Raw genomic sequence first — 120,194 nt, forward strand, 5'->3', positions numbered from 1 at the left:
TTTTAGTTCAGTAATTTGTGGAGGACTACAAGGACAGAGTTTCGTTTAATTCATACTGGGTAATGATACTGAGCCAGGCGCCCTGGAGCACGAAAAGTTGCATTAGTTAAGGTTCCTGCTCTAGTGGAGCTTTACATTCCAATTTTCTATTTCGTCATAATCCATCGTAGAGGCGAGGAAAGCTGGGTGGGCATAGCCCGCGGCTGACAAGGAGCTGAGCTGCGACTTACACGCTGCCGGGATCCCACCGGCGGAAGCTGTGAGCCGTTAACCCGTTCAGAGACCAGGTCTTCTGTGCGGCCCTCGTCCCTGCTCCTCGAGTACAGGGCTGCAGCTGACCGCTCAGCTCCAGGAGGAACCCGGGCACTGCGGGACCTTCAGAGAAGCAGGAAGGCGGGGCTGTTTGGTTAACCATTGAGCCCCAAACTCCAGCCGTGGGCGGGCCTCGGAAGGCCTGGTCACGCCCCCGCGCGCCCGCCCTGCTTCCGCGCAGGCGCAGAGAGCGCGTATCCGCCCCGCGGCACCGCCCACATCCTGGGGACGTCGGCCGCGCGCGACGTGCTTCGCCGGATAAATGCGGTGGCGCCGGTCGTAGGAGAGCTTCTGTCCTGAGCGCCGAGCCGTCGGGGCGTTTGGTGGCGTCAGGTTCTGCGCCTGAGCCCGCCCCTGTACCTGCCTGTGCCATGGCGGACGAAGGGAAGTCATACAACGGTCAGTGCGGGGCCTCGGGCCGGGAGGCGGCGCGGTGGGTCGGGGTGGGCGGCCCCGGCCTAGGCCGCAGCCCGGGGGCGGGAGGCCGCGAGGAGCCCTGCGTCCGTGGGCAGCGGTGGCCTCGCGGGCAGGAGGCGCAGGGCGCCACGGGACTCGAGGGCTCCAGAGTCTCCTGGATTCTGGCGTTGGAGGACCTGTGGCTCCGGTGAGGTGACAAGATTCCTTTCAACTTTGAGGGTGGTTGCTGCCTGTCAATTCAGTTTGGCGGCCCTCCTCTTTAAATTTGAGTCTGGAGTCACTTGTTCATGGGCTGCCCTGGTGCCTTGTTTATTTTATTTATTTATTCCATCAGTCGGTTCCTGCAGCCTGCTGCTTATTGTTTGCCAGTTTTCTAGTCTGAATACCTACCCTGACTTGTTAGTTCATTGTGGTGGTTAGGATAGTATGACAGCTGAGTTTGAATCTGGGGTTGGCTGTGCTAACCCCGACTGAGTTAAACTTTCAGGCCTTGTTTTCCGCCTCTTTCACGTGGATACCTGTCTCTCAAGTTTGTGTGTGTGTGTGTGTGTGTGTGTGTGTGATCATTTCTATCAGGTGCCTGAAGTGGAGATTTCTCAGTGAACTGTATGTAGTTGGGCTGTCTCTCGTGTATTTTTACCAGGGTCCTTTGGGGAGGGTCATTGTTTACAGGACGCTAGATGTTACGTAGGTTTCTCTGGAAGTTTTAAACCGGTTTGGATTTGTGTGGTACTGATGATTTATCATGGGCAAGTTTTTTCTTTTCTTTTCTTTTTTTCTTTTTTCTTTTTTCTTTTTTTTTTTTTTTCCCGAGATGGTTTCTCTGTGTGTCCTTGGCTATCCTGCGCTCGCATTGTAGACCAGGCTGGCCTCGAACTTACAGGGATCCCCTTGCCTCTGCCTCCTGAGTACTGGGATTAAAGGCGTGCGCCACCAGGCAACTTTTTTCTACCCAGTGAACCTTTTTTTTTTTTTTTTTTTTTTTTTTTTTGGAAACACGGTTTCTATGTGTAGTCTAGGTTGTCAGACTCACTTTGTAGATCAGTCTGGCCTTGAACTCACTGAGGTCAGACTGCCTTTGCCTCCCGAGTGCTGGGATTACAGGTGCTCAGTTTACCCAGTGAGCTTTTATTTTAATTAAAGTAAAATTACTTGATCTCCTTTCTCCATCAACTCCATGTTGTCCCGCTCCCCAAATTCATGCAGCCTGCTGAATCCATTTAGTGTTGCTTATGTGTATTTGTTTTTAAGGCTTTCCATTTGGGATTGGATAACCATTTAGGGAGTTGATCCCTGGGGAAGGCTAGTTCTCCCTTATAAGGGTCAGCCTTAGTGTCCCAGGCTGGCCTCAGTCAGTCTTCCTGTGTCAGCTTCCCAAGTTCAGTATTGCAGGCAGGCATGTGATTTTTGCCACCATATTTTTACTTTTTTTATTTTTTTTTTTTAAGGGGGAGTGGGTTTCCAGACAAGGTTTCTCTGTTGTAGCCTTGGCTGTCCTGAACTCACTTTGTAGACCAGACTGGCCTTGAACTCACAAGAGATCAGCCTGCCTCTGCTTCCTGAGTGCTGGGATTAAAGATGAGTGCCGCTGCCTGGACAGCCAGGCCTTCTATTTTCCCACAGAGCTAAATCCCCATCCCTTTTTTGTTTTATTTTTGTTTTGGTTTGGTTTTTTTGTTTTGTTTTGTTTTGTTTGTTTGTGTTTGTTTGTTTGAGATGATTTTACTAAATTGCCCAGACTGACATGAAGTTTCAAATTCTCCTGCCTCAGCTTCAGTCTGGTGAGTGAGTGTGTGTCTGTCTGTGTAAAGGATAGGTAAGCACTTTATCAACTGACCTGTAGCCTCAGTCCTGCTTGTATTTGTCTACATATATGTAGAGATACACACTAAGACAGGTCTCAATCCTAGTCACTTTGAACTCTGTGGAGTGGAGGATGACCTTGAACCTCTCTAATCCTCTTGCCCTAAGCTGCTGTACTTCTACACTTGGTTTTATGTATTTACCTTTTCTTGTTTTTGTGTTTTTTTTCTTTTTTGTTGTTTTCTTTTGTTTGTTTTTGTTTTTTGAGACAGTGTTTCTCTGTGTATCCTTGGCTGTCCTGGACTCACTTTGTAGACCAGGCTGGCCTCGAACTCACAGCAATCCTCTTGCCTCAGCTTCCTGAGTGCTAGCACTAAAGGCATGCACCACAATGCCGCCGCCGCCTCCTCCTCCTCCTCCTCCTTTTCCTCCTCCCTCCTCCTCCTTCTTTTCCCCCACTTTAAGACAAGGTCTTAATATATAGCTCTGACTATTCTGGAACTCACCAGGCTGGCCTTCAAAAAAATAAATAAATAAAAAGAGCTCTGCCTAGCTACTATTTTTGGCTTATTTTCCTTATTTATTTATTTATTTATTTATTTATTTATTTATTTATTTATTTGAGACAGGGTTTCTTCTCTGTGTAGCCTTGGTTTTCCTGCACTCACTTTGTAGACCAGGATGGCTTTGAACCCACAGAGAGATCCTCCTGCCTCTGCCTCTTGAGTGCTGGGATAACAGGCATGTGATACCACACTCAGCGCCTATTTTCTTTCTTTCTTTTTTTAAAGATTTATTTATTTATTATTTATACAGTAATCTGTCTGCATGTGAGCCAGCATGCCAGAAGAGGGCACCAGATCTCATTATAAATGGTTGTGAGCCACCATGTGGTTGCTGGGAATTGAACTCAGGACCTCTGGAAGCGCAGTCAGTGCTCTTAAGCTCTGAGCCATCTCTTCAGCCCACCTATTTTCCTTTTTAAGGAAGGGTATTAGCTGGTCTGGAACCTGTAATCTTCCTGCTTCAAACACAGGTTATATTAGAGAACATTCCAGGACCCTCATGTGGAGCTGCCATCACATCCTGAATCTAGAAGTCCCTTGCAGTGCAAACTATCTCTCGTCAAAGAAATTAGCATTTCCTAAATTCAGAGTGCAAGAGGTAGCAGTCATTCTTAGGAGACTTTAAAGTATGTCATATTTGTAAGATTTTTTTATTTTTATTTTTTGAGATAGACACTCATGTAGCCCAGGATGGCTTTGAACTCTCGTGTAGTTGAGCCCTCCACTTCCCAGTTGCCAGTATTACAGGTATTTGCCACAACATCTTGCTCTGACCATCATTTGTACTTACAGGCAAAAGAAATCACAAGTGACATTTCAGGGATCTGGTTACATTTTGGGGTTGCTCACACTTCCACATTTTACTTTTCTTTGTAGGAACTGGTTTCTGCTTCCCCTACCCCCCTTAAGTTTTAAGGATTTTGTTTGTTTGACAATTTTATACATATACACAATGTATTGTGATTATATTCACCTTTCATTTTGAAAGTTTATTTTTATCTTCCGCATCTGGGTATTTTGCCTGTACGTATATCTGTATGCCATGTGTGGGTGTGGTGTCTTCAGAGGCCAGAAAGATGACTTTGGATTCCCCGGAATTAACTACAAAGGCTACCTCCATACTGACACCAGTCAGTGTCCTGGCCAGAGGAAAGAACCTTTTTTTTTTTTTTTTTTTTTTTCCAGTTTTAAAATTCATTTTCATTTCATGTGCATTGGTGGTTTGCCTGCATGTATGTCTGTGTGAGGGTGTTGGATATGCTAGAACTAGAGCTACAGACAGTTGTGAGCTGCCATGTATGTGCTGGGAATCTTAACCTATGTCATCTGAAAGAACAGCTGGTCCTCCTGCGTGCTTGCAAGTGTGTGGGTTTCTTTTGAGTGGTAGCCTTGGCTGTTCTTGACTTACTTTGTAGACCAGGCTGGCCTCGAACTCACAGCGATCCACCTGCCTCTGCCTCTCAAGTGCTGGGATTAAAGGTGTGCATCACCATGCCCAGCCAGCTGGTACTCTTAACCAACCACTAAGCCATCTCTCCAGCCTCAGAAGAAAGAGACCTCCCCCTTTTTAAAAAAAAGAAAATATGACCACAGTGCCAGTTGTGGTGATGCACATATTTATTTATTTGTTTGTTTGTATAGGTGTGAGGGTGTCAGATCCTCTAGAACTGCAGTTACAGACAGTTGTGAGCTGCCATGTGGGTGCTGGGAATTGAACCCACAACCTCTGGAAGAGCAGACAGTGCTCTGAACCACTGAGCCGTCTCTCCAGCCCAAGGAAAGAACTTTTTATAGGACATCAGCATCAGGAACAAGTTACTATAAAACTCAGGGATGATGGGAAAATAAAAGGGTCAAGGATATATTCGGGGGGGATTGGAGAGATGACTCATTGCTTAAGAGCATTGGCTGCTTTTCCAGAGTACCAGCTTTGATTCCACACTAAAGTGGACAGTTGGGGGCTACCACATAGGTTCTGGAAGCCAATTCTGGGCTTTCTGAAAGAGCAGCAGGTATTCTAGTCATTGAGCCATTTCTCCAGCTTCTAGCACACTGAGTGTAGTTAGGGTTGTGGAAAGACTCTCCCCCTTCCCCTTTTAAGCTTTATCTTAAGGCAAGATGTCATGTAGCCCAGGTTGGTCTTAAATTCAGGATGTAGCTGTAAATAACCTTGAGTTTCTGATTCTCTGGCTGCTCCCCCTCAACTGCTGGTACTAAAAGCATGAAAATTGTTCATTTTAATGTTTGTTTATTTTGAGGAGATACTGGGCATCAAACCCAGGTCATTGAATGTGTTGGCAAACATTCTATCACTGAACTACATTTCTTTTTCTTTTCCTTTTTTTTTTAATTTTTATTTTTTTATATTAGTGTTTGGCTTGTTTGTATGTTTGTGTACCACATGAGTGCCTGGGGTACCTATGGAGGCTTCTGGAATGAAGTTACAGACAGTGTGCACTGTAGTGTGGATTCTGGGGATCAAAGCTGGTTCTTTTAGAGCAGTTAGTGTTCTTTTTTTTTTTTTTTTTTTTTAATAAGCACTCTTTTTTAAGATTTGTTTATTTATTATTTATATGGTGTTCTGCTTGTGAGTACACCTGCACACCGGAAGAGGCACGTGATCTCACTATAAATGGTTGTGACTCTCCAGCCTCAGCAGTTAGTATTCTTAAGAATGAGGTGCCTAAAGCCAGGCGTGGTGGCACACTCCTTTAATCCTAGTACTTGGGAGCCAGAGGCAGGTGTATCGCTGAGTTTGAGGCCAGGCCAGTCTACAAAGCGAGTCCAGGACAGCCAAGGCTACACAGAGAGACCCTGTCTCAAAATCCAAACAACAACAACAACAAAATGAGGTGCCTAGCTGGACATGGTGGCACATGCCTTTAATTCCAGCATCTCTCTGATTGGAGGCCAGCCTGGTCTGCAAAGCGAGGTACCTTAGCCCAGTCGTCATCAGAGAGGCTTCGTGGAAGCTAATGGGAGCAGATACAGAGACCCACATCCAAACATTAGGTGGAACTCTGGGAACCTCAAGGAAGAGAGGGAGGAGGAATGATAGGAGCCAGAGGGGTTGAGGACACAGAGTCAACTAGGCTCACAGAGGCTCACAGAGGCTGAAGTGACAACCAAGGAGCCTGTATGGGTCTGCAGTAGCTCCTCTGCGCATATGCTGCTGTGGTGCTTAGCTTAGGGATTTTTGTGGGATTGCCCCCTTATAGTGGGTGTGGGCATGTCTCTGGCTCGTTTTCCATGCTCTTGGGACCATTTTCTCCTTCTGGATTGCCTCATCATGCCTTGATATGAGGGTTTGTGTCTAGTCTCATTGCATCTTGTCATCCCATGTTCGGTTGATATCACTGGACGGCCTGCTCTTTTCTGAAGGGAAGCAGGAGCAGTGGGTCTGAGCTGGAGATTGAGGGGTTAGGAGGAGGGACGAAGACTGGGAGAATTGGAGGGAGGAGAGGCTGTAGTCTGTGTGTATTGTATGAGGGAAGAATTTTAAAAAAGATGGAGAGATGGCTCAGCAGTTACACTGGCTGCTCTTCCAGAGGTCCTGAGTTCAATTCCCAGCAACCACATGGTGGCTCACAACCATCTATAATGAGATCTGGTGCCCTCTTCTGGTGTACAGGCATACATGCAAACAGAACATTGTATATGAATAAATAAGTAAATCTTTTTTAAAGAGAAAAGAGTCATCTTGCCTTTAATCCCAACACTTGGGGAGGCAAGAGGCAGGTGGACCTCTTGAATTGAAGGCCAGCCTGGTCTACAGAACAAGTTAGTTCCAGGACAGCCAGTGTTACACAGCGAAACCCTGGTCTTGGGGGGAGGGTGGAAGGATGAGTCATCTCTCCAGCCCCCTCAGATACGTTCTTGGCCCTCTTATTTTCCAATATCCCTACAGTTTTCCAGTAACTTGTTCCTGGTGTTGATGTCCTAGAGAAATTTAGTTCATCTGGCCAGGCCATAGACATCTGTATGGAGGTGGCCTTTGTAGTTAGTATCTTTCTTTTCCAGGAGTACAGAGTACTAGAAACTGATGGTTGCTCCAAGGTAACTAAGACCACTGATAGGTTTACTAATTCAACTCCTGTGTCTGTTTCCAATGCCAGAGCATGATGACCGTGTTAGTTTCCCTCAGAGAAGAAAGAAAGGCCGGGGGCCTTTCCGATGGAAGTGTGGTGAGGGGAATCGCAGGTCTGGAAGAGGTGGTTCTGGTATACGGTCCTCCCGGTTTGAGGAAGATGATGGAGATGTGGCAATGAATGATCCCCAAGATGGCCCCCGAGTAAGATAGTAAGTGACTGCTCTGCTTTGGATTATGCAGTCCTCTTAGTTATTGTCTGGGTCATTTCTCTCACCTTGTAAAGTGATATTTGACAGAACTAATTTAGTAGCTACCGTTTCATTAGCAGGACAGGTTCATCTTTCCTAGTGTTTAGGGACATTTTTTTCTGCTTCCCAACAGCAACCCCTATTCCAACCGGCCTAATCGTCGGGGAGATACTTGGCATGATCGAGACCGAATTCACATTACTGTACGAAGACACAGAGCTCCTCCAGAGAGAGGAGGGGCTGGCACCAGTCAAGATGGGACCACTAAGAACTGGTTCAAGATTATAGTGAGTACTTGGCAGAGTAGATAACTCAGGAAACAGGGCTGGACTCAGTGAGGGTGTTTTCACACCTGCCCCCAGCCCTCAAATCTATTTTTCTCCAATGTTTACTTAGTAATCAAGTCTCACACTGTCTGTCCTGTCCTCTTAGTATGAGTGTCTGAGAACGGCGTTAAGGCAGGAGTTAAGGAGGATAGGCAGAATGGACAGAGAGTTGGATAAGTGGGGTCAGGGTGTAGAATGACACTTAATGGGCGGCTGTGGGGTCTCTGGGGCCAGGTAAGGCACACATAATCTTAGAACTTTTAGAATTAATACATTTGATGTGTGGCCATGTTGTCTGAGCCATATTGCTGGGAATAATAAGTATATGGAAAAGAGTTTAAGGAATCTTTGTATCTCAAGTGGAAACTGGACATCTGGTTCTTTCTTTAGGAGAAAAAACAGTTATTTTGTCATGGAAGGGCTCTACCAGCCTCATGCATGTAAGCATGCTTCCTATCTCTGAGACCTCATGCATGCTAAGTGCCTTCTACATGCCATACTAAGTATGCCTTCTATCTGAAAGCACCACCCCAAAGCGCTAAAAATCTTTTCATTCTTGTCAGAAAATATAAAAGGAGAACTAACTGAAATGTGCTGGCTTGGTTACATATGTACTCTTTTCTCTCACTTCCAGATTCCTTATGGCAGAAAATATGACAAAACGTGGCTCCTGAGCATGATTCAGAGCAAATGCAGTGTCCCCTTCAACCCCATTGAGGTAAGGTGAAGTCAGGCTTGGGATGCTGGGTAAGGGCTTGTGGACTCCAGGTCTTATGTTCTTGTTTTTTCTTCTTTCAGTTTCACTATGAAAACACACGGGCCCAGTTTTTTGTGGAAGATGCCACTACTGCTTCCGCACTAAAGGATGTCAACTGTAAGATTCATGATCGAGAAAACAGAAGGGTATGTGGAGAAAAGGTGTGGTGTAGCATGGATGGTGCTGAGTAAAGGGATTAGGTCTTAGTTCTGGGAACTAGGCTTCCCTCAAGTGTTGCCTTTCTGTCTTCTCTTCAGATAGCGATCATCATCAACTCCTCTGCTCCACCCATCACTATAGAGGATGAACTGAAGCCCGAACAAATAGAGCAGCTCAAGGTGAGGGCTGGCTCAGGTGATGTGGTCCAGCAGTTTTTAAGTTCCACTCAGTGACCACTAAGCCCTTTGCTTGTCTTCTTTCCTTCAGCTTACCATGAGCAAACGGTTTGATGGCTCCCAACAAGCACTTGACCTCAAGGGCCTGTGCTCAGACCCAGGTATGGCTGACAGCAGTGGTCCTGACTAGATGGAGAGGGAGAGCAGCTAGTCGTTAGAACCCTGGTGTGGGCATGCCCTCTCAGACTTCCTTTTCTTTTTGCTATTGAAGACTTGGTGGCCCAGAACATTGATATTGTTCTAAGCCGCCGAAGCTGCATGGCAGCCACCCTGAGGATTATCCAAGACAACATTCCCGAGGTGAGGCTTCTGTTTTTATTTTATTTTACTTTGTTTTGTTTTGCATGAGAAAACAGTGAGATAGGTAGACTAGGATAAGGACCAGACTTCTCTCTGGTTTACTGTGCTAACACTTCCAAACTTTGCTCTCCTCACAGCTGATGTCTTTGAACTTGAGCAACAACAGGCTATACAAGCTGGATGATCTGTCCAGCATTGTGCAGAAGGCGCCAAACCTAAAGACGCTCAATCTCTCTGGGAATGAAGTAAGACTGATAACCTAGTGATGGTTCTGTTTTGTTTTTGTTTTTTATAGGTTTATTTATTTACTATTATGTATACAGTGTTCTGCCTGCCAGAAGAGGGTGTCAGATCACGTTATAGATGGTTGTGAGCCACCATGTGTTGGCTGGGAATTGAACCCAGGACCTCTGGAAGAGCAGTCAGTGCTCTTAACCTCTGAGCCGTCTCTCCAGCCCCAATGGTTTTGTTATTATTAGTTATTGATTATGAGTGAGTGGAGGCCAGAGGACACCTTTGGGGAGTTGGTTCTTGGGCTAGAACTCAGGTTGTGGTGCTTGCTCGGCTAGAGCTCCTGACCCCTGAGCCATCACACTGACCCCTGGCGATATTGCTCCAGTGGTGGAAGTCAAGAAGAGTTTGGCTGGCCGTGGTGGGAAGCAGGAAAGAAAACCTAGGTAGCATTTGGTAATATGGGGATCCCCCTGCTATCTTTACAAGGGTGTCTGTCTTCCCTTTGCCCTCCCCTCATCTGTTACAGTTGAAGTCTGAGCGGGAGTTAGACAAGATAAAAGGGCTGAAGCTAGAAGAGCTGTGGCTTGACAGAAACCCCATGTGTGACACCTTCAGAGACCAGTCCACATATATCAGGTCAGTTGTAGTCTCTGTCTCCCCTCCCGGGGACCTTCACCCCCTAGGAGGCTGAGCTAATGCACCCTGACCAGTGCCCGTCTACAGGAGAACTTGCAGCCCTGAGCTGGAGCCACCTGTCCTTTGGGAGGAGGATCACGTACTCCTTTCTGCCTGTCTGTGTCTCCCAGCTTTGTCCCAGATTGCTCCTTTCTTTTTTTTTTTCTTTTCTCCTCCCCCCCCCCCCCCCCCCCCCATGACTGTTCTCTGGCTCTCTGGTCTTTCTCTTTCCTTCTTGAACACAGCCTTTTCTAGAATCTCCCTACCTGTTGTTCCAGGAAGGGCACCTCCCCACTTTTCTGTTCTGATGTGGGGTTGCCTTATGTATGTCCCACTCGTGTGTTTGTCTTTAGCCAAAGCCTGGTGTACTCAGGCTGAGAAAGCCCTCTCTGAGACTGCCTACTGAGATGGGCCTGCCTTCTTTGTCCTTTGACGGTCCCTCTTCCATTGTGCCAAGAGGGACTCTCTCCTCATGATGCACTTAGCCAAAGCTGTGGCCTGGTCCTTCTTGCCCACTCTGTGGTTGATGCCTCTTGAAGGCTTGCCCAGTGCTATGAGCTGGGCCCCTCCTGAAGAAGAAACCTGGGTTCCCTAAGATGTGACCAAAGCCGGGGCCCTGCCAGCAGGCGAGGGGTTCCCAAGGCAGGTGCTGGGCGTGGAGGCCACAGGGGCATCTGCTACCAAGGAGACAGAAATGACTCTGTCAGTGGCACTGTGCCTCCCTCACTTGTACACCTCACATCACCCTGCTTGGCCCCGGAGGATGGCTGGTTAGCCAGAGACGGGTAAGATTCCTCAGGGAAGAAACAACCTAAGACAGGCACAGTCGCAGAGGGGCCATCAGGAGAGAACTTGGGGGCCAACTAAGGTGGGGCATAGACCCTCACCCCCCCAACTCGGCAGAGGCCTGAACCCTCATATCTTCTGAGGGAGGTCTCCTGGCCCCATGGCTGTTTTACCTCCCACGCCCAGCTCAGACCGGGACCCAGGGAGCAGACAGAGACCTGGCCAACAGTGATTGCAAACCACTATAAGAATTGTTCTCCAGAGCCGGGCGTGGTGGCGCATGCCTGTAATCCCAGCACTCGGGAGGTAGAGGCAGGCAGATTGCTATGAGTTCGAGGCTAGCCTGGCCTACAAAGTGACTCCAGGATAGCCAAGGCTAACACAGAGAGACCTTGTCTCGAAAAACCAAAGGGGGAAAAAAAAAATTATTCTCCATTTCTACCTTGGGACCACAGGAGGGGCAGCTGAAGGAAAGGGCTGCATCAGGAGGTCTTTCTTCCTGCCATTCTTTCCTGAGTGCCTCTGCCTTCAGTTCTGTGCCTTCTCTCCCTCGTCCCTGCCCTGTCTTTGTTTTTTTCTCTTCTCCTTTCCCTTGGTCTCTTCTCTTCCCCTCTTTCCTCTTAAGTCCGTCTTGCTCATCTCCCTGCCTCAACATCCTGTGCCATACTTTGTGGTGTGTTCTGGTCTTGGCCAAGGCCAGACCTGGCAGAACTGGTGGATACCTGGTGAGGCAGCGGAGCCCCTGGGCTCCCACCCCATTCCCTCCTCCCGGGGCTGCACACGTGAGTAGGTGGAAGGTAAGGGGGGCAAAGTGGGGAAGGTGGCCCTAGGCTTAAAGCCTGGGCTGAGAGTGTTCCTCCTGTGACACTCGGGGTCAGGCAGCAAGAATACACAGCCAGCCTTCAAGGCAGTCTAGAAGGGGTGCCCTGGTGAGGAGGGGAATGGGGGTTCTTGTCCCTAAGTGCAAGCTGGGGAGGAGTGGGCAATGAGCAGGATGGGATGGGCTGTTCCTCGGGTTTTTGGTGTATTTGCTCCTAGAGCAGCCCAGGAGGCATGATGGCTCTGAAGCGTCACTCACTTCTGTCCCGTTCTTGACAGCGCCATTCGCGAACGATTTCCCAAGTTATTACGCCTGGTAAGTCTAACACTTTGTTCTTCCTAACAAGCATCATCAAGGTCTTGCCTCTATTTTGTGACCAGAATTGTGGGTGCACAGATCCCTTTGAGAATCCACTAATAGTGGTAGTCATCGTCCTAGAAATACCTGTGGGCAGAGTTCACCTGGGAGCCCTGCGCACTCCCCATGCCTTCTTATGATGGGCTACAGACCCTTCACCCTTAGCTGTTCTGTGGGTTCACAAATTCAGTCTTCTGTTTCATGTGTTATATTCACTTCTTCCCACAGGATGGCCATGAGCTCCCCCCTCCAATTACCTTTGATGTCGAAGCCCCCACAATGTTACCACCCTGCAAGGTCAGAATTGGGGGTAGAATTAGACTCATGAGCGGGAAGCCTGCTGTTATCATGATCGTAATGTCTTGTTTGATTTCAGGGAAGCTATTTTGGAACAGAGAACCTAAAGAGTTTGGTCCTGCACTTCTTGCAGCAGTGAGTGTCCTAGGAGCCCGTCGGCTGGGTATAATGACTGCCTGTGCGCTGCTCACTGCTATTCCCCGTTGCTTTCAGACACAGAATTCAGACTCTTTCTCTTGCTCTGCTTACAGGTACTATGCAATTTATGACTCAGGAGACCGCCAGGGTCTCCTAGATGCCTACCATGATGGCGCCTGTTGCTCACTAAGCATTCCTTCCAACTCCCAGAACTCTGTCCGGTGAGCAGCACATGTCAGAACCTATCTAGAACCACAGGCTTCTTTGGGAGACACAGGCCACTGTTGTGACCATCTTTCCCTCTTATTTTCTAGAAGCAACTTAGCTGAATATTCCAAAGACAGCAGAAATGTGAAGAAATTTAAAGATCCCAGTAAGTATATTTTGTGAGCAATCAAACAATTGGGGAAAAAATCAGTAGAGCTAGCTAATGTGGGTGTGTGCTAACCTTGGATTCTGTTCCGTCTTCTTGTAGCCCTGCGGTTCCGGCTATTAAAACATACACGTCTCAACGTTGTTGCCTTCCTCAATGAGTTACCCAAAACTCAACATGACATCAATTCCTTTGTGGTAGACATAAGTGCCCAAACAGTAAGCACATATTCTCTGCTGAAAAAACTGGGGAGGGTAATAAGTTCAGCACCCAGCGTGTGTGGTGGGGCACACCTTTAATCCCAGCACTTAGAAGCAGAGGCGGGCGGATTGATGTGAGTTCGAAGCCAGCTTGGTCTACAGAGTGATTCCAGAACAGCCAAGGCTACACAAACACTGTTTTTAAAAAAACAAATAGGTTCAGCACTCACTGAGTGCGCAGGCTCAGGCTCTGATTGGGAACCTCCATTGCTTCTGGGGCTTTTTCTCTTTCAGAGCACATTGCTGTGTTTTTCTGTCAATGGAGTCTTCAAGGAAGGTAAGAATTTTTAGTTCTGAATCTTTCTCCATATCCTTAGTTTCCCAGCTATCTGTTCATCCGTTTCTTCTCCAACCTCCTTCCTATTTTGCCCAGTCCATCTTGGTTTGGCCTTAACTTCTCCACCTATCTTATATGCATTGTGACAAAAGCCTGGGACCACAACAGTGTAGGTTGTAAAAGTCAGACAGGTCTCCATTTTTATCCTGCATTTATTCTGTGGGTCTGGGAAAGTTACAGTCTCTCCAGATCTTGATTCTTTTGTTGGATGAGGTTTACGATACTCATGCACAGTGGTGCTTGAGGGGGTGAAGTGACTCCAGACACTTTGCCAGGCCACAGGCTAGCACTTTGCCACAGGCTAGCACTTTGTAAGTTTCACTTATTTCCTATATTGCACAGCAAATTCTATTACTATCCTCCCTGATCCGTCCTTTCATCCCACCTCTGTTCCCCTGTGTCCAAATAACTATTCTTAGGTGGCCAAGTTAGGGTTCTTTGTATCAAATACCATGATGTGAGTGACTCATAGGAGCTATTGCTGCTGTTCTCGTTGCAGTGGATGGGAAGTCTCGAGATTCCTTATGTGCTTTCACAAGAACTTTCATTGCAGTTCCTGCCAGCAATTCAGGGTCAGTGCTCATCTTACCAGGTTGGGTACCACTCTCAGTCCCAGGACAGCAGAGCGATAATTGAAAGTGATTCCTTGGGGAGTTTTCAGAATTGCTGAAAAGCAATAGGAAGTTTATGAAGTTTGAATAACAACTATCGGTAGGTTAGAGAGTGGACATATAATAATTCTAGTGTGTTTTTGAGGTAATCCTCCTAAATATCTAGTCCATAGTTGAGAATAAATGATGTGAAGGTACTATGGGAGGGGCACCATGTGCATATTAGCCAGATCTGAGAAGCGAGACAGTATGAACGGGTGAGGTTGGTTGTCCATTTATTTAAAATGGCTTTTTTTGTCCCAAAGGCTATGTATTGTAAATGATGAATTATTTGTGCGGAATGCCAGCCCTGAAGAAGTCCAAAGAGCCTTCGCCATGCCTGCACCCACACCTTCCTCCAGCCCAGTACCTACACTCTCCCCAGAACAACAGGAAATGTTACAAGCATTTTCTACCCAGTCTGGCATGAACCTTGAGTGGTCTCAGAAGTGAGTGCTGAACTTGGGTAGGACCCAGGGGAAACAGATGGCCTAACAGTGAATAGTAGTGCTTTTAAAAAGAAAAAGAGGGGCTGGAGAGATGGCTCAGAGGTTAAGAGCACTGACTGCTCTTCCAAAGGTCATGAGTTCAATTCCCAGCAACCACATGGTGGCTCACAACCATCTCTTCTGGCCTGCAGGCAGAATGCTGTATATATAATAAATAAATAAATCTTTAAAAAAAAAAAAGAAAGAAAGAGAAAAGATTCCTACTAAGAATTCAATCACCAGCCGGGCGCGGTGGCGCACGCCTTTAATCCCAGCACTCGGGAGGCAGAGGCAGGCGAATCGCTGTGAGTTCGAGGCCAGCCTGGTCTACAAAGTGAGTCCAGGATGGCCAAGGCTACACAGAGAAACCCTGTCTCGAAAAACAAAAAAAAAAAAAAAAAAAAGAATTCAATCACCAAGAATGAGTTGTCAGCTGGGCATGGTGGTGCACACCTTTAATCCCAGCACTCGGGAGGCAGAGGCAGGTGGATCTCTGAGTTCGAGGCTGGCCTGGCCTACAAAGGGAGTCCAGGACAGCCAAGGCTACCTACAGAAACTCTGTCTTGAAAAAACAAAAAAGAATGAATTGTTGCCCTCCCATCTACGTATGGCTTCTCGCTCCCTTCCTCCAGCCGAATTAGGGATTAAGCCTAGACTTCACATATGCTAGACAGGCACTCTACCACTGAGCTAGTTTCTCTGCCTCTGTTGATGATGTTTTGGAACAGGGTCTCACTATATACTTGTCTGGCCTTGAACTCACAGGGCTCTGCCTGCCTCCTCCAGAGTGGTGTGATTAAAGGTGTGAACCATTGTAACGGGCCGCATGGTCCTCATTTTTGTTTGTTTGCTTGTTTTTTGAGACAGGGCTTCTCTGAGTGCTGGGATTACTAGAGTGCAGCACCACGCCCAGTTTCTGTCATTCATTTTGATACAGGGTCTCATTAAGTTGTTAAAACTGGGCTTGAACTCTTCAAGTCCTAGACTCCAGTTGATCCTCAGCATTCCAAGGGAGCTGGGACTATAGGTGCATACTTGGTTCCAACGTCCTTTTATTTATTTATTTATTTATTTATTTATTTATTTATTTGGGTTTTTGTTTTGTTTGGTTTGGTTGGTTGGTTGGTTTTTAGTTTTTCAAGACAGGGTTTCTCTGTGTAGCCTTGGCTGGCCTGGACTCACTTTGTAGACCAGGCTGGCCTCGAACTCACAGCGATCTGCCTGCCTCTGCCTCCCGAGTGCTGGGATTAAAGGCGTGTGCCGCCACCCCGTGGCTTCCAAAGTCCTTTTATATATGGTTCTGCAGCTTTTGTTTTGTTTTGAGACAGGGTATCTCTATGTGCCTCAGCCGCTTGGGAATTATTCATTATGTAGCCCAGGCTTGCCTGAGACCTACAGAGATCCCCACCTGCTTCAGCCTCCACAGTGGTAGGATTAAATGCCTGAACCATTTTGCCTAGCTGCAAGTTAGTTTTTAGACCATGTAAGTCCTTTCCTGCCAGTGTAAAAACTACCTTGGTGATGTTTGTTAGACATTTTGTATGAGTGCTACAACAGTGTATAAACTTACTGGAAAGCATGGGTGACTTTCTCCATGGGATGGCTCTGGAATGGCGTCTAGTGGTCACCGTGACATGATTCTGGTTCTCATGTAACCTGTTGTAATCACACTCCAGGTGCCTTCAGGACAACAACTGGGACTACACCAGGTCTGCCCAGGCCTTCACTCATCTCAAGGTAAGATAGGGGATTTGTGGCTAAAAACAGGGATCCCTGAGCCTTTGAAAGGGTCAGATGAAGGCTAATTGTGGTGCCCGCCTTTCAACCCAGCACTTGGGAGGCAGAAACCAGCCTGGTTTACATAGAGTGTGTCAGGACAGCCAGGGGTCGCATGAGCTGGCCGGGGAAGGTGGGAAAGGAGTCATCTGGCTCAACTTGTATTTTATCTTTCTGCAGGCCAAGGGAGAAATTCCGGAAGTAGCGTTTATGAAATGATCACAGGAAAAGTCCCTTGTAAATAGCCCTTGGATAATATTGTCTGGCTGTCATCTGCTGTCTCCTGTCCAGCCCGAGGCCACCCTGTAACTGTGACGGAGGAGGGAGGGCTGCTCCATCCTCACCCGCCTTCTGGAAGACTTAGAGACGACTTCCGGAAAATGAGCCTCATGGTGCCAGGAAGCCAAAGCTTACTTTGTAGAGCTGACACTAAACTACCCGAAGGACTTAGGTGCTCTGTGTACTTAACCCCAGGATTCCCTTTACTTTTTAAGATAAAGAGTGATAATTGTAGTTTGTGTCCCTTTACTGGCTTGTTTCCCTCGATGCAGGAGGGTGGGAAAGTGCGTCATGACAGGAAGTCCCGCCTCAGAGACGGAAGTGCCCTGCCATGGCACCCAGCAGGCGGTGGGTCAGTGGGCTGTTTTCCGTGCTGAAGTCCCATCCTGTGTGCCGGCCTTTGCAAAATGGGGTCCCGAGGGATGTGCTGCTCTTCCAGCATGAACGGGGCCGCTTCTTTGCCGTCCTTGGACTGTTTTGCGCCGGTCAGGGCATTTTCTGGACTTCCGTGGCTGTTGCAGCCTTGTCCAGACCTCTGATCCGAATTCCTACGGAGGCTCCCAACCGGGGCTACCTGGACCTGCGCTCTGCACTCTGGCGCTACGGGCTAGCTGTTGGTTGCGGAACAATGGGTAAGGGTTTGGACTACCGGTTGCTGTGGGTCTGTTAGTACAGTACTCAGGACAGAAGGGTTCCCAATCCTCCCAAAAGAGCAGAAAAGCTAGCGGGATACTGGTATCTTGTAACTAGGTCCCTGAAAGCCTTGCACCCCACCCTGTGCACCATAGACCAAGATCTTCCCCTCTCTATAGCTGGGAGCCGGCTACTGAAGCCATGGGCCCATTTTCTCCTTTTAACAATGGAGCTGGCCATCTATAAAACTGTTGATGGGGTAGGGATAGGGCTCAATTTGTAGAGTGCTTGCCGAGTATGAGGCTTTGGGTTTAGCCCCTAATGTTGCATAGTCCATCATATATAGTGGCACCCAAGTGTAATTTTAGTGTTTGGACAGTGGAGGCAGATCATAAATGTTGTGGTGGAACATGTAACAAGCTTGCAGCCAGCATGGAATAAAGGACCTTGTAGTTTTGATTTTCGAGACAGGGTTTCTCTGTGTAGCTCTGGCTGCCCTGGAACTTACTGTGTAAACCAGGCTGGCTTCTCACGGTGATCCACCTGCCTCTGCCTCCCAACTGCTGGGATTAAAGGCGTGTGCCACCAAGCCTGACTTTTGTTGTTGTTGTTTTTTTTTTAAAGATTGATGGGTTTAGGAACACAAAATTCTTAGTATAAGTGCTCAAGACTGTTGCTTCCATTACAGTAATTTGATTTGGCTCTAAGAGGGTCTGTATAACCCTTTACCCACTTTGCCTCTGCAGGAGCCTTGGTCCTTGGTGCTGGTCTTCTCTACTCTCGCCGATCTGTGCGCTCAGTCATGCTCCTTGCAGGAGGGCAACAAGTGACACTTACCACTTATGCCCCCTTTGGCTTGGGGACGCGTTTCACAGTTCCCTTGAACCAGGTTTCCTGCATGGCCCACAGAGGTGAAGTTCCTGCTATGCTGCCTCTGAAGGTCAAAGGCCGACGCTTTTACTTCCTTTTGGACAAAGCTGGACACTTCCCCAACACTCAGCTCTTTGATAACACTGTGGGTATCTACCGGAGCCTGTGAAAAGTGGCTTACCCCTCTCGGATGATGCAAACCCTAGGGATAAGGAGACCACACAGCAAGGAAAAGGTGCCCAGGATTCATAACAGCCAATAAATCTATCTTCCAAAGGGCCTGATGCCTGCCTACTTAAGACATCATTCTGTCCTATCTATTTGGTTTAACATCAAGAACTTCATACCGTTATGAAGAAAAGTAACATATTATTTTGGTACAAAAAATGTTGAGAAAAAGCAGAGGGGGAGGCTGTTCTAACATTTCCCTCCTGGAGGGAAAACTGAGGTCCCAAGGAGGCAAGAGGGTCAAAGGCACTTAGGTATAGAGATTCTGGATGTAGAAAGCACTCTGAGTATCCTTTAGGAGTGACACTGGCGGTGTGCAACAAGGGCATCCGTCTCAGAGCTCCACTCTGGGTCACCCCTCTTCTGCGACTGGTATGGGGTGGCTGGAAACGTGCACTGAATGACCTGGAGCATCAAGACCACACCCCACAGTATCAGATTCACCCAAGAGGAGGTCTGTGAGAGAGAACAGGGACATGAGAAGGGAACCATCTTCAATCCAGTACTACCCGCACAACATCTGTCTGGTCAGACTATGGTTATAAGCCCCACGGTTATTTTGAGCTTAGTACACATTACTAGAGTTATTTTATCTTAGCATATCCCTTTGTCTCACTTCAGCGTTGTGTAAGTTGGTATAAAACTGCACAGCAGTTCCAGGAGGTGTCCACGAGAATTTCTGGGCTTCAGAGCAGCTGTGAGGTCAAAGAGACAGTTGTGAGAAAGAGGGGGCATGCTCTAAACACACACGTGTCCTTAGAGATCGGGGCCAGCTGATGGGGATAAAATGGGAACTTAAATGATCTGTCCCACCCAGGGAAGATAGTCCCTGCCAGGCCTCCCTCCCTGTCCATTACCTAATTGTACGGTTCAAGGAGATGATGGAATTGCAGAAATAATTGGTGCCAAATCGAAGTATACAGGCAGACACTAAAACCAGGAAGATGGCTATAGCTGAGATGGCCAAAGCAATTCGGAGCCCTATAAAGCCTCTGAGGGAGAGAAAAAAAGCTTTGTGGCTGAGATGAGACTCTCCTCTCACCTCAGTCCTGTGTCCTCAGTAGGGCAGTCACCTGTGGGAATCCTCGATGCAGCTGCTGTAGACCCAGAAGAAGAGAAGCAGAAGACAGTAGAGCGCCAGCAGGCCTGAAGCCCCAGCCACAAAGTAGCAGAGGGAAGGGGCTGAGGGACGTGACAAGGCCAGAGAGGAGCCATTGAGGGCAGCCACACCATACAAGGGGCAGCTACCACCGAAGGAGCCCTGTGGAGAGACGCTGTTGAGTCCTTCAGTTCAGTTTCCCAATGTGCAGAATTCCATCAGATGTTGTGGCTAGTTTACAAGTTAGGTGAAACAAGCAATTGATAGGGATCTACGGGAAACAAAACCTGCAGGGCCCATAAAGAATCAAAAAATTCAGTGGGTTATAAATATAAAGAATCGTGCTGGAGAGATGGCCCAGTGGTCAAGAGCACCGCTTGCACTTCCAGAGGTCCTGAGGTCCCAGCAACCACATGGTGAATCACAACCATCTATAATGTGATCTGGTGCCCTCTTCTGCAGATAAAGTACTCATATACAATAAATAAAATTTTTTAAAAAACGAAGAATCGAAGAAAAATCAAGTTTGGCCTCCCCTGTGAACAGATATTCTAGAGTAAACCCTGATGTTGCCTGCCCTTTAGCAAGCTCTCCTAATCTGTAAAAATAGGCGTTTTACCCTCCTATAGTGACTCAAAGTACTCTTTTACCAAGACCTCCCAGCAGTAGTAAATGTACGTTTCTCATCTCACACATCGCCTTACAATCATCTGACACTATTATTGGGTGGATGCACAAACTGGGCCTCATCTGTGTGTCTCAGCGCCCTAGTAAGCTTATGCAGCAATTAAGTTCATATTGGGCTGGAAGACGCTCGGCTTGTACAGTTCCTTTGGCAAGGAAACAACTTTGGGGCGCTCTGGCCCCAAGCCCGGTGTAGCCACCGTGGCCAGGCCCCTTGCCGGCCGACTGGACCCCCAGGCCGGCCGCCCGCCCCACAGCCCCACCTGGGTCCGGGTCAGCGCCGCGGCGGCCACAGCCCCACACAGGAAGGCGACACCGAAGAGCACGAGCTCAACTCGCTGCAACCAGGGGAGCGCCATGGCGCCCAGGCCACCAGGAAGCCAACTGCCTAAGCCCCGCCCACGAGTACAAATACGTCACTTCCGGGTGCAGCTTTATTCTGGGAGGCAAGGCTGCCTCACAGAGGCAGGTACAAAGAATAGTCCGAGAGCGTCCAGCGCCGGGCTGGGCGGCCAGTGCGGCCGATCATGGGCAATTTCTGCACGTAGCGGGACGCAGGGCTGGGCCCGTAGGGCGCGGGGAAAGCAGTTTGAAAGAGGCGCCCACGGCAGCGCCGCCCGGCTTGACGCCCCGCTATTATAAACCGGAAGTGAGGGGCGCCGCGGGGCGCGAAGCGGCTCTTCTGGAAGACATCACGGGTTCCCGCGCCCGGACCCTGCTGCCGAGGAGTGCCCCGCGCCCGGTGCACGCGCGGCAGAGGCCTACTCTCCGAAGCGGCGGAAGCAGCCACGGGGGTACCGCCGCACGGGCTCTCGTCCCCCTGCGGGCTGACCACGGCGCTGGCGGTCAGCTGCGGCATTTTCCTCACTGAGTCCGGGGCAGCCGCGGGCTCCTTCTTGTCTCCCGGTGGTCGTGGGGCTGTGGGCGTAGGCTGGCCAGTGCCAAAGCGGATGGCTAAGCTGTCACCGAAGAAGGCATATAGCTCACGGTAGATGTCTGCAAGGGTCAAGGAAGATGGGTCCTCTGGTCCCGTGCCCCCTGGCGGCAGCGGGAGACCAGGTCCAAAGCCTGGTTCTGCGCCGCCCCCGGGGGGAGACTCTTGCAGGAGAAGGCTGTCCCAAGGCAAGTCCTCTGCACGATGGCACCCTCTCCCACCAGGGCCACCTTGGTTGGGCTCTGCTGCCTGTGCTTTCATCTTCAGTAGTCGCTCTACGGCCACCTGTAAACAAAGAGCTAGTAGGAATCTGGGCCCAGGAGTCATTTCAAAGTAAAACTGCTAAGCTCCTGCAGAAGGGGAAGCTGGGGCTGGGGCTCACCAGAATAGCTCCATAGACTTTGTGCCCATCTGCTTTGACCTGAGCATTAGATACCGAATAGTCATCCAGCACTGCCTGCAAATTTGTCCAGTAAGTGGGCAAATGTGGGTACAAGACTCGTTCCACTGCCTAGAAGGGAAAGAGGGAAAGCAGTTAAGCAAACTTTTCCCATATGTACTCTGAATACCCTTTCTCACAGATCTACTTGATTGCTGACAGAGCTCAGTCCTCAATTCCAGCATTGAAATGACCCCACATTTCTCTGGGATCTACTTTATGTACAAGCTTTTGGTAAGCATAAGGAATAAAGACATATACAGAAAGTATAAACTGCCCCATTACTGGCATTCACCATGGGCTAATAAGGCATAATTAATCATTACGCCATAGACACTGCTTGCAGACTGCTAGAGAACACAAGCAGCAGGACAGTGCTGTTCTCACTAGGGAGACTAGAGCTCAGTTCAGACCATACACATAAAAAACAATACTGTAAGCCGGGCATGATGGCGTATGCCTTTACTCAGGAGGCAGAGGCAGGTGGATTGCTGTAAATGCAAGGCCAGCCTGGTCCACAAAGCTATTCCAGGACAGTAAGGGCGACACCGAGAAACCCTGTCTTGAAAAACCATCAAAAACAAAAACAAAAAACAGTTTCGGGCTGGAGAGATGGTTCAGCTGTTAAAGGCTAGGCTCACAACCATAAATATAAGAGTTCGGTTCTCAGCACCCACGCTGTCTCTCCAGCCACAAAAAAACCAAAACAAACAAACAAAACCCAGTTTCTTGTTGTTGAAATGACCATGCTGGGAGCCCAGACCAGGCCTTGAATTCATAAGAATTCTCTTTCCTTAGCTTCCCAAACACTAAGATTATAGGCTGTGGAGTACTGTAGAGGAATTTTAATTCAGAACAATGGCTGCTCTGGCAAGAGATAACATCAAAGAAATTGAAGGTATATTTCCTAACATGGTGTTATGGAATGGACAGGAATTTAATTTTTTTTTAAAGCAAATAGGAGTTCTGAAGAGATAACACATTTACATATGATAGACAGTCAAACCGGGCGTGGTGGCGCACACCTTTAATCCCAGCAGTGGGGAGGCAGAGGCAGGTGGATCTCTGAGGCCAGCCTGGTCTACAAAGTGAGTCCAGGACAGCCAAGGCTACTTGGAGAGAAACCCTGTCAAGAGGGGAAAAAAGAAAAAAAAAGGACAGTCAAGGTATACTGTTGGCTCTGTTTCTTAACAATTAAACTTTAAATCTGGCCTGGTTATCAAACACACACCACTTTCACAATAAAATACACATGCATACTATTTTTCCAATACACCTAGCCATTGTCAAATATCTGTGAGAAAAGCCAGTGTCCTCACCTTCCAGCCTAGAGCATGCAGCCCTACCACAGCCCCGTAGTGAGAACAGAGAGGCCGAACGGGGTCTGTCAGAACCTTCTGCAGGGAGAGCAGAATCTGCTGATAGAGGCCACTTACAAGGTCCCCATGGGTCCTGTGGGAGCAACAGTCAGGACAGAGAAGCAGGGACCACACATAAGGAGCTGAACATTTGTAGGGTACTCTGGGATAGGCTGTCAGGTTTGACTGGCCCAAGATCCAAGGGACAAAAGACTAAGATCTTGGTATATTTGTAAGTGTCAGCTAGGGAACTTTAAGGAAAGGTTCCACACTCAACATTTAATCTAAAAGCCAGAGGCTTTACACAGCGCCCTACCACAACCCAATCAACTCTGTTAAGCCATCCCACCCTCTGCTCAGCTTAACCCCAGTGGCTACCAGAAGATGTGGCTGAGTAGAAGAGCAGCCCCGTCTCGCAGAGTCCAGTGGTCATTCAAGGGGTTGATAGAGGCAGCCAGTGGCTCCAAGACACAGTAGAGCACGCTCCCCACCAGGGACCGGACATACGGCCCCAGGCAGAGGTGTGGGTTCCGTATCAGGCTCCGTGCCACCTGCAGTAGTCGGTGCAGCTGCTCCAGGTCATGGCTTACAGATTTAACCTATTTGCAGAGGCGGGGGGCTTAGACACAGGGAGACAGGAGTCTGCTATCCCAACAGCATCTGCTATGAACCCTAAACATGGCAGAATCATCTTCACTAGAAAACTGGTCACTTACCCCACTAACCACATAAACAAAGTAAGGCAGGAGTGCTGCAATCTTGGAGTTTGTCTGCAGATCCTGGAGGGCAACCTGAAAGAAACCACCTCAATAAAAGGAAACCACCGTTCTGGAGGGTGGGTTAGCAACTATTTGTTATATGAAATATTCATGCCCTGAACCAGAAATTGCATCCATCAGTTTTATCCTAAAGAAACCCACTGATGCAAACAAGAAAAGTACTTTCTGTTAATTTATTTAAAAAAAAAAAAAGTGACCCCAGGCAAGGTGTGGTACACAAGGCAGTTAGAGGACAAGTTCGCAGCCAGCCTGACCCTCCTTTCAGAAAGGCAGGGCCCATGAGAGTGTTCAGAGTTTGATAAAAGCACATGTTGACCAAGGCCATCAACCTGAGTTCAAATTTCAGAAACCATGTAAGATAGAAAAGAGCCACAAAGTGTTGTCTTACCTTCACACATGTGCCATAGCGTGCACAAATGTGTGAGCACACACAACAACAACAACAATAATGAGACTATAATCTAATCGTCCAATAATATTTTTGTTTTTCTTAAAGCAAGGTCTGATGTATCCTAGGCTGGCCTTTAATACTGTAGCTGAGGAGAACATTGAACTTCTGATCCCCTGCGTCCCATGTCCCAAGAGCTGGAATTGCAGGTATTCACCAGCATGCCTAGTAATTCAACATATTTTTAACTAAGAAAAAGCCGAGCCAGGCATGGTGGTGCACGCCTTTAATCCTAGCACTTGGGAGGCAGAGGCAGGCGGATTTCTGTGAGGTCGAGGCCAGCCTGGTCTACAAAGTGAGTCCAGGACGGCCAAGGCTACACAGAGAAACCCTGTCTCAAAAAAAAAAAAAGAAAGAAAGAAAGAAAGAAAGAAGGCAGAGGCAGGCGGATCGCTGTGAGTTCGAGGCTAGCCTGGTCTACAAAGTGAGTCCAGGACGGCCAAGGCTACGCAGAGAAACCCTGTCTCGAAAAACCAAAAACAAAAAACAAAGAAAGAAAGAAAGAAAGAAAGAAAGAAGGAGCTGTAGGACTGGCTTGGTGGCTGAACCTGTAATCTCTGCACTTGAGAGGCTGAAACATAAAGATTGCTGCCAAGTTGAGGCCAGCCTGGGTTTCCATGGTGAGTGCCAGGCCAAAGGGTACATAGCAAGACTGAGACTAAGTCCCTCTCTCAAACAAAACAAAAACCAAGGGTAAAAAAAGGTAACTTATAGCCGGGCATGGTGGCGCACGCCTTTAGTCCCAGCACTCGGGAGGCAGAGGCAGGCGGATCGCTGTGAGTTCGAGGCCAGCCTGGTCTACAAAGTGAGTCCAGGATGACCAAGGCTACACAGAGAAACTCTGTCTCGAAAAACCAAAAAAAAAAAAAAAAAAAAAAAAAGGTAACTTGTAAGACCAGATACCCCTTATGTTTACATTAAGGTAACCCTGAGTAAGTGAGCAAAAGACTGCATGCTTCTATAGCGTATGTAGCTCCACAGTACATACACACTGGTATTACCTTCAAAGACAGAAGACATTTATTACAACAAAACTCTTCATCCAGGGCTAGAGAGATGGCTCAGCAGTTAAGAGCACTTGCTGTTTTTACAGAGGACCAAGGTTCAGTTCCCAGCATCCACTAACAACTTAGACCTGTAACTCTAGTTCTAGAGATACATGAGCTCTTCTGACCTTCACAGGCACTGAACAAAGATGGTGCACTTAAATGCACGCAGGCAGGCAGGCACTCACTCACATAAAATAAGAAATAATTCTTTAAAAAATCGAAAAGCAGCCCAGTGCTCTGGCACGCCTGTAATCCCAGCACTGGGAGGCAGAGGCAGGCAGGTCACCTGAATTCAAGGCCAGCCTGGTCTACAAAGTGAGTCCAAGACAGCCAACGCTACACAGAGACCCTGTCTCCAAAAACCAAAAAAGAAACAAAAACAAAAACTAAAAATTAAAAAAAAACAAAAAGCAAAAAACCAAAACAAACAAAAACAAAATTGTAAAGCAGTTGGTTTTAGGACAACCAAGGCTATACAAAGAAACCTTGTCTTAAAAAACAAAGCAAATAGCTGGTGTGGTGATGCACAGCTTTAATCCTAGAACTCCAGGGGAGACAGGCAGATCTCTGAGTTCATGGTATGCCAAGCCTGGAACCAGGCTACACAGAGAGATTCTATCTCAAAAAAAAAAAAAAAAAAAAAACAAAACCATAAACCAAACAAAGAAACCTACTCCATCCATGAACCACTATGACCGGGACTCTCCAAACCCACTGGATAAAGATCTGAAAGGGAAAAGGAGTTTAGCTCCCAGATCCCACAGCTGCTAGCCATAGGTGACTAAGAAACAAAGCCAAGAGCTAAGGTTTTGTTTCCTCTGGTTTTATTGTCCTGCGGAGACAGGGTCTTACAAAGAAGCCACAGCCCAGCCTCAATTTTGCAGTCTTCCTACCAGTGCTGAGATTATAGGCCCATAGCACCATGGCTGCCTCTGTTTGTCTTACAGTGTTAGGTCTCCAATCTAGCCCTGTGGACATGCTCGTCAATGCACTTGGCCTAGCAGCCAAGTTCTGAGGATAGAAACAGATGCTTGCAATGTGCTTAGTTTTTTAAGCGAAACAGCAGCAGCCCGATGTGGAGGATCTACACCGCACACAGTAAGGTCACATGATTGGGTAAACTACAGCACTCATCTGACCGCAGGCAGATGAGGAAAGACCACTGGTGGGAACTGAGTCTGCAGAACAGGCTGGGTTGGGCACCTGGGGGCACCTAACCTGTACCTCTATTTCTTCTCCTTTCCTTACCAAATCCAGATAGATAAGTAAATGCCTTGTTTGGCTCCAGATCAACGGACACCTCAAAAAGGGGAATCCAAATGAAGGTGTGGGAGCACAATCGTTAGACACACTGCTGCGCTGCCCTCTGCCCAGGGAATGAGGGTCTCTCTAGGCCATAAAGGGATCAGACATGGCACAGCAGGGGCCACTCAGGGCACACACATGACTAGAGGACAGGTCCCACCATAGGAACTAGTTCATATGTAGAAGCCAGGAACTAGACAGCTGAAAATATTTCATAAGGATTTAAAACTTTGACTTTAATGCCTAATCAGACCCATGGTTTCACCTTCATCAGCTGGGGATCATCTCCCAGTACAGCCCGGGTCACTTGCTGGTAGTATTTGAGCAGGTCATCTGTCAGTGAAGACACTGCACTGGGCACTGTGAGAGGCCAGGAAAGGAAGGAGTCACAGATGGGAGGGATAGCCTTCTGGAGGCTTCCTCAGCCTGCTGTCCAACAACCACCACAGCACCCACCCACAGGGAACCCACTCAAGCAGAACACTGGGCTCCATCTGCGCCCACCCACACCTCTGCAACACACAGTCCCTGCTCACGTCACCAGCTCCCAGTGTACAAGACTCAGGGGCTTCGGCATGCAGCCCAGACTTCTGTCTTGGCCTCCGACATACATTACCAATGGTAATGGGTCAGTATGTCACCCGTAACCATAAGCCTTCTGGACCTGTGTCCCTTTAGAACACAGCAGGCACTCATAAATGCTTGTGAGACGCAGGCCAAAAGGCACAGAGGCCCCTCACTCCTAGAGCTCTTCCAGACAGCCCACTCTCCACACTCCCATTTACCTGATCCTTGAGGTGCCAGGTTTCCTTTGCCGTCCAGATAGGAGACATGAACTAGAATCAGGGGAGACAGGTGTCTGTTAGGATTTTATCCCTCCGAATTCTGCCATACCTGAAAGCTGGCCCATCCAGTTCCTGTCCTAACCCCAAGAAGGCCCCTAGCAGCCACCTCTGACAGCCGTCTCTGCACAGCCCTTGGGGATGTTGGTGGCCAGTGCCAGCTCCACCAGGTTCACTTCTCGATCCTCTGGAAAGTAGAGCTCACCCTCCCTTGCGGGGCGCAAGGGCAATGCCTCCTGGGACCCATAGCCACACACAGCCTAAAGAGAAAGAGGATTGACAAGCTGAATGAATTCAGCGAGGGAACGAGAGCCAGGACGGGGCCTCCTGATTGGGGCAGGTAGCCTCTCCTATGCTGGAGGGCAGGCCACGGGCCCCTGAAGCGAGAGCCCGGGGCTCAGAGCTGTACAGAATTCACTGATCAGGGTGGGTGTTGTTTTTCTGTGCCCCACTGCTGTGTTGCCAGCCTCTCACATTCACACCCAAACAATCCTCAGGCTGCCTCTTTACCCAGCATGCCTTTTTATTCCTAGAGTACTTCAAGCTCAATTTCTTCAGCACTTTTTTTCTTTTTTTTTGGGGGGGGGGGCTTACTTTTTCAAGACCGAGTTTCTCTGTGTACCCTTGGCTATCCTAGAACTCACTCTGTAGACCAGGCTGGCCTCGAATTCACATAGCGTCCTGAGTGCTGGGACTAAAAGCGTGCACCACTACCTCCTGGCTTCGTTCATTTACTCATTTATTTAATGTATATGAGTGCTCTGTCTGCCTGAACCCCTAGCTTTACTTATTTATTTATTTATTTAATGTATATGAGTGCTCTGTCTGCCAGCAGGCCAGAAGAGGGCATCAGATCCCAGTGTAGATAGTTGTGAGCCACCATGTGGTTGCTGGGAATTGAACTCAGGACCTCTGGAAGAACAGACAGTGCTCTTAACGGCTGAGCCATCTCTGCAGCATCCCCCCCACCCCCGGCCTGGCTTCTTTAAGGCCTGGCTCAAGCTCTACCCCTTCTATGAAGCCTTCCTCATCCTCCAGGGCCCCCAGGGGCCTTTCCATTATTTGGAAACTCATATTCCTTTGGTCTGGGCCCAGCACCTGGCCTACTGCACTGTGTTTGTCTTCATGTCTCACCACATTGTCAGCCCTGATCTGAACAGGAGAGAGGTGGCCTCATGCCACCTGAGCCCTCTGTGGCCAAAGTCCACTTACCTCCACACTGCTCCACCTGAGAGCCCTGTTGAAGTCCTCCACTGTAAGTTTCCTCCGTTTGGTGTGTTTCATGAACTGAGAGCTATTCTAAGGGGAGGAACAGAAGCCAGAGTCAAGGGGCAGGGAGCAGATGTGGGAACCACCCCCAAACACACACACAAAGGAAATGGGGTAGACTGAAAACGCAAAGAGGGCCCCACACCAGTGATCAGAAAGCCTGCATTTCCAGCTCAGCCTTGGTACAACTCCCCAATGTCTCATCCCCCACTGTGTGCCTCAGTGTCACATGTGCAGAGTGACATGGAGAGAATGTCCTGAGAAAGTGCTCAGCAAGTGCTGTCTTTCCCAGAAGCCTGGCTGGCTAGAGGGGGACTCTTTAAAAGATCTAAACTGTCTCCTGCTCTCAAAGCACAAGGCTGAAGGCATACATGTGTTGAACACGTCAGTGTGTAACCAAGCAACAGGGAAGAACAGAAGAAGGGGTGATGGGAGCTGAGGCCAGCACACCTGTGTGGCCTCCCTGAGACGGTAGCACACGTCTTCAGCAAGCAGAGCGGCCACCTCATCACTCAGCTCCAGCCCCGTGCTCTCTGCCATGAGGCGGACTGACTCCCGAGGGATCTCCACAAACCTTCGCTCTTCTCTTTCTGACATGGCCCCGGTGGAGCTACAAGTGGAAAAAGAAGGTTGAAAAGCTGCCCAGTATCGTGGGGCCAAGCAGGACCATTCCAACCATGGCTGTTCCTCGTGCTCTTGAGCTTAGAGGCTCAGCAGGGCCCAGTCCAAGATGGCCAAGCAGGCAAGACCCCAGCAACAGCTCATAATTCTTTTTCTGTTTTCAGTTTTTCGAGACAGGGTCTCTCTGTGTAGCCTTGGCCGTCCTGGGCTCACTTTGTAGACCAGGCTGGCCTCGAACTCACATCGATCCGCCTGCCTCTGCCTCCCGAGTGCTGGGATTAAAGGCATGCACCACCACACCCAGCTGGGTTCATCGTTCTCTCGCTCTAAAACCACCCGGCAGCCTAAGCAGCCCGACAGCTCTGCTCCCAGTGCTTCCAGATGCTTTTGGAATAAAGAAAGGCTCTGCATGCGCTGTCTCCAAAACCTTGCTGTGTCTGCTGTGTTTCACACTTCCTCCCATGGCAGCATTCAATTCCTTATTTCAGTCCACTGTGTTTCTTCTGTTTGATGCTGCTTTGTTCTCCTTCCCGAATAGCTTTTTTTTTTTTTTTAAAGATGTATTTATTATCTATACAGTGTCCTGCCTGCATGTGTGCCCACATGCCAGAGGAGGGCACCAGATCTCCTCATAGATGGTGTGAGCCACCATGTGGTTGCTGGGAATTGAACTCAGGACCTTTGGAAGAACAGCCAGAGCTCTTAACCTCTGAGCAATCTCTCCAGCCCCCTCTCAAATATCATTGACTCAGCAGTCCATCACCTACTCCCTCCTTCAGACTCCTGTTCAAATGTCACTTGCTCAAAAAGGTCTTCCCGGGTTGTGTAACTGTCCCTGTACTTTGTCTCCAAAGCAGTTATGAGTCAGGTAGATGAATAGTTCAGAGCCCACCTGAAGTACGAAATGAGTTCACGGTTACCCTAAGAACTCTGACAATCTCAAATAAAATTGAAAACGAAGGCTGGAGCCAGGCAGTGCTGGTACACACCTTTAATCCCAGCACCCAGGAGGCAAAGGCAGGTAGATCTCTGAGTTTGAAGCCAGCCTGGTCTACAGAGCAAGTAACAGGACAGCCAGGGTTACACAGAGAAAGCCTATCCTGAAGAAAAGCAAAACAAAACAAAAAACAAAAACCCTGTAGATAAAGCTCAGAGGTAGAGAGCTTTCCTACCCAGAAGACAGCCTTGGTACCATTCCTCCCGAGGAGCTGTGCACTTTATTTTTTGAGACAGGGTCTCTCACTGGAACCTGGGGTCCACAGACCAGGTTAGGCTGGCTGCTCAGCAAGGCTCCTGAGACCAACCTACCTTGGCACGCTCAGGGCTGGTTACAAGCTCACCACACACAGCTTTTTTTACCATCAATCTCACTCTCTTTAAAGGGGTGCTGGGGATCAGCACGTGGTCCTCCAGTAGACTGTAAGCTGCACACCAGCCAAGATCATGGCCGGCTTGCTCACCTCTGCATCCCAAGCGTCCAGCAGTGTCAGCACATACTACGTCCTCACTAACACTTTGCTGAAAAAGGAAAGGACAGTTATTGTTTTGAGACAAAAGCTGTTTGGTTCTACACCTCATTCTGTAGAGCATGCTAACCTCAAACTCAGGGCTTTCTGTTTCTGCCTCCCAAGGGCCGGGATTAAAAGCATGGGCCACTACTCCTAGCTGAGAATAGCTCTATTTCTTTCTTTTTTTAAGACTTATTCACCTCAGTGTGCACTGGTGTTTTGCCTGCATGCATATATCTTTGTGAGGGTGCCAGGACCCCTGGAACTGGAGTTACAAGGCAGTTGTGAATCAGGGGGTGCTGGAGGATTCAACCTGGGTCCTCTGGAAGAGCAGCCACCTCTCCAGCCCAGCTATTTTTCTACACACATAAATGCCTGTGGCTTCCAGCTAGAAACATTCCATGACCCTATCCTATGAAACGAGATATATAGTGTTATATGCTGTGTCCACTTCACAAAGCCAAGGAAGTCATAGCTCACAGAGGTTGCCTTGACTGTCCAAGATCAAACAGTTAGCACTGAGTAATTCCGACGTCAAGGACCCACACCCTTGCTCTAAGTCAATCCAGAGTATTGTACGCTTCAGCTTCCCCATCCGTAAAATGGGAGCACTCAGTCTTGCTCAAGTGTAAAGCCAGGCGGGAATTTCTCTAACATGGTCCCCCTGTTGAGACCTCACAAAGTCCGGGTCTGTGACCAGGGTCTCTCAGTCCTCAGTCTCCTGTCCTGCACACCCTCATTTCCAAGTCGCTCTGAACAGGAAGCCTTGGAACCGACCTCCAGGGGACTCTGGGTTGCGCATCCTCAGACCCACCTTCGTTCATCCCAGAGCCAGAGGGCGTGGGGGTGGAGTAGGGAGGTCAGGGGTTACGGAACTTGTGTCACGTGTGCTCAGTGAAGGGGCGGGACCCCGCGGGCTCCGAGGCTAGTGAGCAGCCCACCGGGGGACACGGAGCCCCGGGTCCCGGCAGGGCCTGCTCACCTGCACACTCCGGCGTTGTGAGGGCGCCCTGATGGAGAGGCGGCGGCTGCTTCCACTCACCGGGCTCACACTAATTCCCTCTCTCGGCGCTCAGGCTCCGCCCTCCATAGGCGGAGCCAATCGGTGGCTGTCTGCTGAATTTCCCGCCCACCAAGGAGGCGTCCCACCTCAAGATTGGTCAGTGTGAATGTGCAGTAAAGGCACCGAGGCGTCGTTGGTCACGTGACTGGCGCTTCTTAAAGCAACAGCTCTTGTTGGTTGGCTAACAGGTATGTGTCACCCTGGCTCACACTGAATTAGAATTCACCATGTGAACCAGGCTGGCAGAATCCTCTGCCTCCAGGGTGTTGGGATTAAATGTGTGCGCCACTACACCGCTTTCCAGTTTCTGATCTTAAAAAAAAAAAAAAAAATTATGTTTGTGCATGTATTTGTCAGAGGACAGCTTGCAGAAGCTGATGCTCTTTCTTGTTCCACCATGTAGAGACCAACAGTTGAACTCAGGTTGTTGGGCTTTATACGACAAGCTCCTTTACTTGTTTTCTCCATCTCCCCAGTCCTGTGTAAAGATGGATACTGCTCACTTGTTATAGAGCCTGTCTAGAACTTGCAGGACATAGACTCGGTGAGGTGATCCACGCTTGTGACGCCAGGACTTGGGAGGTTAGAGTGGGAAGATCAGAAGTTCAATACTATCCTTGGCTACGTATCAAGCTGAAGGCTAACGTGGGATATAGGAAACCCTGAGAACGTAATTTTATTTATTTACTGTGGTTCAGATGATCAACCTACAGCTTTGCATCAGATAGGCAAGTGTTCTACCACTGAGCCACATCCTCAGTGCTCTTGATTATTTTTTTTATTTTTATTTATTTTTTTTTTTTTGGTTTTTTCGAGACAGGGTTTCTCTGTGTAGCCTTGGCCATCCTGGACTCATTTTGTAGACCAGGCTGGCCTCAAACTCACAGCGATCCGCCTGCCTCTGCCTCCCGAGTGCTGGGATTAAAGGCGTGCGCCACCATGCCCGGCTTTTTTAATATTTTTATTTTTTACATATACATTTATATCATTACACATATAGACAATAAACTACCTTCAGCAAGAAGAACCATGAAACAGTCAGGAGTTAGATAAATGTTACAGTCTTAGTGTTTTGGCTATTTGTATTTGGCGGCTTTAGAGAAAACATCTTTCCTATCTTGGTGCATCTAAAATTCTGAATGTAAATCAATATCTATCATATCTCATCATTTATCAACTTTTTAAAAAAAGATTTATTTATTTACTTTGTATGGATACAGTGTTCTGCACACCAGAAGAGGGCACCAGATCTTGTTATAGATTGCTGAGAGCCACCATGTGGTTGCTGGGAATTGAACTCAGGACCTTTGGAAGAGCAGTCAGTGCTCTTAACCGCTGAGCCATCTCTCCAGCCCCTATTTATCAACTTAAAACATCTATTTAGACTTAAAAACATCTTAACCCGTAAACAACTAAGCTTAATTGTAAAACTAAACTATCTGATCTTCAACCCCATCAGAGACTTGAGAAGGAATAAAATTGATTATCTGAGTAAACAGGAAATGCAGGTTAGTAGCTTCCAAAGTGAAAAAAATGACAGAGACAACTTGCTGCCTGAGCAGTCACCCAAAACTCTCTAACGTTGGAGAATCATCTTCAGCCTTCTGGCCCAATATATCTGACAGACATATTTGTGAGGCAGGAACTATTGAGGACTTGCTTACCCTGTCTTGGCAGAGTTTAGCTGTCAACTCTGCCTGCATCTAAGCTTGCCCATTTTAAGGCAGAATTCTATCTGTGTAGAAACAAGGACATTTTTCCTAGTGGCTTGTTTGCCACATTTGAAGCCAACTCCATAAGGAGGTTCTTTGATGCTTATCATCTTCTTTGAGGTTAGCTGGGTGTTTCCAGGAGTTAACCTGTCTCATTGTCAGTCAATCTTTTTTTTGTTTTGTTTTGTTTTTCGAGACAGGGTCTCTCTGTGTAGCCTTGGCTGACCTGGACCCGCTTTGTAGACCAGGCTGGCCTCAAACTCACAGAGATCCACCTGCCTCTGCCTCCCAAGAATGTGTAGCCTCGAACTCGTGATCCTCCTGCCTCTGCCTCCTTCAGCAAATCCTACTGGTGTGCGCCACCACAACTGGCAGTCAATTTTTAAAATAATAAAAAACATTTAAAATGCCATGTTCTGTATGTCTGAGGTTTTTAAAATGCCATGTTCTGTATGTTTGAGGTTTTTAAAATGCCATGTTCTGTATGTCTGAGGTTTTTAAAATGCCATGTTCTGTATGTCTGAGGTTTTTAAAATGCCATGTTCTGTATGTCTGAGGTTTTTAAAATGCCATGTTCTGTATGTCTGAGGTTTTTAAAATGCCATGTTCTGTATGTCTGAGGTTTTTGAAGGTCTTATCTATTTTACCTTATCTTTCTATAGAATCATATCTCTCTGTTGCACGTAAGATGTATATTCTTGTCATAAAAATAGATTAGTAATTGATATGCTCTTTATTATTATTATAATTATTTTGGTTTTTAGAGACAGGGTCTCTCTGTATTAGCCTTGGCCATCCTGGACTCACTTTATAAACCAGGCTGGCCTCGAACTCACAGTGATCTGCCTGCCTCTGCCTCCCAAGTGCTGGGATTAAAGGCGTGTGCGGCCACACCACCCCTGGCTTGCTCTTTATTATTTTAAAGAATCAACGGGCAGGGGTGGTGCACACCTTTAATCCCAGCACTCAGGAGGCAGAGGCTGGTGGGTGGCTGTGAGTTCGAGGCCAGCCTGGTCTACAGAGTGAGTCCAGGACAGCCCAGGCTAACACAGAGAGACCCTGTCCCAAAAAACAAAACAAAACAAAAAAAGAATCATTTTAATCTAAAAATGTTTAAATATTTATTTTAGGTGTATGAGTGTTTTGCTTGCATGTGTATCTGTTCACCATGTGTGTAATGGTGCCTGAGGAAGTCAGAAGAGGGTATCAGATTTCCTGAGGCTGGAGCTATGTGTTACCTGTGGGTACTGAGAACAGACCCCATTGGAAGAGCAAGCACTCTTGTTAAGATTTATTAGGCCAGGCATGATGGCACATGTCTTTAATCCCAACACTCAGAGGTAGAGGCAGGTGGATCACTGTTAGTTTGAGGCCAGCCTGGTGTACAAAGTGAGTGCAGGACAGCGAAGGCTACACAGAGAAACCCTGTCTCAAAAAACAAACACAAACAAAACAAACAAACAAAAAAGATTTATTTATTATGTTTACAGTGTTCTGCCTGCAGGCCAGAAGAAGGAACCAGATCTCATTATAGATAGTTTGTGAATGCAGTTCTGCCTGCATTTACACCTGTATGCCAGAAGATCTCATTATAGGTGGTTGTGAGCCACCATGTGGTTGCTAGGGATTGAACTCAGGACCTTTGGTAGAGCAGCCAGTGCTCTTAACCTCTGAGCCATCGCTCCAGCCTGAGGAAGTATTTTTAGACAGGGTTCGCTGTGTAACAGACCTGGTTGTACTTGACTTGCTTTGTAGACTAGGCTGACCTCAAACTGACAGATAGATCGGCCTGCCTCTGCCTTCTGAGTGCTGGGATAAAGGTGTGGTCCACCACCTCGGGTGAGTAAGTATTGCTGAGCCATCTCCAGCCCCAGAATTTATTTACTTTTTTTTTTTTTTTTTTTAATGTGTATGTGTGTGTGCACAGGAGTGCGGAGTGTGGTCAAGGAAGCCAGAGCAGTCAGATAATAGGTGGTTGTGAGCAACTAACATGGCTGTTGGTAACTGAACCCAGGTCCTGTGTAAGAGCAACAAGAGCTTTTAAAACTGAGCCATCTCTCCTGCTCTTATTTTTTAATGGCAGAAGGGAGCTTCCTGCGTGAGAACATGGACATACACCTCCACCTCTCTTCCTTTCAGGGTTTGATATTGCTGCTGCTACTGGGAAAAGAAAATCCTCTGAGACTGAGCTGTAAACGACAGATGGATGGAACTGGGGTTACCATGGCAACTCCACCTGAGGCTACTGACCCTGCTGAGTTAGGTTGACATTTGGTGTGGTTTCCATGCTTGAGCACCGAAGTGTGTGTCCACCCATAAAAGTGAGGCCATTCCTGAAGGCCTTAATTGATCACCTCAGGAGCATCTGGGCTGCTGCTGGCTGATCCTGATCACATTTGCGTGTCTGTCCACCCACTAGCCATTTGGAGGCAGAAGAGGATGGAGGAAGGCCCAGACCTGTCAGGGTTCTAGCAGATCTACTGAAGCTGCATATAATCTGTCTGGGGTTTATTTGTTCCCAGCTGGAGTAGTCGCAGAGCTTGGGAAGGCAACAAGATCCACATTACCACAGGAAAAAAGGCGGCCGTTGCGGATACTGTCTTAGATGTATCACCCTCAAAACAAAGCTACTTTGGCTACACTTTATCTTAAGGCCCTGTTACCAAACAGAGAATTCCACTGTTTTTTGTTTGTTTGTTTGTTTTCTTTTGTTTTAATGTTTTTAGGGCTGGAGAGATGGCTCAGAGGTTAAGAGCACTGGCTGCTCTTCAAAAGGTCCTGAGTTCAATTCCCAGCAACCACATGGTGGATCACAACCATCTATAATGAGATCTTCTGGCATGCAGGTGTAAATGCAGGCAGAACACTGTATACATAATAAATAAATACATCTTGAAAAAAATTTTTAACTTTTTAAATAATTTATTTAACTTTATTTTATGTGCATTGGTGTGGGGGTGTCAGAGCTGCCTGCTTCTGCCTCTTAAGCTCTGAGATCCAAGGCATGCACCACCATGCCTGGCAGAATTTCCACTCTTTAATGGGCAGATCTACAGTTGGAGAAGTTTGACCCCTAATAGTGCATGCTGAGACTGAAGGCCAGTCCCAAGGACATGCATACCACACTGTGAAAGTTATTTGTCTTCAGCACTATGTCTTGTCACCTAGCCAACCAAATAAGAGCCCATATTAATGTCCCTCCTGATCAGACCTAAAAAATTTCCACTTAACCCTGCAAAGAGCTTTGCTTTCCACCCTTTCTCCCTAATTAGCATGCGTGCGCGCAAACACACACACACACACACACACACACACACACGCTTTGGTGGTATCTCACTAAGTCTTCTACTTCTGGGTCGGAGAGATGGCTCAGCAGTTAAAGAGCACTGGCTGCTCTTCCAAAGGACCCAGGTTCAATTCCCAGCATCTACATGGCAGCTCACACTGGAACTACATTCCAGTTCCAGGGGAGTCTGACAGACATACATGGAGGCACAACACCAATGTGTATATATAACTTTTTCTTTTCCTTCTGAGGCAGCGTTTCTCTGTTTAGCCTTGGCTGTCCTGGGGACTCACTGTGTAGACCAGACTGGCCTCAAAATCAAGCAATCCACCTGCCTCCACCTCCTGAGTGCTAGGATTAATAAAAGTGTGCACCACCACACCTGGCCAATTTTTAAAAATTCTTCCATTTCTTTTTCTTTCTTTTGGTTTTGGTTTTTCGAAACAGGGTTTCTCTGTGTAGCCTTGGCTGTGCTGGACTCGCTTTGTAGACCAGGCTGGCCTTGAGCTCACAGCTATCCGCCTGCCTCTGCCTCCCAAGTGCTGGGATTAAAGGTGTGAGCCACCACGCCCAGCTAATTCTTTCATTTCTATCAGTCTAGTCTTTGGTGAATGCAGTCACTGCATCACTAGCCTGCCAACATGGTCCTCAACACAAAAGCTTCCTCTCACTCCCCAGACCCTGAGCACCTGGAAAGAACAAGTTGCTTTACTGCAGACCATTGCCAGGCCACTTTGGGACATTCCTGTATTCCCAAACTTTGGAAGGATGGTGCAAGAGAATCTCGAGGCCAGCTGGGTTACAGTGTGATTCTGTCTCAAAAATACCAACCTGTAGTTCCATTTTATCATTAGCTGTGTGTCCTGAAGCACGTTAGTTCACTTCTCTGATCAGCTTCAGAAGGTTACAAAGCAAGATAAGTCTATTTCATGGAATTGTTTTGAAGTTATGGGTTAAAGGAATTATATGTTTTGGGCACAAAGCACATTATGACTAGCCTGGGGCCAATTCAAGAGACACTAACCTTCCTGGGGCTGCAGAAATGGCTCAGCAGTTAAAAGAACTGATTACTCTACCTAAGCATGCATGCCAATGCCTCACAAGTACCTCCAACTTTGGTTCTTGGCCTCTTTGAAGGCACCTGCACTCCTACAGACACACCCCCCCCCATAATAAAGGATAATAAAAAAAATGTTTAAAAGAACAAAAAGTTTGACATTCTTTCAGACTTCCATAGTGCAGTGCTAACTTTAAAAGATCAAAGCCAGGTGCAGTAGCCTATGCCTTTAATCTCAGTGATCAGAAGGCCTGCAAATCTCTAGGCCAACTAGCACCACACAGTGAGACCCTGTCTAGCAAACGGGCTGGGAGGTGGGGGCAGCAGTCTAAATCTACTTTTCTCAAAATTTCAATTAAGAACATTTTGCTGTTTTTTGAAGGAAAAAAACCTCACTATGTAGAGTAGGTTGACATCCAATTCCAATTAAATACATTTTAAGCTGGAGGTGGTTGTGCACGCCTTTAATCCTAGCACTGGGGAGCAGAGCCAGGCAGATCCGTGTGTACAAAGCAGCCCAGTAGTGAAGGGAAAGGGAACCATATTAACTGCCTTCCTTCTATCATCTTCCAGTCATCATTTTGGATGCTTCAGTTTTTATTTATTAATTTATTTACTTATTATTATTGTGAGTCACCACACCTAGCAGCAGTAATTTTTTGCTTCTTCAGAACATGGAAGTTTATTACTGTTTGCACTGTCAAAATGTATGATCTTGTTCTTTCCTTCTTGCCTTTGTACAGGGCCAAAAGAGACACACTGGCTACTTTAACAACCTTACATCGGACTCCAGGAGCATCACCTACAGCGTGACCTTTTCAACCAAACCCAGCAACCAGGACTTCATCATTTTCCTCAATGAAGCTCAAGCCGCCATCACTGTGCACCGACGCTGTGAGCTTCTTGCGGTTCTTGCTGAGCTGCGTCCTGACACACTTCCGGAGAGCAGCCTTTGGCAGCTTGGCTTCAACCCCTACTGTTCCAGCGCGATTCCCTTAGCATGAGAAGCCCCTTCAAGAGGACTGGCCTTCATGGCTGTGCCCAAGTGTGCTTTCTTGTATTGTTAATCATACCACTTCTGGTCATGTCAGTGACTGCGGAGCTTCCTGGCAGTACGGAGACAACACTTGGCCATGTTGCCGGCACCATGGAACCGAGAGAAAGGCAGCATTAATGTTTTTGTTTGTTTTTCAAGACAGGGTTTCTCTGTGTAGCCTTGGCTGTCCTGGACTTGCTTTGTAGAGCAGGCTGGCATCAGAGATCTGCCTGCCTCTGCCTCCCATAGTGCTAGGATCACAGGTGTGCCACCTCACCCACCTTGGTTTCTTTATTTAAAAAAAAGCAGAAATATGGGGGCTGAAGAAATGGCTCAGTAGTTAAGAGCACTGGTTGCTCTTTCAGAGGACCCAGGTTCAATTCCCAGCATCCACATGGCAGCTTACAAGTGTAACTCCTGTTCCAGGGGGCTTGATTCCCTCACACATGCAAAACACCAATGTTTATAAAATTAAAAATTAAAAAACACAGAAATAAGAGACAGGCATGATGGCATATGTCTTTAAACCATAGCACTCAGGAGGCAGAGGCAGATGAATCTTTCTGAGTTCAAGGCCAGTCTGGTCTACAAAGAAATTCCAGGACAGCTAGGGCTACACAGAGAAACCCTGTCTCGAAAAACCAAAAACAAAAGAAAAAACACAGAAATACCATAAGAACGTTTCATTTTAATCCTAGGATGGGGATATGGGACTACTTTAGACTGTTTACAGTAGCTGACAATAATTTGTCTCATGTTCTGCAAATGGTTTCTGTGACTGTGTGACATTTGGAATTCTGGGAACTTTCACAGGGTATATACATGCTAGAGCCAAGAATCACAATCATTGGGGTCTGTGGCTGTTGTTGTTCAGGGAAACTGGTTGAAGAAAAAAATTAGATTCAGATTTGCTGTGAGTGGTGGTGGGGATAGAGGGTGGGAAAAAGAAGAACCCACAAAATAGCAAATGCAGCTACACAGCTCTTATTCTTAATAAGAGAAGACAATGTTCCCATGAGAACTAAGGATGCTTATGGTTACAGTCAGAGTCTGGGAACACAACTCAACTAGAAGAAGCACCCAAAGTCTTCTGGGGGCAAGGAACCTTCCTTGCCTCCCTAACAGTGGCCAGTACTGTGGACAATGTACCAAGTAGAAAAGTCCTACTTTTCAAAACAGGACCAAACAAGGCTGGAGGCTCCCTCATTCAGCTCACAAGTCCTACAAAACAAGCAAAGACATACCAGTTAGACACTGAGTTCCCAGGCAGCCAAAACCATAGACTCCCCACCCCAAGGAGATGTCTGTCTCGGGCTTCCCAGAGAGCAGGACGAGAACTTAATGCCTCCGGCTAGGAAACTAAATCCTACAGCCAACCTCCCCAGCACATCCCTTCTTCAGGGCGGAGTCTGGGCATCCATGTCAGGCACTCACCCAAGTAATCATCCATCAGAGAGCCAATAGCAAACTGTAGGAGTAAGGGGAAAGAGGGAAGTGAGACCACGGCAAGCACGGACACCTTCTCCTAACCTCCCACTCCAAGCTGCTGTCTCCCATCCCCTTCTCATGGAAAAATAACATGGAAAACTCCCATCCACTGTGGATGGCAAGAAATCAACAAGTCTTGGGCCAGTGAAACAGCTCAGATGGAAAAGGAGCTTGCTGCATGGGCCTGATGGCCTGAGTTCCATCCCCCAAGCCTGCAGCTGCAGGAGAGAGCCCGAAAGCTGTCTGAACGTCACACTGTGGTGAGTGGGTGTACACCCACGCACATCCACACAAACAATGCAATCTTTAAAAACACTAAAATAGTAAAGTTTTAAACAAGAAAAAAGAAACCAGGAGCTCTCAGCCAGGAACGATGGTATTGGCCTATTTGGAACCCTACCACTTGGGAGCCTGAGGCAGGGGATCATGAGTCCTAGGCCAGGCTGGGCAAGAAGTCCAGCAAGAGACTCACAATGTCGTTTTTGTCTACACGTGTCCCCACAATCTTCAAGCGGATCTCATCGTCCTGCTGAATCACGATGTCCTGTGGAAGGAAGAGAACGACGAGCTCATGCACACTCAGGATGCGTGAACGGCGCCCAGCCACAGCATGACTCACCCCCAGCCTCTCACCAACTTCCTCCCGCCCACTCACCTCATCCACTGTCTTGTAACAAGGGGGATTCGAGTTTGGGTCAAATTCCATCTCCGATGGGATGGACTAGAAGGAAATTGACAGGATGGTTAGCACTTCAAAGGGCTCCATCAACAGATGCTGGTCATGAACTGGGCTCTCATCCTTGGCCCCTCCCAGCATGCCCAGACTTACATGTCGAGAGATGAAGCAGGACATGGGCCCAATTTCTGTGAAAAGTCCAACCTGAGAGGGGAACGTACGGTCATGCTTCAAAGGCTTTGAGGGACTAAGTTTTCCATCTTTATCTGATTTCTAATTGTGTTATTCGTGTTTGGTGACAGTCTGAATTTTAGTGTTTGTTTTTATTTCCCTCACTGTAACCTTTTGCTTCCTTACATTTGTTTTATTTTCCATTCTTTTTATGTGTGAGAGTATGGTGCGTGCATGTGTGTCCGTGCACCGTGAGCATGGAGCCTGTGGAAGCCAGAAGGTGTTGGATGCCGTGGAACTGGAGTTACAGAAGATTGTGAGCCGCTATGCGGGGGCTGGGAGTGAAACCCAGGTCCTGTCGAAGAACAACCAGCGCTCTAAACCACTAAGCTATAATCCTTAGCTTCTAAAAAACTTAACTTCTAGCTGGGCACATAAAAACTAAACGAAACCAAACCAACACCAAACACGCCCTCCCCCCTCAAAACATAACAAAACATGTAACTTCTGAGTTTAAGATGGTATCACTAACTGTGTTATTTACTTGACAGCCCAGGCAGGACTTGAACTTGTGATCTGTCTCAGCCTCCCAAGTAGAGAGGATTACAGGCTTCTATGACTAAGCTTGGATTTTCCAAGGGCGCTGGGGACCAGGCTCAGGGCCCCATGGTCACACAGGAAGCACTTTGCCCATTAACAATATCCAGATTATTTTTGGTTTGAGACAGCAAGTCTCCCTCTACGTTCCATGCCAGTTTCAAACACGCATCAATCCTCCGCCGGCTTTGCAAGTGCTAGGCTTACAGGCCTAAAACGCCGCGCCAGGCCTTCCAGCTTCAGCTACAACGACGACTCAAGTGGTTGAGACAACTAGGTTCTCCTCCAAAGGAATCAGGTTTGATTTCTAGAACCCACAAGGTACTTTACAACCTTCTGTTAACTCCAGTTCCAAGAGACCCAACATCCCTTTTCTGGCCTTCATGGGCACCAACTCATGTGGTACATAGGCATACACACAGACAAAACACCCTTACATAGTTTAAAAAGTCAGGCATGCCAGGCGGGATGGTGCACGCCTTTAATCCCAGCACTCGGGAGGCAGAGGCAGGCAAATCTCTGTGAGTTCGAGGCCAGCCTGGTCTACAGAGTGAGTCCAGGACAGCCAAGGCTACACAGAGAAACCCTGTCTCGAAAAACTAAAAAAAAACAAGGTGAGGCATGGTGGCACATGCCTTTAATCCCACCACTTGGGAGGCAAATCCCTTGGCTAGCCTGATCAAATGAGTCCCAGGCCAGCCTGGGCTACATAGTGAAACTGTTTCAAAAATCAAAGGTAAGCAAATAAATGAATGCAAGTCTCGGGGTTCAGAATTTAGCTGAATTGTAGAGTGTTTGTCTAGCAAGTACAAAACCCTGGGTTTGAGCCTCAGTTCTGGAAAGTGGAGAAAGAAAAAGTCAGAGGGAATTTACACATTATCAGTCCACAGCACCTACTCAGTCAACAGAGGCTTTTGTTGTAGTGTGATGACTGATGTTAATTCACAAGACCCCAAATTAGATGAGGAATATTACTTGACAGGTTAGGAAACTGAAGAACCAAAAAGTAATCTAGACAGAGGGCTCAATAATTAAGAGTGCATCTGCTCTTGCGGAGGACCTGAGTTCAGTTCCTAGCACCCATATCCAGGCTCTCACCACTCCAGCGATAAGGGGACCTGAAGCCCTCTCAAAGCCTCAGATGGTACCAGCACCCATGGCTCGTACTCACACATAGATGGCACACAAGTAAACATAATTAGTAAGAAAATAAATTGCTGGGCACTATGGCTCATGTCTTCAATGCCAACACAAGAAGGCAGAGGCAGGTGGATCTCTAGGCAAGCCTGGCCTACAGAGTGAGTTCCAGGACAGCCAGGACTACAAAGAGAAACCCCATCTTAAAAAGCAAAAATAATATAAAGTAAAAATATTTTTTCCCCCGAGACAGGGTTTCTCTGTGTAGCCTTGGCTGTCCTAGACTCGCTTTGTAGACCAGGCTGGCCTCGAACTCACAGAGATCCGCCTGCCTCCACCTCCCAAGTGCTGGGATTAGAGGCGTGGGCCACCACGCCCGGGAAGTAAAAATAAATCTTAAGAACAAAAGACTTAGCCGGCCGTGGTGGCACACGCCTTTAATCCCAGCACTCGGGAGGCAGAGGCAGAGCGGAGGCAGAGGCAGGCGGATCTCTGTGAGTTCGAGGCCAGCCTGGTCTACAAAGTGAGTCCAGGATGGCCAAGGGTACACAAAGAAACCCTGTCTCGAAAAACAAAAAAAAGAACAAAAGACTTTAGGCAATTAGTAAACAGACTGGGGACTGAGCCCTGACTTTAGGAAGCACCCCACAACCTTTCTCTGAATGTCCTTACCTTGTTGACCTGAGTGACCACGGCATCCACCACCTCCCCTTTAAAGGGCCGGAAGACAATAGCCTTGTACTTCACTGGATAAAGAACAAAACCTCGGCCTGGCTGGATCACCCCAGCACCGATATTGTCGATAGTGGTGACAGCGATCACAAAGCCATACCTGCAAAGAGGATGACACAAGACAGCTACTGTATATTGTAGAGCTTCTAAAATGCCACCAGCAACAGGAGCCCGTGTGTGCTCTGCTCTGAGCTCGGCTCAGAGAGCTCAACGGCCAAACGAATGACAGGACCCAGATCAGTACCTGTGAGAGCAAGCGATGCTCTCATAATGGTAGAGTCAATGCTGACAAACGTCTCATCACCTCAGCACCATGTAGACTGAGCCGTGAGGATGGATTAGTCAGGGTCGCAGGCCAGCCTCAGACAACATGGTGAGACAGGTCTTTCGAAAAACATAAAAATCCCAGCCCGCAGCGGCAAACAGATCTCTTGAGTTAGATAGAAGTCAGCCTGGTCCACATGGTGAGACCATCTCAAAATCAAAACCATTTGCATAACTGATCTCACACAAAGGCAGGAAATTTTGTTACCCAACTTTTGCAGAGGGCCTGAGACAGGCAAAAACGGGCTGCCCTGGGTGCCTGAAAGGGTTCCTCAGAGTGAGTGACAAGCGCCGACAGGAGGAGTTGGGTAGAGGTTACGGTTAGGGTTACGACACGGTGGGTGTGACACTCACTTCCCGGTGCAGGTCCCCTCCACCTCGGTGAAGAGCTTCTGCTTCACCGTGTTGAGTAAGTTGGGACCGAAGTAGCGAGGGTGCAGCAGGATCTCGTGCTCCAAGGAAATCTACAGAGAAACCGGAATGGACACTCCAGCAGCCGCACTGACAACCAGAGGAGACCGGTCGCCCCTTCCCGGCCTCCTGGCTCTTCCTGCCCATGCCCCCATCGCCACCCCACGTTCAGCTCACGTGATAAAACATTTTCCGCAGAAGTTTGCACCGCAGAGCGCAGAACTCCGCTTGGAAGGAGCCCACCGGAAACACTTTCCGACGTCCCACCCCTGCTTCTGAGCGCTTCCGGGGCCTTTTATAGAGCCTTATCGTCTTGGGCGGGGATCCACGAAGCCCCGCTCCTCAGGCCTGCCAGTAAGTCTTCCCGCCTATGAAAAGCAAGTTCCAGCCGGGCGTGGTGGCGCACGCCTTTAATCCCAGGACTCAGGACGCAGAGGCAGGTGGATCACTGTGAGTTCAAGGCCAGCCTGGACTACAAAATGAGTCCAGGACAGTCAAGGCTACACAGAGAAACCCTGTCTCGGGGAAAAAAAAAGAAAAAAAGAAAAAAGAAAAGCAAGTTCCACGACAGCGAGGGCTACACAGGGAAACCGTATACCGAAAAACAAAAAGCAAACCAAGTTTATTATAAGCCTGGCTTGGTGACACATGCCCTTAAACCCATCCGGGACAGATTGACCTCTGAGTTCGAAGCTAGCCTCATCTACATAGTGAGATCCTGGACATCTAGAGCTGTGTTTACAAACTCTGCTAAACATTTACACACATTAAAAACGGGGGAAATCCCTTAAAATTTTAAATTTTATTTTAAGGGCTGAAGAAATGGCTCAGTGCTTAAGAGCACTTGCTGTTCTTGCAGAGAGGTCCCTGGTTTGATTCCCAGTGCCTGCAAGGTGGCTCACAATCTTCTCTAACTGCAGCTCAGGGGGAACCAACACCCTCTAATGGCTTCATTCATTCATTCGTTCGTTCGTTCATTCGCACCTCATGCGAATGGTCCACAGACATACATGCACGCAGAAAACCCATGCAGCCGGGCGTGGTGGCGCACGCCTTTAATCCCAGCACTCGGGAGGCACAGGCAGGTGGATCGCTGTGAGTTCGAGGCCAGCCTGGTCTACAAAGTGAGTCCAGGACAGCCAAGGCTACACAGAGAAACCCTGTCTCGAAAAACCAAAAAAAAAAAAAAAAAAAAAAAAAAAAGCACTGACTGTTCTTCCAGAGGTTCTGAGTTCAGTTACTGGCACCCACATTGCAGCTCATAGCTGTCTGTAACTCCAGTTCCAGAGGATGAAACACCATCTCAGAGGATCAGAAGGCTTCTCACAGACATTCATGCAAGCAAAACACCAATGCAAATAAAATAAATACATTATTTTAAAAAGGAACCAAAAAAAAAAAAAAAAAAAAAAAAAAAAAAAGGAAGAAGTTACATTGAACAAAGCCTCACGTCTTGGAACTATTTATTTTGAGGGACTCACTGTGCAGCTCTGGCCGGTCTGCAATTCACTATGCAGACCAGGCGGGCCTCGAACTCACAGACATCTCCTGCCTCTGCCTCCCTGAGTGCTGGGATTACAGGCGTGCGCCACCATGCCCGGCTTCCTTAGTTTAACAGGAGATGTTTTTAGAGTCTGTCCCACTCCTGTTCTCACAAGCTTACACTGAAAGTTTAGGTGGTGGTTGCCTACCACCACAGCTGAACCTGGAACGAGTGGGGCATCCTGGAATTTTTGAGAACGGGATCTGTAAGATCGTACTACACTTTTTAGAGGTGTCGCTTACTGTTCTGTTTTGGTAGAGCCTGGTCTAGACCTGGGCCTACAGGGTACCAAAAGGGTTTATCTCGTGTTTCTTCCCTTCTAGGCACTCTGCAGTAGGCAAACGTTACTCCGGAACACACTGCGCAGGTGCCAAGTTCGCGCCCCACCCAGGCGGGTAATTTCCCTATGAGAAACAGATAAGTGAAGAAGTTCAGCCAATCCTGAGAGCTCTGGAGCAAAGAAGGCGGGATGAGGGGGGAAAAGTTTAAGACAGGAGCAACAACCAATTGTAAGCCTCGACGCCTGAGCGATGGATCGGATGGCTCATTTGGAGAAGCCAGTTACCGAGGGGCGGGGTAGTGCACGGTGAACCAATCCACGACGAGAGAGGGCAAACTTGAGCCAATTAAGACAGCGAAGGTGGGAAGGGGCGGAGCTCTCCTGGTGGATGCTTGGTTGTGAGGACTCAGCTTTCTCTGTTAGTTCCTACGTTGGGAGTCCCTAGCCCTGGAATGCGAGAGGGAGAGGCGCAGAAAGTTCCGGGACCAGGGCGTGAAGCCATCATCCTGGAAAGCTTGGACGGGAAAGACAGCCCTAGTTGGAGTCACTGGAAGGCATCGGCTGGGAGGAAGCGGAGGCTGGTTAGGGGCGGGACTTCCGGGAGCAGGGCTTTTTCGAATAGGGGCGGGGACGACTCTAAGGTTAGGTAGGTCTAGGGGGCGGAGCTAACAGGTCTTGGGGTTTTACCCAGGAGAAGGGGCAGTTAACTGAAATATGGTTGGGTGGTGGTTGGCGGGGGGCATGTGGTGCCAGAGGCTTTAGGTGGCAAGCCCTGGTTAAGGGCTGATGTGGACTTTGCTGTGGAAGTTTCCTGTCCTAATTCACTGTCTTTTCTTCTCAGGGAGCCACTGGTGGGGAACTTTCTTGGGCACCCTTCCCTCCGTGGGGTGCTATGGAGTTCCCAGAACACAGTCAGCAGCTGCTTCAGAGCTTGCGAGAGCAGCGGTCCCAGGGTTTCCTTTGTGACTGCACTGTGATGGTTGGTAGCACCCAGTTCTTGGCCCATCGGGCTGTGCTGGCTTCCTGCAGCCCATTCTTTCAGCTTTTCTACAAGGAGCGGGAGTTGGACAAGAGGGATCTGGTGTGTATTCACAACGAGATTGTCACAGCCCCAGCCTTTGGGTTGCTTCTGGACTTTATGTACGCTGGCCAGCTGGCCCTTAGAGGGGATACTCCTCTGGAAGATGTGCTGGCAGCGGCCAGCTACTTGCACATGAATGACATCGTCAAGGTATGTAAGCAGCGGTTGCAAGCCCGGCCCCTGGCAGAGGCAGACAGTACCAAGAGGGAAGAGGAAAGCACTCCTGTTAGTTTGGAGTTTTTGCCAGGCAGTTCTCGAGGCCCCCAGCCTTTACTGGCACCTGTTGAGCCTTCAGCCCATTGGAGCAAAGAGGAATGGAAGGCTCCGGCCACTCCTTTGCCTATTGCTCATCCTGCAGATGAGCCACCAGCGTCCAATGGGGCTGACACGACACAGCCAAGCGTGGAAGTTGACTCACATCTGCGGGCACTTCCACCACCAGTGGCTGATGTCTCTGTCTCTCTCGCCAGCCCCAGTAGCTCTACAGAGACCATTCCTGTAAACTACTTCTCTTCTGGCCTTCCAGCAGTTCCGGTGGAGCCCTTGACTCCTCTCGATGTGGTTCCTGAGAGTCTGAGGGTGGTGGTGGAACCGAGGGACAGTGGAGGACCATTGCAAGGCTTCTATCCTCCAGCTCCAGCCCCACTTCCGGCTCCAGCCCCAGTTCTATCCCAGGCCCCAGCTGAAGCTGAATTGGTCCAGGTGAAGGTAGAAGCTATTGTGATCTCTGATGAGGAGACTGACTTGTCAGATGAACAGCCTCAGGGATCTGAAGGGCTGTTCCCATCTGGGGGAGCAATGTATAGGGGACAGCCTTCACACTCAGAGGCTTTTGAGGAGCCAGGGGCAACAGGACTAGAGGAGGTGGGCCCAAGTGACCACTTCTTGCTTCCAGAATCTCATCTATCGTACCATCTGCTGCCAGGCTCAGGGCAGTATCATCGAGGACTGGTGACCTCACCCCTGCCTGCACCTCCAGCCCTGCACGAACCGCTTTACCCTCCTTCTGAGTATGAAGCAGCCCCGGGGAGTGTTGGGAATTTTACAGAGGATGTCCCCACCTGCAAGACCTGTGGAAAGACTTTCTCATGTTCTTACACACTCCGGCGACATGCCACAGTGCACACCCGTGAGCGACCGTACGAGTGCCGCTATTGCCTACGAAGCTACACACAGTCAGGGGACCTCTACCGCCACATCCGAAAGGCTCACAATGAGGACCTGGCCAAACGCAGCAAACCAGATCCAGAGGCTAGCTCCATTCTCGGGGTGCAGCCCCTCTCTGGCTCCCAGACAACGGAGAGACAGAGCAGTGGTGGTGGAGGACCACTCAAAGACGAATTTGTACTTGGTCCCAAAATTTAACATCTGGGGAGCATGAACTGACGCCAGGCCTGCTCTTCCCATTGTTAGTTGGCCACAGAGAAGGTTGGAGGCATCTCATCGCTCCCACTGGGTGTGACAGGATGAAGGTTCTTCCCAAGCTGAAGCCAGATAAACAGGACATTATAGGGCAGAGCAGGTGAGCCAGGGTTCTTCAAGGGCACTGGGAACTTTCCTGAGGTGTGACCGATTCTCACTCCACATTCTAGAACATAAAACTAGCAGTGAAATTATCCCTTTGAACTGGTGTTGGCTGGTTTCTTTCACAAATCCTCCTGCCTTCATGTCTGCCCTCCAGTTCATTTATTTGACCGCTGCATTGGGTAAGCATGTGAGTCCCATTGCTTATGAGGCCAAAAAATGGGACAGGGAGAAGGCAGCGTAGACTTAGCAAAAGACTGCAAGTAGGGATACTTACACGTGGGTACTGTAGTTGAACTTGTGTGTTCCAGGCTGTAGTGGGCACTGCATATGCTCTCTTGACAACTTCATGGGGGATAGCAGCCCCACCCCGCTTCAGATACAAAGAAACTTGAGACTCAGGACTCAGTCATTTGTTTAGGGTCATAGAGCTGCTTAAGGAGAAAACTAGCATTTGAACTTGGCTTCTGTCTCCAGAGAGTATGTACACTATACTGGTTCATAACAATGTTCAGGGCAGGTAGTTAGCCAACAACTACAAGGCTTCTTTCTTTTTTTCTTTTGGTTTTTCAAGACGGGGTTTCCTCTGTGTAGCCCTGGCTGTCCTGGAAGTCACTCTGTGGACCAGGTTGGTCTTGAGCTCAGAGATCTACCTGCCTCTGCTTCCCAGTGCTAGGATTAAATGCATGCACCAAGTAGCCTTCTTCTTAAAATAATAATAATAATAATAATAATTACAGAGAGGGCTATTTAAAAAAAAAAGATTTATTTAATTACAGGACAGTGGGGAAGCACATCTTTAATCCCAGCACTGGGAGGCAGGCAGATCTCTGAGGCCAGTTTGGTCTGCAAATTCCAGGATAGCCAGGGCTACACAGAGAAACCCTGTCTCAAAAAATGAAAAATAGAAAGAGAAAATTATTCTTATTTATTTTTGTTTTCTTTTTTTGTTTTTGTTTATTTGAGACATGATTTTTTTGTGTGTAGCCCTGGCTGTCCTGGAACTCAGATCTGCAGATCAGGCTGGCTCCAACTCAGAGATTAGCTTGCCTCTGCCTCCTGACTGCTAGGATTAAATGTGTGGCTACCACTGCCCAGTTTGTATTATTTTATGTATATGGTGGTTTTGGCTGCATGTATTTCTATGTACCACGTGCATGCCTTTATCCACTGAGGCCACAAGAAGGCATTGGGTCCTCTGGACCTGGAGTTATAGATGGTTGTGAACCACTGTGTGGATGCTGGGATTGAACCTGGGTCCTCTTGAAGAATAGCAGAAGGTGATCATAACTGATGACTCATCTCTCCAGCCCCAGAAATTGTTTTCTTACTCATTTGAGAGTGTAACTTTGTTCCCTTACCTTGTCACCTCTGCATTGCACCTAGAAAGATCTTTGGTTGGCTGTTTTGAAAAAGGTACTGTATTGATAACTTGAAATTTTTGCCTGTTTGTGAATTTGATTTGAGGTCTCTGAAGAGGAGAAAACAGTATGCACTAAGAATCTGTGGAGGTATCAAAATAACAGAAATCTGCTAAGGCAGGAAATCCCATGAGAATCCTACAGTCACCTGATCTTACTACTTTTAATGTGTGGGGCTGGAGGGTGACTCCTACCCTAGCCTGGGTTTAATCCCTGGCACTCTGAAAAATAAAGTAAAAGTGTGAAAACAGCAGCCTAAAAAGCTTAACATATCCACTAAAGTTATACTGGCAATAGAGGTAGCAAACAAAACCAAATCTCGAGTTTGAAGTGTTGGGATGGGACGGGAGGGAGAGCTCGATGTAAAAGCAGCAGCTCTCTGGGCTGCAAAGGGTAGAGCTGTAGAGCAGGCCACCAGCAGCCTGCAAACAACCTCACCTGGCACACGAGACCTAAATACAGCTCAAGGAGGCAGGGAAACTGAAGGGCAAAATAGAACCAACCAAGCTTCCTCCATTTTTTTTCCCCTCCTCGGAGACTCTGTGTCCTACTCAGGACTATGAACTGTTCCTCCTGAGCTACTGCTGGTGAAACAGAAGGACGCTGAGCTGAACAGTGAAGATTTGGTTAAAGCTCCTTTAAGGGAAGCAAGAGTTGAGAAAATTCTAGAACTAAGCCCAGGTACAATGACAGCTTCCCCTATAGTCTTAGCTGCTTGGCAGTTGGAGGCAGCAAAAAAGGAAGACCACATCTTCCCGGAATGAAGACTAAATTGTATTACCTGTCACACTCCTTTCTTCCTGCCGTCTGCTTTTGGAGACAGGGTCTCCTATAGCCCAGTCTGGCCCTGAACTTATTAAATGGCTGAGGATGACCTTGCCCTCCCTCCGCCCTCCCTCCTTATCCACTTGCCTTTAACCTCCCAAGTTCCAGTAGTATGGACATAAACTACTATTCCTACCTCCTTGGTCTTTTGAGACAGGGTCCTGTAAGGTAGACCAGGCTAGCCTTAGCTTTGTCAGTCCTGTGATTACAGGGTCTACAAACAGGCGAAGCTCACATTCCTTATATTAGAGTAATTCTTCCAGATGTATTTATGCAGATGTGTTGCTGCCTTCCTTCCTCCAAAACAGGCCAAAATGTAAGTTTAAAAAAAAAAGTACAAGCGCAGTGGTGGCGCACGCCTTTAATCCCAGCACTCTAGGAGGCAGAGGCAGGTGGATCTCTGTGAGTTCGAGGCCAGCCTGGTCTACAGAGCGAGTTCCAGGACAGCCAGAGCTGCTATAAAGAGAAACCATATTTCAAAAAACCAAAAGTAACAAATAAAAAAATAAAAGCTATTCTAGTGGAGCGCCTTTCCTAGTCTTCCCTACAGGAAATATCAAAGTGCCTAGAAGGCTGGTTCCAAGGCAGGCGGATCGCTGTGAGTTTGAGGACAGCCAGGTCTGCATGGCCATGACAGCCAAGGCTACACAGAGAAGCCCTGTCTCGAGAAATCAAAAAAGAATCAGTTGCCTTCAAGAGTGGATTTTATAGTTTCGGTTTTTGTTTTACTTTTTCAGATAAAGTGTTTGGGTGGGGTTGAAAAAGAATATGCTGCCTTAAAACATCAGTTCCTCAAAGTATGATTAATAGTCAGTACTGGGCTAGCAGGCCACAACCTTTGGCCAATACTTAACAAGCTTCAGAGGCCAGAGTGTAACTCAGTGGGAGAGAACTGGCCTAGCATTCATGACGCCCTGGATTCCATTACTAGCACAAAAGTAGAAAAAGAACCCACGAATAAATGGATACACCTTCATTTTTAAAGGAGGTGGGTAGCACTTGCCAGGAGTTTTAGTTACGTGGAAGGCTCAAGCAGCAAGGCTCACTTGAGCTCAACAGATTGGGCTAGCCTGGGCAATGTAGGATGAAACAGTGTGTAAAGAAGATAGCTGGTGGGCTGGCTCATGCCTATGGCAGGACTGCGATGCAGTCAAAGGCAGCCAAGGATACAGAAACATCAAAAGCTTAAAAACGTCCAGAGAGATGACTCAGACGCTAAGAGCACTGGTTGTTCTTCCAAAGGTCCTGAGTTCAATTCGCAGCAACCACGTGGCGGCTCACAAGCATCTATAATGAGATCTGGTGACCTCTTCTGACCTACAGGCACACATGCATACAGAACACTGCACTCTACCACAAAGCCACACCCCAACCCTCACACACTGACTAAATACAGCTAACATGTAAATAGACCTTAAGGTGAAACTATGAAGGTAGTGGGTCTCAGACTACCCTTCACGTACATCACAAAGATTTCCTCTTCATTCAAAATCCTCAAACCTTGTTGGAAAGGCTTAAAGCCTGGCAAAGCAAGGAGCGTCTTTGAAGTTCTGAACACATATTTAGGGAATCCACTGGGGCCGACTCATGCCCTACGCTTGTCAGACTTCTTCAAGAACCTTCCCTCGTCTACTCTTCTGTTCCTTAAAGTACCTTCTGGGCACGGGGCTTCAGGGTAAGAGCTGCTGTGTGAATCTGACCCCTGTGCTGCGTCTTAGGAAAACTAAAAGACTGATCAGCAAAATAATTTTTTTTTTTTTTTTTTTTTTTTTTAGGTTTTTTGAGACAGGGTTTCTGTGTGTATCCTTGATTGTCCTGGACTCACTTTTGTAGAAGATCAGGCTGGCCTCAAACTCACAGAGCTCCCCCTGCCTCTGCCTCCCAAGTGCTGGTATTAAAGGCGTGCACCACTATGCTAGCTTGTAAAATAAAATTTTAAGATATCTTTGTGAGGGGCTGGAGAGATGGCTCAGAGGTTAAGAGTACTGTCTGTTCTTCCAAAGGTCCTGAATTCAATTCCTGGCAACCACGTGGTGGCTTATAACCTTCTAAACATGAGATCTGGTGTCTTCTTCTGACATTTAGGTAGAATACTGAATAAATAATAAATAAATATTTTAAAAATGTATTTTATTAATTTATTCATATTACATCTCAGTTGTTATCCCATCCCTTGTATCCTCCCATTCCTCCCTCCCTCCCATTTTCCCCTTACTCCCCTCCCCTATGACTGTGACTGAGGGGGACCTCTTCCCCCTGTATATGCTCATAGGGTATCAAGTCTCTTCTTGGTAGTAAATAAATATTTTTTAAAAAGATATGTTTGTGGCTGGGCGTGGTGGCACACACCTGTAATCCCAGTACTCGGGAGGCAGAGGCAGGCAGATCGCTGTGAGTTTGAGGCCAGCCTGGTCTACAAAGCGAGTCCAGGACAGCCAAGGCTCCACAGAGAAACCCTGTCTCAAAAACAAACAAACAAACAAACAAAACAAAAAGACAGTGTTTGCGAACATCAGCTTTATTTTGTCCTCATTATTGTGGCAGGCAGCTTTCCTTTAACATCAAATTTTTATGCAACAACCAGTAAGCAAAGCTAGCTCCAAAGAAGTGAAACATGCAAGATGACAAAGATTTTAATTCAGTTTTCAAAGCATGGTGACACAGACTATTCAAGGGCAGAATCATGGCAGTAGGAACCACAGCAACCAGGTTTGCCATGGGGCACAGACTGGACCTAACTGACTCCAAGACAAGTGGATATATATATAGTTGAAGGGTACTGTTGAGATGAGTAGATGAAAAATTACCATGAGGAAACTTCAACAAAAAAGGGGCTGCTTCTGCCTAACCCAAAATGACAGGATTCACTCACTATGATAGTAGAGAGGCCAGGCATGGTGGCGCACACCTTTGATCCCAGCGCTGGGGAGGCAAAGGCAGGTGGATCTCTGGGAGTTTAAAGCTAGCCTGGTCTGGCAGGAGAGATGGCTCAGTGGCTAAGAGCACTGTCTGCTCTTCCAAAGGACCCAGGTTCAACTCCCAGCACCTACATGACAGCTCACAACTGTCTGTAACTCCAAGATCAATGCACATAAATTAAAATTAAATAAAATATATATTAAAAAAACCACCCCAGTCTTTAAAAAAAAAAAAAAAGCTAGCCTGGTCTACGAAATGAGTCCGGGACAGTCAGGGCTACACAGAGAAAACCTGTCTCAAACAAAACTAAACAAAAAAGGCCCAGTATAGACTTTTATCTATTGTGTTTGTTTCGAGAGAGTTTGTCTGTGTAGCCCTGGCTATAGTGGAGCAGGCTAGCCTCAAACTCATAAAGATCTGCCAGCCTTAGCTTCCCGAGTGGTGGAATTGAAGGTGTGTACCTCCACTGTCCGGCCTATTTTGAGTTTTTAAGACATGATCTTGTTAGCCCTGACTAGTCTAAAATTCAATATATAGCCCAGACTAGCCTTATAGCATCCTCTTGAGAGCTGAGATCACAAGTGAATGCTAAGCCTAGCAGTTTAAGAAGTCTGGATGTGAGGAAAATATTCTATTTTACTTAGTTCTGTCCTTGGATTTTTTTTTTTTTTCCTTTAAGGTTATTTGGTTTCTGAAAGCCTTTTGTTGTACCTTGATGGATATGTTATTTAAATTATAGGGAGGAACAAAGAAGAATAGTGCGTTGGGAGAGTTTGGGGTGTTAATAAACCAGGCTGATCCCACCCCAAGAGACATATTTGGTTTATGATTATATGATGGCTAGTGACACGCTTATTATCTCTACTTACAAAGTAGAGGCTGCTACATGGTCTTAGCTACTAATTGGCACCCACAACATAAGACACAATCCACAAAGTAAACACCATGACAAAGTGCCACTGGGTGAGGAACCCAGAGGCAGGACTGCACTACATCTGCACTCTGCACCCACGTTAGTGACCTAGCTTCTCCAGGGTTCTGTCAGGTGCTTCCATGACACTTAACACCTTTCCTTGTAGTTTCCTCTCTCTGTGAGGTCCTGAGCTCTTACACACTAGAGTGACAGGTGAAGAGAACACTCGGTTCTATCATGCTTTATTATGGTACTCCTTCAAGAAGACAAAGGAATCTCAGGACAGTGAACACACTTTAGAAATGTATCTATTAAAACACAGGCTGGGGAAAAAAGAAAAAAGACCCACAGGCTGGAGAGATGACTCAGAGGTTAAGAGCACTGGCTGCTCTTCCAAAGGTCCTGAGTTCAATTCCCAGCAACTGCATGGTGGCTCACAACCATCTATGATGAGATCTGATGGCCTCTTCTGGCCTGAATGAGTACATGTAGGTAAAGCACTGTATCCATAATAAATAAATTCATTTAAAAAAAATTAAGGCTGGGTGTAGTGGTGCACATCTTGAATCCCAGCACTCGGGAAGCAGAGGCAGGCAGATCTCTGCGAGTTTGAAGCCAGCCTGGTCTACAAAGTGAGTCCAGGACAGCCAGGGATACACAGAGAAACCCTGTCCAAAACACAAAAACGAACCAAAAAAAAAAAAAAGAAAACACTCTGAGGCTGGTTGTGTAGCTCAGAGATAGGATGCTTGCCTAGCATGTGGAAGGTAGGTCCAAACTCCAGCACCGTGCACACACCCAGAAAAAGCTCACCAGCATTGGCGGCCCTTTTTCACTCAAGGACAGGATTTGTTAAATACTTTTAACTACTTAAGCACTTGACTCCAGAAGCATTTAAACAAAGAAACAGCATTTCATGTATCCCAGGCATTCACTCTATCATGTCTGCCTAGAAAGAAGATACTTTTGTGGGGGATAAGAATCTGAATGTGAGGCCAGGCGTGGTGGCGCACGCCTTTGATCCCAGCACTTGGGAGGCAGAGGCAGGCGGATCGCTGTGAGTTCGAGGCCAGCCTGGTCTACAAAGTGAGTCCAGGATGGCCAAGGCTACACAGAGAAACCCTGTCTCGAAAAACCAAAAAAAACAAAAACAAAAACAGAAAACAAAACTGAATGTGTCTGAAATATTAAAGGAGTATAAGAGATTAATTTAAATAACAAAAGTTTGATTTTGTTATTGTTTAGTTGGTTATTTTTGCAGCACTGGGGCATCACACCCAGGGCCTTGTACATAGACAGGCAAACAATCTACCAGTGAGCCACAGCCTTAGCCCAAAAATGATTCATTTCAAATCTTTAATACTTGGGCTCAGTTTATAATTATCTAGTTTCATAAGAAATATACATATTTCCCACTGGGAAAAACAAAGGCATCTGAGGAAACAGCAGAAGATTCCTTTCTGCCTATCCTTACTGTTTCATCTTTCACTAGCCCTCCCTTCTGTATCTGAAAACATCCAACAGCATCTCATTATATCTATGCCGCAAATATAGTTGATTCTGCTGGGTGTGGTGGCACACACTGCATAGAAAGAAACCCTGTCTCGAAAAAAACAAACAAAAATCTAAAATGTAATTGATTCCACCCATAGTCAATGTCTGTTTCTCAATGCAAATAATATGGATTTCAAGCCAGACAAATATACTAGGGGATACACAATAAATGACGCAGGTGGTCTAAGTAGCAAAGGGCTTGTACAGAACAGGAAACAAAACGGAAATCCACCTGGGTCAGAGGTAAAGGGTGAATTTCTTTTGCTGAGGCTCAGCTTTCCCTTGATGGGTTCTTAGTGGTTCACTTAAGTTCAAATGGAGAAGCATCTTTTCTCTTCATTAACCAAACATACCCAGGTACAGCTGCTTCTCTTTCCTGTGGTAGCTGCTGAGTTCAGACTGCGTCAACTGGAGGTACCGCCGGACATTGGCATCTTCAAAGACAATGGAGAAGGCATTTACAGATAGCCCACAACGACACAAAGGGACCAGGGAGCATTGTTAACACTCCCAGTTACTTCAGTTCTCCAAAATCTGAATGTATCACAATTATTCTATGCAATAGTAAATTCTACTCTTTTGTTTTATTGTTGTTTTTCATAGGTTTCTCTGTGTAGCCTTGGCTGCCCTGGTCTAAAAAGTGAGTCCAGGACAGCCAGGGCTGTTACACAGAGAAACCCTGTCTGAAAACAAGAACAACAAAACAGCAACAAGAAAAAAGGGAAGCCAGACTTGGTGACTTTAAATCTCACAACTCAGGAGGCAGAAGCAGGTGGATCTCTTTGAGTTCAGGCAAGCATGGTCTACATAGTTTCAGGTCAGCCAGGACCATGTAGAGAGATCCAGTCAAGAAAAAAAGGAGGAGTCGTCACAACAAAATATTCAGTGTTAAACCACCCAATGAAGAAATGAGCCAGCCACCTGCTTCACAGCTTCATTTCTGTCCTGAAATCTCAGTGCCAAATCTAAAATTCCCCCGGTCACTGGCTTCTTTTTCTAGGTCACACCCGAGTTAGCTGAGCTAAAAGATAAAATAATATCTAAAGTAGAGGCCAGCTCCTGTCTAGAGAGCAGGCTGAATGATGATGTGGGGTCCACTGACACACTCTTTAAAAGGTAGAGGCTTTAAAACAAACTTCCTAAGCTGGTATGGTGGCACATATCTGTAGGGGATCAGAAATTCAAGGCCAGCTTCTGCTACAAACTGAGTTTGAAGAAAGTCTAAAATCCATGAGACCTTGTCTAAAATAAAAGAGTAAAAAGAAAAAAGAAAAAGAAAGAAGGACGCAGTTCCTAAAATCCTCTACAGTAACACTCATCTATAACCCCAGCACTCAGAAGGCCAAGGCAGGTGGATCACAAGTTCAAAGTCAGCTTGGGCGCTAGGTGGGCTCCAAGCTGACCTGCGCTATACAGTGAAAGTCTGTCCCTCAGACCTCTACAATGAACAAATTATTTAACTTAATAAGGCCATGTGTGTATCACCTGGTCGGTGTAATATCCTGAGTGTGGTTCCCAGCAACAAAACAGGTGAGGGTTAGAGGGAGCAGCAGTAGGTGTTTTATATACACAGAATAAACAGACTAGAGGTCACAGGATTAGAGTATTTGCAGGGCAGGCACAAGGCCTTGGGTGTGATCTACAGAACAGCAAAATAAACAGAAACAGGCTTGAATATATAAACCATTGATCTACAGAGCTGGTACAGGGAATATTTACACATATGCCTGATCAAGCATAAGTATTCCTAAGGATACATGTGGAGGAATGCCTTGAGTGCATGTAGCAGTTGTCAATAAAGCACAGTTTGGCCAATTAGCTGCGCAGAAAGACAGAAAATGGAAGGCGGAGCTTCTGAGAGGGGGTTGGAAGAGCAGGCAGCTGGACAGTTGACAGTTGGGAAAGAAGCTGCCACAGGAGTCATCTGATTGGCAAGTTATTGGTAGGTTTTGAGGCCATAGGATTAGAGTAGTTTAGATTCTGCCCAGCGTAGTGGTTGCAGCTTTAAAATACACTATACTCCCACTGTGTCAGTTATTTGCGCCCTAGGCCATACTAAGTTCTTTGCAACAGATATGGACGGGAGTCTTCTGGGTACGGTGGTAAAACCTAGCACTCCTCGGGGAGGCTGACACCAGGGATGCAGCTGCAGGAGACCCCTGTCTCAAAAGAACAAAACCACAGACTACCCAAAGGTCTCAGGAAAGGTGTTTGCAGCCCAGCCAGGCTGACAACCAGAGGGAGTCCCGAACCCACATGGTGGGCGGATAGTAGTAGTTCCTGCAGGCTGTCCCCGGGCCGCACATGTGCTTTAGCCCGTGAACAGCCCCCCTCCAAAATAAATAAATACACCAAAAACCCTCAAACCCCTCCCCCACAGAAGTGGAAACTTAGTCATGTGCACACTTTTATATTTACTTATTTTTGGGGTTTTTTATTTTTTATTTTTTATTTTTTAAGACAGGATTTCTCTGTGTAGACTTGGCTGTCTTGGACTCACTTTGTAGACCAGACTGGCCTCGAACTCACAGCAATCCCCCTGCCTCTGCCTCCCAAGTGCTGGAATTAAAGGCGTGCGCTACCCGCCCGACCACACTTTTATATTTATACTTAAAATTTCTTAAAATGTTATGTGCCACCACCACCCAGTAAATGTTATCTATTTTTAAAAATATTTTATTCTTTTGAGAATTTTACACAATGCATTTTAATCATATTCATCTCCCTCCAACTCCTCCCATATCCACTCGGCCCACTCCACCCTCCCTGAGTCCCTTCGCATGCAGGTTTGAGTTTTCTTCTTCTCCAACCCCATCTAGTCTAGTTTGTACTGTCCAGGTACTCCTGGGAGTGGACCCGGCCCTGGAGTGCGGCTGACCTACAAGAGGATCATATCATTACAGAGAACTGGCTCTTTTTTTTTTTTTAGATTTATTATGTATACAATATTCTCCTGCATATAACATCTGCAGGCCAGAAGGGGGCACTAGATCTCATTATGGATGGTTGTGAGCCACCTTGTGGTTGCTGGGAATTGAACTCAGGACCTTTGGAAGAATAGCAAGTGCTCTTAAACTCTGAGCCATCTGTCCATCTCTCTCTCTCTCTCTCTCTCTCTCTCTCTCTCTCTCTCTCTCTCTCTCTCTCTCTCTCTCCTCTTTCTCTCTCTCTCTCTCTCTCTCTCTCTCTCTCTCTCTCTCTCTCTCTCTCTCTCTCTCAGCTATTAAATGCCAGCTCCTCTGCTGGGAATTTCATGACACCTGATTCTCCTGGGATTTTTGCCTGGCTTATAGTACCTACCCTAAAAACAATTAAAAACTGGGGCTAGAGAGTGAGTCAGCTACTTAGAACACTTGCGGCTCTTACAGAGGACCCAGGTTCAGCCCGGGCACCCAAATGGTGTCTCACTCCAGGCTGTAACTCAAGTTCCAGAAGCTCAAATGACTGCCTCTTTTGGCCCAAAGACACCAGGCACACATGTGGTACACTGTCAAACACAGTCCAAGAATGGAAATGTGTGAGGGGAATTCTGAGTGCTTGTGAGAAAACTACAAGAGACAAGAGTTTTGTGACCTCAGTTTCTTCAAAAACAAGGAATTGTTCTTGGAATGTGATTTCACGCCGCTCCCAGGTGTAGTGGATAAGGAATGAATTTACTTCAGACTACTCACCACAGCTGGGTATTGCTATTTGTTTATACACCTCTATGGGAAAACACGGTTTTGCCACATGTGGCTTGTCCTTGTGAGTCTGGTCCTTACTCTTGAGTAATCTAATCGTCAGAGTATGAACTATCTGACGCTCTGAGTAAAGCTATTTCCTGCACGAGACTTTAGTCCACTTCATTTTTAGGCTCTGCTTTTCCAGGGTTACACTACTAGCAAAACAGTAAACAATATATATATAGTGAAACACTGGTATACTGAAAAATAAATAGGTCTTAAAAAAAATAAACTGAAAAGTTAAACTAAAAGTTCATTTTCACAGGTACTACTTCAATTGGACAGGTTTTTCGGCTTGTCTGTTTGGGGTTTGTTTTGGGTTTTGGTTTGTTTTGAGACAGAGTTTCTCTGTGTAACCTTGGCTGTCCTGAAACTCACTCTATAGACAAGGCTGGCCTCAAACTCAAGAGATCTGACTTGTCTCTGCCTCCTAAGTGCTAGGATTAAAGACATGTACCACCACCACCCAGCATGAGACAGTTTTGTTTTGAGACAGGATATCATATAGCCCAGGCCATTTTCAGACTCACAATGCCCCAACTCCCAAGTGCTGGGGCATTGTAAAAGCATATGTAAAGGTATGTGCACCACTCCATGCACTTTATGCAAAGCTAGAGATTAAAACCAGAGCTTTGTGCAAGCCTACCAACTAAGATATACACACACATATATATGATGTATATATGTGTATATATATATCCCCACCCCTTGTTTCTTTTTTGTTTGTTTTTGTTTTTGTTTTTGGAGACAGGGTTTCTCTGTGTAGCCTTGGCTGTCCTGGACTCGCTTTGTAGACCAGGCTGGCCTCGAACTCACAGCGATCCGCCTGCCTCTGCCTCCTGAGTGCTGGGATTAAAGGTGTGTGCCACCACGCCCGGCTCACCCCTTGTTTCTTTAAGAGGTATTTTTCTGTTGATTTATAATAGCTATATATATTAACAGACAGTGCAAATAATTCAGCACATGAAGTATACAATGTGTAACGTCAGAGCACAACAATTAGCACTGTCACCTCCTTAAATACTGATCACTTCCTGTACTGTGCTTGTTATTTAATGTGCCTTTCATTCACTTACCTTTAGGTTGCCTATTGACAGCAGCCAGCAGGTAGTGCCGAGCCTGGTCATAGTCTTGCAGATGGAAGAAAGCCACTCCAGCTCGATACAAGGCCTTGGCGTTATCAGGCTGTCGTTCTAGGACTTTCTGACTGTATTCCCTCACTCGTTCGTAGTTCACTGGCTCCATCTGGAGGAGACAGGCTAGTGGGCCAAGTTAAAGGGAGAGAGGAGGAGAGATTACAGGAGATTCCACCGGCCAGTTCAAAGCATTCACCGATGTTTGTTCATTTGACTAATGCTTGTGTCTCCCATATCCATACCCTCATGTAGGAACTGGGGATGTAAAAGTTTTGGCTGACAAGCTTGCCCAGTGGGTAAAGGCTCTTGCTACCAAGGTTGATGACTTGCAGTTGATCCCTGGGAAAGAGAAAACTTCCACCCACCAGTTTTCCTCTGACACAACATGTGTACGTCATCCTTAAGCATGTGCACACTCACAATAAATACATGAGTTTACTTCATTTTAATATGTATGTGCATCGTGTTCATGCAGGAGCCCAGGGTAGTCATGACAGGGTTCAGGCCTGGGACTGTGGACTGTGAGCCACTATGTGGGCGCTGACCCAAGCCGAAGTCCTGTGCAAGAACAGTAAGTACTTTGTAACTGGTAAGCCATCTCTCCAGTTCCAATACTTTGGTTGTTTGTTTGTTTTCCAAGACAGGGTTTCTCTATGTAGCCTTGGCTGTCCTGGACTCTCTTTGTAGACCATGCTGGCCTCAAACTCACAGAGATCCGCCTGCCTCTGTTTCCCAAGTGCTGGGATTAAAGGCATGCGCTACCACCAACCAAAACTTATTTATTTATTAGGAATATAGTGTTTTGCTTGCATGTATGCCTGCATACCAAAAGAGGGCACCGGATCTTATTATAGATGGTTGTGAGCTACCATGTGGTTGCTGGGAATTAAACTCAGGACCTCTGGAAGAGCAGTCAATGCCCTTAACCACTGAGGCATCTCTCCAGCCCAAAGATTTTATTTATTTTATGTATACGAGGGCTCTATCTGCATGCACACCTGCACCCTGGAGGAGGGCACTGGAGGGTATAGATGGTTGTGAGCCACCATGTGGTTGCTGGGAATTGAACTCAAGACCCCTGGAAGAGCAGACAGTGCTCTTAACCACTGAGCCATCTCTCCAGCCCAAATTTTTTTATTCAAAACTCAATTATATGGGATGGTAGTGCATAGCTATAACCCCAACACGTGGGAGGTAGAGGCGGGAGGATTAGGAATCCAAGATCAGTTTCAGTGTGGTGGTTTGAATAAGAATGGCCCTCATAGGCTCATGTACTTGAATGCTTCATCATCAGAGAGTAACACTATTTGAGAAGGATTAGGAGGTGTGGCCTTGTTGGAGGAAGTGCGCCACTGAGGGTGGACTCTGAGGTTTCAAAACCCCATGTCAGGTCCAGTTCTCATCTTCCTGTGGCCTGAGGATCAGGCTATAGCTTCCTGGCTACTACTCCAGTGCCATGCAGGCCACCATGTTCCCTGCCATGATGATAGTGGACTAAGCCTCTGAAACTGTGAGTCTCCCATTAAATGCTTTCCCTCTAAAGAACTGCCCTGGAGCCGGGCATGGTGGTGCACGCCTGTGATCCCAGCACTCGGGAGGCAGAGGCAGGCAGATCGCTGTGAGTTCGAGGCCAGCCTGGTCTACAAAGTGACTCCAGGACAGCCAAGGCTAACAGAGAGACCTTGTCTCGAAAAACAAAAAACAAACAAACAAAAAAGAATTGCCCTGCTCATGGGTTCTTTTCACAGCAACAGAACAGTGACTAACAGACTCAGCTACAAGGGCAGTCTGGGCTACTAGTCCCCCTTCCTCTCTTCCTCTCATCCCTTTGGTTCTGGGGACCAAGGGAAACTCTTCATTATATGTCTTCTACCCAGTGCTCTTCTTGGTCTCCTCAGCTTGTCACTATGTAACCAAAGACCAAGATATGTGAAATATATCCTATCTTTTCACCCACAGTACAAAAGCAGTGTAGCCTCCACATAATGGATAGAAAAAATCCAGGCTCAGGGACGATAAGCAGTTTGCCCTAGATCTCAGAGCATCCCAGTAAAATGAGCAGGAAAGCCATACCAAGTGCTGTCATCTTCTGTTTGTTCACTGGAGCTAGACTTGGTTACATTGTGGCTTCTTTGTAATGGGAGTTTGGCTTTTTTTTTTTTTTTTTTGTAAACTCAGTTACAGTATGTAAATATGTTTTTGTTTTAATCCCAAGGGTAGGATTTTAGTTTGGGCTTTAGTTTGTCCACAGTGTATACTTGTCTGTCAGGGCTGTGATCTTTGCAAGCTGGTAACAGCCTGCCTCATGAGGCTGGAGAGTGGCATGGTCTAGGACTCTGAGGAAAATAAATAGGAGAAGCAGGGAGAGAGAAGGTGTGGTGTGCCTTTGGAGGGACCACAGACCAGTGGCAGATGGAGAGAAATGGTTCACTGACGACGCAGAGGCTCAGAGAAGACTGCTTGTTGTGTTTGCTGTTGCTGAAACTGGTATTGCCCCAAAAGAACCCAGCTGACCCTAAACAGCCAGGAGAAGGGATCTGCACCCCCTCTTCCTACTAACATTCTTTCTAATACCCGGGGTTAAGGGGTTGGTGGAAGGGAGGAGGTAGAGGCATCAATCCCCCAAATAAAATAGAGTTTTAAAAACAAGAGTCAACTTTTTTTAAGTCAACAGTTCTTTTTCCTACCTTTATTTCCCCCAGTTTCACCCCCTATCACTAGATAGGAGAGAAAGGAGAGAGGGGAGAGAAAGAGATCTCTGAATCCAATTTCTTTTTGTTTCTTCTTGAATGTAGCTGGTCTTTGCTACTTTGTGGGTTCTTCTTTTTCCCACCCTTTATTCACCCCCCCCCCCTTTTCATCCCCTATCACTAGTTAAGAGAAAATAAAAGATAGAGTGATTCTCAAATCTAATTTTTCCTTCTTGTTTCTTCTTTAATTATGATTACTAACAAACCACAACAACCACCACCCTGAGCAAACAGCGACCCCTGCCCCATTGGGACCCTAGCATTTATATGCCCTCTGAAAAGTTCCCAGAATTCCAAATGTCACACAATCACAGAAACTATCTGCAGCTGACAAAACCATGCCTCCCTAGACCATAAGGCAAATCATAGTCAGCTGCTGTGGACAGCCTGAAGCAACCCCATAGCCTCACACCTGGGATTAAAACAAGAACATATTCTTATAATATTTCTGTGGGTTTTTATTTTTATTCATTTATTTAATTTTGGTTTTTCGAGACAGGGTTTCTCTGTGTAGCGTTAGCTGTCCTGGACTCCCTTTGTAGACCAGGCTGGCCTTGAACTCATGGTGATCTGCCTGCCTCTGCCTCCTGCATAATGAGATTAAAGGCATGTGCCACCACGCCTGGCTTTCTGTGGTTTTTTAAAAAATATTTATTTATTATTTATACAGTATTCTGCCCTCATGTGTGCCTGACTGTACAAGAAGGCACCAGATCTCATTACAGATGAGTAGTGAGCCACCATGTCGTTGCTGGGAATTGACCTTGGGACCTTTGGAAGAGCAGACAGTGCTCTTAACCTTTGAGTCATCTTTCCAGCCCTATTTTTGTGTTTGTTAAAGAAACCAAAATTCAGGATTGTCACTGCAGTTACTTTGAGTTGGGTCCCACAGAGCTGCAGCTGGCTCTGAACTCACCATGCCCTGGATTAGATGGTGATCTTCCTGTCTCCCTTCCCCATCACCATGCCCTGGATTAGATGGTGATCTTCCTGTCTCCCTTCCCCATCACCATGCCCTGGATTAGATGGTGATCTTCCTGTCTCCCTTCCCCATCACCATGCCCTGGATTAGATGGTGATCTTCCTGTCTCCCTTCCCCATCACCATGCCCTGGATTAGATGGTGATCTTCCTGTCTCCCCTTCCCCATCACCATGCCCTGGATTAGATGGTGATCTTCCTGTCTCCCTTCCCCATCACCATACCCTGGATTAGATGGTGATCTTCCTGTCTCCCCTTCCCCATCACCATACCCTGGATTAGATGGTGATCTTCCTGTCTCCCCTTCCCCATCACCATGCCCTGGATTAGATGGTGATCTTCCTGTCTCCCCTTCCCCATCACCATGCCCTGGATTAGATGGTGATCTTCCTGTCCCCCTTCTCCATCTGCAGAGTTATGGGCATGCATCAACTCCCCCAGGGCTTGGTCTTGAGTCAGTGTAGTGATCTGAGTAAGAATGGCCCCCATAGGCTAATGTATTTCAATGTTTAGGGAGTGTCACTATTTGAAAGGATTAGGAGATGTGGCCTTGTTGGAGCAACTGTGCCACTGGGGGTGGCCTCTCTCTCTTCTCTCCCTGCTATGGATCCAGATGTAGAACTCTCAGCTATTTCTCCAGCACCATGTCTGCCTGCATATTGAAAATCTAGGCAAGCCCCAGTTAAAATGCTTTCCTGTATAAGGGTTGATGTCATCATGGTGTCTCTTCATAGCAACAGAACACTGACTAGAACAGTCGGGTCCTCCCTTTGTAGTTTCTGCAGTCCTGAAACTCACTTTGTAACTCAGGGTAGCCTTAAACACTCCTGCCTCAGCCTTCCAAAGCACTGGGATTACAGTTCTGTGCCACCATGCCAACCTTATTTCCAATGACATGATATTAAGTCACTGTTCTTTTGGCCAATGAATGAAACTCCAGAATAAATCTTGGTTTTGAAACAATGTTCAAAACAACTCTGCCTTAAAGAAGGGCTGCTGCTCAACAGACTGACTGCTTGGCATACTTGAGGCTCTAAGTTCAATCGCCGCCACCACCAAAAATAACAGTGATGACTGAGTGTTGAAGAGCACACTCTGCTCTTGCAGAGGACCCAAGTTTGGTTTCAAGCGCCCACACTGGACAGCTCACAACCGCCTGTAACTGCAAGCTCCAGGAAACTTGATGCCTTCTTCAGGGCGCCATAGGCATCTTCCTTGACAAGTGCACATGCCCATAGAGACACATACAAAGAGACACATAAAACGTATTTTTTTTAAAGTAAAAAAGGAAAGACATTCTATTTCACAGCTATGGGAATTAAGTATATTAAAATTAAATCATGCTCAGATGGCAGATATTCAGGTATAATGAAGCCATCAGCAAGCCTGGACTATGCTACAACACCCACACCAAACAGGCTTTACATGAGGTGTTTTCCTCACGTCAATTAACCCAGCACTTTAGCTTCAGCATTTCACCCGATAACTACTTACCAGGTACTGACTATACTAAGACAGTGAACTAGAAGCAAAGAGTAAAGAGAACAAGGCATGTGTCTTGATGGTTATTTAAAATTATGTGAACCGTGTTTATGCCTGGTGCCTGAGGAGGTAAGAATCATGTCATATCCCTTGGGGCAGGAGTTAGAGATAATTGTAAATCACCTTGTGGGCACTGGGCCTTGAGCTCTGATCCTCTGCTAGAGTAGCCAGTGTTCCTAACTACAAGGCCATCTCTCTAGCCTTGATTATTCTAAATAATAAAGTTTTTCCCTCCCAAGGCTTGATGTGAGATGTGCTGAAACAGATTTCAGGAGAAATATCTTTTGGTACTACCAGCTATTAGGGGGTAGGGGTTTGACTGAGGTAGGAGAGCCCAGCAACAACCCAGGAAACAAGGGAAGTTCCTTTTAAAGACTTTAGAAGGCAGAGGTCTTTGAGCTTAGAGAGGAGGGATCTGAGTTTAACAGCTTAGTAACGACAGTAGACAAGATATAATACACTCAATCCTATTGTCCCACTGTACTGTTGGGCCCCTGCTATGAGGTAGGATTTTTAGCAGCTGAGGGAAAGCACTCTGGTGTATAAGGCTTGACTGATCTCTACTGAGCTGCAAAGGCAGGGTACCAAGTGGGAGGAATACATAAACAGATGAAACTTTAAAGAAAATAAAACTGCTGGAGAATAAAGTTAAACTGTTGCTTGGTAACTGAAGGTTTCTCTAAGAAAGTAATTACCCAGAGTTTGTAAGAGAGTGCTGAGAAAGGGCGGTACACACACACACACACACACACACACACACACACACACAGTGCCTCCTTTTGGTCCACCTGGGAAGTCAAGGCAGACATAAGAACCCATCTCTAAATCTCTTGTTTTTGATCTTTGGCTAATTTCTTAGTACATTTTTAACTTTTCAATAGGGCACAGAATCTTGCAATAAGAATTTAAGCTCTGGGAATTAAGACTGTTTGGGTATAATTAAACCCACTCCTTGCTAGATATTCGACAATTTCCTTAGACTGATCTGGAAGAACTGTTGCGACAATCACGTTGCTCAGTGTGATTTGAACAGCACCTGTCATTCCATGTCATATATGTCACATCTATGAATCCTATGTACCCATCTTTTCTTAAATGGAACATGCCTAGAACTTGACTATCTCACCTTAGATCTACTAAATCAAGGTTTCTGGGATTTAGAGCCCAGAAAGTTGTATTTTCACAAACTGTCCAGGTGAGGATTGAGAAATCCTGCCTGCTTAAGAGTACTCTAACAGATTGGAAACTCGCTTCAATTCATTGCTGAATAACCAGATGACATCGAAGAACGTCTTCTTCCAATATTCATAGGGCTCGATGGTACTGTTTTGTTTTTTAAGACAGGGTTTCTCTGTGTAGCTTTGGCTGTCCTGGACTTGTTTTCTAGACCAGGCTGGCCTCGAACCCACAGTGATCCACCTGCCTCTGTCCCCGAGTGCTGGGATTAAAGGCGTTTGTTTCGTTTTGTTGAGATAGGGTTTCTCTCTGTAGCCATGACTTTTCTGGAACTCACTCTGTAGACCAGGATGGTTTCGAACTCAGAGATGTGCCTGCTCTATGTGGGATTAAAGACACACATCACCACTGCCTGACTCTTGATGGTCTACCCACCCTCCAGTCCCATGCTTACCAGCTAGGTTGTTGTAGCAGTCTGTCTGGGTGGTGTGCAGTACGGTTTCTTGCTCCGGCGTGAGAGCTGGGCCCTGGGGTCCCAGATTTGGTATAGGAGAAGGCAGACTTGGGTCCAGACCCCGCAGCTGAAGAAGAGCTCGATGATACCTACTCACAGCATCTCGGTATTTCCTTTCCCGGTAACGCTGGTTTCCTTCCTCCTTGTATAGCTGCGCCTCCTGCAGGCGCTTCTCCATGACTGTTGGATTTGTTAAATGAAAGGGAAACTGAGATAGTAGCGCTATGATCAAAATAATTGATTTTGGCAGTCGATTTTGTAAGCAGAAAAGTATCCTCCTTCAGGAGGCTCCCCAGATTTTTTGAGCTTTGCTGTTTTTCCTACAGCCCCATCTACCCTACTGTGGTAGTTTTCAGTTTCCAGAAGTTGCACAAACTAAAAAAAGGAATGATGTGGGGGAATAGTGAAGACATAGACCAGATGATTTCCAGAAGAGATCCCGAGTCAGTACAGACCCTAGGAACAATCAAAGGCCCAACCAAACGTCCCAAGTGAGTGACCCTCCGCAAATTCGTTTCTTCTGTGAGGCACACCCCCTGACCTGGAAGAAGACGACGGAGTAGGCGGGAACAACTGAAACAAGTCAAAAAGGCTTCGCTCCTTTCCAACCTTTTTATTTGTCCTTATTCTCCAAACATTTGTTGATGGCTCTGCAGTCAATTGAGGAAGCGAAGTGAATGAAGCCGGAGCCTCCAGTCCACAGGTGAGGCACAAAAGATCGTATAAGCACGGGCAAGCCCAACAAGCACACCACAGCAAGAGCCCAAGCCCGGAAGACTCTTCCTGGGATTCAGTTTTAAGTGCGGGAACACGGACAGGAAAAGACTAGGCCGGCCAGCAGCTTAGCATCTAATGAGGCACGAGCATTGCGTCACACCACCCAATCAGAAACAAGTCTAGAAAAATAATCCCCCAGAAATGATCCCGCCTCTCCTGCGGACCAACCCGGAAAAAAAAAATTCCCGGCCACTTCTCCAATAGGAAAAAAAGCCGCACGATCTCGGGTGGCCAATCAGAGCAACAGACTACGATTCAAGATGACCAATTAGAGAGGCGAAGGGCGGGATTGGCGCCTCTGTTGCCGGGTAGAAGTTTAACCTCAGACAGAGGTTCGGGCCATTGCTTGCTTTCCCTTGGTACTGAGAAGGCCTTCGCCTACTAGCTACGAAAACTCTGCACCGCCCAACCTTCCAGTCTGTCTTCAGTCTTAGCCTCAAGAGTTGCTGTCAAGGAGTAAGGAAGAGAGGTCGAGGAAGACCTAGGGTGCCCGGCGTAGGGGAGCGAGCAGGAAGTAAGAGGCGTGAGAAGGTGGGCGGGGCTCCGGCGCGACTGCGCAGAGCCTACGACTGAAGTACGGAAAGAGAGGCGCGTACGCGCTTCCGTGCTACGAGGCACTTGAGCCGCCGCCAGCCTCGCCGGGCTCCCGCCTCGGTGCGGCTGCGCGGTTATGCCGCCTGCGCTGATTGGCGCGGATCTCTTAGGGGCGGGAGGGAGGAGGAGGAGTGAGGGAACTCCTTCGTGCTCGGCGCGCACTCGCCGGCGATCGGGAGCCCGGTGTCTAGGAGGCTGCTCCTCGCTGGCTTCGTTTTGGGCTCACTGAGCCGAACGCGGCTTGACAGAAGGAAGGCGACCCGAACACGCCGCGGAGAGAGCGCGGCCCCTGCCGCTGTGTGCGTGCGCTTGCTAGCGCGGGCTCAGTGCTGGCGCGGGAGGCGGAGGCAGGCGGCGGCGGCGGCGCCTGCGCGGTCGGGCTCGGTCGACAGTTCGCAGGGGAGGAGGCGGCGGGAGGCGGAGGAGGCGGCGGCGGCGATGGAGGTGAAGCGGCTGAAAGTGACCGAGCTGCGGTCGGAGCTGCAGCGGCGGGGCCTGGATTCGCGCGGCCTCAAAATGGATCTAGCGCAGCGGCTTCAGGAGGCACTGGATGCTGAGATGCTGGAGGACGAGGCCGGCGGTGGTGGGGCCGGGCCCGGCGGGGCCTGCAAGGCGGAGCCTCGGCCTGTGGCCGCGTCGGGCGGAGGCCCGGGCGGGGACGACGACGACGAGGACGACGACGAAGAAGAGGAGGACGAGGAGGCGCTGCTTGAGGACGAAGACGAGGAGCCACCTCCCGCTCAGGCTTTGGACCAGGCCGCGCAGCCGCCTCCGGAACCTCCGGAGGCGTCAGCCATGGAGGCCGAGCCCGAAGCTTCCGACACACCGGCGGAGGCCACGGCCGGGTCAGGTGGAGTAAATGGTGGCGAAGAGCATGACAGCGCCAAGGGGGAGGAAGACGGGCCGGAGGAACGGAGCGGAGACGAGACGCCGGGATCCGAGCCACCGGGTGACAAGGCCACCACGGAGGAACAAGGTGAGGAACTGGCAGCAGAGCCAGGTTCCTACCTGTCGGGTGCGTCTCTAATCCAACACCCACCCTGCACCGCGCGACCTGATTCCTTGTTTCCGCTTGCCCGAAGGTGCATGGTTCCCGCGGCTGTTTGATGGGATTCCCCAGGGAAGGTGGCTTTTATCCACAGCCCATCTTTGTGAGCGTTTGGGCGCTTTGTGGCTCCACTATTTGCAAGGGGGAGGTTCCTACCTAACGTGGTAACTTGGTGTTAATGGATGGAAGTGTGTGTGCTCACGCGCGCGTGTGTACTGTACTGCTTTCGAGCTACCTGTGGATGAGTCCTCTGATACTCCTCCCCGGCCCCCTTTGGCTCAATACCTTTAACCGAAAAATTGACCATCCTCAGGGACCAGTTGGAAGCTTAGGCCTTCCGCTTCCTGACCGTGAAAATGTTAAGCAATAAACAGTCCGTGAAATGCAGCGCTGTCAAACCCACGTTAAGCCTCACAGAGACTCTGGATATCTAACTTTGCTCCTTGCTTAAGCGGTAGGAGACAGTGTGTATGAGCCTGTTGGGTTTAATCATTAACTAGCAGAGAGAACGTCTTAGGCTGCTAACATTTTAGTAGCATGTTAGTTAACTTGACTAGGGCTTTTTACCTGGTCCCTATTGTGTCTATATTTTAATTTTCTTGCGGAGTCAGTCAATGATACATTGTTGCCTTTAAGGCTACTAACTTCCTGAGCTGAAATGATTGAGGGCTCTAGTGGGCCATTTGAGTAACCTTGTGGTAGATGTGTGGAGACTTCCCCCAGAGTTAATGACCTTTCTCCTTCGAAATGCTTGCATGGTACAAGCTAATCCCTTCAGGTCTGTCTGAGGAGAGAGCGCTTCTCAGTCTTACTTTCAAGTAGATTGCCTTAGGTTGTTCTTTATTTATGCAGTTAGTGTCATGAAGTTGTAATCTATTTTACAATGATTGTATACAAAGTATAGTGTTGGGGTTTTTTTTTTTTTTTGTTGTGTCTGATGTCCTGGCTATTACATAATCCTTGTGTGTATCCCAAATAGCAGATAAAAAGCACTGAAGGATAAGGGAATACTTTAGAGGAACTGTTGAAGACTTTTAAGCCTTCAAAACACAAAAGCCAAAGGAAAAAACTCCCTGTGTTACTCCAGCTTTAGTGTCACAAGCCTTCAATCCCAGAGCTGCAGAGGCAGAGGCAGGCAGGTCTCTTAGTTTGAGCCCAGCCTGGTCTGTATAGTGAGACCTGTCTAGAAAAAAAACAAAAAAGTGTTGCTAAATATACAACCTTCCTGCCCCAAATTCCACGCAGTGTTAGTTACAGTTTGCTTGTGACTTAATGATTTGCTCTGGCAACTTTCAAGTTCCTGTTAAAAATACTGCTGCAGCTGAGCACAGCAGCTCACACCTGTAATCCCAGCACTCAGGAGGCAGAGGCAGTTAGATTTCTGAGTTCGAGGCCAGCCTGGTCTACAAAATGAGTCCAGGGCAGCCAAAACTGGAAAAACCAAATAAAATAAAATAAAAATGCTGCTGCCATTGTGTGGCTGTGCATTTTAATGCAGAAAGGGCACTCTCTTAAAATGTGAGGCTTCTGTGTCATGTAGCTGCTGAAAACTGCTTGCCATAAATCCAGATCTAATAAGAATTGAAATTCACCTGTGAAGTGAATTTAAAAAGACTTCAGGGATAGTTTCCTATTCTGTTAGTGGAGAGATCTGCCAGGTTGGCTTGATTGAAGTAGATACATTTAGAATGGAAAATTGGCCCAAAAATTTTCTCCTGCTTGACTTTAATTAATTAGCCCATAGTCTCCTCATCTTAACCAGTGAAAAGACACTTGGAAATAAAACACACGGATATTATAGGTGCACTCTGCCTCAGTCTAGTACCCTCAGTTTCCCATATTGGTTAACTCAGATTCTCTTAGTTCTGAGCTTATTCTATGCACCCGTATAAAAACTACTGATTTTCTTTCCCTCCCTTTTGTAGGAGATGACCAAGATAGTGACAAGTCAAAACCAGCAGGCTCAGATGGTGAGCGGCGGGGGGTAAAGAGACAGCGGGATGAGAAGGATGAACATGGCCGAGCTTACTATGAATTCCGAGAGGAGGCTTACCACAGCCGGTGAGGGAACACGCCCCAATGGGAATGTCTGCTCTGCTTTTGGTGTTCCTGGTGTTGACTGGACAGTGTGGATGGAGGGTGGACTGAAAAGTGCATAGGTCTTTTTTTTTTTTTTTTTTTTTTTTTTGTGCATAGGTTTTTTTAGGCATACGTTTGAGAGTAAATAAATCTATGATGGAAGGTCCTGTTTCCATTTCTCATTGACTGAAAGGAGCTGTCTGCTGGAATTTGATTAATTCACTGATATTTTTAAGATGGACAGAGCCGCACGAATACCTCATAGAAGGTAGCTTTGCTTATATTGCGTTTGCTCTCCTCTCCTACCTGTAGCTCAAAGTCCCCACCACCTCCAGAAGAAGAAGCAAAAGACGAAGAGGAGGATCAGACACTTGTGAACCTGGACACGTGTATGTATAAAGTAGATTGCTTTGGTTTTTGAAATAAGGTCTGGTTTCTAACTTATGACCTCTGTAGTGATCTAAAAATGATTTTGAGAGTGAAATTTAATGGCTTGAGGACTAGGACAGCATCTGTGATAACAAGGCATATGGCGCTCTCAGCATCTTTTTATTTTTGTTTTTGGGTTTTGGAGTTTTGGAGACAAGATCTCTCTGTGTTAGCCTTGTCTGTCCTGGACTCGCTTTGTAGACAAGGCTGGCCACGAACTCAACAGCCATCTGAACTCAGCCATCTGCCTGCCTCTGCCTCCTGAGTGCTGAGATTAAAGGTGTGAGCCACCATGACCGGGTCTGGTTTTTGTTTTTTGAGACAGAGTTTTCTCTGTGTAGCCTTGCCTGGCCTGGACTTGATTTGTAGGCCAGGCTGTCCTCGGACTCATAGAGATCCACCTGCCTCTGCCTCCCCGAGTCCTGGGATTACAGGCACAACCACTCCACCCAGCTAACACTTACATCTTTGTTTCTTAACAGATACCTCGGATCTCCATTTTCAAATAAGCAAAGACCGATATGGAGGCCAGCCACTTTTCTCAGAAAAATTCCCTACCCTTTGGTCTGGGGCAAGAAGTACTTATGGAATAACAAAAGGAAAAGTATGCTTTGAGGCCAAGGTAAGGGAATCTTTAAATTAAATCTTAAATGAAAACTGTGTATTGGATTTCTATCCGGCATTTTATTAGTTCAGAGGAAACATCCTTGACTCTGAGCAACAAATGGACCCTTGTGACTGTGAGTTGGGGATTGGACTCAGAGCCTGTACATATCAGGTGCTTTATTTCTGAGCTACATCCCCAGGCCCACAGCTTTGGTTTAGGCTTAATAAGGTCTTTTTCTGATACTGAGCTATGATCTATTTTTTTTCCAGTTTGTATACAAATCTTATCTTTGTAACTCAGACTTTGTACCTGCATTGGTCAAAGTTCCTAAGAACTCATTTTCTGACTTGACCAGGTAACTCAGAATCTGCCGATGAAAGAAGGCTGCGCGGAAGTTTCTCTGCTTCGGGTTGGGTGGTCTGTTGATTCTTCCTGTCCACAGCTTGGTAAGGGTGTTTTGTAACTTCTTGCTTGTGTCTCTTACGATAGTGCTTACTCTGTGGAAGCTTTGCAGCTAGGTAATGGATTGCTGCCTCTTTCAGGTGAAGATGAATTCTCTTATGGTTTTGATGGACGAGGACTCAAGGCAGAGAATGGGCATTTTGAGGAATTTGGCCAGACTTTTGGGGAGAATGATGTCATTGGCTGTTTTGCTGTAAGTGTTCTCGAAAATTATGGATTGTAGCAAAAGGTAGAGAAAGGGCTGAGAATTCAGCCAACTGCCAACTGCTGGCTTCTATACATTTCTGCATACTTTATTCATTTGATGCATTGCTTGGTTATTTGAGCTGTGCGGTAGCCCCAGCATTAATTTGTGGGTTTTTTTTTTTTTTCTTTCTTTCTTTCTTTCTTTTCTTTTTTTTTTTTTTTTTTTTTTTTTTTTTGAGACAGAGTTTCTCTGTGTAGCCTTGACTGTCCTGTGAGTTCGAGGCCTGCCTGGTCTACAAAGCAAGTCTAGGACAGCCAGGTTACACAAAGAAACCCTGTCTCGAAAAACCAAAAAAGAAAAAGAAAGAAAATTTGTTTTAACTAACTAATATATTCTGAGGTGTTTGTTTGTTTGTTTCTTCGAGACAAGGTTTCTCTGTGTAGCCTTGACTGTTCTGGACTCGCTTTGTAGACCAGGCTGCCTTTGAGCTATTATTGATCCACCTGCCTCTGCCAGGTGCTGGGATTAGAGATGTGTGCCACCATGCCCAGTTTTATTTGCTTATTTCTACATTTATTTATTTATTGGGGGGGCATATGAATGTATATGTGTGAAAGTCAGGACCGTTTTTTCCTATTATGTGGGCTCTAGGAACCACACTTGGGTTATCACACATGGTGACAAGTGCCTTTATTCACTGACCCATCTTTTCATCCACCCAACTTTAAAAAAAACAATAAGTATGCGTGGTGGTGGTGGTGGCGGCAGCGCACGCCTTTAATCCCAGCACTTGGGAGGCAGAGGCAAGTAGATCGCTGTGAGTTCAAGGCCAGCCTGGCCTACAAAGTGAGTCCAGGACAGCCAAGGCTACACAGAGAAACCCTGTCTCGGGGGGGGGGGGGGGGAGCGGGGAGCAAGTGTTAAGACTTCGTTGTCCGAGCCGGGCGTGGTGGCGCACGCCTTTAATCCCAGCACTCGGGAGGCAGAGGCAGGCGGATCGCTGTGAGTTCGAGGCCAGCCTGGTCTACAAAGTGAGTCCAGGACAGTCAAGGCTACACAGAGAAACCCTGTCTCAAAAAACCATAAAAAAAAAAAAAAAAAGACTTCGTTGTCCTTAACTTGTCAAGCTATAAGTGCTCTTGTGCTTTTGTGCTTGCAGAATTTTGAGACTGAAGAAGTCGAGCTTTCCTTCTCTAAGAATGGGGAAGACCTGGGTGTGGCGTTCCGGATTAGTAAGGAATCTCTGGCAGATCGAGCCCTTCTACCCCATGTCCTCTGCAAGAATTGTGTTGTAGAATTAAACTTTGGTCAGAAGGAAGAGCCATTTTTTCCACCACCACAAGAGTTTGTGTTCATCCATGCAGTGCCTGTTGACGAGCGTGTGCGGACTGCAGTCCCTCCTAAGACCATAGAGGAGTGTGAGGTATGCAGAAGTATAGGCTTCATGTGGTAGAAGAGTGAAGGATGTGTGCTTTCAGGTGTATTTTGAAATTACTATCACACCTGGATTCTATGCCCAGGTTAGAGAGATGGATCCAAAGGACCTGGGTTCAATTCCCAGCACCCACATGGCAGCTCACAACTGTCTGTAACTCCAAGATCTGACACCATCACACCAATGCACATAAATTAAAAATTAAATAAAACATTTTTTAAAAGAATATTTTTAAAAGAAAGTTGGATTTTTTAAAAAATGATTCATTTTTATTGCATTCCTGTTTCTTTTTACTTGTAGGTGATTCTGATGGTGGGACTTCCTGGATCTGGAAAGACCCAGTGGGCACTGAAATATGCAAAGGAAAACCCTGAGAAAAGATATAATGTCCTGGGAGCTGAGAGTGTGCTCAATCAAATGAAGGTCAGTTGCTGAGAAGTAGGGAGAGATGCTTAGTCCACTGTGATGTTTGCTCTGGAGATAACTGAAAATCTTTGGTAGCCTATCCTTAGTCATGGGTGAAGGGTCTTTGAAGTATGTGAGAACAAGGACACCACACACAGAAATGTAGCTTTCTGTCAGTGTTTTAAGATATGCCCCACCAGAGCCGGGCTTGGTGGCACATGCCTTTAATCCCAGCACTCGGGAGGCAGAAGCAGGCAGATCGCTGTGAGTTCGAGGCCAGCCTGGTCTACAAAGTGAGTCCAGGATGGCCAAGGCTACACAGAGAAACCCTGTCTCGAAAAACCAAAAAAAAAAAAAAAAAAAAAAAAAAAAAAAGATATGCCCCACCAGCTGGAGAGATGGCTCAGCGGTTAAGAATACTGGCTGTTCTTCCAAAGGTCCTGAGTTCAATTCCCAGCAACCACATGATGGCTCCCAACCATCTATAATGAGATCTGGTGCCCACTTCTGGCGTGTAGGTGACATGTAGAGAGAATACTATATAAATAATAAATAAAGAAATCTTTACAAAAATATACGCCCCACCCCTGCTGGATTGTCAAATTTCTGAAAATGTGCAATCTGGAGTAAATCCAGGTTAAGTAGGAAGTGAGTGCTACAGGAAATTGGCAATGTGATGAGTTCCTGTGACCCATGTAGCATTTAAAGCAGCAGCAGGTGACTTTTGGGCTCTTGAACTTGGTGTGTAACTCCTTGTATTTCTCATTCATCAGATGAAGGGGCTCGAAGAGCCAGAGATGGACCCCAAAAGCCGAGACCTCTTAGTTCAGCAAGCCTCCCAGTGCCTTAGTAAGCTGGTCCAGATTGCTTCCCGATCAAAGAGGAACTTCATTCTTGATCAGGTATTCAGACACTAAGAGGAACCTGGTTTTACAGGAGGTCCAGAGATGGAAAATGTGCATCTTTTTAAAGAGTCAGATGAGGATGCACATGGAGAACTGAATTAAGAAATAGGTTCAAATCACCTAATGAGTTGTTTAATGCACCTGAGCTTACACTGTTTGCCCCGAGTGTGTGGACTCAGGTGATAGAGAGGAGATTTTGGTTCATTCATTTCCCTTGAATTTCTGAATCTGTCATGGCCTACTTATATTTGTTATCTTGGACAAGTCTTTTACCTCCTTTGCTTCAGTTTTCCTGATGTGTGAAATAATATTTGTCCAAGTAGTGTCTCAAAGATCAAAGGAGAGCCAGGTGTGGTGGTGCACACCTTTAGTCCCAGCACTCGGGAGGTAGAGGCAGGTGGATGGATGTGAGTTCGTGGCCGGCCTGGTCTATAACATGAGTCCGGGACAGCCAAGGATACACAGAAACCTCTTCTTGGGGGAGAAAAAAAATCAAAGGAGAGCTGGCATTGCTCAGCAATAGAGCAGTTTTCTAGCATATGCAAAAACCCTAGGTTTGATCCTGATTGCCACAAAGCAATAATAACTATTGTTAAATTATTAAAGGAAATTGTATATGACTTCGAATCTTATGCTTCAATTGTAGAAGAATAAGTTTTCTTTGATAAGTTGGTGACTTTTATTCTTCAATATGTTACTACTCCTGTTGCTAGTGTAACGTGTACAACTCTGGCCAGCGAAGGAAGTTGTTGCTGTTCAAGGCCTTCTCTAGGAGAGTGGTGGTCGTCGTCCCTACGGAGGAGGACTGGAAGAAGAGGCTGGAGTTGAGGAAGGAAGTGGAGGGAGAGGACGTGCCTGAGTCTATAATGCTGGAGATGAAAGGTGGGCCAAACCACATGGGTGAGAGAACCCTGTCCCTGGCTAGCACAGCCCTACTGTGACCTCTTATTACCAAGAGTGACTCTCCAATCTAAAATGTAAATTTAAGAGCAACTTAATGGATGCAAGCACCTGTGGATAAGCTACTGAGTAGAGTGGAAAAACAGTAAACCCCTTGACTCATGGATAAGCTACAAAAAAGGGTAAATATCTGTGCTTTATATTTATAGCACATGCTTGTAACCCCAGCACTTGCGAAGCTCCGGACAGAAGGTTATGAATTAGGAGGCGAGCCTTGATGCATAGTAGTAGGCCATGTTTTAAGTGGGGAGAAAAAACAGGGTAATGCATGCCTGGATCTCAGCACGTGGCAGTTGAAGGCAGGAAGATAAGGAGTTGAAGGTTAGTCTGAACTAATCAAGATGCTGTCTCAAAGTATGAGAAATAAGATGTTTAAATACAAAGAAGATACTTAGAAGTAAAGGAACAGGCTTAAGTCACTTAATGAATAAGTATTTACAGTGTCTACTGTTTGTCCAGCATTGCCCTAGTCATAGGAAAATATCAACATATTGAAACAAAATTCCACCCTCTTAAAGAAATTTTTAAGATTTAACTCTAACGCTGCCCTTGGTTGTGGAGTCGCGCTTGGCTTGGCACCAGGCTGTAGTCAAGATAAGCTTACTTCAGCTTCTCCGTGACCGCTGGGTTCATGTACTTGTCCCTGTGGGCTTTGCCTTTGGATATTACGTAGCCAAGAGGGATGATGAAAAGCTAACTGCCTTCCGGAATAAGAGTGTGCTATTTCAAAGGGAACTGAGGCCCAGTGAAGAAGTTACTTGGAAGTAAAGACTGGTTAAATCAGAATGTTCTCATTTTAAAAGTTATCAAAGAAATAAAAATGTTTATTATTTAATTAGGGAAAAAAAGATTTAAATTCTAAGCCGGGCATGGTGGCGCACGCCTTTAATCCCAGCACTCAGGAGGCAGAGGGAGGTGGATCACTGTGAGTTTGAGGCCAGCCTGGTCTATAAAGGGGGAGTCTAGGACAACCAAGGCTACACAGAGAAACCCTGTCTCGAAAACCCCACCCCGCCTAAAAAAAAAAAAAGATTAAATTCTATGAAAATGACAAAGATGATTGTTAGGGTTCAAATTAAAAATGCAGTAGTGGTAGAAAATTGTATCTTTACCATCTTGGTTTCTGGTATAATAGGTACATTTTTATCATTTTTGCTTATTTCCTTGGTTTTGTATTTGCCTAAGTGTACTGTCCTTTCAGGCAGTGTTAACTATGTTGATTGGTCTTGCTTCACGCTTTTCCCCTTGGACCATGTTTTTCGTCCTGTTTCCTTTAGTTTGTGGTGGCCCATTTGCCCTGTCACGTGCACATCTGCCACATCTGTGATCTGCAGTGTCTGAAGTCATACAGAATGAATTATGCCGTCCATAGCTGGCGCTTAGAGAAAGTTAGTACAGTTGATAAAGTAGGGATAACTGGATTCATCTGAGAATCATAATTGAAATAAAATTCACCATGAAAGTCTATGGACTTAATATCCAGAGATGGACAGATGAGCTTGGCCTCCATGTATGTGATGAGGAGCCTTTAAAGATAGGAGACACTTTTAATCTCATGGTGTGTCTGTGTGTGGTCTTGGTGTGTATTTATGGGGTGGGATGGGTGTGCTGGGAATGAAATCCAGGCCCTTGTACATGCTAGGCAAGTGCTATATCCTCAGTACCAGCTTAAAGCTCTGATAATGTTACTTCTTGGCCAGGCAGGGATGGTGCATACCTTTAATCCCAGCAGAGGCAGAGAGAGACAGGTGGGTGTCTGTAATTTCAAGATCAGCCTGGTCTAGACAGCAAGTTATAAGCCAGGCAGGCTACATAATGAGATCAAGCCCTTTTTTTTTTTTTTTTTTTTTTTTTTTGCTTGCTTTTTTGTTTGTTTGTTTTGGTTTTTGGTTTTTCGAGACAGGGTTTCTCCGTGTAGCCTTGGCTGTCCTGAACTCTTTTTAATCAGTGTTTTGCCTACATATGTATGTGTACTGTATGCATGCTGGTGCCTTTGGAGGTCAGAAGAGGGCATCAGAGCCCCTGAACTGCAGTTAGAGATGGTTGTGAGCCACCTTGTGGGTGCTTGTAACTAAACCTAGGACCTCAGCAAGGGCAACAAGGTGCTTTTAACTACTGAGTCATCTCTTCAGCTTCTGAGACCAAGTTTTTATCCAAGCAACACCAAAACTTTCTCAGTTATATTTAGCCTGTGTTCCTTCTGTCCTGATAGTTCACTGCTAATTTATTATGGATCACTTGAGAACTTGTAAATCTGTTGTGCATCTAGCCCTCTGTCTTGTGCTACTACAATTTAAGGAAAAGAAAATTTGCCTTTAGGCATGGTAGCACTTCTCTAGCACTCAGAACGACGAGCCAAGAAAATTGCTGTGAGTTCTAGCTCATCCTGAGCTCTGTAGATAGACCCTGCCTTTACAAGGGCAAAGAAAGCCATGGTGGCACTCACTTATAATCTCAGTACTACTGAGATCGGAAGCAGGAATATCAAGATAATCCTCAAGTATAAGGGAATTCTAGGCCAGCCTGGACTACATGGAACCTTGTCTCAAAAAAAGCAGTTGGTTTGATTATTTAAGGGAGTTGATATGAGCCCAGCGCATTTTAGTACATGACTGAGTTAACTTTTGAAAGCATTAGGTTTGGCTTGCTGTGGTGATCAGACCTATTATTCTATCCTTTGGGGGAGGGTACGGTACTGGCACAGACTGCATAACAAACCAAAGTCCAGCCTGAATTATATATAACAAAACTATTTCAAAGGTGGGGGTGGAGAATATGGCCAGCGTGGTGATTCATGCCTGTAATTCCAGCACCCAGGGAGGTAGAGGCAGGAAGATCTACAGAGCAAGTCTATTCTGCAGAGCAAGTCCAGGACAGCCTGGAACCCTGTCTCAAAAAAACAAACAAACAAAAAAGCAGCAGGAAAGTGTGGTGGTAACAACTAAAATTGTGATCCCAGTTTTCAGAAGGCAAGAGGCAGAAAGGCTTAGACCAGCTTGGGATGCATGAGCCCTTATGTCTTAAACAACAAGGGCTGGATGGCTCAGCCCTTAAAGAGTATTTGCTGCATAAGCACGAAGCCTGGTGTTTTGATCCTAGTACCCACACCCACATAATAAGCCAGGACCCTGTCTACTCCTGAAATCCTACCACTGAGCAGTATGGCTACAGGAGGATGGTGATCTTTAGATTCTGTGAGGAACCCTATTTCCAAAGGAATGGTGTCATTTAGACATATACTATTAACAAGAAAGCTGGACATGGTGGTGTACATCTTTTGTCCCATCAGAGACAGGTGGATCTCTGAATTCAAATCCAGGCCTATATAGTAAGTTCCAGGATAGCCAGGGTTACTTAAAGAGCTCATGCCTCAATAAAAACAAACCAAGGGTATTGACCCATAACTGTAATTCCAGCATTCAAAAGGCAAGAGGGTATGGCACTTGAAGCTAGCCTGGCATGTATAACTAAATCTCAAAATCGAAAGAAAAACAAAAAAACAAAACCTTGAATATAGTCCATTGAGAAAACATTTTGTTAACATTTGCAAAGCCCTGGGTTTGATCCCCAAAGCCACCAAAAAAAAGCACACTTTCTCTGGTAGATTTTCATGCATTCTTACCCTGTCTGTGCACTTTCCAGGCCCACAAGCTTCTCTCTTATTCTTATAGCCAACTTCTCTCTGCCTGAGAAATGCGACTATATGGATGAGGTGACATATGGGGAGCTGGAAAAAGAAGAAGCTCAACCCATTGTTACTAAATACAAGGAGGAAGCAAGGAAGCTGCTGCCCCCCTCTGAGAAGCGGGCAAACCGACGGAACAATCGCAACAAGAGAAACAGGCAGAACCGAAGCCGTGGCCAAGGCTATGGTGAGTCCTGTAGGACCTGGCTGTCCACAATATGCAGCCTCCTAAGGAAGCTGATTTCTCCTTGTGTCCTTTACCCTCTGCTTCCTGTGCTTTCTCCATAATCTTTCAGCCAGAAAGTAGTTACTGTGAGGCAAAAATATGTTTCTTTGAAACACCGTGCTGTGCCTCATGATCTGCCCAGCTTCCATGAGAGCAAGCGGGTTCCCCACTTCGCGGGGTCTTAAGGATATGTGCAGTGAGATCTGATTCTCATCTTAAGATTTCTTGGTGCTTTATCGAATCAACCCAATTGCACAGACAAAAGTGAATGCATTTTTCCATCATTTTAGAGTGTAAAAAGGAAAGGTAGTTATTAGTGGAATTAATTTTTCCTCTAAATGTCTAGTTTGTTGTCTAAATCCCCAGTGTGAATTTATTGCTCTTCTTAAAAGTGTGTGTTTATCTGTGTGCAGCTGTAAATGAACAGGTGGTTAGAGCTAACTGTCCTAGACATGGGAACAACAGTGGTTTCTAGAGTATTGGGTAGAGTTCGCTTTGTGTACAGTGATGGGTGTGATGGGTGTAGGCTACATGGCACCTTAGATCCCTTTCTGGGCTGAGAGTCTGATCCTGTGAATGGCAGTTTTTATTCATGGTTCCAACTCTGCCATGTATCCTTTTATCATCTAAAATATTTTATAGGGTTAGGGAGCTTTAAAAGCAGGGTGGCTTTTGTTTTCTTATGTCTATTCTTCTGCCCTCCCCTCTCAGACTCTTTTAATAAAGATCCTGGCTGGTGCTTTAATTAACAGTGTGTACGCCTGGCCAGAGCAAGCCTCCTCCTCCCCTAGTATTGCCTTTGGCTCCAGCTTTTTGATTTCCACTCCGATGTGGAGCCAGGACCCCATGCCAGCTGTCTGAGCGCCCTCTCCATTTCTCTTCCAGTGGGCGGGCAGCGCCGAGGCTACGACAACCGGGCCTACGGGCAGCAGTACTGGGGGCAGTCTGGAAACAGAGGGGTGAGTGCAGCTCTCCTTCTGCTCCTCCCTCTGGGCTGTGAAGCCGTTCCTATTGACTTGGGGGAGCAGAGGGGTTTGGGCTGTTTTCTTAGGGCTTTAGGGTTTTGCCCACTTAATATGATCATCTGGAAGAATTTACCCTGCTTATATACAGTATCAAGATGAAATATGTCTTGTTCAGTAATGGGAAACTGGGTTGTGCTTCCAGAGACCTGTGTATCATCCTCATTCCTCTTTCTCCTCCTTCAGGGCTACCGTAATTTCTATGATCGATACAGGGGTGACTATGAACGATTCTACAGTCGAGATTATGAGTACAACAGATACAGAGACTATTACAGACAATACAACCGGGATGTGAGTATTACCTTGGGATAGAGTGAGGGTGAAGGGGACAGGACCAGCTGGATGAGTGTTGTGCCTCTTCCTCCTCATCCGGCTCTGGCTCTGAGTGATGGGGTTTCCCTCTCTTCTAGTGGCAGAATTACTACTACCACCACCAACAGGACAGAGACCGATACTACAGGAATTACTACGGTTACCAAGGGTATCGGTGAAGCCCGTGCTGTTTTCGCCTGTCAGCCGTGAAGCTGAGTCTCTGGGGGTGCCAGGCACCCCAAAAAACACAACCAAGGAAAACGGGCTGTCGGGGTGGGGCTGAGCTGCCAGGGAGGGGTGGTTGGGGGGAGGGTGTGCAAGCAGGGGGTGGGGAGGGGGGAAGTGGAAACAAACAAAACTGTACATTTTTTTTTTAAAGTTTGTTGAAAAGAATATTGTCTTATTCTATAAAACATTTCAAACCTAGTTAGGTTATTTGTAATCAAAAAACATTTGCACAGAAAGCAGCACTTAAGGCAGCCTGTTCTGTACCCTGCAGCTGGATAGGAAAAGAAGTAAAAATGATACCTTCCAACATTCTAAGACAGCTAAACTGGTAGCCCAGGGAGGGAGAGTGGGAAAGGGGGAACGGCATGAGGGAACTCTGCATAGCAGGAAAGAGTGGGGACAGAGGAGGCAGGAGCAGGGGCAGAGGGAGTGCCTGTGACCAGGGCAGTGAAAATAAACGATTGGCTCTTATCAATCACTTGTACCAACTACCCGTTTGTACTTTCTTTACCAACCTTTCCCTTTTGGGATACTTAGTCTTATTAAGATGGGAGCCCAAATGTCCAATTGTCCACTTAGTTGTGCCTTTGTGCTGTCTGCCTAACGCACAGAGACTGCTAACTGGGTGGTTCTATTATATAGGATCTCCAGGCCACAGGGACATGGGCGCTGGACTGCAGAGCAAAATAGTTTGTCCCCATCCATATTATGTTCCTTGGATTCTCATTAGGTGTGGAGGGGAACACAGCCCTCAACCTGAAAATGGTGATTTTCCAGTCCCTAGTCTCTGTCTCCCAAGTTGATAGAGGCAAGAGATCTCTAGACTCATCTGCTAAGGTTGCCTGCCTCTTACAGTGTGAGGAAAGGAATGATTCTCAGGGTTTTAGCTCCCAGAAACGCAGCAAGACGCTGTTGGCTGCGTCAGGATATGTATATAGGTGAGTCCTGTGGTGTGGGCTGTCAGGCCCCGGTGCTGAGAATAGCAACTATTTTATACAGTGTGGGGGACTCTGCCCTGCTGCTGTTTTGTTTCGTTTTGATACACAGGTAGAGAGTGAGTAGAAGGGGGTAGGGGTAGGAGGCAGCTCAGTTGGGCTGCAGAAACTTGGGGAGACGATGTGAATGTGTGTGTGTGAGTGCGTGCAAGGGAGCAACATTTCCCAACTTGTTAAATCAGGATTCCTTCTGGGGTGCTCCCGTCTAGTCCCCAGAGAGGCCTCTCATCACGAGACTTCATTTGGGATCATATAGTTTGTAACTTTAACAGCAGCCTCCCAGTTCTTGACAAAACAGCTACGCTTTGCTATGTTCAGGAATGTGGGTAGGATGGTGTGGCCGTGCGCTTTCAACACTGAGCTTCCATTTAAATCCTCATCTTGCTTAGCTAAAGGCTTACTCAGCAACAGCATCCTACAGTACTTCCTGATGAGAAAACCTCTGGGCTGAGCTACTAGAACATACTTGACTTACACTTCCTCACCTTAGCAGTTAGAGCTCTTATTTGAGCTTGTGCTGAGGTGTGGATCGTCCCTGTCCTGATGTCCTTGCCGTACATTGCTTCTTGGGGTATGCAGTCCCTCATTCTGACTTTCCTGTTTGTTGGGACACACCCTTCTGCTCAAGGGCCTCTTTGTAAAGGCCATAGTGGGGCCTGGAAGGAGGTGAGCTTGCTCATACTGTGTCTTTTCTATTGCACCTGTCCCTTAAGGTGCCACAAATGGACCTGTGTGTGGAATGACTGCATGTATCTTTTGTAACTCACTGACATGACTGAGGGAGTTTGAGAAAGCCTTGTTTATAATGTCAGGGCAAAAAGGTAAAAACTGGAGCCAAAAGAAATCCCTTAGGACAAGATTATGTTATAGTAGAAAACTTAATTTCTGGAGGCAGAAGCTACTGCTTCAGATGTTTAGTCCTCCAACAAATAATACTTTTATAGTAGTCTGTGACCTTGGGTTTGAATGGTAGGGCACTCAGACAGGCACAAACTTAACACTGAAGTTTGGGGCAACAGGGCTTAGAGAGTATACTTCCTGTTGATTTTTGATGCTAGAAAAATCCAAGTCGTCTTTTTTAAAAGCTGGTTTTGTAGTTAAATGAAGAAGGAAGCGGCCACACCCTTGCTGGATCTGTCCAGGAAGTCTCCTGTGTCAACGTGGGTGTCTGCATTTTGTTTCTGTCTGTGTTTTTATTATGAAAAGAAATATTATGATGTTGGGAGGGTAACAGGAGAGATCTCTGGCTTTTCCTTAGCCGACTTATCAGACATCTGTTGTAGTTATAGATGGAAACGTTGTGAGAAAAACAAACACCACATGGAGCCTGTAAATGTTTTTGCACAACCTGTAAAGCATTCTTGGAAGTGGCCAGTAAAAAAAGGGGGGGGTACCAGTTTTTTAAAAATGTAACTGTGTTATTGTTTACATCTGTAAATCTTAACCCTGTTCTCATTACACCATTCTGGCAAAAAAAAAAAAAAAAAAAAAAAAAAAAAGTGGGCACAGTAGTTCCAGTTTTAGAATAAATTACCATTTTGATTGAATTTCCCTATCTCCTGTGACTGCACTGACTGGATTTTGGAGGTGCTTGTTTTAATAATGTACTTTTTATTTATTTTGAGACAGAATCTCATTGTAGCCCAGATTGGCCTGGAACTCTTGATCATCATGCCTTAAGCCCAAAAATACAGCATTTATACATGTTTGTCACCACAAATAGCTTATTCGCTTATTTTAAATTTTGGGGTGTGCTCAGATGTACACAGTGATCAAGTGTACATTCAGAAGATGGGGATATAGGGGTCACATGGAGGTCAGAGGACAACTTTTATGCTGGTTCCAGGGATCAAACTCAAATTGCCAGACTTGCATGAAGTGCAAAGCCATCTCATCTCACCAGCCCCTTCATCTATTTTTAAATGCTTAGTTATTAAAATGCACTAGGTACAACAAGAATAGCTTCTGTGTGTGTGACTGCTGTGCCCTTTCCACAATGCCTCCACTTAGGAATCAGCTAGACAGGGGGTCTGTCTACCCCACGCGTGCTTATAGTAACCTCTTTTTTATGTTTTATTTTATTTATGTGAGTGTGTTGCCTGCGTCTAGGTCCACTACATGTATGCAGTGCCTTTGGAGGCTAGAAGAGGGCATTGAATCCTCTGGAACTGGAGTCACCCATGGTTGTGAGCTTCTATGGGGATGGTAGGAACTGAATCCTGGTGCTCTGCAGCAAGTGTCCATACCATCAAGCCCCCTCTCTTCTCTCCCTCTCTCTCTCTTTCTCTCTCTTTCTCATACTAAGATCTTGAGTCTTTAGAGTAGAAAATTTAACTCTTGGGCTCTGCTAAAATCATTTGGATTTGGATGTTTGAGGTTAAATCAAAGGTTTCATTTATGAAAGTCATTAAATTTATGCACGAATAATTATTTTGAAGAAAAAATTTAATTTTTCTAATGAATTTGAAGAATGAAAATTACAGAAACAGCAGGGCGTGGTGGTGCATACCCTTAATCCCAGCATTCTGGGAGGCAGAGGCAGGTGGATCGCTGTGAGTTCGAGGCCAGCCTGGTCTACAAAGTGAGTCCAGGACAGCCAAGGCTACACAGAGAAAACCCTGTCTCAAAAAACAAAAACTTTTTTTTTTTTTTTTTTTTTTTAAACAGAAACATTGCAGCACTAGTACTGAACAGACAGACAAGGTTTGGTGTATACATGCTGTTGCTGGGAGCTAGAACTTTTTGTTTTGTTTTTATCTTTTGAAACAGGGTATTTATTGATTATTGTAACCTAGACTGCTACCATACTAGGCTCCCTACTACCTTTGGGGTTTGGATTTTTTTTTTTTTTTTAAGATTTATGTATTATGTATGCAATGTTCTGCCTTCATGTGTTCCTGCCCACCAGAAGAGGGCACCAGATCTCATTATACATGGCTATGGGCCACCATGTAGTTGCTAGGAATTGAACTCAGGACCTCTGGAAGAGTGGCCAGTGCTCTTAACCGCTTCACCATCTCTGCAGCCCCAAATTTTGTTTGTTTGTTTTTTAACCTGTTAATTTTGTATGTGGGGGCACACATGTTCCACGGTACACCTGTATTACAGTATTTTGTATCTGTTTGGCCTACAAAGCAAATAACTGACACAGGGAGACTGAAACGTACTTTAAAGCTGCCAGCACTTCGCTGGGCAGAGTCTGAACAGATTCTAATCTACTCGTAAACTAAACAAACTACTCTAAACCTTATATAACATACATATATTCTAAACACTTGCCACCATGACCCCTGAGCCGGTCCTTGTCCAGTTCCCACCGTCATCCTCCGTCCTCCCCTCCAGGAAGTCCCACCTTCCATTTCCTGTCCTTCTTCCCACCCGATTGAACATCAGAGGATAGATTTTTTTTTTTTTTAAGAGTAGGCAGTTTTATTTTTCTTCTCCCTATTTATCCATCAACACCTATTGAGCACCCACCATGTTTCCAGTGTTCTAGGTGCAAACACAGACTTTCTTTTTTTTTTTTTTTTTTAATTAATTTATTCTTGTTACATCTCAATGTTTATCCCATCCTTTGTATCCCCCCATTCTTCCCTCCCTCCCATTTTCCCCTTATTCCCCTCCCCTATGACTGTTCCTGAGGGGGATTTCCTCCCCCTGTATATGCTCATAGGGTATCAAGTCTCTTCTTGGGAGGATGGATTTTTTTAAAAAGATTTATTTAGGCCGGCGTAGTGGCACACTCCTTTAATCCCAGCATTTGGGAGGCAGAGGCAGCCGTATCTCTGGGAGTTTAGGCCAGCCTAGTCTACAGAGTGAGTTCCAGAACAGCCGTGACTATACCAAGAAACCCTGTCTTGAAGAACAAAGTGTTTATTCTGTATGCAGTGTTTTACCTGCATATACTACTGTACTCCAGAAGAGGGCACCAGATCTCATTGTAGATGGCTGTGCGCCACAATTTGGTTCCTGGCAATTAAACTCAGGACCTTTGGAGGAGCAGCCAGTGCTCTTAACCTCTGAGCCATCTCTCCAGCCCAGAGGATGACTATTGGGAGTTGGTTCTCTATTCTACCAAGGGTAGGTCCTAAGGATTGAATGCTGGTTATCAGACTGGACAGCAGGCACATCTATCCAGTGAACCATCTTCTTGGCCTCTGTTCCTGGGGCATTTTAAACTTAGTGTTAGAACTAATTATAGTTAGTGCACAGCTGGGCCTGATATAACCTATCTTTTGTCCTAACACTAGGTAGGTCAAGGCAGGAAAAATACTATGAATTCAATGCTAGTATATTCCAGATCAATCTGGCCTACAGAGCAAGACCCTGTTTCATACATAAACCAAGAACAGCTGAGTATAGCAGTGTTTATGTATAATCCCAGCACTTGGGAGTTGGGGGCCGACGATCAAACCCTGTCTCCAAAAATCCGTTAATGGTCCACAACTCTAGTTTTTTGGTTTGGTTTAGTGGTTTTTTGTTGTTGTTGTTTGGTTTTGGTTTTGGTTTTTCGAGACAAGGTCTCTCTGTGTAGCCTTGGCTGTCCTGGATCTGCTTTGTAGACCAGGCTGGCCTCGAACTCACAGCGATCCACCTGCCTCTGCCTCCTGAGTGCTGGGATTATAGGCATGAGCCACCACGCCCGGCTTGAGACAGGGTTTCTCCTTGTAATAGCCTTGGCTGTCCTGGATGTGCTTTGTAGACCAGGCTGGCCTTAAACTCACATAGATCTTCTTGCCTCTGCCTCCTGAATGCTGGGATTAAAGGCCTGCACCACCACCACCCAGCACCAAATTTTTTAAAAGAAAAGGTTTATGTTTATACATGTTTTTCCTGCATGTATTTGTATGTACCATGTGTATGTCTGATGTGTGCAGAACAAGAAGAGGGTGTTGGATCTACTTGAGGTGGAGTTAAGGTCAGTTGTAAGACAGCATATGTGTGCTTAGAACTAAACCCAGTCTCTCTGCAAGAGCAACAGCTGATCTAACCAGAGCCATCTTTCTAGCCCCAGTCTATTTTTAGTGGTATAACTTACACCTCGTCTGTAGTAGCTGCTAGCCCTGTTTTCTCAACCTGACATTCACACCTAATCTGAATAGGTACCAAATTGAGAAAAATAAGATGCATGTCTTAAAGGGTGAGGTAGAGTGAGGGTTAATCTAATATTGGTGTTACATTTGAGCACTCTTCGCTTTTTGCCACATCTGAGCTGGTAAGATTTTCTTACTACCTTGGTAATTGCCCAACACTAATACATTAGGAAAAGGTTTTTAGTCTCTGCTATTCCTTGTGTACAATTTAAGCTATATGTACAAATAGAAAAACCATTCATTAGGTATTAAGCACCTATTGCATACTAGGCATTGTGAACAAACATTATAACAAGGCTCTGTTGTGGAGTTTCCACACATGCCAAGAAAGAAGGAACGATTCTAAAATACTGAGGTCAGACTTCATCACTGAAAGTCTGGTGGTGCTGTGCGCACATGTTGCTGACCGACATACCCTTATGGGGGTCAGAGGAACTCTTGAGTTCTACCCCACCACCTTGTTGAGTCCAAGGATAGAACTCAGGTCACTGGGCCTGCAGTCAGGCACCTCCAGCACCTCTGCCTATTCAGTCCTTTGAGTCATGACATCAGGGAATTGCCTGTCACCACCCCCACCCCACTTTTGTTTCTTTACTCCATTCCAGTTACCATGTTGGGAAAGGACAAGGTTTAGGAAAGGGGGTTGGGAATGATGGTCCATCCTGAGAACATGCTGGTCATTCTGAGCAGCACAATTCTATCCATGCAGAATTTAACTCCCTTACCAGTCCTTCCTATTCAGCTGTCTCTGAAGTCAGGAGATGATGATGCATAAAAACAGCTGAGGCAGTTAAATCATGGCCCAGGGTCTATAGCAGCTATGTTCACTCTTAGAACAGAAAAGCAGCCGGGCGTGGTGGCGCACACCTTTAATCCCAGCACTCGGAAGGCAGAGGCAGGTGGGTCTCTGTTGAGTTTGAGGCCAGCCTGGTCTACAAAGCGAGTCCTGGACAGCCAAGGATACACAGAGAAACCCTGTCTTGAAGTCCCCCCCCCCAAAACGAAAGCTTCTAGGAAGATAATCTGAGTCTCCTAAACCTTCTCTGATTCCTTTTTGGGGGGGGGGGGCTGTCAAGACAGGGTTCCTCTGTAAAACAGGATGACCCCTGTAAAACAGGATGACCTTGAACTCAGCGATCCACCTGCCTCAGCCTGGGTGCTGGGATTAAAGACGTGCGCACCTCACCTGGCTCTGCTTTTCTGTTCTAAAACAGGGTTTCTTTTTGTAAGAGCCCAGGCTGTCCTGGACTTTGTGGACTTGGCTGGTCCCAAGTGCTGGAATTGAAGGCCTGTGCCACCACCACATGCACGCCTCCAACAATTTTTGTTTTTATTTATTTGTTTCGAGACAGGGTTTCTCTGTGTAACCTTACCTGTCCTGGACTCCCTTGGTAGATCAGGCCAGCCTTGAACTCAACTGTTTTGTCTGCCTCTGTCTCCCAGAGTGCTGGGATTACAGGCATGTACCACCACATTCTTGCCTCTGCCCATGAGACATGCTCTCTGGCCAGGCAACATAATGAACCCTTACAAGGAGGTGTTAGGTACTCTCCTAATGGATGTTCTTCAGTCACCTTGTGGTGAGAATAAAAAGGCCCAATTTAACAAGGAAACACAAACTGAAATTTACTGTTTACCTCCCAGAAAGACCAAGGAATAGTGCTCCAAAATGGACTGTAACACATTTGAGATTCTTTCACAAAATCCACATTGTGCTTCATGGGCCCTGGGCCCAGAGACCAGTGTTTTTTGGGGGGTTTTTTGTTTTGTTTTGTTTTGTTTTGTTTTTAAGTCAGGATCTCATTTTGTATCCCTGGCTGACCTAGAACTCAGCGATCACCTGCCTCTGCCACCCCAGTGTGGCCACCATACTGACCTCTTCTTTCTAACCCCCGGTGCTTGGTCTCTCCAGATTCTATGGGACACAGAGCCTGACTTCGAGAGGACAGGGGAAGCCATTTTAAGACCAGGGATCTTTCCATATTGGGAACGCTGGGGGCCGCCATTTTAAGAAGAATGCTGTAACACACACACACACACACACACACACGCACGCACGCACAGGCAGCCGCCATCTTGGACATCGGCTGCGGGCGCTGAGTCGCCCTGTCCCGCCCCTCGGTTCAGAGCACCTCCACCCGGGGCTGCTATCCCTGGGCCCGCGGAAACCCACCATACTCGGGGTGCGAAGAGAGGTTCTCGGTGCTTTCGTTGCGCGCCTGTGTGAATGCTCCGCGGTTTCTGAGCGCTCGTTCAACAACCCCCCACTGGGGGCGCTCGCGCGCCTCCCGCCCGGCGGTCTCCAGCCCTTATAATGTCTAACCGGCTCGACTGGCCCTGTTCCCTGGTATGGCAAGTGTATCGACTAGGAATCTTCTTTACCAAGAACGCTAACTTAGGCGCTGTCTTCTGAGGCTCTTGATGACTTTATTCTTCAAATGCCTTTATCTTTCCAATAGCTCCAGGTGAGGCTTAGAGCAAGCACCCGGGTATCCCCCTCTCCACTGCCTGAACGGATGGATCACAGAGGGAAACAAGCAGGATTCTAGTAGTTTAGCAGGGTCCTTCTGTGGATAGAGTTAAAAGGTGCTTGGAGTCGGCCTCAGAGGGTGAGGAAAAGGGGCAGGCATGGGTAAGGAGAGCCTTGTGCTTCAGATAACCTCAGGGTAGGTACGGGTGGAATCAGACTGCTACAATTTCTGATCTAAGGGCGGGCCTCGGGGAGGGAGCTGAGGAGTTAAGAGGAGGGGCAACGCTCTTCAGAGGAGGGCACAGAAGAACTTCTTCTCCCGGAAGGGGTTCTCCGAAGTGGGCACAGGAGTGATGAGGGGGTCCTCACAAGCGTGGGCATCACAGTAAGTCATCAGGTCTGCTGCTGCCTTGGACACCTGGGGCACAGCCAGGATGGGGAACATTAGGCAGAATTCTGAAAGGGACTGCAGCTCCCTTCGCCAAACAGGCTATCTTTTAGTTTCTAGTGCCCTTTGAGACAGTCCTCTCCATCCCCAGTCCTCAGGAACAGCTTTGCTGACAAAGCCCAGGTTTGCCTCTGACTTCAGACTATCAAAAAAGAAGCATCTTCCCCCCCCCCCGGGGGTTGAAAACCTACAGCTGAGGCCTGGAGAACTAATGGGGGCCAGAGTCGCACCCACCTTTATCCGGCACAAGCTGGCCTCAATCTTAAGCTGTTCCACCATCTTGCGTGCTTGGCCAATGCTCATAGTGCTGTTGACAGGGGTCTCCCCTTTCATGCTGGAAAAAGACAGACAACTCAGCACTCTAAGCCGAAGCACTCAGCTCAGTAACCACACAGCCGAGACTGTACCCCAGTATTTTGTCCCCCTATTTTTCTCTACTCTTCATTAGTCATCCCCTCTCTTTTTGTCTGAGGGGAGAATGGAAATGATGAGTTGAAATGCTCTCCAACTCCCTGCGTCCTGGGCATTACACTGTGCAAATGACTTAAGGATTTTCAGTCTTTGAGCCAAGTCTGTTACCAGCAATGCTTCAAACCTCAGTCGGAAAGAGCCCCACCCTGATGAAATCACATCAGCCACCTGTCCCCTTAAGCCCTAATGAGAGAAGCAAGCTGCTCTCTACTCACCTGAAGTGTCAGGCGGCGGCAGCAGCAGCCTGGGACGGAGGGTCAGTGAGGAGGGGGCACCAAACCCTGCCTCGGATAGGTGCCCCACCCTGCAGGGACTTGGAGCTAAAATTATCTGTAGCAGTGACAGGCAATGCAGAGAAGGTGACTAAAGATGCTCAGAGTGGAGTTCTTTGGAGGGGTGGTCTCAGGTCCAGATGGCTGGTACCTGAAGGATGCTAGAAGGAGCTGCTCAGATCCTGGAGCATACCAACTGCCTGGCCAGTGGGGGAGTCTAGTTGCTGTTTGCATCCCCTGTGCACACCCCCACAGTTACTATCTCACTCCCTGCTCATGCCCATTGTAGAAGTCCTTAGTCTGAACTAGAGCCCTCCCCAAAGGACCTGAGGCTGAAGCATGCTCCCCCTCTCAAATGGGGTGGTCTGGGCCTGTGAGAACCCTGCAGGAGTCTGTACCCGCTGCAGGAGACCCTGCTCATTTGAAAATCTGACATCAGCTGTGCTGCCACCCCCCCCCACCCCCACCCTGACACAGCACTTAGCACCTGAATCTTCGTTTCTTTCAGTGACCCTCCATTCTGCAGATCCAGGAAAATGTGATGCTCTACAGGTGATCAGCTGCCAGATCACCACTTTCTAGCTACAAGTGACTTGAGTGGGGTGACCCAGGGGCGGCAGAGAGAACCGTCAGGAAGATATCTAAAGCAATGATACACCAAAGAAGAGAAGCTGGAGGGAAAGGGACATGCAGAGACCAGGTCAAAGGATCGGACAAAGAGGAGGTAAGCCGCCAAACATGGAAGGTAGTGTGAAAGATGTCAACCCAGGCGGGCTTCTTGGAGTGGGGAGTAAGGTGGCCAGCAGTGAGTTGGGAAGATAGGGAATTGATTTTAAATTTTTTCCATGTGATTTGAGAAGATTGCTGCTATTCAAAAAGATGTACACTGGCCTTGCCTCCTGGAGGACGTGTTCTAGAAGATACTACCTTCAGAGATCTAGTCTCGTGTTTTTGTAGGGATTCTGAGGTTGACTGCATCACGTGGGTCACGGAAGGTCAATCACGCAGCATAAAACCTGGAGACTGAAAGGGGTTGAAATGTTGCCACGCTTGACTGGCAAGCCATCCGTGCCCAGTGCAAGGTTCTCTGCGTGAACCCGTCTTTCCCCCTCCACTCCCTTTGGACACCTGCAGACCCATGGAATTCTGCTGAATAAAAACAGCTCCTAGTTCACCGTCTCCACTCCCCTAACCGGGCCTCCACCCGGATCCTGGCTTGCGGGGTAAAAAGGCCGGGATTGCGGCCCCCGAAAGGAGGATACTGCCTTGGGGGTTATAATGGGACCTGAATGAGGAGTGTATTGCTCCTTTAGTCACTCAACTGAAGTGTGGTTTCTGGTAGAGACTATGGGGACTGGAGCAAAGCATTTTACAGGCTCTGCCCCCTGCTCGGGGCCCCGCCCCTGCAGGAGCTTTTCCTACGCGCCTAACAGGCGACTGAGAGAAGGGGCGGGGCTTCCTCGGCAGCCGGAACTCCCTTCTCTAGATTGCTTGAGCTGCGGAGACTGGTGAGTCCGCCTCTTTGCGGTGGAGGGCTGATGTCTACTACCGCGTTACCCCAGGGGTGGGCACCGCAGCGTCGGCCGCAGGGAGCTGTGCCACCGGATAGGCATCACCCGCTCGGAGAGCTAGCACAGGTCAGGGCGCGGAGTAGAACTCGGAAGGTTACTGTAACTGTTCTAAGGCTGCTGCAGGCTTTGAGCCGGACTGGCTGTGCGACCATAGGCAAGTTACTCACCCTCACCTTGCAAGCCCTGCCATTGTGGATCCGTGTCATCTGCGTTTTGAGAGAGATTTAAGTTCCTTGGTCTCTGTATATAATACAGCTGTGAATATATCAAGGAGGTTTGTCCCAGGCTCCGGTGATTGGAGGAAGGGTTCATTGAGGCAGTGGCTGGAAAAGCACGCAGTGGAGGAAGGTGAAGGCGGCATTGGAAGAGACGCACATGTGAAACAATGCCTTTGCTTTGTCCTGCTATCTCTACTTCCCAAAGCCAGTTTACTAGCTTGTCATTTTTATCCCTAGCTCCCCTGGGAAAGAAACTTTTTTTTCTCTCCTTTTTCTCCAGGAGAAACCTTCAGCTGCCCTATCCCATGGCCAAGGGTATCGTGCCTGTGGAAGACCAGCCAGGAACTCGAAGCCTGAAGCTGGGACCAGATCCTCTGCCGTCCCCATCATGGTCAATGACCCGCCAGTACCCGCCTTACTGTGGGCCCAGGAAGTGGGCCATATCTTGGCAGGCCGTGCCCGCAGGCTGCTGCTGCAGTCTGGGGTGCTCTTCTGCACCATTCTCCTCTTGCTCTGGGTGTCTGTCTTCCTCTATGGCTCTTTCTATTACTCGTACATGCCGACTGTCAGCCACCTCAGCCCTGTGCACTTCCACTACAGGTGAGCGGGCTGCAAGGACTCCTGGCGCATCCTCTGCTGGATCCCAGTATTGACAGAGGGTGAAATCTTATCCCAGTGTGTTAACAGGACTTCTTACCTCACAAGCTAAAGCTGGAGCAGGTCTGGGCTGGTCAGGCTCTGGGCTTCTAGGTCTACCTGTGCTGCTAAGTTCTGGTTAAAAAATTAGAAAAGGCCTGGTCTCGTGTGTAATGCCAATATTTGAGAGGCTGGATTGGGAGGATTACCATGAGTTCTAGGCCAGCCTGGGCTACAGGTTGAGACTTTGTCTCAATAGGGTTAAAAAAAAGAAAAATAACAAAAACTGAAGTCTAGAAAAAGAAAATTCAGCTTTAGACTCAAATAATGAAGAGTCCATTCTGTTAAGCCACTGTAGAGTTTTGACCCAACTCAACCCAGTGGGCATAAGATTTGCCCTGGAAGTAGCTCCTTTGCCTTTTAGTCGCTACCATTCACCCCCACTGGTGTACAAAGAATCTGAAGGCACCGACCTCCTCGAGTCCTGCTTCTTACCGAGCCTCCCAGCTCATGCCCGCTTCACTTTTTTTTTTTTTCCTTTTTTGGTTTTTCGAGACAGGGTTTCTCTGTGTAGCCTCTCACCTGGTGAGAGGTGAGAGGTAATCACTACATACAGAAAATGGTTTTGTTATCAGCCTAAAAATCTTTATTTCCCTGTCCCCAATCCCTAGTCATGTGCTGTTATTTCTTTTCTTTTTTCTTTCTTTCTTTCTTTCTTTATTTTTGGGTTTTCGAGACAGGGTTTCTCTGTGTAGCCTTGGCTGTCTTGGACTCACCTTGTAGACCAGGCTGGCCTCGAACTCACAGCGATCTGCCTACCTCTGCCTCCTACGTGCTGGGATTAAAGGTGTGCGCCATCACACCTGGTGACAACGTGAGTCTTTTATATATATAGGGTGTGTGTCTGTGTGTGTGTGCGCGCGTGCGCGCGCGCATGTGCACCCAGGTATGAGCTATGTACCATATACCATGCTCAGTTTTGCCTATAATTTATCTTAAAAGAGGTATTCATAGAGCCTTTTGGAGGAATGTTTTCTTTTTGAAACTAGACCAGAACTGCTGAGTCAGAATCTCTAGGGTCTGACCCTGAAGTCTACGCCATGAGCTCTGCAAGGAAGCCTGTAGAGACACCTAGTGTCCTTTGGCTCCTCCCTACAGGTTCTGATTTAATGAGGAAATAAACTGAAACAGTGGGAAGAGAATGAAAGCCTTATTCTGAGATCCTGAATCTCGTGGCCACATTTGTTTCCCATTTCTCTGCGATGGAGAAGAGGGGTGGACGATGGGAGGGAGCCCTGGGGCCCCGGTGTGTGGGCAGGAGGGAGCCCTGGAGCCCCGGTGTGTGGGCGGGCGGGCTTTGTAACTCCACGAAGTACACCTGACCCCTTCTCCTTTAGGACAGACTGTGATTCCTCCACCGCTTCGCTCTGCTCTTTCCCTGTTGCCAATGTCTCGCTGGCTAAGAATGGACGTGACCGGGTAAGTATGAGAGCTAGCTAAGGGTGTCAGGAAAGCTTGATTGTGTGAGAAAGGCGTGGAAAGTCTGGAATGTGGTCCCAATCACTGTGGCACATGTCTGTAAACCCAACACTAGGAGGAAAAGGCAGCAAGGTTATTCCAAATGTGACATCAGCTTGGCCTACATAGCAGAACCCTAGAATCCCCCCCTCAAAAAAAGAAGATAAAGGAGGGTCAGGGACACTACCAAGTCCCAGTTGCCTCCTATGTGCAAGACCCTGGATTCAATTTCTAGTACCAAATTAAAATCTCAATGACAGCCCACGCCTTTAATCCCAGCACTCAGGAGGCAGAGGCAGGTAGATCTCTTGAGTTCTGGGACAGCCAGGGTTATACAGAGAAACCCTGTCTCTACACACACACACACACACACACACACACACACACACACACACACACACACACACACACACACACACCACACACACAGAAAAGCATCCTTCAATGGCAACTTAAGTAGCTGTGATTACAGATGTGGGCCACTGTGCCAGAGCTGTTGATACCTTACCATAAAGTTAGTTTATTCTTAAATACCACTAAAAACAAAAACAAAAACAAAACTTTCAAGTTAAGAAAGACTGACAGCCAAGACCAGGCTAGCCTTGAATTCACAAAGATCCACTCCCACTGGCCTCCTGACTGCTGGCATTAGAAATATGCACCAGGGGCTGGAGAGATGGCTCAGAGGTTAAGAGCACTGTCTGCTCTTCCAAAGGTCCTAAGTTCAATTCCCAGGAACCACATGGTGGCTCACAACCATCTATAGTGAAATCTGGTGCCCTCTTCTGGCCTGCAGGTGTACATGAGGGCAGAGTACTGTATACATAATAAATATTTAAAAAAAAAAAAAAAGAAATATGCACCACCACCCCAGGCAGTTCTATCATTTTTAATAAATTCAGTGTTGTACACACACAAACAGAAATAGATAAATTTCATTTTTAAATTAATAAACTAAATTGCCTTAAAAATTAAAAGAGAGACCAGGATAACAGGATGATCTGCCACTATAGTGATTGTGCAAGAGCTGGCTAGGGAGGCTTAGCTGTACTTGCTTAATTAGCAAGCGAGGTCAGGCTGGGCCCAGGGGGACAGCACACAGGCCTGAATCACAGATGGCCCACTTGGCAATGTGACTGTTCACTTCTGGAAAAGAAATGCAACAGGGCTCCTCCCAGGACAGTATAGTAGTCCAACTCAGACCTAGCTGACAGAGTGAGCACGATGCTGCACACCCGAAATTTCGGCACTAGAGGCTGAGGCAAGAAAAGTTCCATGAACCTGAGGCTATATGCTGAGTGCCCTGCTAGCCAGAGATAAACACAGGGTTCCCGACCTGGTAACTCCCAACCCCCAAATAAACTCAAACCCACAAACAACTGAAAAGCCAGGGTGTCCTGTGACCAAGAGAGGGCAGCATCAGGTCATGATAAACAATGGGTGGCCTGTGGGCTGGCTATCCATGGGAGTTTGTAGAGTTCTTAAAGGGTTGGAGACTGTCCACTTTTTTTTTTTTTTTTAAATAATTAAGCCAGTCATAGTGGTATACACCTTTAATTCCAGCCTGGTCTCAAACTCACAGAGATCCTGCTGCCTTTGCCTCCCAAGTGCTGGGATTAAAGGTGTGCACCACCACCACCACCACCCCAGCAAGGAAGAAAAAAAAAATCCCCCTTGCCACCTGTCCCCACGAAAAACTTTTTTCAACAAGATGTATGTTACCTTGGGTAGGTACTGATGTATGGACAGCCATACCGAGTCACCTTGGAGCTTGAACTGCCAGAGTCCCCTGTGAATCAAGCCCTGGGCATGTTCCTAGTCACTGTTTCCTGCTACACCAGAGGTGGCCGCGTCATCTCCACATCTTCACGCTCAGTAAGTGTTATGGACAGTCTAGGAATGAGGCAAGAATCAGACTGTCTGACTAGTGCTTCCAGAGAAGACCTCCTTGGCTCTGAGATCAGGCCCACACCCCAGGATAAGTGAAGAATCCACTTAAGAAACCAAAAAAAGAGTAACATCCTCTTTGCAAGACTAAGAAGAAATATAGGGTTCTTATTAGCATGTAGTGGACGCTCCAGCAGCACTGGAGCCTACTGTTAGACTGTGAGGAGAGGCACATTGTGAACATCTGCATTTGAGGAAGGCTTCAGGTGGTGCACTGGGACGCAGATTCCAACCCAGAAGACAGAGTACAGAGGGAAGGTACAGGAGAGCAGACTGCTTACTCACATGCTGGGGAGAGGGGGCCGTGTCTGCGTTAGAACTGAGCAGTGAGGTCGGGTGGTAGGGAGCGGTTACTGGGACAGATGGAAAGGTTGGATGGAGACTGGGAGCGAGAAGCAGAAAGTGGAGAAGCAGGCCCAGAATGAGCTTGTCGCCCACATCGACCGCTCACACATGGGCGGACTGGAGAGAGCGCCTGTCCCCAACCTGGTCTCATGGCCCCACCAGGTGATGCTACATTACCGCTCCCACCTGCTCCAGATGCTTGACACGCTGGTGTTCTCCAGCCTCCTGCTGTTTGGCTTTGCTGAGCAGAAGCAGCTGCTGGAGGTCGAACTCTACTCGGACTATAGGGAGAATTCGGTGAGTGGGATGACAGATGGCCCTGTTAGCCCAGGTTACACCTGAGGGGCCCGTGCGCAGTCAACTGCAATAGCCACAAAGGCTGGCATGGCAGGAGCCGGCCTGACTCTGCTCTCACCCCTCCCCTGCAGTATGTGCCAACAACTGGAGCGATTATTGAGATCCACAGCAAGCGCATCCAGATGTACGGCGCCTCCCTCCGGATCCATGCCCACTTCACTGGGCTCAGGTAGGAAGCCGTGGAAGGAAGCCCGCCCCCAAATGCAGAGGGGACCAGGAAAAGCATCACATTAGAGGCTCTCCTCCCTAGCTTCATTATGCGTATCAGGGCTTAAGAGCACCCACAAGGCATAGTTCACAGCCATTTTGTAACTCCAGTCCCAGGGGATCAGATGCATTGTGGTCTCTGGGGACAGCAGGCATCCATGTGGCACATGTACACATACTCAGGCAAATACTCATACACATAAAAATTTAAGAATCATTTTTTAAAATCCTTTATGTGGCCTGGCGTGGTGGCACACATCTTTAATCCCAGCACTTGAGAGGCAGAGGCAGACAGATCTCTCTGAGTTCAAGGCCAGCCTGGTCTACAAAATGAGTCCAGGGCCGCCAAGGCTATACAGAGAAACCCTGTCTTGGGAGAAAAAAAAAATCCTAAATGTGATGACACCCTTTCATTCCAGCACTGGGGTGGGGGTGGGGTGCTAAGGCAAGAAATCTTGAGCTACAAAACAAGACTCTCAACATGAATAATGAAAAGGGGAAAAGTACCATATGAGTCAGGTGCCCTGCCCTGTGTCTAGTCCCTGCTACTCAGGCAACACAGCGGAGAGCCACACACACCACCCTCTCCATCACCCACCCCCACCCCCGCTCCTGCCCCGCCCAGTGAAATCTCTATGAAATCCACCGCCTCTTGCTGAGCAAGAGCTGGAGTGACTAGTGAGGTCGCAGTGGAAGCCAACTTAATGCTGTGGCCCTGTGACACTGAGGCAGCCTGAAGTCCTTGGCCATTTTTTTAGAACCTGGTATGGTATGGTCTGGAAACTGGGCTAGGGGGTGGGTGCCATAGCGGCAGAAAGCAGCTCCAGCCACCCTAACTCATTGTCCTACAGACCCTACTGGAGCGATAGAGGCTCGTGCTCTCTGGTAACTGCTACTTCCTGGCCTTGTGTCCCACCTCAGGTACCTGCTATACAACTTCCCCATGACCTGCGCCTTCGTGGGTGTCGCCAGCAACTTCACGTTCCTCAGCGTCATTGTGCTCTTCAGCTACATGCAATGGGTGTGGGGCGGTATCTGGCCCCAACACCGCTTCTCTTTACAGGTCTCAAGGGGCAAAGGCGCTGTTTTTCTTCTTTGGTGATCTTTGGTGGTAGGGGGGACAGGGTAGGGATCTGGCACGATTGCTGCCGAGGGAAGTCAGACCTCACTGCCCAGCGGTTACTCCTCCACAGGTCAATATCCGACAAAGGGATAGTTCACGGCCCGGTGTCCAGCGTCGGCTCTCTCGCCATCAGCCAGGTCGGTTGCCGGTGTGCCTGAGAGAGAGGTAGACTGGCTGGGGTAGAGGGGCTGCCTGCCTCTGGGATGAAGTGCATGCTGCTCTAGAGCTGCGGGGGTAAGGCTGAAGGAAGAGGGGTTGGCAGTGCAAGCCGAGCCTACCCACTGAGCCTAGCTGTCCTCTGTTTGTGGAACCTGAAGGCCAGGAGGAGTCTACCCAGCAGTCAGATGTGACAGAGGACGGAGAGAGCCCTGAAGATCCCTCAGGACTGGGTAGGATGTGGTCCCTCTTCCTCACAACCCCCACCCCACCCCACCCCCGGCACTCTCTTTCCCTGCCTGGGTCTCACCTTCTGTCATGCCTCTGTTGTCCCCCTTTTGGCTGAAGAGGGCCAGCTGTCTGAGGAAGAGAAACCGGAGAAGCAGCCGCTGAGTGGAGACGAGGAGCAAGAGCGGGAGGCTAGCGATGGTGAGAGCCACTGTACGATGGGTGACATGTGGTGGGGGTGCCCATCTCACCTGTCTTTAACCTGTCTCATTTGCAACTGTGTTTGGCCTTTCCTGGCTCAGGTTCAGGCTCCTGGGAAGATACAGCTTTGCTGACAGAGGCTAACCTGCCTACCTCTGCCTCAACATCTGCCCTTACCCCTGAGACTTTGGGGAGCCATGAGCCTTCTAGGGGCACCCTCAGGCAACGCCCAACATGTTCTAGTTCCTGAGCAACAGAGGGCTGATTCCTCACATTCCAGCACTTTCGGACCCATTTCCTCTTGTTCCCTTAATAAACTGTTTTGTGGCAGCTGCTTACATGGATGTCAGAAGACAAGCTTTGGGGTCAGCTCTCTCCTTCCACCATGTGGGTTTTGTGGAGTCAAACTTGGGTCATGGAAGATTGTTTTGTGTTTGTGTGTGTGTATGTGTGTGTGTGTGTGTGTGTGTGTGTGTGGGTGGGTGTCTACATAAGTATATGTGTACCACATGTGTGCAGGAGCCCATGAGGTCAGAAGAGGGTGCAAGGTCCCCTGGGGCTGGAGTTACAGGTAGCTATGAGCCTCCCCACAGGAGTGCCGGGAACTTAACTGCAGTCTCTGCCAGAAGAGCACTCACTCCTAACTGCTGAGACATTTCCAGCCCCCAGTGTGTTCCCTTTTTAAATATTTTATGTTGGGGTACCCTTGGAGGCCAGAAGAGGTCACTGGATCCTCCGGAGTTGCCACTGTGGGCTGTGGGCCACTGTCTTAGTCAGGATCACTATTGCTGTGATGAAACACCATGACCAAAAAGGCAGCTGGGGAAGAAAGGGTTTGTTTGGATTACACTTCCATATTGCTGTTCATCATTAAAGGAAATCAGGACAGGAATTCAAAACAGGACAGGAACCACCACATCCAATGTAGCTGTTTCCATCCATAAGCTAGAGAGGAAACCCTATCCCAGCCAGAAACAGGCCTCCTACTCCATCCATGTGATTCTCATCTGCCCCAGGGGAGGGGGATAGGCCAGGGCGGGTCGGAGAGACCTAGCCTACAGCCTTCTGCACTTTCCACCCCTCCCTTCTCTGCCCTTTGGGAGGCAGAGGACAGGAAATGACTGCCACGAATGTGGTAGAATTTTTACTAGAACAGCATTTTGTAATTCAGGCCCCGTACCATCCACAGATGTTTTCCTGTCTGGTACCAGCCAGGTGCCCGCCCGCCCTCTGATAATACTCCTCTCCCGCCCGTTCACATGACCGTAGCCTTTGGAGTCTCAGTCCCTGGCTGCTTGCCACATTTCATTCCTCCATCAGGAGCCAGGCATCCTGGCCTCCAGCTGGAACCACTGCATGTGCCTTTCCCTATCCCTGGGCTCCCGTGACTCAGTCAGTCCCTCTGAGGGAACCAGCCCTCTTCTTGGCAACCAGGGGCAGGTGGTGACGTCAGCGTGGAGGGATATAAAAGCTCTCAGTCAAAATAGAATTGAAGATACAACTTGACAGTTGGTCCCTGTGACAGGGACCCCCTCACCCTGATCTTCACAGATGTCTGGAGGCAGATTTTCACTGTGTCAAGGCCTACCCACTGGTGAGAGGCTGCTGTGGGTCCCCAGAGGAGGGTGGACAGGGAGGACCCTGGCTTGCTTGGCTAGGATTTGCACAAATGTAGGTAGGGAGTGTGGGCTCCCTGGTGCCCGTCTCTCTTCTGTCTGTCTGGGTTTTTGTAAATCTTACTAAGAGTTGTTTCGAGTAAGTCATTTCTCCGGGTGGCGGCTAATTCATTCCACCTTTCATAGCTATTGCTTCCTCCTTTTTCCCCAGCACTGTTGTTTATCCATTAGCTGCCTGTTGCTAGCACTTTGCACGGTGCCGCCCAAACATCTGTCTCTCCTGTGGAATTGTATTTCACTGTTTTTAGCCCAAACCAAGCACAACCAGGCCTGGTGACGGTGCACTAAAAATGCTAGTGATCAGAAGTGTAGACAGGAGGAACAGGAATTGAGGACCAGCCAAAAAACAAAAGGCTGGATTCTGAAGATCTATTGACAAATGACTGTGTGTCTCAGTCCGATCTCTTCCCTTTGCGAAGCTTGATCCTGTGTTGTGCTTTTCACAGAAGTGATTTACCCATTCACTCCTTCCCTTCCAGACCCCATGTTGGGCCCTCTTTCCCTTCTGTGCCTTGTGGCCATGACAACTTCCTTGGTTTCCAAAGCTCAGATCTTGACCCCGCAAGACTACGAGGAAGAGGATGATGAGAGGGTAACCGCACCTTCCCGGTCTGTCCCTTGCAACTATGACCATTGCCGCCACCTGCAGGTGTCCTGTAAGGAGCTGCAGAAGGTTGGGCCAGTGGCTTGCATGTGCCCAGGGCTCTCCAGGGAAGATCAGCAGCCAGACCCCCCGAGGCTGGGAGAAGTACAAATTGTGGCTGAGAAAGGCTGTGCCATGGTCCACTGGTGTGCTCCCTTCTCGCCAGTCAGCCACTACTGGCTTCTGCTTTGGGAGAACAAAGGGGCTCCACAGAAGACTGGTCCCCTCAATGCTACAATTCGAAGGGCAGAGCTGACAGGACTGAAGCCTGGGGCTGCTTACAACCTTTGTGTGGTGGCTGCTAATGACGCTGGTGAGAGCCATGTTCCTGAGGCAGATGGTGAGGGTTCGGAGAACTGGGCTGGCCCTTCCTTTGGGCCCTGTCGCAGGATTATCCTGCCGCCTAAGCCTGTTACCCTGGTCCACGCAGCCGTGGGAGTGAGCACAGCCCTGGTTCTGCTGAGCTGTGTGGCCCTGCTCTGGCATTTCTGTCTTCGTGAGCGATGGGGTTGCCCCCGCCACCGGCAAGCACCGCCCCAAGTTTCAGAAGCTCTCTGATGGGAGTCTCATCAATTACAAACAACTCTGGTGCGGTCCGGCCACATCTGGAGAGCCCAACCCACTCCCAGGAGGACTGTGAAGCTTGCTGCCACCTGGTACCAGTGGCACAGCCAAGCCAGAGCAGAAGTCCAGGCAGTGACAGCTTGTTTAGTTCCTAACTAACTGGTCACTAAGTTCCCTGTTGGGGGCTAGAAAGGAGTAGCAATTATTCCTTGGGAATCAGATATAAATTATTTAAGCTTTATGGGCTTGAGGGGGTAAAATTATAGACATTATGTGTGTATTTATATATAGCAGTTAAAATGGAGCTCTTTAAAGCCTGACATGGTGGTCTACAATTTTAAACTCTAGCACCCTGAAGGCAGAGGCAGGCAGATCTCTCTGAGTTTCCAGAGCAGCCTGATCTACACAGAGAAATCCCAGGCCAAACCAGATTATACAGTGAAAACCTGTCTAAAAAAAAAAAAAAAACATAGAAGGAGGGGCAAGGTAGACAGATGGTCCAGCAGTTAAGAACACTGGCTGCTTTTCCAGGGTACCAGAGTTTTGTTTTTCAAGGTTTCTCTGTGTAGTCTTGACTGTTCTGGACTTGCCTTGTAGACCAGGCTGGCCTTGAACTCACAGTGATCAGCACGCCTCTGCCTCTCAAATGCTGGGATTAAAGGCTTGTGCCACCAGGCCAGACTGAGGACCAAAGTTTTGTTTGTTTGTTTGTTTTTCCAGACAGGGTCTCTCTGTGTTAGTCTTGGCTATCCTAGACTTGTTTTGTAGACCAGGCTGGCCTCAAACTCACAGAGATCCGCCTGCCTCTGCCTCCCAAGTTCTGGGATTAAAGGCATGTGCTACCATGCCTGGCCAGAGTTTTATTCCCAGAATCCACACAGCAGCTCACAACCATCTGTAATTCCATTTCCAGGGGAATCCAGTGTCTACCTCTGACCTCTGCCAGCACCAGACACTCACACACACACATATGCATGCATACACACACACACACACACGAATATATACATACACATATATATGCAGGCAAAACACTCATACAGATAGAATAAAAAATAAACTAAAAAAAATAGCTATTTAAGCCGGGCGTGGTGGCGCACGCCTTTAATCCCAGCACTCGGGAGGCAGAGACAGGCGGATCGCTGTGAGTTCGAGGCCAGCCTGGTCTACAAAGCGAGTCCATGATGGCCAAGGCTACACAGAGAAACCCTGTCTCGAAAAACCAAAAAAAAAAAAAAAAAAATAGCTATTTAGCTGGGTGCAATGGTACACACCTGTAATCCCAGCACTTGAGAGGCAGAGGCAGGTGGATCTCTGAGTTCGAGGCTAGCCTGGTCTACAAAGTGAGTCCAGGACCGCCAAGTCTACACAGAAAAACCCTGTCTCGAAAACCCAAAAAAAGAATCAACACAGGCTGAGGGGACAGAAAGCCCAGCTGTCTACACAAGTTAGTGTTTTTGTTAATTACTTACAGTTTATACCAATGACTCTCTTTGTGTGATTGTTTATTCACTATAATAACAATAAAGGGAATCTAAAAGCATTATACTTTCAGTGTTCATGATCCTGTTTAATTCCATATATATTTTTCATCTCTTCTCAGCCTTTTGGCCAAGATCAAGTGTATGCCTGTTTTTCAAAGCAATATACATACTTTTTTTTTTTTTGCAATATACATAATTTTCTGTGTGTTTGTTTGTTTGAGACAGGGTCTCACTGTATATCCCTTTCTGGCCCCAAATCCCCTATGTAGAACCAGGTATCTTAAAACTCACAGAGATCCTTCTGGCTCAGCCTCCTGAGTACTGAGATTAAAGACATGCACCAGAGACAAGGTTTCTCTGTATAGCCCTGGCCATCCTGGAACTCACTCGGTAGACCAGGCTGGCCCGGAACTCAAGATCCGCCTGCCACTGCCCTCCAAGTGCTGGGATTAAAGGTGTGTGTCACCACCAACCTGCCTTGCTTTTGTTTTTTTGAGACAGGGTTTCTCTACGTAGGCCTGGCTGTCTTGTGGACCAAGCTGGCCTTGAACTCACCAAGATCTACCTGCCTCTGCCTCCTGAGTCCTGGGACTAAAGGCAATGCCTGGCTTATATACAGTTTCAGTTTTTGTTTTATGTACAGTTTCAGTTCTTGTTTTTTTGTATACATATATGTGTGTTGTGGCATACAAGTGGAGGTCAAAGGAAACCTTCAGAAGTTGGTTCTCTTCCTACCATGTGGGCTCCAGGGCTCAAACTCAGGTTGTCAAGCTTGGCGGCAAACACCTTGACCTGCTCAAGCCATCTCACCCACCCTTGAATTTATTTGGAGCGTAAAAAAGTTTGTTACAAAGCCAGGCTAGGTGGTGCACCTCTGTAATTCTGCCTAGCAGAAGCAGGCAGATCAATGTGAGTTTGAGGCCAGCCAGGTCTACAAAGTGAGTCTAGGACAGCCAAAGCTACACAGAGAAACCCTGTCTCAAAAAACAAAAAAACACAAAAACACAAAAAAACCAAATTGCTTCATAGTATAAACCTCACTTTCACTAACCTGATAACTTTTGGGGTGCTGGGATTGAATCCAGAGCCCTGGAAATAGGCATGCGTTCTACCGCTGAGCTCTATTTCCAGCATGGCCATGAACTTAGTCCCTGTGTGGACACTGCTCCAGGACAGTAGCTGTGCTGAGCTGAATTTTTGTTTGTTTGTTTGTTTTTGAGGTACTGAGGCAGAGGCAGGAGGATCTCTGAGTTTCTGACCAACATGGGCTGCATAGAGAGTTCCAGGGCTACCTAGTGAGGCCCTGTCAGAAGAATGAGTTACTTGCTCATTTTCTGTTTTTGTTTTTAATAATTCTCGCCGGGCATGGTGGTGCACACCTTTAATCCCAGCACTTGGGAGGCAGAGGCAGGCAGATCACTATGAGTTCGAGGCCAGCATGGTCTACAAAGTGAGTCTAGGACAGCCAAGGCTACACAGAGAAACTCTGTTTTGAAAAACAAAACAAGCCGGGCATGGTGGCGCACGCCTTTAATCCCAGCACTCGGGAGGCAGAGGCAGACGGATCACTGTGAGTTCGAGGCCAGCCTGGTCTACAAAGTGAGTCCAGGATGGCCAAGGCTACACAGAGAAACCCTGTCTCGAAAAACCAAAAAAAAAAAAAAAAAAAAAAAAGAAAGAAAGAAAGAAAGAAAAGAAAAGAAAGAAAGAAAGAAAAAAGTATCATTGTTCATCTTTTAAATTTAATATTTATTTATTATGTATACAATGTTCTGCCTGCATGTGTGCCTACCTGCCAGAAGAGAGCACCAGATCTCCTTACAGATGGTTGTGAGCCACCAAGTGATTGCTGGGAATTGAACTCAGAACCTCTTGGAAGAGCAAATAGTGCTCTTAACTGCTGAGCCATCTCTCTAGCTAGTATGTTATGTGTTAAATTTAAAAACTGAGGGGGCTGGAGAGATGGGCTCAGCAGTTAACACTGGCTGCTCTTCTAGAGGTCCTGAGTTCAATTCCCAGCAACCACATGGTGGCTCACAACCGTCTAATGCCCTTTTCCGGTGTGCAGGTACACGCAGAACACTGTATAAATAAATAAATAAATAAATCTTTTAAAAAACAAAACAAAAACCTTAAATTTAACACACAGTAAAACCTAGTACTGCACATGAGCAGGTCTTTACAGACTTCAGCAGGGTACTTATCAAGTGCCCTCACACCATGCCTGCGGGTGACAGGGTGGGGCTCATCCTAAATGCCACCAAGCAGCCCATGCTGATCCCAGTGCACATGCTTCTGCAAGCCGGATTCACAGGGTTTAATTTAGTCCTGCTTTCCTTCATAGGCTTTGCCTCAACTACTTTGTGAGGGTTTTAGAAGAATGAGACCATAACTCTGTCGTCTTGAATTAGAAAGAGCATGCATTCCCAGCCGAGTATGCTGGAGTCACAGTTAATTAAGGAAAAACTTTCACTGTTATGAGTTATATATGGACGAAAGGCTGGGTGCGTGGTGATTAAACTACAATATCCTCTAACAACGACTTCTGATATAGCAGTGAAATATGGCAGTCAAGTAACGGAAGACTGGTCAGCCAGTGGTTGGCCACATCTTTAGTCCCAGCACTTGGGAGACAGAGGCAGATGGATCTCTGAATTCAAATTGGAGGCCAGCCTGGTCTACAAAGCAAGTTCCAGGACAGCCAGGACTACACAGAGAAACTCTGTGTGTGTGGTGGTGGTTATTTTTATTTATTTTTTTGTTTTTTGTTTTTTCGAGACAGGGTCTCTCTGTGTAGCCTTGACTGTCCTGGACTCACTTTGTAGACCAGGCTGGCCTCGAACTCACAGCGATCCGCCTGCCTCTGCCTCCCGAGTGCTGGGATTAAAGGCGTGCGCCACCACGCCCGGCTATTTTTATTTTTTAAATTACTAATTTAATATGTATGGATATTTTGCCTGCCTCTATGCCTGTGTGCTATGTGAGTGCTTGGTTCTAGAGGAGGCCAGAGGAGGGCATTGGATACCCTGGACTAGAGTTACACATAGTCCTGAGCTGCCATGTGGGTGCTAGAAATTGAACCCTGGTCCTCTGGAAGAGCAGCCATATCTCCAGCCCTTTTTATCCTAATGATTATTTGGAAAAAAATAGGGCTGGGCATGGTGGCACACACCTTTAATCCCAGCACTCAGGAGGCAGAAGTTGGTGGATCACTGTGAGTTCAAGGCCAGCCTGGTCTACAAAGTGAGTCCAGGACAGCCAAGGCTACACAGATTAACCCTGTCTCAAAAAAAAAAAAAAATGATTTTACATATTTTGTAAACTTGTAATTTTCTTAGTCAGCAAAACTAAATATTCCAAGTGCACATTATGTTTCACAGGAGCACACTCTTCTGCAGAGGGAGCCAGCTCACTCCATAGTTGTACACAATAGGTGATCCTATAAGGCTCATGCTGGCTTGAACAGCACGTGGTATTTTCCTAGCTTTTTTTAGCCAGGCATGGTGGTGCACACCTTTAATCCCAACACTAGGGAGGCAGAGGCAGGTGGATCACTGTGAGTTTGAGGCCAGCCTGGTCTACAAAGCAAGTCTAGGATAGCCAAGGCTACACAGAGAAACCCTGTCTTGAAAAAAAAATTTTTTTTAAATTAAAAATAAAAATCCTGTTTTTTTCCTGGACGGTGGTGGCATAGATGGTCTGACGTATTTTGATGCTAATTATTAAAAAGACATCCCACCTGGGCAGGACAGATGAGATAGGTGTGGCTAAGTTTCCTTGGCTAGAGACAGGAATCTGGGAAGAAGACGAGAGAAGGAGACCAGAGGAGAGGGAAGAGAGGAAGGCCACCATGGGTTAGGTAGAAGAAAAGCACGTGGCCGGCATGGATGGAAGATTTGGCCCAGATGAAAACATTAGCAAGTATTTGGGATTATGGATGGGAGGTAGCTTGATAGAAATGATTAGAAGCAGATGGCATGGGATTGGGGCAGGTATGGGACACCTGCCCCAGGTTAACTAAGGCTATTTTAAAATATAACAAGTGTCTGTGTCTTGATTGATTGCTAGCCAGGCATACTGACATAATAACAATTACTAGACCCATACAGATAATTAAAAAAAAAAAAAAAACACAGCCTTTAATCCCAGCACTTAGGAGGCAGAGGCAGAGGCAGGTGGATCGCTGTGAGTTCGAGACCAGCCTGGTCTACAAAGTGAGCCCAGCACAGCCATAGCTATACAGAGAAACCCTGTCTCAAAACAAAACAAAACAAAAAACAGGAGTTGGAGAGATGTCTCAGTGGCTAAGAGCACTGACTGCTCTTCCAGAGGACCCAGGTTCAAATCCTAGCACCCATATTGCAGCTCACAATTGTCTGTAACTCCAAGATCTGGTGCTCATAGAGATACATGCAGGCAAAATATTAATGCACATAAAATAAAGGTAAATAAAAATTGTAAAAAGGGAGGAAGGAAAGATAATAGCTATTTCTCTTAGCAAAGCAAATTTTTTAAAACTCTTTTTTAAAAATCTTTGTAATTTCATGTTATGCATACCTGTCCCCTCAGATCCACCCTTCATCCTTGCAACCTACCCTCCCCGCCTCAAATAAAAAAAAAAAACACACAGCCAGGTGCAGCACTAAGGGAGGCAGAGGCAGGCAGATCTCTGTAAGTTTGAGACCAGCCTGGTCTACAAAGCTAGTCCAAGACAGCCAAAGCTTGTAAAGGAATTTTAACTCAGAACATGGCTGTTCTGGTAAGAGATCATATTCAAAGACCATCTAGGTTTGTGTGATCCGGCTGGAATTTATTTATTTATTTATTTATTTTTGGTTTTTCGAGACAGGGTTTCTCTGTGTAGCCTTGGCTGTCCTAGAGTCACTTTGTAAACCAGGCTGGCCTCGAACTCACAGAGATCCGCCTGCCTCTGCCTCCTAAATCCTGGAATTTCAAGCCTGCGATACCACGCCCTCAGCACGTTTTTTCTAAGCCAGCTAGTTTATTTAAGAGAAGCTAGTCTGGCTACTTCCCAGCCACGTGCCCCAAATTACTTGCCAAAATTGGTCCTGTCTGGGCATCTGCTCCATCAGGCCACATTCTCTCTCTTCTCCATCTTCTTTTTTCCTCTTGGTCTCTCCTGAAACCCTAAGCCTGGGGAACTGATGCCCAACCTACTTCTCTTCTCCCAGCTACAGGCTGCCCAGCCTTTACTAACCAATCAGAGATCACTGGTGTTGGCTTGTCAGCAAAGGGAAAGCCTTCCTTGCCAGACTCCCTTGCCAGACTGTATACTTTGTAATCTTTATATACTTTTCAGGAAAGTGTCCAGGCCCCTGCTGAGGAACTCCAGCAGCCAGGCCCAGCCCCTTCAAGTTTTGCCTCTGGGCTTCCCTCACATCTTTCCTTGGGTACCCCTTTTTAGCTCTTCAGCTCCCCTAGTGCCACCCGCTGTGGTCCCTGAAAGAGGTGCTCAGGCTGTGCTGCTGGCCTCTCTATACCTCCTCCATCACCAACACTTCAGGACAGCCCTGAGAACTGAGATCGACACCTGGAGAAACTGAGACTCTGAAGCCACAGAGAAAGCAGCAGCACCTGAGGCCTCAGTAATGGCTGCGGCTGACAGGGGACATGTTCAACTGGAGCTAGTCTGTGAGCTCCTGTGGTGCCATCTTTGTGGCAACAATGAATAAACTAGCCATTCTCTGAGGCAGGGAGCTCTACATGGTCTGACCCTGCTAGCCAGGGACCAGAACTAGAAATCGGACCCCATAGTGTAAGTTCATAGTTCAGGTTTTTGTTTGTTTGTTTGTTTTTGTTTTTTGAGACAGGGTTTCTCTGTATAATAGGCCTGGCTGTCCTGGACTCTCTTTGTAGAGCAGGTTGGCCTTGAACTCAAAGTGATCTACCTGCCTCTGCCTCCGCCTCCCAAGTGCTGGGATTAAAGGAGTGGGCCACCTTGCCCGGCTAGTTCATAGTTTAGTTATGGAAAGTTGTTTTGTTTATTTTAGTTCAAGTCTGCATAAACCCCTTTAGGGCATGAGTTAATAAGCCCTTCCTCCATACTTCTGTCAAACTAGCAGTGCCAGGCTCTTAACTCTCACAACCTCCATCCCGTCCCTCAGTGAGACCCCTCCTGATTTATGCTAATTTCTTACGAAAAGGCTGAACAAAACCCCACCAGTCCCTAAATTCCCCTGCCCCCAAGCTCAGGATTTGAAACCCAACAATCCTCACTCGGGAAACCCCTGCCCTAGAAAGCTTTCCCTAAAAACAAAAAACAAAAACAAAAACTACATAAAGGCTGTGTCTGCCCAGTTGTCTGCTGTCTTCTCCTGGGAGCAGAGACAGCCACTCCTGGGTTTGTCCCTCCAATAAATCTCTTTTAAGAGATTTACACGCGCCGGGCGTGGTGGCGCATGCCTTTAATCCCAGCACTTGGGAGGCAGAGGCAGGCGGATCGCTGTGAGTTCGAGGCCAGCCTGGTCTACAAAGTGAGTCCAGGATGGCCAAGGCTACACAGAGAAACCCTGCCTCGAAAAACCAAAAAAAAAAAAAAAAAAAAAAAAAAAAAAAAAAAGAGATTTACACGCCTTTAATCCAGGCACTTGGGAGGCAGAGGCAGGCGGATCTCTGTGAGTTCAAGGCCAGCCTGGTCTACAGAGTGAGTCCCAGACAACCAGGGCTACACAGAGAAACCCTGTCTCAAAAAAAACAAAAACAAAAACAAAACAAAACAAAACAGAGAGAGATTTACTGCCAGGGCTGGAGACATGGCTCAGAGGTTAAGAGTGCGGTTTGCGCTTCCAGAGATCCTGAATTCAATTCTTAGCAGCCACATGTTGGCTCATAACCATCTATAATGAGATCTGGTACCCTTTTCTGGCAGGCGGATACACAACACAGGCAGACCGTTGTAGACATAATAAATAAATACATCTTAAAAAAAAAAAAAAGAGATTTACTGCCTGGCGTGACTCTCTTCTCAGTAGAAGCAATGAAGAAGAAAAGAAAGGAGAACTGAAGGAGTGGAGAGCACAACTGGGGAGAAAAGCTTATGCAACACTGGTACATGTGAGATAGCACTCATCTGGACTGTAACCAGATCTTGGAGCCCAGAATTTAGCATCAGAATATACAGAGCACCAGACCAACCCCCAATACAGCAAAGCTGACCCTGGTGGTGGGGTCACAAGTGAGCTGGTCCCATTCATTCCTCTGCTGTGAGGTGGCACGGCTGTGGGGTAATGCCCTCTGCCCTCCCCCTTTACCACCTTTGGTAGTAAGGAGAGGTGACCCCCCCAGGGCATGAAAGCAGGAGAGCTAGCCCTGCCCTCTCACTGGCTGTAGCATCCCGGAGAGTAGAGTAGGCCCTGCATCTCAACTGGCTCTGGAGGAACGGGGACCAGTGAGCCAGCCTGGAGGGTAGAAAGTGAGAGAGCTGGCCTGTTATTGCCAACGGTGACATTGGGTGGTCTAGCCAGAGCAATGCTGGAGATGGTGGTGTGGATAAGGTGATGCTGACCATCCAGGCCCAGATCTTGGGCTCTGGGTTGGCCCACGCCCAAATCTATAGCATCTGCAAATGGTTGGACGTGTGAAAGACGTGTGAAAGCTCCAGGATCTCCATGACACAGGGCAACAACAGGAGAAATCCCAGTGAGGGTCCAGTGTTGATGGTGTCACAGAAGCCAGAGACCTTGAATCAGCCCAATGACTCGTTGCAATGAACATTTGCAAGCAAAGACGTGCAGACACTCTGACACACTACAGCTTCCACGATGAGACAGTGTCTGTGCTTTGGATTTGTTTGTTTGTTTAATTTATATTTATTTTAGTTTTTCAAGACAGGATGGCTCTTTTTAGCCTTTGTAAAGGTAACTTTTATTCTGTTTCAGTTGTTGTCTGGGAGGCTCACTGCCTCTGTCTGCCAACCTAGTCCTGGAAGCTCCTAGCCTCCGTACAATCTAACATAGGCCTAAAATGTTTTCAGCCTCTGAGACTTACTGCTTAACAAATTCACCCTTTCAGGACTGGAGAGATGGCTCAAAGATTAAGAGCACTGATTGCTCTTCCAGAGGTCCTGAGTTCAATTCCCGGCAGCCACATGGTGGCTCACAATCATTTATAATGTGAGCTAATGCCCTCCTCTGGCAGGCAGGCAGGCATACATGCAGGCAGAGCACTGTATGTATGATAAATAAGTCTTTAAAAACAAAATGAAACCCCTCACCTTTTCTTGTTCTTACTGAGCTGTCTGGTTCAACTCAGCTGTTCTGGCTCAAACTCCTCTCCCAGCTGACTTGTTCAATCTGGCTTTTCTCTTGGCCTCTGAATTGCTCTGTTTGGGTAGATCGCTTGAAGAGCACTGGCACTGGGCTCAGGCTCTCACAGGCTCAGACTCTTTCTTTAAAAGGCCAAGCCTGGCCGGGCGTGGTGGCGCACGCCTTTAATCCCAGCACTTGGGAGGCAGAGGCAGGCGGATCTCTGTGAGTTCGAGGCCAGCCTGGTCTACAAAGTGAGTCCAGGACAGCCAAGGCTACACAGAGAAACCCTGTCTCGAAAAACCAAAAAGAAAGAAAAAAAAAAAAAAGAAAGAGTCTGTGCCCAGAGCCTGTCTGCTTCTCTAAGAAGACAACTTGGGCAAGAACTTCCTGCGGGGACAACCGCTAGTCTGCCGAGGAGCAGCGGTTGGGGGTTGGGTGTCCACTGAGATACAGGTCTTGGTTAAAGCCCTGGGACACTGGGCTGAGCCAACGCCAGCATCAAATTTGAAGTCGGGAGACGCGACGCCTCTTCCCTGCCAGCTGTTAAGACCGGATGGAACCAATGGCTGCAATATCCTAAGATGAACAGCAGAGGGAGACAGAGACAGAAGAAATCCGAAGCAAACTAAAATTTCTGAAGAGGAAAAAGGGATTGAAATGATGTTTTAATGTTTAAGAGGGGGAAAAACTGAATATAAAAAAATTCATAGATAGACCTAAATACTTTGAAATTGATAATTTTAAATAAGACCCGAGGCATGGGGAGCGGGGGGAGACATGATTTTAGGACTAGGAGGAGAGGAGGGAAGAGGCTGAGATCAGGCTGTAAAGTAATTAAATAAAAAAAATGAAAAACATTTCGGGCCATGCAGTGGTGGTGTCCGCCTTTAATTCCAGTACTTGGGAGGCAGAGGTAGGCGGATCGATCGCTATGAGTTTGAGGCCAGCCTGTTCCACAAAGAGTCCAGGACAGCCAAGGGTACACAGAGAGACCCTGTCTCGAACAACAAAAACAAAAAATTTTTACAGATCAGAACGAACAGTAGAAAGAGAAAAATGAAACATGGAGGAAAATTGAAACTAGCCTTAATAGAAACGTTACAAAATTGTCTAAATCAAAATGTTAGGAAGGCAAAGATACAAGCACAAGGGAGGTATGAAAAATGGACATAGAAACCCTATCTCGAAAAAGCATAAAAAGAAAAGAAAAATGGACATAGGCCTTAAAAGAAGAATGTCAAATAAATAAAAAGAAAATACTAGGAGCTGGGTGTAGTGGTGCACGCCTTTAATCCCAGCACTCGGGAGGCAGAGGCAGGCAGATTGCTGTGAGTTCAAGGCCAGCCTGGTCTACAAAGTGAGTCCAAGACAGCCAAGGCTACACAGAGAGATCCTGTTTTGGGGGAAAAAAACAATAAATAAATAGATAAATAAATAAATAAAAATACTATGGTAGAGACAAAGGATGAAAATGAAGAAAGCCAACCAAAGTTTGTTTAAAAAAAAAACTTGAGCCAGGCAGTGGTGGCGCACGCCTTTAACCCCAGCACTCAGGAGACAGAGGCAGGCAGATCGCTGTGAGTTTAAGGCCAGCAGCCTGGTCTACAAAGTGAGTCCAGGACCATCAAGGCTACACAGAGAGACTCTGTCTTGAAAAAACAATAAATAAATCTTTTTTAAAAAAGAAAGAGACCAGAGGAATAATCTGGCTACCAAGCTCAGATTATATCCCTGACTGGTCAGTTTTAGTTCCTCTTGTACTGACAGGAGTTGGCATTGGTGATTTCATTGGTCTCATTGGGGTCCAACCAGACCTCCCTCTTCCCCAGCAGAGGACACTAGAGGCAAGCCTTTTCTGTATTCTGAACAACCTCCTGGCTGGGGACACAGCAGTGAAAGGAAAATATCCTGGATTTTTAATTTTTCCATATGAAGTTGAGAACTGCTCTTTTTTTTTGTTTTTGTTTTTGTTTTTCGAGACAAGGTTTCTCTGTGATAGCTTTAGCTGTCCTAGACTCACTTTGTAAACCAGGCTGGCCTCGAACTCACAGCGATCCACCTGCCTCTGCCTCCCAAGTGCTGGGATTAAAGGCTTGTGCCACTACGTCCGGCGCTCTTTCTTTTTTTTTTTTTAAGATTTATTTATTTGCTATTATGTATACAGTATTCTGTCTGCATATATACCTGTACACCAGAAGAGGGCATCAGATCACATTATGGATGGTTGTGACCCACCATGTGGTTGCTGGGACTTGAACTCAGGGCCTTTTGGAAGAGCAGGCGGTGCTCTTAACCACTGAGCCATCTCTCCAGCCCAAACTGCTCTTTCAATGTCTGTAAAAAATTATATTGGGAGCCGGGCTTGGTGGCTCATGGGCTTGGTGGCGCACGCCTTTAATCCCAGCGCTTGGGAGGCAGAGGCAGGTGGATTGCTGTGAGTTCAAGGCCAGCCTAGTCTACAAAGTGAGTCCAGGATGGCCAAGGCTACACAGAAAAACCCTGTCTCGGAAAAACAAAAAAAAAAAAAAAAAAAATATTGGAATTTTGATGGGAATTGCATTGAATCTGTAGATTGCTTCTGGTAAGATGGACATTTTTACTATGTTAATCCTACTGATCCAGGATATTGGTGATCTTTCCATCTCCTGATAGCTAATATCAAAAACTCAAGTAACAGGACACACTGGCAAGGAAACACTCCTCCATTGCTGGTGGGAGTGCAAACTTATACAACTACTTTATAAATCATTCTGGTTGTTTCTCAGAAAATTGAGAATAGCTCTACCTCAAGACCCAGCTATACCACTCCTGGGCATATACCCAAAAGTTGCTCCACCATACCACACTTGCTCAACTATGTTAATGGCAGCCTTCTTCGTAATAGCCAGAATCTGGAAACAATCTAGATGTCCCTCAACTGAAGAACGGATAGAGAAACTGCGGTATATTTACACTATGGAATACTACTCAGCTATTAAAAACAAGGACACCATGAAATTTGCAGGCAAATGGATGGAACTAGAAAATATCTTCCTGAGTGAGGTAACGCAGACCCAGAAAGACACACATGGTGTATACTCACTTCTAAGTGGATCTTAGACATAAAATACAGGATAAACACACTACAATCCATAGGCCCAAAGAAGCCAAGTAACGAGGAGAACCCAAGGGTGGATGCTTGAATCTCATTCAGAAGGGGAGATAAACACTGGAAGTGGAGGGAGGGAGGGAACTAGGTAGAAGGGGGTGGGATCAGGTGTGGGGAGAGCAGCAGAGGGGTGGGAGTAGAAAGGGTTGGGAGAAAGAACAGAAATTGGTGGAAGGGAATCTCTAGGACAAGCCAGAGACCTGGGATGGGGGAGGGGAGGCTCCCAGGAGTCTATGGGAGTGACCCTAACTGAGAGTCCTTGCATCCGAGACATGGAGCCTGAAGTGGCCACTTCCTATAGCCAGGTGGGACTCCCAGTGGAGGAAGGGGGTCACCAATCCACCCACAAAACCTTTGACCCAAAATTTGTCCTGCCTACAAGAAGTGTAAGACTAAAGATGGAGCAGAGACTGAGAGAATGGCCAACCAATGCCTGGCCCAACCTGAGCCCCACCCCATGGGCGAGAGCCAACCCCTGACACTATTAACAATACTCTGCAATGCTTGCAGACGGGAGCCTAGCTAACTGTCTTCTGAGAGGCTTCATCCAGCAGCTGAGGGAAACTGATGCAGAGACCCACACCCAAACAATAGGACAAGCTCAGGGAGTCTTGAGGAAGAGTGGAAGGAAGCATTGAGGGAGCTGGAGGGGTCAAGGACACCACAAGAAGGCCAGCAGAGTAAACTAACTTGGGATGATGAGGGCTCACGGAGACTTAACCACCAACCAAAGAGCATCAGCATGCTGCACCTAGACGCCTCCCTCTGCCCATAGGTAGTAGATGTGCAGCTTGGTCATCATATGGGTCCCCTAACAGTGGGAGTAGGGGCTGCTTCTGACCCTGTTGCCTGACCATGGATCCCTTTCTCCTAGCTGGACTGCATTGCCTGGCCTCAGCGGAGATGTGCTTAGTCCTGCTGCAACTTAATGTGCCAGGGTAGGGGTGTGTGTGTATGGGGGGAGTTTGAGGGTAGAGGGTGGGCTGCGAGGAGAGGGGGCCTACGGTCAGGATGTAAAGTGAATAAATAAATAAACAAACGCGGGGGGGGGGGGGGATAGGGGAGGGAAACAGGACATCCAGGCATGGTGGCACATTCCTTTAATCCCAGCAGATCACTGTGAGTTCAAGGTCAGCCTGGTCTACAAAGGGAGTCCAAGACAGCCAAGGCTATACTGAGAAACTCTGTCTCGAAAAAACAAAAAAGCAAAAACAACAACAACAAAAAAAGGAACAGGATGGGGTCTCTAACATTAGTGTTTTCCCTAGAATAAGTAAAAATGAAATCAACCAAACCTAAACAGCGTCTCTCTCTCTCTCTTTTTTTTTTTTTTTTTTTTTTTTTTTAGACGTGTCTCTTGTGCTCCATCAGTAGCCAGAACTTCCATCGGCTTAAAAAAAAAAAAAAAAAAAAGGCAACATTCCTGGGCAGTAGTGGCACTTGCCCATTATCCCAGCAATTGGAAGACAGAGTCAGGCAGATCTTCAAGTTCGAGGCCAGCCTGGTCTAGAGTGAGTTCCAGGACATTCGGGGCAACACAGAGAGACCCTGTCTAAAAAACTTCCTGGAAATCACAGATTTACCTGCCTCTGCAGTGCTGGATTAACGCTGTGGACCATCACTACCCAACAAAATATATATTTTGTTTGTTTGGATTTTTTTCTTTTGGTTTGTTTGTTTGCTTTAAGATTAATTGATTTATTATGTATACAGTGCTCTGCCTGCCTGTACACCTGCACAACAGAAGAGGGCATTAGGTCACATTATAGATAGTTGTTAGCCACCATGTGGTTGCTGGGAATTGAAATCAGGTCTTTTGGCTGGGCGGTGGTGGCACACGCCTTTAATTCCAGCACTTGGGAGGCAGAGACAAGTGGATCTCAGTGAGTTGGAGGCCAGCTTGGTTTACAAAGTAAGTCCAGGACAGTCAGAGCTGTTACACAGAGAAACCCTGTCTAGAAAAACAAACAAGCAAAATAAAACAAACCAAGAAATCCTGTCTTTTGGAAAAACAGCCCGTGCTCTTTTTTGTTTGTTTGTTTGTTTTGTTTTTGAGACAGGGTTTCTCTGTGTAGCCTTGGCTGGCCTGGACTCACTTTGTAGACCAGGCTGGCCTCGAACTCACAGCAATCCGCCTGCCTCTGCCTCCAGAGTGCTCTTAAGCTCTGAGCCATCTTTCCAGCCCCAGGTTTTTGGTTTGAGTTTTTTTCCTTTCTTTCCCTTTTGGTTTTTTGAGACAGGGTTTCTCTTTGTAGCCTTGACTGCCCTGAACTTGCTTTGTAGACCAGGCTGGCCTCGAACTCAGAGATCTACGTGTCTCCAGAGTGCTGGATTATAGGAGTGTACCACCTTGCCCAGCCCTGGTTTTTGGTTTCTTGAGAGAGGGTTTCTCTGTATAGCCTTGGCTGTCCTGGACTTGCTATGTAGATCAGGCTGGCCTCAAACTCACAGCAATCCCCCTGCCTCTGCTGC

At 47.2% G+C, this 120,194-nt stretch overlaps 12 protein-coding genes and 1 pseudogene across 13 annotated transcripts; 7 read left to right on the forward strand and 6 right to left on the reverse strand.

Annotated features, from left to right (window-relative positions):
* The first annotated feature begins 531 nt into the window (after positions 1–531).
* Positions 532–16,918, forward strand: Nxf1 (nuclear RNA export factor 1). The gene is made up of 21 exons (XM_051146073.1): positions 532–711; positions 7,214–7,397; positions 7,570–7,723; positions 8,397–8,480; positions 8,561–8,669; positions 8,781–8,857; positions 8,946–9,015; positions 9,126–9,214; positions 9,352–9,459; positions 9,975–10,084; positions 12,008–12,044; positions 12,315–12,383; positions 12,463–12,518; positions 12,635–12,742; positions 12,836–12,894; positions 12,997–13,112; positions 13,389–13,431; positions 13,991–14,063; positions 14,408–14,590; positions 16,306–16,366; positions 16,586–16,918. Exons 1-21 carry the CDS (start codon positions 684–686, stop codon positions 16,622–16,624), a joined length of 1,857 nt encoding a protein of 618 aa, XP_051002030.1. The 5' UTR covers positions 532–683; the 3' UTR covers positions 16,625–16,918.
* Tmem223 (transmembrane protein 223) lies at positions 16,649–18,466 on the forward strand. The gene is made up of 2 exons (XM_051146071.1): positions 16,649–17,316; positions 18,064–18,466. The coding sequence occupies exons 1-2, from the start codon at positions 17,016–17,018 to the stop codon at positions 18,354–18,356; spliced, it is 594 nt and encodes a 197-aa protein (XP_051002028.1). The 5' UTR covers positions 16,649–17,015; the 3' UTR covers positions 18,357–18,466.
* A 204-nt stretch (positions 18,467–18,670) lies between these two features.
* On the reverse strand, positions 18,671–20,587 carry Tmem179b (transmembrane protein 179B). Its single transcript, XM_051146074.1, has 5 exons — positions 20,462–20,587; positions 19,489–19,676; positions 19,273–19,407; positions 19,032–19,110; positions 18,671–18,871 (listed from the first exon to the last, which is right to left on the reverse strand). The coding sequence occupies exons 1-5, from the start codon at positions 20,555–20,557 to the stop codon at positions 18,710–18,712; spliced, it is 660 nt and encodes a 219-aa protein (XP_051002031.1). The 5' UTR covers positions 20,558–20,587; the 3' UTR covers positions 18,671–18,709.
* Positions 20,588–20,633: 46 nt separating this feature from the next.
* On the reverse strand, positions 20,634–30,758 carry Taf6l (TATA-box binding protein associated factor 6 like). Its single transcript, XM_051146070.1, has 11 exons — positions 30,703–30,758; positions 29,072–29,231; positions 28,565–28,651; positions 27,462–27,612; positions 27,296–27,346; positions 26,776–26,870; positions 23,646–23,720; positions 23,308–23,528; positions 22,891–23,023; positions 21,515–21,643; positions 20,634–21,417 (listed from the first exon to the last, which is right to left on the reverse strand). Exons 1-11 carry the CDS (start codon positions 30,708–30,710, stop codon positions 20,656–20,658), a joined length of 1,872 nt encoding a protein of 623 aa, XP_051002027.1. The 5' UTR covers positions 30,711–30,758; the 3' UTR covers positions 20,634–20,655.
* A 7,733-nt stretch (positions 30,759–38,491) lies between these two features.
* On the reverse strand, positions 38,492–39,166 carry LOC127189794 (40S ribosomal protein S23-like; annotated as a pseudogene).
* A 395-nt stretch (positions 39,167–39,561) lies between these two features.
* Polr2g (RNA polymerase II subunit G) lies at positions 39,562–44,777 on the reverse strand. Of its 2 annotated transcripts, none has more exons than XM_051146076.1 (8): positions 44,618–44,777; positions 44,384–44,493; positions 43,646–43,805; positions 41,222–41,272; positions 41,048–41,113; positions 40,865–40,936; positions 40,339–40,372; positions 39,562–40,125 (listed from the first exon to the last, which is right to left on the reverse strand). In XM_051146076.1, the coding sequence occupies exons 1-8, from the start codon at positions 44,627–44,629 to the stop codon at positions 40,112–40,114; spliced, it is 519 nt and encodes a 172-aa protein (XP_051002033.1). In that variant the 5' UTR covers positions 44,630–44,777; the 3' UTR covers positions 39,562–40,111. The 2 variants fall into 2 exon arrangements, with proteins under 2 accessions (XP_051002033.1, XP_051002032.1); XM_051146075.1 differs by lacking the exon at positions 39,562–40,125 and adding an exon at positions 40,137–40,249 and having other exon boundaries at positions 40,282–40,372.
* A 2,057-nt stretch (positions 44,778–46,834) lies between these two features.
* Zbtb3 (zinc finger and BTB domain containing 3) lies at positions 46,835–48,797 on the forward strand. The gene is made up of 2 exons (XM_051146077.1): positions 46,835–46,844; positions 47,105–48,797. The coding sequence occupies exon 2, from the start codon at positions 47,156–47,158 to the stop codon at positions 48,707–48,709; it is 1,554 nt and encodes a 517-aa protein (XP_051002034.1). The 5' UTR covers positions 46,835–46,844; positions 47,105–47,155; the 3' UTR covers positions 48,710–48,797.
* Positions 48,798–56,121: 7,324 nt separating this feature from the next.
* Positions 56,122–68,522, reverse strand: Ttc9c (tetratricopeptide repeat domain 9C). The gene is made up of 3 exons (XM_051146078.1): positions 68,261–68,522; positions 61,299–61,481; positions 56,122–56,934 (listed from the first exon to the last, which is right to left on the reverse strand). The coding sequence occupies exons 1-3, from the start codon at positions 68,496–68,498 to the stop codon at positions 56,840–56,842; spliced, it is 516 nt and encodes a 171-aa protein (XP_051002035.1). The 5' UTR covers positions 68,499–68,522; the 3' UTR covers positions 56,122–56,839.
* A 1,574-nt stretch (positions 68,523–70,096) lies between these two features.
* Hnrnpul2 (heterogeneous nuclear ribonucleoprotein U like 2) lies at positions 70,097–83,745 on the forward strand. Its single transcript, XM_051146079.1, has 14 exons — positions 70,097–70,667; positions 72,665–72,800; positions 73,131–73,207; positions 73,730–73,869; positions 74,210–74,300; positions 74,397–74,509; positions 75,663–75,926; positions 76,239–76,361; positions 77,117–77,245; positions 77,962–78,130; positions 81,880–82,080; positions 83,005–83,078; positions 83,328–83,435; positions 83,555–83,745. Exons 1-14 carry the CDS (start codon positions 70,130–70,132, stop codon positions 83,633–83,635), a joined length of 2,244 nt encoding a protein of 747 aa, XP_051002036.1. The 5' UTR covers positions 70,097–70,129; the 3' UTR covers positions 83,636–83,745.
* LOC127190132 (NADH dehydrogenase [ubiquinone] 1 beta subcomplex subunit 1-like) lies at positions 78,310–79,205 on the forward strand. The gene is made up of 2 exons (XM_051147166.1): positions 78,310–78,330; positions 78,770–79,205. Exons 1-2 carry the CDS (start codon positions 78,310–78,312, stop codon positions 78,974–78,976), a joined length of 228 nt encoding a protein of 75 aa, XP_051003123.1. The 3' UTR covers positions 78,977–79,205.
* Positions 83,746–91,829: 8,084 nt separating the features above from the next.
* On the reverse strand, positions 91,830–93,104 carry Gng3 (G protein subunit gamma 3). Its single transcript, XM_051146081.1, has 2 exons — positions 92,925–93,104; positions 91,830–92,660 (listed from the first exon to the last, which is right to left on the reverse strand). Exons 1-2 carry the CDS (start codon positions 93,021–93,023, stop codon positions 92,532–92,534), a joined length of 228 nt encoding a protein of 75 aa, XP_051002038.1. The 5' UTR covers positions 93,024–93,104; the 3' UTR covers positions 91,830–92,531.
* Positions 93,105–93,591: 487 nt separating this feature from the next.
* On the forward strand, positions 93,592–102,335 carry Bscl2 (BSCL2 lipid droplet biogenesis associated, seipin). The gene is made up of 11 exons (XM_051146082.1): positions 93,592–94,157; positions 95,506–95,822; positions 97,256–97,337; positions 99,108–99,251; positions 99,831–99,965; positions 100,097–100,189; positions 101,149–101,295; positions 101,426–101,492; positions 101,673–101,744; positions 101,860–101,940; positions 102,042–102,335. The coding sequence occupies exons 1-11, from the start codon at positions 94,083–94,085 to the stop codon at positions 102,188–102,190; spliced, it is 1,362 nt and encodes a 453-aa protein (XP_051002039.1). The 5' UTR covers positions 93,592–94,082; the 3' UTR covers positions 102,191–102,335.
* A 937-nt stretch (positions 102,336–103,272) lies between these two features.
* On the forward strand, positions 103,273–105,298 carry Lrrn4cl (LRRN4 C-terminal like). Its single transcript, XM_051146083.1, has 2 exons — positions 103,273–103,534; positions 104,096–105,298. The coding sequence occupies exons 1-2, from the start codon at positions 103,492–103,494 to the stop codon at positions 104,815–104,817; spliced, it is 765 nt and encodes a 254-aa protein (XP_051002040.1). The 5' UTR covers positions 103,273–103,491; the 3' UTR covers positions 104,818–105,298.
* The last annotated feature ends 14,896 nt before the right edge of the window (positions 105,299–120,194 follow it).

This window comes from Acomys russatus, chromosome 5 (assembly GCF_903995435.1).
Source record: "Acomys russatus chromosome 5, mAcoRus1.1, whole genome shotgun sequence".
Taxonomy (NCBI): domain Eukaryota; kingdom Metazoa; phylum Chordata; class Mammalia; order Rodentia; family Muridae; genus Acomys; species Acomys russatus.

Bases quoted from the DNA above. Each gene is read 5' to 3' on its own strand.
- Nxf1 (XM_051146073.1), top strand. From the start codon at position 684: ATGGCGGACGAAGGGAAGTCATACAACG. The intron at 8,481-8,560 runs GTAAGGTGAAGT...TTCTTCTTTCAG, and splicing joins TCCCCTTCAACCCCATTGAG to TTTCACTATGAAAACACACG. The intron at 14,591-16,305 runs GTGAGTGCTGAA...ATCACACTCCAG, and splicing joins AACCTTGAGTGGTCTCAGAA to GTGCCTTCAGGACAACAACT.
- Tmem223 (XM_051146071.1), top strand. From the start codon at position 17,016: ATGGCACCCAGCAGGCGGTGGGTCAGTGGGCTGTTTTCCGTGCTGAAG. The intron at 17,317-18,063 runs GTAAGGGTTTGG...TTGCCTCTGCAG, and splicing joins TGTTGGTTGCGGAACAATGG to GAGCCTTGGTCCTTGGTGCT.
- Tmem179b (XM_051146074.1), bottom strand. From the start codon at position 20,557: ATGGCGCTCCCCTGGTTGCAGCGAGTTGAGCTCGTGCTCTTCGGTGTC. The intron at 19,677-20,461 runs GTGGGGCTGTGG...GTCTCTCCACAG, and splicing joins CGGCGCTGACCCGGACCCAG to GGCTCCTTCGGTGGTAGCTG. The intron at 19,111-19,272 runs GTAATGGACAGG...TTGACCTCACAG, and splicing joins TCCTTGAACCGTACAATTAG to CTGCTCTGAAGCCCAGAAAT.
- Taf6l (XM_051146070.1), bottom strand. The intron at 27,613-28,564 runs GTAAGTGGACTT...CTTTCTCTTTAG, and splicing joins TCAGGTGGAGCAGTGTGGAG to GCTGTGTGTGGCTATGGGTC. The intron at 23,721-26,775 runs GTGAAACCATGG...GGTTTCTTTCAG, and splicing joins ATGATCCCCAGCTGATGAAG to GTTGCCCTCCAGGATCTGCA.
- Polr2g (XM_051146075.1), bottom strand. The intron at 43,806-44,383 runs GTGAGTGTCACA...TCCTCTTTGCAG, and splicing joins GAGGGGACCTGCACCGGGAA to GTATGGCTTTGTGATCGCTG. The intron at 41,273-43,645 runs GTAAGGACATTC...TTCCCCTCTCAG, and splicing joins TGGTCACTCAGGTCAACAAG to GTTGGACTTTTCACAGAAAT.
- Zbtb3 (XM_051146077.1), top strand. From the start codon at position 47,156: ATGGAGTTCCCAGAACACAGTCAGCAGCTGCTTCAGAGCTTGCGAGAG.
- Ttc9c (XM_051146078.1), bottom strand. From the start codon at position 68,498: ATGGAGAAGCGCCTGCAGGAGGCGCAGCTATACAAGGAGGAAGGAAAC. The intron at 61,482-68,260 runs GTAAGCATGGGA...TTGGCCCACTAG, and splicing joins CTGCTACAACAACCTAGCTG to CCTGTCTCCTCCAGATGGAG. The intron at 56,935-61,298 runs GTAAGTGAATGA...TTGTCTTTGAAG, and splicing joins TGTCAATAGGCAACCTAAAG to ATGCCAATGTCCGGCGGTAC.
- Hnrnpul2 (XM_051146079.1), top strand. From the start codon at position 70,130: ATGGAGGTGAAGCGGCTGAAAGTGACCGAGCTGCGGTCGGAGCTGCAG. The intron at 73,870-74,209 runs GTAAGGGAATCT...TGACTTGACCAG, and splicing joins AAGTATGCTTTGAGGCCAAG to GTAACTCAGAATCTGCCGAT. The intron at 83,436-83,554 runs GTGAGTATTACC...CCTCTCTTCTAG, and splicing joins ACAGACAATACAACCGGGAT to TGGCAGAATTACTACTACCA.
- LOC127190132 (XM_051147166.1), top strand. From the start codon at position 78,310: ATGGATAAGCTACAAAAAAGG. The intron at 78,331-78,769 runs GTAAATATCTGT...TTGGTTGTGGAG, and splicing joins TGGATAAGCTACAAAAAAGG to TCGCGCTTGGCTTGGCACCA.
- Gng3 (XM_051146081.1), bottom strand. From the start codon at position 93,023: ATGAAAGGGGAGACCCCTGTCAACAGCACTATGAGCATTGGCCAAGCA. The intron at 92,661-92,924 runs GTGGGTGCGACT...GCTGTGCCCCAG, and splicing joins CCAGCTTGTGCCGGATAAAG to GTGTCCAAGGCAGCAGCAGA.
- Bscl2 (XM_051146082.1), top strand. From the start codon at position 94,083: ATGATACACCAAAGAAGAGAAGCTGGAGGGAAAGGGACATGCAGAGAC. The intron at 101,296-101,425 runs GTCTCAAGGGGC...ACTCCTCCACAG, and splicing joins AACACCGCTTCTCTTTACAG to GTCAATATCCGACAAAGGGA. The intron at 101,745-101,859 runs GTAGGATGTGGT...TTTTGGCTGAAG, and splicing joins TGAAGATCCCTCAGGACTGG to AGGGCCAGCTGTCTGAGGAA.
- Lrrn4cl (XM_051146083.1), top strand. From the start codon at position 103,492: ATGTCTGGAGGCAGATTTTCACTGTGTCAAGGCCTACCCACTG. The intron at 103,535-104,095 runs GTGAGAGGCTGC...CTTCCCTTCCAG, and splicing joins GTGTCAAGGCCTACCCACTG to ACCCCATGTTGGGCCCTCTT.